Genomic DNA, 132,979 nt, shown 5'->3' on the forward strand with positions numbered 1-132,979 from the left:
TTCGTACTTTTGATACAATGTTCTGGGTGCCGTTGTTCAAAACAACCATAGCGCTACGACTGTCGTAGATATAAGTTAAGGTCACCTCAGCGCTGAGATCGCTTTGTACAACGGCACCCAGGTTCACGTGACAAGTGGCTTACAAACTGTTGATTGAATGTCGTGTTCACTCAGGGTATATTACTGTAAGATTTTACTTGAATCACTCAGACAAGATTGACGTCGACCTTGGAAATCAATTGATGGATAGTGTTTTGCTCTCCCAGGGTAAAGATGCTGAGCCTGCTGATTACTTGTGTTGATGCTGCTTATGATACAGCCAGGAAGTTGCTGAAGAGTGCGACACAAGGGTTCCGAGTGAGGGAAGGGAACACAAGCTCTCTGTGATCTGTGAGATAATAATGACTGCAGTTGGGGCAGTGGCGTTACATACTCTTCAGTAAAGTAGGGGATCATTACATACAAATGTTAATACCAAGTATTAGAAAAAAGATAAGCGTTGAAGACAAACAGTCTATGCAAGAAAGTTTATGTCCGTAAACACGTGCGTAGGGTGTCATTCCTGATTTTGACACTTTCAAGAAATGTCGATAAATCTCTGTGGACCATCATTTCTGTCAATCTTATTAATTAATTGTTTATGTATGAACTAGCGACGCGGCGTCTACAACGCGCGGAACATCTACGGGCTACTGGCATGCTGGGAACGTTGTAATTTGTTTAATCATTACTAAGCATTCAGCAGCTGTTACATGTACATGTGTGTACAGAAAAACATGGTCAGATTTAATATGAAAGTGAAAGTATATATGAAAGTATATATGAAAGTATATGTGAAAGTATATGTGAAAGTATATGTGAAAGTATATATGAAAGTGTATGTGAAAGTATATGTGAAAGCGTATATGAAGTACGTTTGAAAGTATATATGAAAGCGTATATGAAGTACGTGTGAAAGTATATATGAAAGCGTATATGAAGTACGTGTGAAAGTATATATGAAAGTGTATATGAAAGTATTTATTAAAGTATATGTGGAAGAGTTAACGTAAACAGTCACCATCTTGAACTTCACTTTTAACACCACTTTAGTATCATGGTAATAAGTTCTGGCAGTGTCAGCTAATAGTCGCTTTCCAAATAGTGATTGATATAATGAACAACGTCCCACGTTTAAGAGGTACAATGGCACACAAACGACCACGTGACCACTCCTGACCACCCAATCCACAGTCTCCCCGTACGTCCCACCTCAAGTGTTGAAGTCCGCGTAGCATTCACTCAGTCAAGGAGTAAACCACAGGAACAATGATATGATGACGTCACACCTTCTCAACATAACGCCGTATGGTTGTGATCTTGCGTCACTTGATTTTACGAAACTCTCTTTAAATGTTTTTCATAATATTTTCGAGTGATGTAGGTAGAATGGGTTTAGTTCTGTGATCGACTTGTTATTCTTTCGTCTGCCACCTTGAAGTTTTATGTATGGTGTGACTGTGTCCCGGCTTGCATAGCACAAGGTCAATACAATTTATTTTCTATTTTGAAATTATTAAAATTCATACAAAGACAGATATCTCCATCTTCCACAGACACTCCTTACTCATAAAGATTACACACAATCAGATGTTTTCCCATAGACTTCAAATAACGTTAAATTATTTTTTAACCATTACTAAGCATTCAATATCTATTACATGTACATGTATGCACCTAAAAACATTGTCAGTTACATTACTGGATGGATCTTACACAAAATCATCCAATCATATCTGCCAGACAATTCAGTCTGAACTGGAGGCTCTACGACAACTGTTTGTTGATCGATTGATTCTGATTTGGTGTAGTTGACCCTAAACAATACTACAGGCGAACGTTGCGGGGTGTAATGATGACTTAAACGAACTCAATCATCTTGAAATAAAACTACGTGCACTTCCGGGCAGGTGTCGTCTCTGAAGTGGATATAACATCACTTAACATCACTTAAAAACTGGAACACAGTTCTAAAAAAAGGCACAGAAACTTGACACTATGTTTTACAGCTCAGGGTCAATAAGAAATTCAGAATAAGAAATTCCCTGAACGAACAAAAGGCAGCTCTTGATAAATCTCACGACACAGACAGTCACTCCGATGAACTGCATTGATTCGACATATCCAGAATTAATCTTTGCTGGTGTTTCTGAGGACACTCGACGGTATTTAGGGGTGGTGACTTTTCTAAAAACCCTTGCAATGACACTGTTATTTCCATTTGTAGCCAGGGTATCAACATACACAACTGCGCAGTTGCCTGGATCAGCTGTGCTTGGAACAACCTAAAAGATGAATAACCACAGACTTGTCTAGCATCTTGAATCTAACAACTTCATTAGTGCTACCCAGTATGGACACGGTGGTAGTGAGAAGACCCACGTAGTGTTCATGACATTGCTACACAAGACCAGGTGCCTTGTCAGAGAATTACCAGTCTCGATTATCTGCCGAAACAGATAACATTGGGCGAAAGGCAAAATAATGATGAAAATGATGTGAATGGATCACTGACAATCAGTGATAACACCAGGTCTTCACGAAAAGGCTCAGCATGTCCTGCCCTAGCAGTAGTACGCCAGTTACAAATTACAATATGTAGTCATACGACCTTGTGCCCTGAAACAGTGGAGTCTTTGCACTGAATTGTTGAATGTGTGTACTACTGTTTGGCAGTATGCTCATCCATGTTGTAAGACCCTTTGAGCGTATGCCTGAATGAATGAATGAATGAATGCCTGAATGCCCTGAATGTCTGAATGTCTGAATGTCTGAATGCCGTAATGTCTGAATGAATGAATGTCTGAATGTCTACATGCCTGAATGTCTGAATGTCTGAATGCCGGAATGTCTGAATGAATGAATGCCTGAATGTCTAAATGCCTGAATAAATGCCTGAATGCCCTAATGCCTGAATGAATGATTGAATGAATGCTTGAATGAATGCCTGAATGAATGAATGCCTGAATGAATGGATGAATGAATGAATGCCTGAATGGATGAATGAATGAATGAATGGATGGGTGAATGCCTGAATGCCTGAATGAATGCCTGAATGAACGCCTGAATGAATGAATGCCTGAATGAATGGATGAATGAATGGATGAATGCCCGAATGAATGGATGAATGGATGAATGAATGGATGAATGCCCGAATGAATGGATGAATGCCCGAATGAATGGATGAATGCCTGAATGAATGCCTGAATGAATGGATGAATGAATGAATGAATGCATGAATGAATGCATGAATGAATGAATGAATGCCCGAATGAATGCCTGAATGAATGGATGAATGCCTGAATGAATGAATGCCTGAATGAATGGATGAATGCCTGAATGAATGAATGTCTAAATGCTTGAATGCCTGAATGAATGAATGAATACATGCCTGAATGCCAGATTGCCTGAATGAATGCATGAATGAATGCATGAATGAATGAATGAATGCCTGAATGCATGAATGCCTGAATGTATGAATGCCTGAATGAATGAATGTCTAATTGCCTGAATGCCTGAATGAATGAATGAATAAATGCCTGAATGTCTGAATGAATGAATAAATGCCTGAATGAATGCCTGAATGTCTGAATGAATGCCTGAATGAATGAATCAATCAATCAATCAATCAATGAATCAATGCCTGAGTGCCTGAATACATAAATGAATGAATGAATGCCTGAATGAATGCCTGGATAAATGAATGAATGAATAATTGAATGAATGAATGCCTGAATGAATGAATGAATGCCTAAATGAATGAATGCCTGAATGTTTGAATGCCTGAATGTATGAATGCCTGAATGAATTAATGCCCGAGTTCCTGAATGCATGAATGAATGTTTGAATGGATGAATGAATGCCTGAATGAATTAATGCCTTAATGCCTGAATGAATGAATGCCAGAATGCCTTAATTAATGCCTGAATTAATGAATGAATGAATGAATGCCTGAATTAATGAATGAATGAATGCCTGAATGAATGAATGAATGAATGCCTGAACGCCTGAATGAATGAATGAATAATCTTTATTTTCTCCATTAGTATCGGAGAGTACAAACATGGAAATTAATTAATCAGTATGTACATGCATGATAACAGATATGTATATAGTCAGGTTACAAATAGACGATAGACGTCAGCTACCATGAGCTTATTTCTTTGCTGACTATGCTTATGGATTGAGCCCATGTATCGAGTGTCATCTCCTGGACAAGATGTGTAATGCCACCAAGTAGTGTCACAACTCTCACTTCGTTGTCTGTACAATCTTCTATTGTAAGTTATTGGTTAAGGCGCAGTAAATTCCTCACAGAGGCTTTTACTTTCTTGGTCTTGTGTCAATACTAGAAGCTTTGTCAGACAATGCCATGAAGGCATGGGTGAGTCACAGAGGAGTAATAATGATATTGGGGTTCATAATATATGATTATAATTTGTTTTGTACAATCTGTAATTGGTCTCTTGAGTTATTCAAACTTATACTTTATATTTAATGGTATTATCTAGTGATCTACTCGGTATATCAAACATTTATATTGGTACTATTTCTCAGAATAGTTTTCTCTGATAATCTGATAATTACTCTCGTATATTTGAAAGGTGGTTCCTAGATATACAAAGGTGGATTAACTTTTGGCATTTATGGCTTTTTAGGTTGAATATTCTACTTGCATATCTTCCGAGAAACATAAATTGAAGAGCGTTACGTTTGGTGACAAGGATATTATGTTCTGATGGTATCAAAAACTCGGCAACTAATTCATTGAAATTGTTTCATATTCACTTCCTCTATTGCTGATGGATAAAAACAGAAATGTGGAAAGAGATTATTCATAGTTGCCTTATTTCTTCAGGTTTGCTTCAAAGGTGTGAAGAATCTAAAAAGTTCTGCATATTAAGACACTGATAGCGTTGAAAATGACTACAATTAACTCCTTTGATTTTACAGCTTAAGACCGAATAGGATTGCATGTCTATTTTCCAGTTTTATACATTTTATACAGGCTAAGAATTGCGAAATAGAGCGAGATTAGTGAAAGGGATACTGTGCTTCTCTACCTTTCTGACTACCGACAGCAGCCAACATCACGCGATCCTACCCCATAGAGCACGTCCAGGACATGATCGGGAGATATGTACTCAGGTGTCAAACATCACCCGATCCTACCCCATAGAGCACGTCCAGGGCATGATCGGAAGGCATGTACTCAGGTGTCAAACATCACCCGATCCTACCCCATAGAGCACGTCCAGGACATGATCGGGAGATATGTACTCAGGTGTCAAACATCACCCGATCCTACCCCATAGAGCACGTCCAGGGCATGATCGGGAGGCATGTACTCAGGTGTCAAACATCACCCGATCCTACCCAATAGAGCACGTCCAGGACATGATCGGGAGATATGTACTCAGGTGTCAAACATCACCCGATCCTACCCCATAGAGCACGTCCAGGACATGATCGGGAGGCACGTACTCAGGTGTCAAACATCACCCGATCCTACCCCATAGAGCACGTCCAGGACATGATCGGGAGATATGTACTCAGGTGTCAAACATCACCCGATCCTACCCCATAGAGCACGTCCAGGGCATGATCGGGAGGCATGTACTCAGGTGTCAAACATCACCCGATCCTACCCCATAGAGCACGTCCAGGACATGATCGGGAGATATGTACTCAGGTGTCAAACATCACCCGATCCTACCACATAGAGCACGTCCAGGACATGATCGGGAGGCATGTACTCAGGTGTCAAACATCACCCGATCCTACCCCATAGAGCACGTCCAGGGCATGATCGGGAGGCATGTACTCAGGTGTCAAACATCACCCGATCCTACCCCATAGAGCACGTCCAGGACATGATCGGGAGATATGTACTCAGGTGTCAAACATCACCCGATCCTACCACATAGAGCACGTCCAGGACATGATCGGGAGGCATGTACTCAGGTGTCAAACATCACCCGATCCTACCCCATAGAGCACGTCCAGGGCATGATCGGGAGGCATGTACTCAGGTGTCAAACATCACCCGATCCTACCCCATAGAGCACGTCCAGGACATGATCGGGAGGCATGTACTCAGGTGTCAAACATCACCCGATCCTACCCCATAGAGCACGTCCAGGACATGATCGGGAGGCATGTACTCAGGTGTCAAACATCACCCGATCCTACCACATAGAGCACGTCCAGGACATGATCGGGAGGCACGTACTCAGGTGTCAAACATCACCCGATCCTACCCCATAGAGCACGTCCAGGGCATGATCGGGAGGCATGTACTCAGGTGTCAAACATCACCCGATCCTACCCCATAGAGCACGTCCAGGACATGATCGGGAGGCATGTACTCAGGTGTCAAACATCACCCGATCCTACCCCATAAAGCACGTCCAGGGCATGGTCGGGAGGCATGTACTCAGGTGTCAAACATCACCCGACCCTACCCAATAGAGCACGTCCAGGGCATGATCGGGAGATATGTACGAATGTGTCAAAGGTCACCCGACCCTACCCCATAGAGCACGTCCAGGGCATGATCGGGAGACATGTACGCAGGAGTCAAACATCACCCGATCCTACCCCATAGAGCACGTCCACAACCCACAACATGTACTGTTGATTGCCATACCTCTTTGTAGTTTTGCAGTTTTCGAAAACATTTTAGAGGGTACAACATTTTCCCTCAAAGAGTAATGCTTTGAGATATACTCTTAGCATGTGTTTGTATGTGTGTAAGCTTGATGTGGGAGTACTTCAGTTATCTGAAAGTGTGTCAGCTTGGTGTGGGAGTAATTCAGTTATCTGAAAGTGTGTCAGCTTGGTGTGGGAGTACTTCAGTTATATGAGAGTGTGTCAGCTTGATGTGGGAGTACTTCAGTTATCTGAAAGTGTGTCAGCTTGGAGTGGGAGTAATTCAGTTATCTGAAAGTGTGTCAGCTTGGTGTGGGAGTACTTCAGTTATCTGAAAGTGTGTCAGCTTGGTGTGGGAGTACTTCAGTTATATGAAAGTGTGTCAGCTTGATGTGGGAGTACTTCAGTTATCTGAAAGTGTGTCAGCTTGGAGTGGGAGTACTTCAGTTATATGAGAGTGTGTCAGCTTGATGTGGGAGTACTTCAGTTATCTGAAAGTGTGTCAGCTTGGAGTGGGAGTAATTCAGTTATCTGAAAGTGTGTCAGCTTGGTGTGGGAGTACTTCAGTTATATGAGAGTGTGTAAGCTTGATGTGGGAGTACTTCAGTTATCTGAAAGTGTGTCAGCTTGATGTGGGAGTACTTCAGTTATCTGACAGTGTGTCAGCTTGATGTGGGGGTACTTCAGTTATCTGACAGTGTGTAAGATTGATGTGGGAGTACTTCAGTTATATGAAAGTGTGTCAGCTTGATGTGGGAGTACTTCAGTTATATGACAGTGTGTCAGCTTGATGTGGGTGTTCTGAAGCGTCCGGGAACAATTGTCCGGGAACAAGTGTCCGGGAACAAGTGTCCGGGAACAAGTCTCGTGTTCCTGGACACAGTGGTTGACTCATGGGTACACAACAGCTTCGCGGAAAGCGTTAAAGTTGGCATGCAGCACGTGCTTCTTGCTGGATGAGCGCAAAATGCGCATGCTCTAGAGACAGTTTATTTAAGTTGGCTTCTGGCATTTATATGGGCAAGGAGTAAATGGATGTCTCTCTCTAAGTTACCAAAGGTGAATTAAGTTTCAAATCCATTTCATTTCATCTTATCACATTTTCATTGTTTATTACATTACAAGGGGATTTCACGTTTGCCAGATTGCAAGGTAAGTTCAAGTTTAGTTTAGTTTAGTCTTCCAGTGCGAACCATTGGTAGCAGAGCGTGGTTGCTCTGAATATGGGCTAGTTTGTTAGTTATAGTGACTGGTGTTGATAGTTCTTAGGGTCAACGTACGTCATTCAAAGATAGGATAGATTTTCAGATGCTTGTTTGTTCACAATGGCTGGCAAAGCAACAAGCATGTCTGATATAGCAAAGTCTGAAGGTGGGATAATAAATCCTGAAAAGTCTACAAGTATTAGTGATGTAGATAAGCTGGAGTTAAAAAAAGCTCAACTTAAGAAACAGAAGACGGCAGCAAAGTCTGCATTGACAAAGGCTCAGAATCAGATGCTGAGTTTGATAGACCAGGAGGATCTCCCCACAAGGAAAGCAGTGAGGGATGAGATAGATAAGGTGAGTTCACTTCAGGCTAAAGCTGTTGACTTATTGTATGACCTGTCCCAGGCATACGAGCAGCATGGAGATTACGAGAATGCCAAGAAAACATGTAAGGAAATAGATGAAGTCTTAGAATATAGCGATGATGCAATACACAATGCAAGATTGCATTTGCGCAGCAGGTCAGATGACAGCTCGTCTTCTGGTATAAGGTAAGTAATGTCGAGGATATTTCGCACAATTAACACAAAGAAACACATGCCTGTTAAACTTAAAGTCGCAGAGCTTCAAGAAAAACAATGTGTTCCTTCTGTTCATCAGAATGTTGGTCATGGTGAGTCAGTTGCACCAGAAATAGATATGAGTGGAATAAGAAAAGAAATTGAAGCACCTGCTTCTCCTGAAATAGAAAGGGGGAAATTACATTTGCCATATGACCAGATAGATAGCAACTATGACCACCAAATGAAATCTTTCATTGAAAGAAATAAGACATTGCATAGCAATAAAATTGGTGTTGATATGTGGAGCAAGATTAAAGACTATGAAAGTTGGAAAGCTGCTTTCATTGAATGTGTGGACAGAGCTAATGCCACTAATGAGTATAAGCTGTTACAACTAAAGCAATATGTTGCAGGAGAGGCTTCAAATCTTATATCAAGGCTAGGTCACACTGCTGCAGCTTATGATGTAGCTTTAGAACGGCTTGAGAGAAAGTATGGATCCTATAGCAAGGCTAACACCATTGGGGTGGACGTGTGTTGGTAAAGTACACGAATCAGAAATACACACTGCACATGTGACTGGCCCATTCTTTGCTCATGATTCACACACAACAAGCAACGAAATAGAGCTTGAGGCATTAGTAAATAGGTTCTGGGAGGTAGAAACCATTTCAGGGTACACGCCCTTTATGACACGAGATGAGGAACTGGCTGTGGATGCTGTAAAAGAATCACTTACCTATGATTCAGAGAGGTACACTGTTGGTGTTCCATGGAAGGATAAATCAAAGCTTCCTGAAAGTAATTATGATAGTGCTTTCAAACGTCTGAAACTAATTGAGAAAAGGTTATCCAAAGATGTTACAGCTCAGACAGCATATGGGGACATGATATCACAGTATCTGAAAAAAGGATACATCACAAAAGTTCCTGAAAAAGAAGTTAACAAAAAATGTTGGTACTTACCTCATTTTCCAGTGGTCCGACCTGAACGAAATACAACAAAGGTAAGGATTGTTTTCGATGCATCAGTAAGAAGTGATAGTGTCCTTAAATGATGTTGTTCTTCAAGGTCCAAAAATGCAGAATGATCTTGTTGAAATATTGCTAAGATTTAGAAAACATCCAATCGCAATCATATGCGACATTGCAGAAATGTACTTGCAAATCAAGATTACTGAGGCTGATCAACCGTACTTCAGATTTCTATGGAGATCAATGAACCTGGACGAAGAACCTGATGTATATGAATTTTCATGGGTAGTCTTCGGAATGAACTCAGGAACATGCTAAGGCATGCAAAAATCATCTTCCTTTGCCTGCAGACACAGTTGCTAAATCAACATACATGGATGACACAATGGATTTGGTAGAAACCGAAGAAAAAGCAATAGAGCTTTATGATCAGGTGAATGAACTGTGAACTACAGCTGGAATGCACGCCAGGAAGTGGGTTTCCAATTCACTGAAGGTCCTTGAATGTATTCCAGTTGCAGATAGACTATCTGAAATTAATATTCAGATGACTGAACTGCCATCAGTGAACGCTCTTGGGTTGCTCTGGAATGCAGAGAGTAATAGGTTTCAATTCTGCTACAACATCCAAAATGATCACTTTCAAATGTCAAAAAGAGCTTTCTTGAGGGAGATTGCTAAGATATTTGATCCTTTGGGACTGTTAGCTCCATTTACCATTCGGGCAAAGATAATATTGCAACACATTTGGGTGTAGGTTGGGATGACAGTGTGAATCCTGATTTAGAGGAAAAGGTTATGCAATGGTATAGGGAATTGGCAGATTTGAAGTCCTTATATTTCCCAAGATGGATAGAATTTAGAACAGAAATAGCCAATCCAAACCTACACGTGTTTGTAGATGCATCACAAGATGCTTTTGGTGCAGTCATTTATCTGGTGAGTGTTAATGAACACAGGACAGCGAGTCAACTTATAGCTGCAAAAATCATGTTGCTCCACTGAAGGCTATCAGTGTCTCACGACTAGAGTTGATGGCAGCCATGCTTGGGGTGAAACTTCTGCTTGCTATTGCAAAAGGCCTAGAAATGTCACCTTATGATGCAAGGATCTGGTCTGATAGCATGAACGTATTGTGGTGGATAAAAAGCCACAGTAGAAGCTTTAAGCCATTTGTGGCCAATCATGTGGGTTTTATACAAGAAGTGACAAAACCCAGCCAATGGATGCATGTGCCAACTAAGTTGAATACAGCTGACATACTTACAAAAGGTTGTAAACCTGAAACACTTGGTACAAAAGCATGGCTGCAAGTTTTTAAAACTTGATGTAAGCCAATGGCCAAAGCAGATACATGCTTTCCAAAAAGTTGAGCTGGAAAGGAAAACTGGATCAAATATGAAAGTGACTATGATGGTGCAAGATGTTGATCAAACATGGCGTTTGGATCCATGTAGATTTTCCGACTGGAAAAGACTGTGCAGCGTCTTTGCATGGGTCTACAGGTTTCTCAGTAACTCGCGGACACAAAAGGATATGAGAAGGAGAGAAGAATTGGACCTAGAAGAGATTGAAGGAGCTGAAAGAAAACTAATTTCAGAAGATCAAAAGGAAGCATTTCCTAAAGAGTATTTGGCACTGACCCATGACAGCAGAATACCACCTTAGAATACCACCTAAGAGTAAACTCATAGGATTACAGCCTTTTCTAGATGAATCAGGGGTGATGAGATTAAATGGCAGACTGAGGTTTGCAGAAGTCCTGTCCTGGGAAGCAAAGTTTCCTATTATTCTTCCCAGAAAAAGCCTGGTGACAAAGTTGATATTTCATGATGATGTTTAACTGTGTCACCGCATGGGAACAAATACAACACTAGCCTCATTGTCTTCAAAGTTCTGGATAATATCCTCGAGGGAGGAAATTCGTGAATGGGAAAATGCATGTTCTTGGTGCAAAAAACAAAAAGCAAAGCCAGCACTGTCAAGATCACAGATAATCTTGTATATTTTAATTATATGTTAGTACTTCAGATAGATGTATTACGGTATGGTTACATTAGTATATTAAGCTTAGCGAGTTGTTTTTAGATATTGTCAGGTAATACTATGGGAACAGGTTAGGGTCAGGGAAGCGTGACTGGGTACGGCTGATAGCTGGGGAGTTAATTGGTGTAACAATAGGGAGGTCAGGGGTAGCTTGGGCTTTGGGGTCAGTTTAAATAGCGGGGCAGGGTAATAATTTGTACAGTCAGCCAGAATCAGCATGGTCATGTAAGGCATGGACTAATATTGTGGGAGACTTCTACTCTGGTTGGCGTAAGTTTTTACATTTATTGTTTCATGTTGAATTGTATTTTAGAGGATAGAATTTTGAGTTATGTATTTTTTCCAAACGTAATTATATACACATATTGATGGTAATAGCGTAAAGCCACTGTAACAAATAACCACAACATGATCAAAGTGTAAACAGTTCAACTCAGTAATATGTAAATCGGAGTATTGGTGCATGGCTGTATGTATTGTGAGGTAGTGACACATACCTCAGTGACTGTAATTGCGTATATTACATTGTAGTGTCCCGGAACTGGCCGGTTAACCTTAGAGTGCGTAGGAGGGAAGAACCTCCGATATTACGTAGGAGGAAGTAACAACCTCCAACATCACGTAAGGAGAGAAGTTCTCCGACCCAACGTAAGGAGAGAAGTATCTTCGTCTCCGTGGCACATCGTAGGATGAACACAGCCGTGGCATCCATGTAAACAGGCACCCCTAACTCCGTGGGGACAACATCGCCTGGGTGGAAAGATCACCATTCGTTATTACGAGGAAGAATTCTCGTATGAACTGCTCAATAACATCAGAGATTCTAAAGTTCTGTATAGAACTGTTGTGACAGTGACAGTGGAGTGGCTTTGTATCTTTTGGTTGTTTTCTTTTGTGGTTGTGTGTTGTTGTTGTATATATATACACACACAAAGTTTTACTGTGTGTTAGTTGTGTTATTCTTAGAACATCTGTATTAGTGTTAGTATTTTTAGAAGTAGACTATTAGTATTAGGATAGTGTATCGTGATAGTTGTATTGTTAGTAGGAGATAGTTGTATTATTAGTAGTAGACATTTGTACTGTTAGTATTAAGATATTAGTATTAGTAGTAGGTGGTAGTATTGTTATTGGTAGGAGAAGCTAGTTTAGTTAGTTGTGTTAGTTAATTTGGTATTAGTTTGAATTTAGATATTGTTATTGGGATTTAAAATTACTTTAAGGGAGGGAATAAATCTGTATTACAATCTCATTTGTGTTTGTGGTTGATTCAATACGTGACATTTTGGTGGCAGCGGTGGGATATTTAATTATTGTCACTATTGAATTAACTCAGACCATCATTCTATGAGAGATTAGGAGTTACTTCCTTGATGGTTTATCCTTGTAGTATTTGTTTGGCCAGAGGTGTGATAGGACCTCCGGCACCACTTCTACATCCTTGAGTGTTCGAGTTAGAATCAAGGTTGGTAGGGTGTATTTCATTTATTGGTCAGATTAGGCTATTGGTTGGAATTTTATATTTTTGGGTTCCATTCTATGCATGAATGTACTTTTGTATAGTCTAAGTTCCTATTGGTAGCATTCATTATTCACAGTTGTCCAAGACTAAGCCTGCTGGGTTTAACTGTACTTGTACTTCATACTATCACCATACAGCTAGATATGGATCTTGAAAAGATTATCAAATTGGGTCAGAGTTAAGGGTATGAGCAAAATGATTTGAGGACGTTTGTAAAAGAACAAACTGAGTTAGAGAGAGAGAAAGAGAAGGAAAAGTTAGAAAGAGAGGAAAGAGCAAGGGAGCGGGAAATCAAGAAATTAGAATTGGAGGAGAGAAAGGAGAGAGAAAAGTTAGAATGGGAGAAAGAAAAATTAGAATTGGAGGAGAGAAAAGAGAGAGAAAAGTTAGAATGGGAGAAAGAAAAATTAGAATTGGAGGAGAGAAAAGAGAGAAAAGCTAGAATGGGAGAAAGAAAAATTAAGAGTGCAATCAGAGGAAAGAATAGAATTAGCCAAGTTAGAAAAGAGTTATGCTGGAAATTATGAAGGACAGGTAGGAGAGAAACAATCAGGTGCTGCACCTAAGATGCCTAAGATGCCTCCGTTTGAAGACCGCAATGACAACATTGATGCATATCTTCAACGGTTTGAACGGGTAGCTGTAGCACAAGGTTGGAAGCCTTGTCATTGGGCAGCATATCTTTGTACGCTACTAAAAGGTAAGGCTTTGGAAGTATACTCCAGATTAAGTGTAGATGACGCAGAAGATTATACTGCTGTTAAGACTGCATTGCTAAAACGCTATGAAATGACAGAGGATGGATTTCATCAGAAATTTAGAACTGCTAAAACTGATACAGGTGAGATATTCACACAGTTTGTAGTTAGAATTGAGAACTATTTCAACAGATGGATTGAGCTTAGTGGTACTCAAAAGACTTTTGAAGGTGTGAAAGATTTATTGTTGCGTGAACAGATTTTAAATGTAACTGGAAGGGATCTTAGTATATTCTTGAAAGAGAGAAAACCAAAAGATGCTATGGAAATGGCCAGACTAGCAGAACAATTTATAGAAGCCAGAGGTACAGGTCCTGTTAGATATGGTAAGCAAGGTAGTTTTGGTCAACATGACAAAACAGAGGTCCGAGGTAAACCAGGAGAGAACAAGGCGCCAGGTGGTACAAAACCCAAACCATTTATTCCTATTAAAGAAAGGACATGTTACAACTGTAGTCAAATTGGACATTTGGCAGCACAGTGTAAGAAACCCAAATATAACGTGGCAAGTATCCAAGTAAGTGAATACACCAGTAACGTGTCTGCAGTCCTTCCAGATGGTATAGATGTTGAGGCAAGAATACCTGAAGTTGTAGATGCCACAACTTCAGAGAGGGTGAGTGAACCAGATGTAGCCTCAGGAAGCATGTTTACTACAGACCACAACATGCCTATTCACAAGGGAAAGGTAAATGGCAAGCCAGTGGATGTCCTGAGAGACAGTGGCTGTACTGGCGTAATAGTGAGGAGGTCAAAGGTAGAGGATGAATGTTTGTCCTCAGAAACACAATCTTGTAAGTTGGCTGATAGTAGGGTGCTAATACTTCCCGTAGCATGGATTACCGTGGACACACCCTTTTATACTGGAAAGGTAAGAGCTGCATGTATGGACACACCACTCTGTGACCTGATATTAGGCAATATTCCAGGAGTGAGAGAACCAAGCGATCCAGATCAGATGTGGGATAAGGATGATATTCAGATGGTAAGTGCTGTGGAAACAAGAGGCCAAAGAAGAGTAAGACAAGAAGGCATGAAACCACTGAAGGCACTGAAACCTGTGGGGCTGACATTGAGTCGAGGTGAGTTCATTACCCAGCAACAACAGGATTCCAGTTTGGACAAAGTCAGGAAATTAGTGGAGGAAGGGAAAATTAGGGAGACCAGGCATAGTACTTCCTCTTACTATATTGAGAATGATATGCTCTATAGGAAGCATACCTTCACCAAGTTTGACAAGGGTAAGCAAGTTGTACAGGCAGTTGTACCAGTCGGGCTGCGTACCCAAGTGATGAAAGTAAGCCATGAAGCATTGATGGGAGGGCACCTTGGAATCAAAAAGACTTTAGATCGGGTTATGTCTCAGTTTTATTGGCCAGGAATAATGGGTGATGTTAGAAGACATGTGCTGTCCTGTGATATTTGTCAACGCACAACCCCCAAGGGCAAGGTAAGAAGAATACCACTAGGACAAATGCCATTAATCGAAGTACCATTTGAGAGAATAGCCGTTGACCTGATAGGCCCGTTGTATCCTGTCACTGACAAAGGTAATAGGTATCTTTTGACGGTAGTTGACTATGCAACCAGATACCCAGAGGCAGTACCTTTGCCAAGGATTGAAACTGAGTATGTTGCTGAAGCTCTTTTCGAAATATTTAGTAGAGTAGGTATCCCCAAGGAGATCTTGACGGACATGGGAGCCCAGTTCACTTCAGGTGTAATGAAGGAGGTAAGTAGATTATTATCCTTGCATCAGCTAACTACTACCCCATATCATCCAATGTGTAATGGCCTTGTGGAAAAATTCAACGGTACTCTGAAGACAATGTTGAAACGAATGTGTGCAGAACGGCCATATGACTGGGACAGGTATGTAGCTGCTTTGTTATTTGCATACCGAGAAGTACCTCAAGAGAGTTTGGGATTTGCTCCCTTTGAACTACTGTACGGGCGTACAGTTAGAGGGCCAGTGCAGATTCTCAGAGAAATCTGGACTAAAGACATACAAAATCCTGAGGTAAGAACTACTTATGAGTATGTGTTAGATTTGCAAAACCGACTGGAAGATACTATTCATATAGCACAACAAGAACTAAAAAAAAAATCAGGTAAGTACAAAAAGTTCTTTGATGCAAAATCACAAGCACGGAAAATGAAAGTAGGTGACAAAGTGTTACTTCTGTTACCTACCGATTCCAACAAACTCCTACTCCAGTGGAAAGGACCATATGTAATTTTGGAGGCCTTTGGTATTGGCAATTACAGAATACAGGTAGGTAATAAGACTAAAACCTATCATGCAAACCTACTGAAAAAGTACATTGACCGAGAGGAGATCAAGGACACAACTGTATGTGACGTCAGCATAGCTCACCTGATGTATGCTAGTGCCGGGCTGGTAGATGTCAAAGCGGAAGAGGTAAGTATGCTAGACATAGTTTCACCTGCGCTAGTTTCAAAAGAAACATATCAGGATGTAGACATTTCCAAGGACCTGACAGAAGAACAACAAATTGAGGTGAGAGAGCTCGTAAGTGAATTCAGGGATGTGCTGAGTGATTTACCAGGGAAGGTAGACTGTATGCAGTATAAGATCAAGTTGACATGCAATGAGCCTATAAGATCCAAACCATATCCGCTTCCACATCACATGAGGGACGTTGTCGCCAAAGAGATACAATCAATGTTAGATATGGGGGTGATAGAACCCTCTCACTCACCATATGCTTCCCCCATTGTACTTGTGAAGAAGGCTGATGAGACTTACAGATTTTGTACCGATTTTTGCAAGTTGAATCAAGTAACGGTCTTTGATGCAGAACCAATTCCATTAGCCGATTCCGTATTTGCAAGGCTTCGACACTGTAAGTACCTAACCAAAATTGATGTGAGCAAGGCATATTGGCAGATCCCAATGGAAGAGAGTAGCAAAGAACTGACGGCCTTTATAACCCCTGATGGGTTATACCAATGGAAGGTGATGCCATTTGGAGTAGTCAACGCACCAGCAGTATTTTCCCGACTCATGAGGCAAGTATTACATAGCATACCTAACACTGACAACTACATAGACGACATCATAGAAGGAACAGAGGAATGGTCACCTCATGTGGTAAGTCTGAGAGACATATTTACAAGGTTAAGGCAATTTCATCTTACAGCTCGACCATCAAAGGTAAAAATAGGATACAAACAGTTGGAGTTTTTGGGACACAGGGTTGGGAGTGGCCTAATTCAGCCGGAGGGTAAGAATGTGGAGAAAATCCTAAATGTTGAACGACCACAAACTAAGAAACAGGTCAGAGCTTTGCTAGGATTAACTGGGTACTACCGGAAATTCATCCCAAATTATGCAGCCATAGCAGTGCCTCTGACTGATCTTACCAAGAAGGGCAAATCAAACAAGGTAGTATGGACAGAGAGTCAAGAGTTAGCTTTGACGACGTTGAAAACACACATGTCAAGTTTTCCAATCTTGAAACTGCCAGACTTGGAGAAAACATTCCTAGTAAGAAGTGATGCTTCTGACGTCGGAATCGGAGCTGTTCTTTTACAAGAACAGGAAGGTGAGCGGTTTCCAATAATGTACGTGAGTCGAAAGTTGGCAGAACGTGAGAGGGCGTACTCTACCATAGAAAAGGAGTGTTTGGCAATAGTATGGGCAATACAGAAGTTAGAAAGATATCTGTATGGGCGGGAGTTCATTCTTGAAACGGACCATCAGCCCTTAGTATGGATGAACAAAGCCAAGTTGACCAATGGACGAGTGATGAGGTGGGCTCTAACTTTACAACCTTACAGGTTTCTGATCCGTGCAATCAAGGGGATTGAGAATGTGGGAGCTGACCTCTTGAGCCGGTGTTCGCCCTAGTCACACTGTGTGCATAGCAGTATGTAAATAATGCATTTTTCAGCATCATAGTGAAGATATGACAGTCATTACTTTTTGTGTATTATTGTTGTCATTGTGTATATATATGGTTTTGTATTAGATAATGTCTTTAAAAGACGTTAGGACAAAGTTATATGTGATCTTGTTTGTTATATAATTGTGCTCAGGTACAATTAACTTAAGTGGGGAGGTGATGTCAAGATCACAGATAATCTTGTATATTTTAATTATATGTTAGTACTTCAGATAGATGTATTACGGTATGGTTACATTAGTATATTAAGCTTAGCGAGTTGTTTTTAGATATTGTCAGGTAATACTATGGGAACAGGTAAGGGTCAGGGAAGCGTGACTGGGTACGGCTGATAGCTGGGGAGTTAATTGGTGTAACAATAGGGAGGTCAGGGGTAGCTTGGGCTTTGGGTCAGTTTAAATAGCGGGGCAGGGTAATAATTTGTACAGTCAGCCAGAATCAGCATGGTCATGTAAGGCATGGACTAATATTGTGGGAGACTTCTACTCTGGTTGGCGTAAGTTTTTACATTTATTGTTTCATGTTGAATTGTATTTTAGAGGATAGAATTTTGAGTTATGTATTTTTTCCAAACGTAATTATATACACATATTGATGGTAATAGCGTAAAGCCACTGTAACAAATAACCACAACATGATCAAAGTGTAAACAGTTCAACTCAGTAATATGTAAATCGGAGTATTGGTGCATGGCTGTATGTATTGTGAGGTAGTGACACATACCTCAGTGACTGTAATTGCGTATATTACATTGTAGTGTCCCGGAACTGGCCGGTTAACCTTAGAGTGCGTAGGAGGGAAGAACCTCCGATATTACGTAGGAGGAAGTAACAACCTCCAACATCACGTAAGGAGAGAAGTTCTCCGACCCAACGTAAGGAGAGAAGTATCTTCGTCTCCGTGGCACATCGTAGGATGAACACAGCCGTGGCATCCATGTAAACAGGCACCCCTAACTCCGTGGGGACAACATCGCCTGGGTGGAAAGATCACCATTCGTTATTACGAGGAAGAATTCTCGTATGAACTGCTCAATAACATCAGAGATTCTAAAGTTTTGTATAGAACTGTTGTGACAGTGACAGTGGAGTGGCTTTGTATCTTTTGGTTGTTTTCTTTTGTGGTTGTGTGTTGTTGTTGTATATATATACACACACAAAGTTTTACTGTGTGTTAGTTGTGTTATTCTTAGAACATCTGTATTAGTGTTAGTATTTTTAGAAGTAGACTATTAGTATTAGGATAGTGTATCGTGATAGTTGTATTGTTAGTAGGAGATAGTTGTATTATTAGTAGTAGACATTTGTACTGTTAGTATTAAGATATTAGTATTAGTAGTAGGTGGTAGTATTGTTATTGGTAGGAGAAGCTAGTTTAGTTAGTTGTGTTAGTTAATTTGGTATTAGTTTGAATTTAGATATTGTTATTGGGATTTAAAATTACTTTAAGGGAGGGAATAAATCTGTATTACAATCTCATTTGTATTTGTGGTTGATTCAATACGTGACAAGCACAACAACTCATGGGAAATCTTCCAAAGGGAAGAGTAGTTTGTTCAATGAGAGCATTTGTTCAAGCTGGGGTAGATTTCGCTGGTCCATTTCTTGCTGTACAGGGTCGAGGTAAAAGCTGTCAAAAGCGTTATCTGTGCCTGTTCACATGCCTAGCAACACGCGCTGTACATTTAGAGATCGCTTTTGGACTAGACACAAATTCGTTCTTGAATGCACTCTTCCGCATGTCACGCCTAAGGAGATCATATCGGACAACGGGACGAATTTCGTTAGAGCTGTGAAAGAGCTTAAAGAGCTGGTGACTTTATTAGATTCTGACATCACAAAATCGAAATTGGCAAACAGAGGCATTGTATGGAGATTTAATCCTCCAAATGCTCCTCACTTCGGAGGAATATTCGAATCGATGGTCAAGTCAGCTAAACGGGCTATTTATGCTGTCCTCAGCTCAAGTGATGTCACCAATGAAGAACAGATGACTGCTTTAACTTGGGCCGAAGCTCTGTTGAATTCAAGACCACTCACATATCAGAGTGCCCGCTCACACCAAACCACTTTCTACATGGGCAGCTTGGTGGAGATTTTGCTCCAGAAATAGATTCCACTTCCTTTTCTCCCCAGAAGCGTTGGCGGAGGATCCAGGAACTCATCAGGCATATCTGGAGGAGATGGATGAGAGAGTGGCTTCCAACATTGAATGTCAGAAAAAAGTGGGTCACGTCATCAAGAGAATTCCAAGTTGATGATGTGGTGATTGTCGTATCACAACATAATCCAAGAGGAACTTGGCCAATGGGAAGGATGATTTATTGAAAACTTACTCAGGCAAAGATGGCCATGTTAGAGTTGTAGATGTTGAAGTTGGAGGGTCGAGATTGACTCGACCAGTTACAAAGATCTGTCCTCTCGAATATCGAGGCTGAACAAGAACCAGTTGTTCAAGGTTGTAAATAGTGCTGCTGTTTTTATGGACTAGTCATTGTTGTAAATAGTTGGGTTTTTTGTAGTTTATCAACTGCATGATATTGATGAAGTATTGTTCCAAATAGATGATAGACAGGGGTCTATCATGGAAGGGGGCATGTTCTGAAGCGTACGGGAACAAGTGTCCGGGAACAAGTCTCGTGTTCCTGGACACAGTGGTTGACTCATGGGTACACAACAGCTTCGCGGAAAGCGTTAAAGTTGGCATGCAGCACGTGCTTCTTGCTGGATGAGCGCAAAATGCGCATGCTCTAGAGACAGTTTATTTAAGTTGGCTTCTGGCATTTATATGGGCAAGGAGTAAATGGATGTCTCTCTCTCTAAGTTACCAAAGAGTGAATTAGAATAGTACAGAAATAGAATAGAAATAGTTGAGAGAGTTACCCATTTACATTGTTACCATACGGCAACTTCACTTTAAGTTTGAAATCCATTTCATCTTATCACATTTTCATTGTTCATTACATTACAAGGGGATTTCACGTTTGACAGATTGCAAGGTAAGTTCAAGTTTAGCTTAGTTTAGTCTTCCTCTGCCAACCAGTGGGAGTATTTCAGTTGTGTAAGAGTGTCAGCTTGATCAAGATGTAAAACTCGAGGGCGAGGACGTGTGTGATGCTGACAAATTCATGGGATTCGAACCCACGATTAAAGAAACTTGCCACCTCAAAGGCACGCAACTGTGCACAGAATATCGATAATCTTTGTTGATATTTAGGTTTCCTATCTTAAAAAGTGTGATACGGCACAATTCACATTTTCCTATTAACCCAATGTAACCAGCAACTGCATGGTCAGGTAGATGAGATAGGTGATAACCACTGTAACCTGGACTAACTTTAAACTTTTATTGTTGGCTGGTAGTGCCTGTTGTAAGTAGTTGAAGATCAGTCCGTGCAAATTGATGCGTTATGTGTCTGGAATTAACTTTTGCTGCCAAAAGACAACCAGATTTTGTGGATGAAGAACAGATATTATTTTTTCTAAAATAAAGAGTCAGTTAAATCGCGGCGTGTCAGCTTAATGGGGGAGGAAAGCTCGAAGTGATGCAGGTCTTAGACCTTTACCAGTTTGCTGAAACCCACGAGCACGGGTATGGTGCTGACAAACCTAGAAACATAATCGGGGCGAACCGGAATTCGAACCCACAATCATAGGTTTCTGGCATGCCCAAGGGACGCAACTCTGCACAGCGAATCGCGGTGCCTTAGACGACTGGGCCACCCGTGCCCCCTCTAAAATAAAGAGGATCAACAATAAGATGGCATACGAGAGAAGGTACCTTTTTGCTCTCAGGAAATATCACTTGTAACTAATTCCAATTATAATTGACTTTAAGGATCTCTTAAAATATGCATGTAATTAGCTTCTTGAAAAATCCATTAAAACTGACATTATTATTACAACGTAACAATGATCTTGTCCAATCAATGGACTCAAAAGTGCCCAGTATAATGCAAAAGAAACACAAACCATCCCCATAACCATTCTCATTTCCTTTCAAAGTTGAGATTAGTGTGTCTGTTTAATATATAACCTCAATTTGGAATGAAATACTCATGCTACACTCAATACAAGTGGTCGGTTGGCAACATACATTGAGTGGCAACTGGTTATTAGATGTAAGGTTAAACGCCCCAGGTCAACACAACCTGGGTTGACTTTGTGGGAGCTGTATCTAATTGTCTTGCACCAAGAATCACTACAAGCTGTCTCGTCAATAAGACCACCTATTGAGTTCCTGGAGAATGCGTCTCAAGTTGTCCGAGGAGAAGGGCATTTACGCAGATAGTCATTAATGCTGTCAATTCTGTTTTCTGCTTGATTAGACTTCAAGGCAAATGCCATTGATACCAGTCAAATAAATGTCTGGCTGAATTGGTTTTCACTGGAGCGGGGGCGTTTATTCGTTTATTTGGATTGAAGCAGTGTGACATTACTGCTTCGTTCACACACAAGTCTGTGCACACTGACACCTCGTGTCCATTATATCCCGCAGAGTCAGCTGACTGTATGGGTAAACCCAATTAGATGCAGCAAACCACCACGTGACAAACCGGCGTATCTCGACACATCTAAGGGACGCAACTCTACGCAGTGATTTGTGGCGCCTTAGATTTCAAAGGAAGTAGTTGATTACGTAATGTAAACTGATATAAAGGGCAATATCATGATCAAATATCCACACAGCCTCATTCATCAATGATGACAACGAAGGTCATCTTCTATATGGTGTCAGCGGGCAGAGGTGGCACGGTCGCCATATGAGTACTAACACATGGTCATAATGTATAATTAGAATGATACGCTGATCATTATTAAACATTGTTGTGGGTCAAATATAGATGTCCAGACGATTCTTCTATTTAAATGTGTTAAATTATAGCCAGCTTTATTGGATATGGAAAGGATTTTGTCGCTTTGATAAATTTCTATGTTAGTGGTGCGATAAACCAATTTATCATTACTGTTTGATAGTGATTCATAAACACATGATCATGATATAGTCGGAATAGTACAACGACTCTGCTTTATGGAGCGATTTCTACTGGATATGGAAAGGGTTTGGTCGCTTTATTTAGGCTATGAGGCGACAGCTCATTTCATCTGTTTAGACCCTAAACGTGTTTAGATAGAACGCACTAAATATGCAAATGAAACACATTCCTAAGAATGTCTTGTAAGTGTTGATGTGGCAGGGTGTATATATTTGGGATTATTTTAAAAGTAGTTTAGTATAAACTTATCCAAAACATAGGTATTTTAGGATTAGTGTATTTATTAAATAAATTCGTTTACTTAGTCCACTAACTCACACCTCAGTAACATAATCTAACATGTGGTGATTGATTCTTTGTGCTAAGGCTACTGCGGTCTCAGCCTAGCCTATTGTTCTCTGTCGATCAGCTTGGCCTGGCTTTGTATTTCCCGCGTCACATGACCACCTTGGTCAAGTACTTCTTATGTGCACCATTTCTAGCCATAACTCTCACTGGGAAAGGACAGTTCAGTTTGGGGTGAGTTAAATATATTTATTATCATTGTACTTAGGTTTCTAGTATATATATATAAAAATAGTTACTATTTTATGATGAAAGTGTAAAATACCAAAACAGTATATTTGTTGATTTTATCATACATATGAAAGGACTAAAAATGTTGATTTTTATTCTGCTAGATGAGTTTCACATGCCATGTATACAATGTATGTGATGTTTACCATACCAGTAAGATTCATGTAGTGATATATCATTTATCAGGTCACGTAAGATACTGCATGACCAGTTTTGATGACATCTGGTGGTTTGGCCTCCGTCCCTTAGACGAGGTGAGTGTTACTTCCCTTAATTATGCATATAATTATGTCAACATGTCATGGCATAATTGTCTATACTATTGTAATGTTATATTGCTTAACATAGTATTATTTAATTGCTTTGTAGTGTATTCAGTGATATCCTCACTGAGGAGATATCCGCCATAACATGCTTTACCGTACTAAATGAAAAGTAAGCGTTCACATTATACCTTATTGATTGGTATATCAAACACATGTAATAGATATATAATGGCAGTATTCTTTTAATGATCTATTGGTTATGATGTTTGCCTACATTTTGTAAATATTGTGTTTTAGGGTTTCATCTTCATCATCATCATAACCACTGATTGCACGTGGACCATCATTGGAATAAATCCGGTTGTAAAAACAGCCATGCTTTTGTGTCTCTCCATTACCCTGCATAAGCCTCTGCGTCATCGACATTCTTAACACATTTTACAGTGTAGTTTAAGTAGTGAGTTATACTTATTTAAAAAGTGAAATTTGCTAGTCTTTAGCATCTTCATGCAGTCTACTGGGCAGGATAGTAAATTCGTTGTTTACTAACCTCCTGGCCGCTGTGACTAATTAAGTTGTTCACTTGACTTTTCTCTCAGTTTGTGTGTGGTGTGACAAACCAAGAAACATAATCACAGGGCGAATCTGAGATTCGAACCCACATTCATGGGTTCCTGGCACGCGTGAGAGAACTCCGTACAACGACTTGCGACGACGAGGCGACTGAGCCATCCGTGCCCCCAATAAGCTAAGTAGTGTAGCGAGCAATTGAAGCCCGTGTCCAATGGTATCAGTCTGTATGCCTGAATTACGTGATGTATCACTGACGTGTAGTGGTCATGTTCACATAAACATGTCATTGCTAACGGGCTCTAGGAACAGGCGGCGAGGTTTTCATTCTTAAACATGATATAATTGTGGATTGTATAGAGCAACTAGGTTACATTCTGCTTCATTGGCAAGTTTGTTTTCGACATAAATGTTGAAACTTTAATGTTTTATTTGTCATCCTTGAACATGCCACTCCAAATATAAGATAAATCGATCTGTAAATATATTACAGGACATGAAAGCGTAACTCAGCTACTTTACCATGTTGTAAATACAATGCTGCAAATTGAATTTCTTGAAACCAGAGGGGAATTTAATCATGGAGGATGTTTCTATGGGGCGCTGTAGAGAACGCATGTATCAATAAGACTGTCAGGAAGTGCCTCCCCGGAATCTCACTACAAATAAGTTGGACTTTTAGACTTATTTAGAGAATCAAACCTTTGGCTAATTAGTTTTTATCGATTCAGACAGTTTCAATTAGAAAATGACTTGGTCTTAAATCCTCGCTTACTGTCCATCGCCAGATGCCTACCATACAAACGAACATGGTGAACAAGCTTATTGAAGAGAAACAGAAGAAATATTTGACACTGAATATAAATAAGGATCAGCGGGCAGTATTTCAAGTTTGCAATGCATTACTGTTCAAGACAAAGCAAGACATTCTCCCGTCCCCAAGTACAACAGAGAAGCTTGCAAACTAGTATATCAGCATCTTGGTGCCAATGCAACTCGTTATGTTCAGTCGACAATGTCTGCTTCGACCATTTAGACACGCCGTGATTCCTTCAGGGCTGACGAAGTTGAAAATCTTTTAGCAAATAGTCCCACAAAAATTACAGTCTCGGCCTTTGTCCAACGTGGTTACTTTAAAAGTAACAGGGTACTCTCTTGCCAACCTTCACTTCACAGTGGATCAGTCGTTGGCTCAAAACGGAAAAAAGGCACTGATAATGGCTCCACTGAAAAAGCCATCGGTAGATCAAGAAGTGTTTAAGAACTATCCCAGACTGATTTAAGCGGGTCGTGGCGGCAAGACTTAATGACTACTATACCTTGAGATGCTATGCATCCTGTTGCATGAAGACAAACTTCCTTAAATTGAATGATGACAATGCTAAAATTTAGATCATCAGTTCAAAACTAATGCAGTCAAAGCTTCAGCTTCCTAATATATGGCTTGGCAATAAAATGTAAGATATTAATGGTTACAAATCGCAATTCTTTGATTATGCCGATTCATATACATTACGAAACTGATCAGAAAGGATTGGTGCACACGGGGAATGCCTACATCTTGCCACAATCTCATATCTTATGTAAAAAATAAATATGAAGAGGGTGACAAGAACGTCTATGTACTTAATCAAAATGGATCAAGGCTGATAATAACGATTGATTGCATTTTAATTTGAGGAAGCTTTCTAAGAACAAACTGATTTCATTGTGAAGAACGTTCGCTGATCATATCCCTGGGGAATGGCAAGAAGCGGAACATGCCGTCGTGTTGGCCTACATGAGTATCAGCAAAGTCGTCTTTCTTATCATTCAGATTCCTGATAATGAAAAAATGTATCATCCTCGTACCCGACGGCATGACTCGCTGCTCATCATGTTTGTATCTGGTTGGCTGAGTGTACCGTGGATTACCTAAATAACGCGACAAACACTTTCCATATCCAAAAAACATTAGTTAGTATTATTCGGACAATATCATGAGCATGTGTTCATGAATGACTATCAAATAGTCATGATGCCACGTGTTCGCGATAATGCGAGCGTATCTTGGCCCACCGGTGTCAACCATCACAAACACTTGCGAAGGCAAAACAATTGTTCATCTGAAAAAAACAGGAAAATTTGGTACAAGTCAAAATGGGGAATTGCATTGAACATCATTTTTGTAACTGATGCGTCAAGTTTGGAAATGTCCTCCATATGCCTATCATAAAACTTTTCGAAAACATCACTGAGGCCTTGAATGTTGTAACCTTGACCAAACGACGGTTGTGTTATTGTAGTACTGATGATATAAGTCAATAAAAAGGTCAACTTCACCCGTGCCTCATCCCGTGTATTTGAGGTTTCGTACTGAAGGTCTGGGTTCGATTCCCAGCATGAGTACAATGTGTGATAGCCATTTGGTTGTGTTCAGCACTGAGATGTTCCCTGGATATTGCAGAAAATGGTGTTTAACCCATCTCACATAATCACTCTGTTTCTAATGAAGAACATCTTTCATTCTTATTGGAAACAAAAACGTTATGTCAGGAAGAAGATATGGAATTAAACTGACACGCAAACTGGTACATACTGGTTCTTGAGACGTAGGCGACTAACGGGATCGGGTGGTCAGGCTCGCTGACTTGGTTAATGCATGTCATCGTATCACAACTATGTAGATCGATGCTCAACGATGTCAATCCCTCGACTCAGACTCGATTATTTACAGACCACCGTCATATAGCTGGAATATTGCTGAGATTGACAGACAGAAACATCAAGTAGATCTTTTGTATCTTTTATGTTCACCTGTGATGTTTTCCACTTGCCGAGAAAGCCCTTTGACTTGCTTCCAGCCCATGTTGTCAGAACTGTGCTCGACACTATCTTTTTTTGACACGTTTTTTTTCAAGCGGTTGAATGGTTGGAACGGAAGCATCTGATGGTGCACGTGTCTTCCCCACATCAGGATGTACAGAATAGCAGAATAGATAGGTTTTTTCCGCATAATTCCTGTCAGATGTGTCTCACTATATTTGTGGGGTCAACAACTTCATAGTTTGGGATTTTATAAAAATCTGGATCATTCAAATAGTTTTTAAAAAGATAACTCACTGTGAGTTTGCTTTCTTTATTAAACGAAGCCAAATATCTGCCAAAAATAACTGTTTGCGAACAGCGATTCGAAAGATTTAATTAAACCTGAGTTAGATGTTATTCCTTCGCCAGGGCTATCTCATTTCTAAGGATGTCCAAATTTCCACTTGATTTGAGAAACTGACATTTTTTAGGATATTTTCTGAGTATGATGAATTATTAACAGCGCACCCCAATATCACATTCAGAGGCGCAACCTCTTTCGTATTCAGAAGTTGTTGGGTCTATTGCATTGAACGGAGAGCTGTTTTTCTTCCCACGCTGACACAAATGTGTCCACTGATCATACAGCGTTACAGATGACTCAGTCATAAGTACGTCATGATTTTTCTCCCAAATTGTTTTATTCCATTTCGTAGGTGAAACTCATACAGCCTGCTAAAGGCGACGTAATACTACATTAACTTTGAATAATGTTTATCAAGAGAAATAACACAGCAAGGTTAATTGCAACAATTACTATTCTTTGCCTGACATCCACGCGTGGCCCGTCGGACGAAGACGAACCTTATGTAAATCAAGAACACACTTGACGAGACTTATGTGGCCTGAGATCGTTAATTCTGTGACAATATGAGAAATATAGTTTACAGGGTTAGGTTCCCAATGTGCGAATAACGCTCATATGCATTTATATCCTAATATGGCAGGCACAGTCATCTGATTAACAACATTCCCAGTAGATACTGGGTTCTCACAGCTTACTAACGAAGTCGATTAGATCTAAAGTCGAAGAGGAACACCAGAAACTGTCTTCATTAATAAGGGTCGGTGGGGTAGCCAAGTGGTTAATGTGTTCTTTCGTTCCATCAAATCCCGAGTTCGATTCTTACAATGTGTGAAGCCCGCTCTTGTTCCCCCAACAGTGATATATGATTCTTTAATATTACTTCAAGCGGTGTAAAACCTCACTCACTCACTCACTCACTCACTCACTCACTCACTCACTCACTCACTCACTCACTCACTCACTCACTCACTCACTCACTCACTCACTCACTCACTCACTCACTCACTCACTCACTCACTCACACACTCACTCACTCACTCACTCACACACTCACACACTCAGGTCACACATTGTAACGATGTTGGAAGCAAACCCGGTCCTCGGCTCGACTGGCGAACGCGTGTACCACTAGGCTGTTTCACTGCGTCTTGATTAAATGTAACTGAACACTTTGGTAAAAGTAGGATGAAAAGGATCTAGCCCATATGAGGAGAAAACCCGAGACGAAAATATATTTCCTCCTGTTCTGTGAGATTTGAGATTTGACATGTATATTTTAGTTCCAACGGTTACAGGTAATGGTTGCCGTAGTTACGACCTACCAGGTGTGCAAACCGTATACTTATGACTATGACAGAAGAAAATCTCTAGGAGCGTCATAATGACAAGTATCATTGCATTTCTGATTAGTAATGACGCGATAGACCCGAGAGTGGGATGAGCTGAAAACAGAAAACACCAAACGACAGGATGCGCTGCAAAAGAGGAAACGCCTGGCGGGAAGATACGCTGCAAAACAAGAAACACCTAACGGCAGGATGCGCTGCAAATCAAGAAACACCTGGCGACAGAATGCGCTGCAAAACAGAAAACACCTGGCTGCAGGATGCGCTGCAAAACAAGAAACACCTGGCGACAGGATGCGCTGCAAAACAGAAAACACCTGGCTGCAGGATGTGCTGCAAAACAAGAAACACCTGGCGACAGGATGCACTGCAAAACAGAAAACACCTGGCTGCAGGATGCGCTGCAAAACAAGAAACACCTGGCGACAGGATGCGCTGCAAAACAGAAAACACCTGGTTGCAGGATGCGCTGCAAAACAGAAAACACCTAACGGCAGGATGCGCTGCAAAACAAGAAACACCTGGCTGCAGGATGCGCTGCAAAACAAGAAACACCTGGATGCAGGATGCGCTGTAAAACAAGAAACACCTGGTTGCAGGATGCGCTGCAAAACAAGAAACACCTAACGGGAGGATGATCTGTAAAACAAGAAACACCTAGTGGCAGGATGCGCTGATGCAGACATCAGACAGTACAGGACTGAAACAGTCGCGAGCACCTGGGCTGTGTGCCTTGCAACGAGCGGCCGATGCTCTGTGAACACACCCAGATGTACTGGCTTTCTTGTTTCACAGGATTCAGATTATTGAATTGAACAACAACTATGTGTTATTCAGTCACACAAACGCGAAAGGTGAACCTGAAACCTCAACGCATGTGTTTTTAGATCAAAGATGGCCTCATGGGATGGTGTTAGATATTTTCTTTTAATGTAACCAGTTGCTGTGGATGAATTCCAATTACAGGGTGTTCTGTGATGCCGATTGTCCAGTACCAAGTAACGCAAGTTATTGACTGTCATTATTCTGTCCTCCGTGAAGCTTTCATGTCTTGACTTCTTGATTAGCCCCGAGTTGAGTGACGCACACCTTTGATGTACTCAACGCATGTTGAATCTTCTGAGAATTTGTTAGATTTCTCACGTGGATATTTGCTCTACTTACGGGATTCACGTCTGCAACCTGGAGTCGGGCACACGTGGGTTTGCAAAACAAGTCTTCAATACGACATTAACTAGATAGTGTCTATGAGCAATCACTGTCAGCCTCAAGTTATCTAGTACGTATCAAAGGCGTCTTGTAGAGCCAAAGAAACAGTCAAATTCACAATACTTTGAAGATCTTCATAGCTTTTCTCAGGAAATGAAACGGACAATAAACAGGGTAATACAATGTTCGTCGATCATGACCGATTATACACCAGCTATATCAAACATCGCTCATATTCACGTCAAACATCGCTGTTCACTTTATCTACTGAAAGTTAGGGATATATTTCTTGTTTTGTCAACACCAACTCGTGTTCGTCGGCTTCACCAAAGTGATCATAGTCGCAGACCTCCATCACTTCTGGTTTTCCTCCCACCTCACGCGACACCACGTTATTTCACTTAAATACAGTTCAAAAAGACGTTCACTCACTCATCCACTCATAAACCCCACACCCTCCCACTCACTCACTCACTCACCCACCCATACACTCACACCCATCCATACACCCTCTCACTCACTCACCCACCCACCCATTCACCCACTCACCCACCCATACTCACCCACCCACTCACTCACCCACTCATACACCCACTCACCTACTCACTCACCCACCCATGCACCCACTCACCCACCCATGCACCCACTCACCCACCCACCCACTCACTCACTCCCCCACCCATCCATACACAGACTCACTCACCCACCCATACACCCATTCACCTACCTATACACTCACCCACCCATACACCCACCCTCCCACTCACTCACCCACCCATACACCAACTCACTCACTCACACATACACCCATACACCCATACACTCATCCACCCATACCCCCATACACCCACTCACTCACTCACACATACACCCATACACCCATACACTCATCCACCCATACACCCATACGCCCATACACCCACTCACTCACTCACTCACACATACACTCATCCACCCATACATCCATACACTCATACACCCAGCCACCCATACACTCATCCACCCATACACTCATCCACCCATACATCCATACACCCATACATCCATACACCCATACACCCATACACCCATACACTCATCCACCCATACACTCATCCACCCATACACTCATCCACCCATACACCCATACACTCATCCACCCATACACTCATCCACCCATACACCCATACACCCACTCACTCACTCACACATACACCCATACACCCATACACCCATACCCCCATACACTCATCCACCCATACACCCATACGCCCATACACCCACTCACTCACTCACCCATACATTCATCCACCCATACACTCATCCACCCATACACCCATACACACATCCACCCATACACCCATACACCCATACACACATACACCCATACACCCATACACCCATACACCCATACACACATCCACCCATACACCCATACACCCACTCACTCACTCACACATACACTCATCCACCCATACACCCATACACTCATACACCCAGCCACCCATACACTCATCCACCCATACACTCATCCACCCATACATCCATACACCCATACATCCATACACCCATACACCCATACACCCATACACCCATACACTCATCCACCCATACACTCATCCACCCATACACTCATCCACCCATACACCCATACATTCATCCACCCATACACTCATCCACCCATACACCCATACACCCACTCACTCACTCACACATACACACATCCACCCATACACCTATACACTCATCCACCCATACACTCATCCACCCATACACTCATCCACCCATACACCCATACACTCATCCACCCATACACCCATACGCCCATACACCCACTCACTCACTCACCCATACACACATCCACCCATACACCCATACACCCATACACCCATACACCCATACACACATCCACCCATACACCCATACACACATACACCCATACACCCATACACCCATACACACATCCACACATCCACACATACACCCATACACCCACTCACTCACTCACACATACACACATACACCCATACACACATACACACATACACCCATACACCCATACACCCATACACACATACACCCATACACCCATACACCCATACACACATCCACCCATACACCCATACACCCACTCACTCACTCACACATACACCCATACACCCATACACCCATACACCCATACACACATCCACCCATACACCCATACACCCATTCACCCATACACCCACTCACTCACTCACCCATACACTCATTCACCCATACACTCATCCACCCATACACCCATACACCCACTCACTCACTCACACATACGCCCATACACCCATACACCCACTCACTCACTCACACATACACCCATACACCCATACATCCATACGCCCCTACGCCCATACGCCCATACACCCATACACACATACACCCATACACCCATACATCCATACACCCATACGCCCATACACCCATACACACATACACCCATACACCCATACATCCATACACCCACTCACTCACTCACACATACGCCCATACACCCATACACCCATACACCCACTCACTCACTCACACATACACCCATACACCCATACATCCATACGCCCCTACGCCCATACGCCCATACACCCATACACACATACACCCATACACCCATACATCCATACACCCATACGCCCATACACCCATACACACATACACCCATACACCCATACATCCATACACCCACTCACTCACTCACACATACGCCCATACACCCATACACCCATACACCCACTCACTCACTCACACATACACCCATACACCCATACATCCATACGCCCCTACGCCCATACGCCCATACACCCATACACACATACACCCATACACCCATACACCCACTCACTCACTCACCCATACGCCCATACGCCCATACACCCATACACCCATACACCCATACACCCACTCACTCACTCACTCACTCACCCATACATCCATACACCCATACACTCATCCACCCATACACCCATACACCCATACGCCCATACACCCACTCACTCACTCACACATACACTCATACACCAATACACCCATACACCCATACACCCACTCACTCACCCACACATACACTCATACACCAATACACCCATACGCCCATACACCCACTCACTCACTCACACATACACTCATACACCAATACACCCATACACCCAGCCACCCAGCCACCAACTCACTCTCACTCATCCACTCATTTTTGGCATTGTAGTTACCCAAACAATCTTAGACAATAGTTGTGCATCGTGCTCCAATGTCACCACCTAATGACAACATAGCATGGTTGTCATTACTGCAAGTAAAGAATGGGAAGTCTGACTTTTCATCTGTCTCACGTGGAATCTAAGCGGTTGGCGTTTCAAGATTTTCAAAGCTATCCTCAGATCTTTGAATACCATGCAGATAAGGTATTGAGATATCGGAGGTTACTTTTGTTAAAATCGTCTTACTTTAGTGTGGTGGTATTTTTCATCAGACACGGATGGTTTCTAGTCGACGACGTGCTGTCGTCACGATGCACAGAGATGTAACAGGAGATCCGATCTAGCCTGCAGGCAATACTCCCCGCCTTACTGACTGGCTACTCACAAAACAGTTATTAAGGCTTTGGATTTGCATATTGATCGAAAAATGATGTTCAGTTAAATAGTTTTTTAATCATTTCAAAGGAGCTGTGGTTATGTCCTGAGATTTGATTTATTGCTTCTTTGTTAGTTTCACGTCACACTCAACGTCACGACCTTCTACCACGCTACCTCAGCTCCACGTCACAAACAACGTCACGACCTCCTACCACGCGACCTCAGCTCCGCGTCACAAACAACGTCACGGCGTTCTACCACGCGACCTCAGCTTCACGTCACAAACAACGTCACGACGTTCTACTACGCGACCTTAGCTCCACGTCACAAACAACGTCACGACCTCCTACCACGCGACCTCAGCTCCACGTCACAAACAAGGTCACGGCGTTCTACCACTCGACCTCAGCTCCACGTCACAAACAACGTCAAGACGTTCTACCACGCGACCTCAGCACCACGTCACACACAACGTCACCACGTTCTACCACGCGACCTTTGCTCACCGACTGTATGTGGTGTGTAAGTAGGGGAATACTGTACCAATCACCTCAGCGCTAAGACCTGGGTGCCGTTCTCCCAAGCAACCTTAGCTCCACGACTGTACCAATCACCTCAGCGCTAAGACCAGGGTGCCGTTCTCCCAAGCAACCTTAGCTCCACGACTGTACCAATCACCTCAGCGCTAAGATCTGGGTGCCATTGTACAAAGCGATTTTAGCGCTAAGGTGATCGTAACTCCCATTCATTAACATAGACTTACGACAGTCGTAGTTCTAAAGTTGCTTTGTACAATGGCACCCAGGACCAGCCAAACCAGTGATTGATATTATGAGCAACATATCACGCTGGTAGGATCCGGTAACGTAAAGCAAGTCTTATGCTAGCCATCAGTTGTGTAATGGCCGCCTATGCAGTCGAGCAGGTGTCTATCGTGTTGATGACGAAAGAACACAAAATATATGGACTCACAAAAACAGATTCAACTTATCCTTTTCCATATATGGGCAAATATCCCACAAGACCGTGTGAAGGAAGCTATTCACGACAGTCGCGGTACACACTGACAAGATCTGTCGTCTGCCGTCACAGATTGTGGAAGGTAGTATATATTATACGAATGCTTCCTGCAATCTCCACGACGGTCTCAAAGTATGTTTTTACATCATACATCATTACACTTAACGCCCAGATATGGGTGTATTCCGCCCGCTTAAGTAAACATACACATTTATACACTTACTTTTGACAAATCCACCGTGCAAGATAACAGTGATTAATCAGTGAACGTATTTTCGGTTAATCATTTGATGGATGTTTGTTTGTTTTTGAAACCACCTGATCATTCCTCTCTTGCTTCGCTGTCACGTGCATATGACATACATTTCACCCCACTTCAAACCTGAATTTAGTTTCAATAATTACCTCAGATACAAGAAATGCCAAATGGGAACCTTTGCAAGGTATACCTGAGTGATGCTACCGCTAATTATACCTGTAAGAACTTCATTAAGAGCATTAAATTAATTACGACAAATAATCGTACTATCCACGCAATCCGAAACCCGAAAATGCTTTCACTGCAGGGATACCTTTTTTTTAACTGTAACAATTGGGGGTATTGCTAAATAACGACATCCGGTGAACGTCCAGCTTTCTTTTTGTCTGTGTTGTTTTCGGTTGAAGAAATTAATTAACATGCTCTCTTTGTAATATCGAAATCTTCATAGATCACAGGTAACCAGTCAGTGTTCAGAAATGCGTATAAATTTTGCCTCAGGGTTCGCTGACTTGGTTGATGCATGTCATCGTATCCCAATTGCGCGGATCGATGCTCATGATATTAATCACTGGATTGTCTGGTCCAGACTCGATTATTTACAGATCGCCGTCATATAGCTGGAATATTGCTGAGTGCGGCGTTAAACAACAAACCAACCAACCAACTCAGAGTCGATTATTTACAGAACGCCGTCATATAGCTGGAATATTGCGAGTACGGCGTTAAACAACAAATAACTTATTTACCCTGTCCTTGTAGACGGTAGCCCAGTCTCTTGTTACGCTCAGTTGCGTTAGCGGTCAAACCTACTCACGACAGCTAGTGAGCCTTTGCGGGCAGTAAAAGACAGCCGAGAAGAAGCCAGAGATTAGTGCCCCTCTAATGTTACAAATATACGCTCTGTGTAAGGTTGCTCATAGTGTTTCTCCCCGACCAAGAGAATAAATAAAAATAAGGAATCCTACTCCAGTCTAGAATTATTGGGCAAGTCAAGATTGCCTCAGCTCTAGGCATTAAATTAATGCTGAAATCAGAGACATAAATATGGTCTCTGCCGAAATTAAACATTGTACAGAGCCCCATTTGGATCTTATTTGTTTTGTTTTGTAGATATATATTTTTTAATAAAAAGGTATCTTTATTTCAGGGACTAAATGTCTAGGCTGCTCACTGTTGTAGGCCTATGGCTAGGGACTGGTAATCTATTATGTATCATGTTTTATTGACCCACACCCCATCCCTCACCCCTAAATGCAGGTCACTTTTTTCCATGACTATAACACCCCATTCCCCCTTACCATAATGAATTACCATTTCCTAAATATTGTTCAGATTTTCTCAGTATTGAGACGCGATCAACTTGAATTTATATCTTTTGTCAGGAATTATTAAAAAGGGAGTATGCTGTATGTTTGATTCAAGAATATTTAGATATGTATACATAGGCTAGCGTCAAACCCCTATTTCGTGTTAACAAAAACTCTAGTTTTAGAGAGACCATATGCTAACTTCCGGTATATAATGAATGCTCCCTTGGTTGACAACATGGCAGATTGGAGAAGCAACAGAAACGGTTTGTTTATGATTTTTGTTTACTTTGATCACTTCTCCGCTCTAAACTATCAATAGCTATAAAGGGCATGTGGTCGTGAGATTTCTTGTAGACAGTCCTCTTTCTTTTCAACCGGAGTGACGATGAAATGGGCTTGACGTGTTGACAGCCTGTCACAGTAGACACTGACTGGTGTCATTCTCAAAATCTCATCATCGACAGTGTCATGCAGAGTAACCTGTACAACCTCCCCCGTAACCCCTTCCTCGACATGTTTATTAAACATAACCTCTGACTAGAAGAATTAAAAATCTTTATGTTATACTTACAATAAGTTAAATATGACGTGGAACAATATATCCTCGCGTACTGTGTTTTCTCAATTCATGTCTGATAACAAACTAAGTCTTACCTTTGAGAACATTTATTTCTGTTTACAGTTGGATATTCAAATGACTACATTTTGTCAATTTAATCTTGATAATGTCTCGCCAAGCGCGACGAGACAATAGCTGTCGTCTGTTACTGTCAACTGTTACTGTCACCTGAATTCGAGCCCCTCCATGACAGTCAAGTTAAAAATAGTTGCACATGATCAATCCATGGCATTACAGCAGAGCTCCAGATAAGCTTTTGGTGTTGTGGGTATTTTACCCATGCATTTTAAAATCATTGGGTATCAGTAATTCTGTCTGCGTATTCAAATTTCTGTTACCCACTAGTTTTTACACATGTGGGTATTTAAGTTAAATATTTAAAAACACTATTCATCTAGTCCCTGCAAACTGGTGTCGTATGGGTTCGAGAGCTTTATAGGACTCAAAAATACCACGATACTTCCACAAGAAAGTGTGATGGCAAATGATCATGATGTAACTGTCATCGTGGAGTTTGGCAAGGTTGACGGAATGCCTGTTTATAGTTTAAAAATAAGTTGCTGATTTGCTAATCGAATATGCAGGGTTACTTCACAATAATTTGATGATACGCACAAGTTTTATTGTTGTAGCGTATCTGTAATGTTTGTTGTGTATTTGATACGCTTGGATTATATTTTACTGTGTATTTCTGCATTTCTGATGCGTATTTCATGCAGATACGCAGCTTATCTGGAGCTCTGCATTACAGACAGGAAGTTTACAAACAACAGCTGATACTGGAACTTTAGCAGTTGCCACATTTTCCAGCCATAAATGTCAATCCTATGATCACATAATTGATAAAACTTAAGACCTCCATGAAAGCATTTTCAGGGCCTGGTACTGGTCAATGGTGTCCTGGCGTCGTACCCCAATGACAATGCCTCAGTGCATTCAATTGTTCTGATGCAAAATTATTTTCAGATCAAGTTTCATTCAAATCAGTGAAAAAAGTAAGTTTTTAGGAATGTTTTCATTAATTCTTGAATATCCTACCTCGTGTAGCTTAATACGTAACATAACTTAAGCAACAAGTGACAAACACTTTTATGTCTTCCGCGATCTTTGAAGTGTCTACCTTGATTACGTCTTTAAGCGCATAGTTACGCTTCGTTTAGGGGCTCAAAAAGAGGTGATGATGAAAATCATGTTACATGGGGATATATATTTATGGCATAGGGTAGGGCTAGTAAGGGATAAAATTTGAAAAAGAGGTCATGAGCGGAACTGTATCCGAGTCACGCATGGGAACTCCAGGTTAGAATCAAGTTCTAACCTATACTTGTCAGTCGATGGGATTGATGGGATAAATTATCAGACTCAGTGACTTGATTGATTGCATACCATTGTACTCCAGATGGCATGGGACTTGCTCCTGATATTAATCTCTGGTTTATTTGATTCAGACTCAACAGTATACAGGCAGACAATGACTGGTTGCAGTATTGTTGAGCTGCAGAATGTGTTGTGTTAAAAAACATCCAGAAATGGTCTTTTGGTATCAGTAACACAAATATGCAAAACATCAGTGGCGGTTTCGTATGTTTCAAGACAAGCTGTGTCATTTTCGCGAACTTTTCGTCTAGCGGGGAAAGGGCTAAGTAAACTTGTGTATGTGATGTACTGTGCCAGTCCTTATCTGTTACATAGGTTGTTATTTATTTCAGATGACATTATTTGTGTAAAGATAAGGATGTGCAAGAGTAGTACGGGGGGCGGGGGGGGGTATTCCCCTCTTCTTATGATGGCCATGCTCAGGTACAAAGGGCAGTTACAAGAGCAGGGACTGAACAATACATGTCCTTAATAACATGGCATGACCCTTCCAATACATTGTCCACCATCATATTGAGGGAATATTGCTTAAAGCGGCCTAAAACCCAATTCTCTCCAATAAATTGTTACATAGAAATATGGATGACAACGACATAAGACTCTCTAAGACTTCTGTTAATTGGACACCAATTACTTATTAATGTTAGAGGCAGGCAGTGGCTTCGTCATGGTTCTTGTCAAATGGGCAGATCACAGTCAACTCTGCTTGTTGACGACAGGGGTTCTCACAATATAGAAATATGGACATTTCCACATGATGTGATTGTGTCTATATTCATAATCATGAACAAGTCTATGCGCAAACCTTTTGAGTCCTCTTGCCAAACCTTGGCTTTCAGCATCGTTTTTAGAAGATTTTACTGTTATAATATGGCATTTATCAGCTGATTTTACAAGACCAAACCAAAGTTTACTAGACTGAGGCGTCAGACTTGTTGCTATAGTGGTAGACATATGAATGAGTATAAATAGTAGGTCAGTGATGGTGAGATGTTTACTGTGTTTTACCAAGATTAGGATGTTGTGCTTTATCAATCAATCACTACAACCGTAATAAATCGTGTATCATTTTTTAGTATCTGTGACAGTATTTTCTGTGTGGTTTCAGGCAAGACGGAGGAGATTCTTGACCATGAGAACCAGCAGAGAGTGGACGGCTTGGCGGGGAAGATCTCCAGGTTGAAGGGGGTGAGTGGATCTTGCCGTTGTCAGACAGCCCAAGAACCAAACAACTTCATCATGTTCATGCAAATAAAATAAAAATAGTACACTGCTTTACAGGTTTATTTTTTGTTTTCTTTGTTGGTCGGTTAACGCCGCACTCAGCAATATTCCAGCTATATGACAGCAGTTTGTAAATAATTGTGTCAGGACCAGACAATCCAGTGATTGACATCATAAGCATTAATCTAAACAATTGGGATACGATGACTTGTATCAACCAAGTCAGCAAGCCTGACCACCTGATCCCTTAAGTCACCTTTTACGGCAAGCATGGGTTGCTGAAGACTATTCTACCCTGGATCTTCACAGTTCCAACCCAAACTGATAGGTTGGCAACAATTTGTAAACTATACAATAATATAAGTGTGGCCTTGACATGAACCACCTGGTACACAAGTCCTCTGATGGTGCAGGGTTCACACAGTTGTCTGTCAACGGATGCACACAGAGCTTTGTGATAGTTTCAGTCTCAGAGATGTATCTGGGGATGCTAAAGAGCTAAATCTTATATAATCTGGGACTTTGTAGCCTAAAATTTCCTAATAATTCAATACAATTATTTGAAATTAAGTATGAAATCTTTTATTTATTTTTTTTGTGCTGTTATTGTTAGTAAAGGCAGTGAAATACAAGTTCACTGAATTCATCATACACCCGGCTTGCTGACATGACCATCATTTTGATTTTCTAAGGAATAATACTTGGAGTAATGTACTGGTTTTATGAATTGTTGACATCAAATCTAAATTGTGAATGTTTGGTTCAAATTCGGGGCATTTTATGAACATTTTCCAAAGACTGCAGTTGGACTGAGAATGCCAACTAAATACCTGATGGTGTAACCGTGTTACAAGTCCCTGCTTGATTCATGCAGATCACATCCCGTGTTTGAGGCATGCTATTTGTTGTCGAGGGAGGAGAAATTACCCATGATCTTCAAGGAGTCCTCGTCATACAATGGTAAAAGTTATTCAGTTAGGGATCCAAAATCTCATTGACCCAAGTTTCTACACCATCACCAGGCATGTATGGTAAGCTTGAGTGTATACTGATCATCATCATGATCATAATGATGTAAGATCCGGGGTAGAATAGGTCTTCAGCAACCCATGCTTGCCGTAATAAGTGACTATGCTTGTCGTAAGAGGCAACTAACAGGATCAGGTAGTCTGGCTCGTGGACTTACTTGATGCATGTCATTGTATCACAATTGCATAAATCGGTGGTCATGATGTTAATCACAAGATTGTCTGGTCAAGAGTCGATTATTTACAGGCCGCCATCATATAGCTGGAATATTGCTGTGTGTGGAGTTAAACAACAAACAAACAAACAAAACATGGTGATGTTAACTTAAGCTTGATTGTAAAATCTAGAGTGGATAGTCTGATTAGCATTTGAACCTGGAGAACATGTTAACAATATCTCCTTTGATGAATACCAGGCACTTTTCTGTCATGTTCTGATGCAGATTGGTGATGTTGGGGATTGTCTCCCCTGGATGTCTTGTGACCAGATGATGCTGTGTCAGATATTGTTTTGTTTTGTGTTGTTTTCTATTCAACACCGCACTCAGCAATATTCCAGCTATATGACGGCAGTCTGTAAATAATCGAGTGAGGACCAGACAATCCAGTGATTGACACCATGAGCATCGTTCCACGCAATTGTGATACGATGACATGCATCAACCTAGTCAGCGAGCCTGATCACCTGATCCCATTAGTTACCTCTAACGACAAGCATGGACTCATTTTACGGCAAGAGTCTTCACCGGTGTGTCAGATATTACCATGACCGGATCATAATGTCTCATCATGTTTCAGATTGCTCTTGATCTGGAGACAGAATCTCGCGACTCCAACCGATACATTGATGGAATGGTAAGATCAAATGTTGGCTGAAACTTCCAGAATGAGCTGAGTTGACACTTTGTAGCTCACCTGGACAGTCATGGCTTTTTTTTAATCATTAAATTTATGGATAAAAAATCGAAGCATGCACATTAGGTTTAGCCGACATTTCTTTTGCAATTTTGTTCACTTGTTCAAATTCTGTTTCCAACAATAACTGCTCCCTTCCCTCTCACTGACTCTCCTTAACACGGCTTCCTCTGCTGATGTTGCCAGCCTTGGACACCCATGACCAGTCCCCTGTCGGGTTTTCATATGGGTTGAAATTCTAGGCTATGACTTATTATTATGCACAATGTACCATCTTACCATACTTTGTAATGATATGAACATGTATGAATCATGAAAATATCCTACTTCCTAGGTCTCCAGCAAATCTCTGATTAATTCATTCCTCACAAATCGATCCTCCAAGGTGATTCCCTATATTAACATCTGTTTAACTGACATTTTAGCCAATTATTGTTAGGATTCTATAACAATCTCCTTCCTTCCCTTTGGGCAGCACGACGACTTCGGCAGCACGCAGGGCCTGTTGTCCGGCAGCGTGACCCGCATCTCCAACATGGTGAACTCCGGCAAGGGCAACAGGAAAGTCATGTGCTACATCATCATTGGCATCGTGTCACTTTTCTTCCTTGCCTATTACTTGGTATCCAAGGTAACGGCAGGATGAAAGTGTGGCATCGACAGGCGCGGGATGAGGTTGTGGCAGTATTGAGACTGGGGCACCAGCAGTTGCAGACTGACAACACTGTCACATGTTTCTTGTTGTGTGTGTCGTCCTGTACAGCTCTGCTATGTGGGTTCTGGATCAGACACAAGTTCGTTTTTTCTTGCTTCTTTGGGGATTTTGAGAATATTAATGGGAGACTACATCCTGGCCAATTGGCAGTCGTAGCATGTTTGACTCAAGTCGTGCAATCACTTCTTTGTTTGTCTGCTATCTCTCCTAGCGTTAAGTGTAAGATTACCCTGATAGCACAGTGTCTCAGTTTCAAACATGGTACAATTTCATCGTCAGCAATACAACAGGAAATGGACACCAGGCTCATAGTACCTCAAGATTTTCAGATTCACTCTGAAACAATGTCTCACATTAGACACTGGTAACAAAGTCATCTACTGAACTGTGGAAGTCTTTCCTCAGCTCCTTGGTTGATAGTTTGATTAAATGATCTATAAAGGTTTCAGTTTATTTGGAATATAACATCTGGTACTTAGGGACAGGTTGAAAATATTCTTCATTCTCGTCATTTTATTAGAACATTTTTTCATATACATATTTCGCTTTTCCCCGACAACTCTGCCCTCATTTCATAACTGATAGATGTTAGGCACGATATAAATTTGTTATTTGTTGTTGTTTTGGGGGGTTTTTTATTATTATTATTATTATTATTATTATTATTATTATTATTATTATTATTTGTCAGTTGTCCTTGTAATAATACTGGAACAAAGTGGTGCAGAAGCCTGCTGCCTGCTGAGAATAATTTGCTTTGTAATCAGTTAACTTTCCTCCGACTGTGTCACTGTGTCGGGTCTTGAAGCCAGGATGCTCCCTAGTACATTATGGCCCATTGATTGATATCAGCAGTCTTCCATGTCTACTGTGTGAGGGTGACATCTCCTCCAGCCTCCTCTGTAACACTGTCAGACCGTGAAACTACCAGGTCCTAGCGTTAGGTGTCATGGGCAAATGTTACTACATTTCTTCCGAGTCAGGAAAATGAGTTTGGGCCGTTGTTACATCACTCAATATCGAGTCATACTTGAGACACACTATCATGTATATATATTTAATTTTGATCTTTTTGTGTAAAGTTGTCCATGTTTTAGATGGCCCTCACTGACAAGGTTGTTGCTATGGACCTGTTTGTGTGGACTACTTAGTTCAGTTTTATGCAATCAGACAGATTTTGCTTTTGATAGCATGAGATAACAACAGCCTGAGTAGTTATCATTGTGAATAGCCCAGGTAAATTTCTGTTGCTGGTAATAAAATGACTTATACAGTCCTAACACAGTCCTTATACAGTCCTTATCAGTCCTTATGCAGTCCTTACACAGTCCTTGCGCAGTCCTTATGCAGTCCTTACACTGTTCTTACACAGTCCTTACGCAGTCCTTACGCAGTCCTTATACAGTCCTTATACTGTTCTTACACAGTCCTTACACAGTCCTTACACAGTCCTTCTGCGGTCCTTACGCAGTCCTTATACAGTCCTTATACAGTCCCAAGCTGTCTGAACATGGTGAGGAGGGGGTAGTGATAATGAAATGCCCCAGTGGGGGGATGAGGCTATTGATAATGAGATGTCCCATTGAAGGGGATGAGGGTAGTGATAACGAGATGCCCCAGTGGGGGAATGAGGGTAGTGATAATGAGATGCCCGAGTAGGGGGGGTGAGGCTATTGATAATGAGATGCCCCAGTGGCGGGATGAGGGTAGTGATAATGAGATGCCCCAGTAGGGGGGGTGAGGCTATTGATAATGAGATGCCCCAGTAGGGGGATGAGGCTATTGATAATGAGATGCCCCAGTGGCGGGATGAGGGTAGTGATAATGAGAAGCCCCAGTAGGGGGGGTGAGGGTAGTGATAATGAGATATCCCATTGAAGGGGATGAGGCTATTGATAATGAGATGCCCCAGTTGGGGGGATGAGGGTAGTGATAATGAGATGCCCCAGTGGGGGAATGAGGGTAGTGATAATGAGATGCCCGAGTAGGGGGGGTGAGGCTATTGATAATGAGATATCCCATTGAAGGGGATGAGGCTATTGATAATGAGATGTCCCATTGAAGGGGATGAGGGTAGTGATAATGAGATGCCCCAGTTGGGGGATGAGGCTATTGATAATGAGATGCCCCATTGAAGGGGATGAGGGTAGTGATAATGAGATGCCCCAGTTGGGGGATGAGGCTATTGATAATGAGATGCCCCAGTTGGGGGATGAGGCTATTGATAATGAGATGTCCCATTGAAGGGGATGAGGCTATTGATAATGAGATGCCCCAGTTGGGGGATGAGGCTATTGATAATGAGATGCCCCAGTGGCGGGATGAGGCTATTGATAATGAGATGCCCCAGTTGGGGGATGAGGCTATTGATAATGAGATGCCCCAGTGGGGGGATGAGGGTATTGATAATGAGATGCCCCAGTTGGGGGATGAGGCTATTGATAATGAGATGTCCCATTGAAGGGGATGAGGCTATTGATAATGAGATGCCCCAGTTGGGGGATGAGGCTATTGATAATGAGATGCCCCAGTGGCGGGATGAGGGTAGTGATAATGAGATGCCCCAGTTGGGGGATGAGGCTATTGATAATGAGATGTCCCATTGAAGGGGATGAGGCTATTGATAATGAGATGCCCCAGTTGGGGGATGAGGCTATTGATAATGAGATGCCCCAGTGGCGGGATGAGGGTAGTGATAATGAGATGCCCCAGTAGGGGGGGTGAGGCTATTGATAATGAGATATCCCATTGAAGGGGATGAGGGTAGTGATAATGAGATGCCCCAGTGGGGGGATGAGGCTATTGATAATGAGATATCCCATTGAAGGGGATGAGGGTAGTGATAATGAGATGCCCCAGTAGGAGGATGAGGGTAGTGATAATGAGAAGCCCCATTGGGGGGGGGTGAGGCTATTGATAATGAGATGTCCCATTGAAGGGGATGAGGGTAGTGATAATGAGATGCCCCAGTGGGGGAATGAGGGTAGTGATAATGAGATGCCCCAGTAGGGGGGGTGAGGCTATTGATAATGAGATATCCCATTGAAGGGGATGAGGGTAGTGATGATGAGATGCCCCTGTGGGGGGAATGAGGTTAGTGATAATGAGATGCCCCAGTAGGAGGATGAGGGTAGTGATAATGAGAAGCCCCAGTAGGGGGTGGGTGAGGCTATTGATAATGAGATATCCCATTGAAGGGGATGAGGGTAGTGATGATGAGATGCCCCTGTGGGGGGATGAGGGTAGTGATAATGAGATGCCCCAGTAGGAGGATGAGGTTAGTGATGAGATGCCCTGTTTGGGGGATGAGTAGTGGTCATTGTACATGTTGCATACTTGTTTTGTTACTAGCCAGATTATCTACATTGTATATCATGTGGAACATTTGTACCTGTGTGGGTCGTTAGTGTGTTGTACAGTGGTTGTACAGTGGTGTACAGTGGTGTACAGTGGTGTACAGTGCGTATCTCTGTATATAATGTCAGTGTACATATGGAGGCTAGGAGAGAAGTTTTGTAAATACTAAAAGGAAACAGAATGGGAAAAATAAAGTCTTCGAATATGGCATTTGTTGCTTCTATTTCAAGCACTCTGTGTGTGTGTGTGCGTACGTGCGTTCATGTGCCACACTCAGCAGCCTGTAAATAATCAAGTCAGGACCAGTCAATCCAGTGATTGATGTTCTGAGCAACAGTCCACACCATTGGGTATGATGATCTGTGAGGATCCTTGTTAGAATAGCTCAAAAAATTTTAGTTACCTGTGTTGGTAGTAAGAGGCGAACAAACTGATCAGGTGGTCAGGCTACAGGACTTGATTGTGTGGCATTGTACCCCGATATCGTGGATCAAAATAGCGATCACTGGATTGTCGGACAGCCGTCATTTAGCTGGAATATTTCTGAGTGAATATTTCAACAAACAAACAAATCAGAAGGAGTTCTGAATAGTCCTATAAGTTCTTATCTCCCCTTTTGTGTATTATCTCCCTTTATCAAGGCAACCTCCAGCGATGTTTTCGGTTTAAAATGGTGTCGAGAGAAGGGCATATAAATGGGAAGGCACATTACAAAAATTTGAATTTTGACAAGTTAAATGTGCATGAACTCAAGAAAGACCTGCAGAATCATGGAGAATACGATTCAAGGATGAAGTCGGATTTGATTTTGCGCGCCAAAGGTGTAAGTGATATTGGCAAACGATCTATTGAAGGTGTATATACAACCGACATGGTCAATGTGAGACAAAGACGATTTGAGAAGTTTCTGTCACTTCTTGGAAGAGCTTTTACCTGACCCAATACTCCTGAAACATGTGTTTCAACCATGTGCTACCCCACTTACCCATATAAATTATAGTGTTTTCCTTTTGGCTTAAATTAAATTATATATTCTGCATGGACTTTTTATGGAGGGAGGACTCTTTTTTCCAGCTTCCCTCCCATCATCATCATCCAAGAAGTGCCTCATGTTATAACAAGCAACCCAGTGGCTGGCCACATCATACCACGCCTGGCCACTAAATGGCGCTCAACGTGGGGCTGCTAGTTTCATCAGCATCATCACTGCACACTGGGAAGAGGCAGTTCATCATTCTTCAGATGGCAATTCATTTCAAGAGTTCATGCAGTTTCCAAGGACATCTTGTACACCTTCGTGGATGAATAATTCATTCATTCATCATACTGTTTCGTGAAGTGTATGGACCTTTTAACTTGTGATTTTTGGGCTTCACAAAATCAGGACTTATGAGTGAGTGAGTGAGTTGGGTTTAACACCGCTTTTAACTGTATTCCAGTTATATCGCAGAGTTTCAGCTTAATCTGGGAGGAAAGCCCGAGGTGATGCAGGTCTCAGACGTTTACCACTTCGGTGAAACCCACGAGCACGGGTATGGTGCTGACAAACCTAGAAACATAATTTGGGCGAACCGGGATTCGAACCCACAATCATAGGTTTCTGGTGTGCCCAAGGGACGCAACTCTGCACAGCGAATCGCGGCGCCTTAGACGACTGAGCCACCCGTGCCCCCAGTTGACTTTTGAGCCTGAATATCAAGACATTATTTGTGATCCACCTTGTATATTTCTATTTGTGTTATATATATATATATCTTATTGCAATATTACATTGCAATATCATCCTGGAATATTACACTGCATTATCATCCTGTGATATATATTTTATGTTTATCATGTTTACATTTTTTTGAAATTTATAATCATATTGATTTTTACAAACTATTGATTATAGTACAAATTCTATTTCTACCACATTTCTATGTCTACAGTGTTTATTTAAACTATATATGTAGTATAGATTCATATTCATCTTACTGACAACAAATTTATTCTGAAAATTTAATTGGAGTTCATTATATTCAAAATTTTACCACTGATAAAAAATTCAGGTTGATATTAATTGTAGCTGGTAAATATTGGACTTTGATTCCAAATTTATATTTCAAATTATTTAACATTTAACTTAAACAGTTCAATTTCAAAATCCAAAGTTTATTTTTTACTTGATATATTTTCAGTCAGTACTTTTGATATTTGCACTGATAACATTCTTACTTTATCTGCGCTGACTCTATCCTCAGTACGTCTTTGTGCATGCTGTTCCTGCTGTCTTTCCTTCCGTGTGGACATATCTCTCTCCAGCAAACCACTAACATGTTTGTCATAAGTATTTTGTCTTGTTTCTTCATTTCATTTTATACCATATCCCATTATAGGCTTCATCATTATCACCAGTCATAGCAGATCTTCTGTTGGCAAAATATGAATACCATCGGTGACATACTGACGTCTCGATGTTCTCAGTATCTCCCTCAACTGCATATTTATTATCTCAAGTAACAGTATATCTGTGATGTGAGATATTTGTGTAGTTTCCCCTCATGTAAGTTATATATGTGACAGTGGAGTTCAGTCAGTATCTCCTGTTACATTTACTTTCTGTATGTACAACTCAGTTGTTGCTGCATCTTGACTTATTTCCAGTAGTTGTCTGAACTGTAGAACTTGCAGTTACTGCTTGTATCTGGATTGACTTTGTAGTCATTGCCATGCTAGTCTCACACCGTAGCCTTTGCTTCCTGGATGATTTCATTTCCATTGGCATTATCTGGCTAGTGTTTCATTTTACCTGACCTAGACACAGGCCCTACGACCGTCTAGACCCCACTACACACAGGCCCTGCGTCCGTCTAGACCCCACTACACACAGGCCCTGCGTCCGTCTAGACCCCACTCGACACAGGCCCTGCGACCGTCTTGACCCCACTACACACAGGCCCTGTGACCGCCTAGACCCCACTACACACAGGCCCTGCGTCCGTCTTGACCCCACTATACACAGGCCCTGTGACCGTCTAGACCCCACTACACACATGCCCTGTGACCGTCTAGACCCCACTAGACACATGCCCTACGACCGTCTAGACCCCACTACACACATGCCCTACGTCCGTCTAGACCCCACTACACACAGGCCCTGCGACCATCTAGACCCCACTACACACATGCCCTGCGACCGTCTAGGCCCCACTACACACAGGCCCTGCGTCTGTCTAGACCCCACTCGACACAGGCCCTGCGATCGTCTTGACCCCACTACACACAGGCCATGTGACCGTCTAGACCCCACTACACACAGGCCCTGCGTCCGTCTAGACCCCACTACACACAGGCCCTGCGACCGTCTAGACCCCTCTACACACAGGCCCTACGACCGTCTAGACCCCACTACACACATGCCCTACCACCGTCTAGACCCCACTACACACAGGCCCTACGACCGTCTAGACCCCACTACACACAGGCCCTGCGACCGTCTAGACCCCACTACACACATGCCCTACCACCGTCTAGACCCCACTACACACAGGCCCTACGACCGTCTTGACCCCACTACACACAGGCCCTACTACCGTCTAGACCCCACTAGACACAGGCCCTGCGACCGTCTAGACCCCACTACACACAGGCCCTACGACCGTCTAGACCCCACTACACACAGGCCCTACGACCGTCTAGACCCCACTACACACAGGCCCTGCGACCGTCTTGACCCCACTCGACACAGGCCCTGCGACCGTCTTGACCCCACTCGACACAGGCCCTGCGTCCGTCTAGACCCCACTCGACACAGGCCCTACGACCGTCTTGACCCCACTACACACAGGCCCTGCGTCCGTCTAGACCCCACTACACACAGGCCCTACCACCGTCTAGACCCCACTAGACACATGCCCTACGACCGTCTAGACCCCACTACACACAGGCCCTGCGACCGTCTAGACCCCTCTATACACAGGCCCTACTACTGTCTTGACCCCACTACACACAGGCCCTACGTCCGTCTAGACCCCACTACACACAGGCCCTACGTCCATCTAGACCCCTCTATACACAGGCCCTACTACTGTCTAGACCCTACTACACACAGGCCCTGCGACCGTCTAGACCCCTCTATACACAGGCCCTACTACTGTCTTGACCCCACTACACACAGGCCCTACGTCCGTCTAGACCCCACTACACACAGGCCCTACGTCCGTCTAGACCCCTCTATACACAGGCCCTACTACTGTCTAGACCCTACTACACACAGGCCCTACTACCGTCTAGACCCCACTACACACAGGCCCTGCGACCGTCTAGACGCCACTATACACAGGCCAAACGAGAACCATGAGCTGTTGTGCGGAGGTGGTATAGCCATTGGTGTCGCTGTAATTATTAAACTAAAACAGCAGAAAAAGCGGCATCCAAGAAAGAAAACACTGTAGATCTGTTTCATATAAAAAAGATTTATTATGAATGTGGAAGACATGACGTAGACGCGAACTTTGCCCATTTTAAGAGCGCCCTTACATCACAGACAGCAGTTTGTACACACGTGGCAAGATGACGATCCAAACGCAACGTATCCAGTTGCTACACAACACGTTTCTAAGTAACTGTATACGGTGCTGTGGGACCCTTACCAAGGAAACAACGCATAACAGGAAATGTGAGAATTTCTCTTTTGCATTATCAATAAAGAAGTCATGGTTAATAAAATCTATTTTTGTCCATCGCTGTACACTTAGCAATATGTTCAAGTGTGGTCATTGAGTTTATAATGTTTTTATGGACAGTAGCATGTTTTATGCTGTGAAATGTTATAGTATTAACCATCAAAATGGAATGATTAAGTGTTAATCTCTTACCAAAATGTAACCGTTGTGTAAAAGTATAGTTCTATAAAAAACGCCCATACACATTCATGAATATGAAAAATAAATGTATGTATTTACAATTATGTTAACGAAACATTACTACACATAACACGAATATCACTTCTTCGCTCCTCCTCCCTCGACGTATCGGGTGTTGAAAACAGTCATGGATATGCGGTGTATGGACTGTATCTTCAGGCCTCCCGGAAGCGTCTAGCTCGAACATTCATACCTCGATTACCATCATGCTAAACATTAAACGGGAAATATCGTCAGTACTTAGGGGTCTGTACATACACTACGTTCCTCCCTAAACCGTGAATACATGTATACGAACGCTTGCGGTATATTAGGGAGGGGTATCTATTTTCAGTCAGGTAATGAATTAAGACCGTTTGTAACTCGCGGAAGTAAAATGAGCTCTACTCCGTGCAGGAACGTTGTGCGAACCCTACCGTTGCCTGATATTTAAGCAATGTGTAGAGTAGAGGCCACAAGACTGTTTCACAGTAACACGAGAAATATAACCGATGTAGTCTGAACTTTCATTTTTTGAGAATATTGCAGATGTAATCTGAGCGTTCATTAGTTGAGAATAATACCGATGTAAACTGTGCGTTCATTGGTTTGAGACGTCGCTCGATTCGGTCCCCTTGGAACCAGGCCATGGCTTGATTCTCTGGTGAACACAGCGGCTGTAGCCACAAACCATCGCATGTATTCACCGGAGGTGGAGTAACCTAGGTTACTCACATACCCTTAAGAATTGTCGATGGGGAAAGTTCAGCATGGATGTAACTTGAAAACAACTCGTTTTCATAACGGAATGGACATGTCCCAAATGAAATACAGTGACACCCTGTCAATCTGGAATACTGTTCCCAGGCTCCCAGTGAACTGTTCACTGTAATGTGCTTTGTACAGGTTTCCTGATTTACGGGGTGTCACTGTTCATCGCAACTCTCTATGAAGACAGCACTAAGTTTCAGGAACATCAAGAACGCAAGACTCAGAAAAAGTCCCTTGAATACCATATTAGCAAACACACATACACCATGACAGAACACGCACATTTCTCATCTGGAAGGACTACTATATGTTACGCATTTTGTGTATGGTGATTAATTACATTTAATCATGTTCTCTTGCACCAACACTATATAATCAAACCCCACCAATACAACACCTCTACTTTGACGTAGAATCATCTCCCTTTCATAGTTGTCTCCCTTGACAAAAAAGTCGCTGAGAAATCGGGTCCATGTTATGGATGAATTATTTACAAACGGAGCGAACTGAAAACAGCCTTAACCGAGGGGAGGTAACTGCGTCTGTCATCCTCTGGAGACCGCTAGTACATAGTACACGTCTTCTTCGCAACCATTTTTGAATTTGATGGACATTTAAATGCCTCTCTGAACTCTGGGACTTGAGAAACTGCCATGTTAACCCTGGAGAAGAAAACAAAAATGCATAGTTAAACGAAACGCCTTTTTGTGTTGAAATAACAGTTTTGTTACCTAGTTAAACAAATATTCCGTTCCTAGTTTCAAAATTAAACTCTGTGTGTTTGTGAAAAATATTTCGGTGGGGAAAAGTTGTGGAATGGAGCCGGCACCCCAAACCCACCACACACACACACCCCTACTCAACACACACACACACACACCCAAAACCTCCCCACACACACCCCTACTCACCACACACATACACACACAAACACACACCCCTACTCACTACACACACACACACACAACACACACACACAAACCCACACACACACACCCCTACTCACTACAAACACACCCAAACCCACACACACACCCCAACCCACCACACACACCCCTACTCACCACACACACACACACACACCCCTACTCACTACACACACACACCCCTACTCACCACACACACACACCCCTACTCACCACACACACACACACCCCTACTCACTACACCCAAACCCACACACACCCACCCCTACTCACCACACACACACACACAACCTGCACACACACACACACCCCTACTCACTACACACTCACACACCCCTACTCACTACACACACACACACCTACTCACTACACACACACACACCTCTACACACACACACACACACCCTTACTCACTACACACACACCTATTCACTACACACACCCCTACTCACTACACCCACACACAAACCCAACCCAACACACACGCACACACAACACCTAAATCCACACACACACCCCTACTCACCACACACACACACACCCAAACCCACCCCAAAACACACACAACACACACCCAAACCCACACACACAAACCCACACCAACCCATCACACACACACGCACCACACACACACCCAAACCCACACCAACCCACACACAACACACACACACACCTACTCACCACACACACACGCACTACACACACACACACAACCCACCATGCCTATACAGGCTTGTTTTTCACTACAACGAAACCTTACTCACCACACACACACACACACACACACACACCCCTACTCACTACACCCAAACCCACACACACCCACCCCTACTCACCACACACACACACACAACCTGCACACACACACCCCTACTCACTACACACTCACACACCCCTACTCACTACACACACACACACCTACTCACTACACACACACACACACACCTCTACACACACACACACACACCCTTACTCACTACACACACACCTATTCACTACACACACCCCTACTCACTACACACACACACAAACCCACCCCAACCCAACACACACACACACACACAACACCTAAATCCACACACACACCCCTACTCACCACACACACACACACCCAAACCCACCCCAACACACACACCCAAACCCACACACACAAACCCACCCCAACCCATCACACACACACAAACCCCCACACACACACACACACACACAAACCCACACACAACACACACACACACACCTACTCACCACACACACACGCACTACACACACACACACACACACAACCCACCACGCCTATACCGGCTTGTTTTTCACTACGACGAAACCTTCCCCTACTACAGGATCTTTAGTGTCAGCATATATAGCAGAGACATGATATTGTATATACGGTAGAAATATTGTCATGCTTAGGTGGTGATCTTTTAAAACTTTTTGAATATCCTTTTAACGTTAGAACTTATGCGATTTCGTGGTACACTTACTTGAGACTCTCCTGCAGAATACCACGGGCTGCCTGGGAAAACGCCTCATTCGGGTTACGGTTGAAACAATTAGACTGAAACAGAAGTATTGCCAGGTTAAATACAGTTTACAAGATAAAAAAATCTGACATTGAAGTTGAATCAGCAAGAGCTGAGTTGAATCACAGGAGCGGGTTTTTGACGGCCATTACATATCACTGTTGCATCGCCGTCAGCATGTTTCTAAGATTTGGGGGATTGAATGGGCGCTTCGTGCTAATACTGATATTGCACTCTGCATTGTTCCAAAACTTGGATGCAAGGCCCTGGAGCCTTTAATTGGAACTTGAGACACGAACTTTCCACAGATGCAAACGTACTTATTTGTTAGCGACAGTTCAGGGCTACCCCTTTGATGGACAAGAAGTAGTCCTGAAATATCCTTAGAAACAATAAACAGGTACGTCCTCGGGGCATTTTATTTCTAACGATCTATTTCGTGAAGTTATTAATCAAGTACACTTAGCAAGATACGTTACTATTTAATTATCTGACAACTGTCCCAAAGTGAGTGTATGACGTTTAATGTCGTTCAGTATCATCATTAATATACACTGGAGTAGGCATGCACAAGGTCTGTATGGGGGAAGAAGATCCTCCCTGTATGTTGGGGACACCTCTCTGTATGCTGGGACACCTCCCTGTATGTTGGGGACACCTCCCTGTATGTTGGGGACACCTCCCTGTATGTTGGGGACACCTCCCTGTATGTTGGGGACACCTCCCTGTATGTTGGGGACACATCTCTGCATGTTGGGGACAACCCCCTGTATGTTGGGGACACCTCTCTGTATGTTGGGAACACCCCCCTGTATGTTGGGGACACCTCCCTGTATGTTGGGGACACCTCCCTGTATGTTGGGGACACCTCCCTGTATGTTGGGGACACCCCCCTGTATTTTGGGGACACCTCCCTGTATGTTGGGGACACCCCCCTGTATGCTGGGGACACCTCTCTGTATGTTGGGGACACCCCCCTGTATGTTGGGGACACCCCCCTGTATGTTGGGGACACCTCTCTGTATGTTGGGGACACCCCCCTGTATCTTGGGGACACCCCCCTGTATGTTGGGGACACCTCTGTATGTTGGGGACACCCCCCTGTATGTTGGGGACACCTCTCTGTATGTTGGGGACACCCCCCTGTATGTTGGGGACACCTCCCTGTATGTTGGGGACACCCCCCTGTATGTCGGGGACACCTCCCTGTATGTTGGGGACACCCCCCTGTATATTGGGGACACCTCTCTGTATGTTGGGGACACCCCCCTGTATGTTGGGGACACCTCTCTGTATGTTGGGGACACCCCCATGTATGTTGGGGACACCTCTCTGTATGTTGGGGACAACCCCCTGTATGTTGGGGACACCTCCCTGTATGTTGGGGACACCCCCCTGTATGTCGGGGACACCTCCCTGTATGTTGGGGACACCCCCCTGTATGTTGGGGACACCCCCCTGTATCTTGGGGACACCCCCCTGTATGTTTGGGACACTTCCCTGTATGTTGGGGACACCTCTCTGTATGTCGGGGACACCCCCCTGTATGTTGGGGACACCTCCCTGTATGTTGGGGACACTTCTCTATATGCCGGGGACACCTCTCTGTATGTTGGGGACACCCCTCTGTATGTTGGGGACACCCCCCTGTATGTTGGGGACACCTCTCTGTATGTTGGGGACACCTCTCTGTATGTTGGGGACACCCCCCTGTATGTTGGGGACACCTCCCTGTATGTTGGGGACACCCCCCTGTATGTTGGGGACACCCCCCTGTATGTTGGGGACACCTCCCTGTATGTTGGGGACACCCCTCTGTATGTCGGGGACACCTCCCTGTATGCTGGGGACACCTCTCTGTATGTTGGGGACACTTCTCTATATGCCGGGGACACCTCTCTGTATATTGGGGACACCTCCCTGTATGTTGGGGACACCTCTCTGTATGCTGGGGACACCTCTCTGTATGTTGGGGACACCTCTCTGTATGCTGGGGACACCTACCTGTGCGTATGCTACAAAGAACATCTGGTCGTTAGTCCTGGCAGCACCTGGTGCCGTCCTCTCCACCTTGTTAGCCTTCTCCCATGCCTTGAAAGCCTGGAAGGAGAACACGTCACATGTCAGTGTGGCATATGAATGCAACAAATTATAACATTCACAAAATTTCAGTATCCCTGGCACTGTTTAAAACAATTACGGCCGTTTTTTGTAAGAAAAGGTTCGTTTATTAAACACGAAATGGCATTAAACCAGGTCTTACCTTGTACGCCAGTCTGACGCCGCTTGTCTCAGCAAGGGCCTCGGGAGCATACCCTGGGGCGTCAACGGGCACCTGCAGCAGATAAAAGCATATGTAGTTTACACAGAAACATCACTGATTAAACGTCATCGTAAAATAAGTCTATGATGTTCAAAGCAAGCAGCCTGCGACAAAGCGGAGATGACGTTAGCAAGTGGCCCATACCTTCAGCAGGAGGTTATATACTCATGTAACTAAAAAAGACAACGGCTCTAAAGCAAGCATGTGTAAAGCGTTCTATGCCGCATGTTCCCCAAGGAAATATAGACAATAATTGTTGCGTAACGAACGAAATAATAATATAATCCCTAACCTACTTTGGCCAACGCTTGTTACTGCACACGACGATAAACATTTGTGTGTGTGTGTGTGTGTGTGTCTGTGTGTGTGTCTGTGTGTGTGTTCCGTAATTTGTTTCCATCAGTACATATGCAAAATGATATAAACAGGTAAGTATTCTTGTATCTAGTGGTTACTGAGTTTTCATTAACCTGCAGAGCGGGTTCGTTACACGTCTTTGTACGGCCCGTCCACGTGGTCCGTGTAAGAGCATGTCGAGTATGGGTGGAGAGTGACGCTTTATTCTTCAACGTGCAGGTGAATAAATCATGCTCCACTCTGACAGGTGAAGTCCCCATATCATACCTGGATGTCGCGAGAATATATTTGAATACAGAATGAAAGGAATGTATCCTTCGTGGAATCCCCACACTGAGGTGGCGTTGGTCACAGCGAGAGGACGACCTGGCATCAGGGTCTACCTCGCGGCATGTACGGTCAACGGTGATATCATGTTTCTTAACACCTGTCGTTAACAAAACACCAAACCCGACCTTGAAAGGTTTTAAACGATGGTGAAACGAGAAGGCGTGAAGATGCATGTCTTGGTTTTTCGCAGTGTGTGATCTGCCCGCAATACAGCACGCGCCAATAACTCAATAGCGATGACAGATCAATGCCAATTTCTTTTTTACATTTCTGCGTCTGTTCATGGCATCTAGATGTTCTGGTCACGTGAGGGCGGACCGGTATTTGTTATCGGATGAAGAAGCAGCAATAGCCTTGAACATGGCGGAAACAATACAAGCGATGTCTTCACGAACTATGTATGTCAGGCATGGTATTTGAAGTAAGTGTTGAGTGTATTGGAGGAAAACACATAAAAATACCGAATAGTTTAAACACAGCAACTTCGTTAACTGATCGTCGACTATATATAGGTGTTACTGATATTCAACTTTATAAAAAATATATTAACTATGTTTATAAAATAACGGTTACTGATCGTCCATTAAGTTGTTATTGTTGTTATCGTTGCCGGATCCTTTGTGGGTTTGTGATGGAGTAGACAATATAGTTGCCTGGCGTGGGGGGGCAGCTGTCATGGGGCTTATCAAAAGTGTGTTCACACAGGCCTTGTACCTCATCTGCAGGAATTTATTGCCTGCTCCGTCAACACCATTCCGGCGATGTTTATCGCCACTGACGTATCACACCTACAGCTGTTGTTGGACACGTGGCCGAGGGCTGCAGTATTTCTCCTTTACTTTCACAGTATATTAACACTTCTTTCTCTGACCTTAGGTTCGAATCCCAGATTTATGACGTACATGTTACGTACAGGGCGATGCTACATGTTACGTACAGGGGAATGCAATCGGTTACGTACAGGGAAATACTACATGTTACGTACAGGGAAATACTACATGTTACTACAGGGCGATGCTACAGGGCGACGCTACACGAAACTGCTGAGGCTCTGGTGTATGTTAATATATCAATTAGCATTCATGCCCATGAACTTTCATGCCCTGTAGGTAGGACAGTTAGAGTGACACATTATTCTTACACATTAGTTATATAAACTATTATATCTGTATTTACAGCGTCCTCTCTGACGTCACACGCTGTCATTAAGCAACTGAACGGGGAGACAGGGAGATTACAAAGACATCACCTCAATCTGCACTATAAGAACGCAGGTCTATTAATCATTAATTACGTAGGTACAGATTTACGTCTTCAGTTATGTGACGGAGTGTCAGCCCAGCGGGGGAGGAAAGTTCACAGCGTTGTTCGTTTACACGTTTGCTACAGCGGTGAAATCCACGACCAGGGTCTGGGGCTGACAAACCAAGGACATTGAGTAAGGAGTCCGTTAATGCGGGGGTACAGTTCTAAGTGAAATCCTCCCCGGATTAACGAATCATGATAATGGGGTAATGTGGTGTTAGTTTTATATTTACTTAAACTGGGGGGATATCTCTTTTGATGAGAAGTCTCTGAGTCCCCAAACCAGCGCCTCCCCCCTTTCCACACACACATATACATACACACATACACACACACGCACATACACACACACGCACGCACGCACGCACGCACGCACGCACGCACGCACGCACGCACGCACGCACGCAAACACACCGCCCTCTCCCAACGGTGTTGCAAAACGAAAATATTTCTTAAGTGTTTCCTTTCTTTGTACTTTAGGGTTGAGATATCGTTTTAAGTTTAAACGCAAACAGTTAACGCGCAGTCGCTATCACTGGATTGTCTGGTCCAGATTCGATTGTTTACAGGCTGCCGTCGCGTGGGAGCGGTACTGCTGGGTAGACAACAAACACTTCCATGTCTGCAAATTGTGTGCAGCATGTTCTACCGGCAGACCAGGACATGGTTGTCGAGAGATCACCTGGTGGCATCACTAATTATACGTTATCCTTTTATATAAATTTCATCACTATTCTGCCTTTTTGCGCTCAATGGAATGTTCCGACAGATAATCTAGACAGATTCTCCAATGACCTTGACGTTTAATACTTCATATAAATAATCCCAATAGTAATCGTCCAGAGAGCAAGGATTCCGGATTACCGGGGGTATACTATATTCTGACATACCGCGATGGGGTCGGTTGCTGCAACTGTCAACGTGAACGGCCCCATGGTCCTGTTGGCGTAAGCATCAATCACACATTGGCGAACCCGGATGTAGGATTTCTTCGTGCTATTGGTCCACCAGTCTCCAAAATGACTGCCGTCTATCTTGTACTGAGCGCCTGGAGAGAAATCATGTTTTCAAAATTTATGAACCAAACGACTTTAAATTTATTTACACAACGCATACTCACCGAACGTAGAAACTGTGACCATGGGTTTAATTGTACATCGCGCTGTTTTGATGTTTTAGATGCACATAATATCATTGTTTTAGATCGGAACATCCACTAATCACCGCCAATTAACTGTTAACTGTTGGCTTCCATTTGTCTATTGCTAATCACCTATCATCGCCAATTATTTGTTGGTTTCCCTTGTTAAGTTTCCACCTATGTTATCTTAGTACTTTTGTTGTTCTTACGAGAAAATATATATGTTCTCTGCTTCATAGCATTTATTCATCTGATGAAGGAATAAGTATATACTCCGAAACGTTGTGTTCCTCATAATAAAGACGTTGACATCCACAAATTCCCTTCCTTACGTGTATCACTTCTAAATGTCATTTAAAGACTTGCATCAACAGCCTTTCTAATTAGTTTTTTTCTTTAAACAAATTCTCCCTGCAAGTTTGGTGTGTTCTGGACGAGTTATATGGTGTTAAAGTCAGGTAAGTATATTTGCGGTCTGACGTTCTTCTGACCCCAGTAAGCCCTGAAACAACGGCACGTTTCTTTGTTGAACACACAGAACATTGAACAACATGTAACGGGATATCGCCACTATCATCATCATTATTATTCATTTTCGTTTATCAATAAATTTATATGATTAGAACTATTTTGGACCGTATTTCTGCAGTAGATCTGCAGGGGTTGTTAAACAATTTTGTGATGCAAATTTGTGTGATATGATTAAACAAGACACGTTTTGCTGGAAAGCAATGTCGGACACTTTTAACGCGATCGTAATATAACCTTACCTGTCTGGTCCACGGCGTGAATAAGATTATGCCCCAGGATAGTTCCCAAAGCACCAAAATTCATGTAATGCGGAAGCTTATGGTCGTAAAGCGGCCACTGCAGAAGCCCGGCCGGAACTATCATTTCTTTCCACGGGTTGTAGTACTCCGCGATGACGGAGTAGGTGTTGTACGTCCACTCCGTCGTGTCGGTGCCGTGCTTCAGACGCCGGTTCCAGTCTATCTTGTAGAACTTGTTCATGCTCATGCGGTTTGCAAAGTAGTCGTATCTGTCTATCTTCAACTGAAACAGACACATGCCGCTTAGCAAGCTGGGCGTATGTATTAAACATAGTGAGTGAGTGTTGTATCACGCCGCAGTTAACAGTGTTTCAGTCAGATCACGGCGTGGCAGCACGATGTCGGCGAAAAGCCTGAAGTGAGTGAGTCAGTGAGTATGGTTTTACGCCGCTTTTAGCAATATTCCAGCAATATCACGGCGGGGGACACCAGAAATGGGCTTCACACATTGTACCCATGTCGGGAATCGAACCCGGGTCTTCAACCACTAGGCTTCCCGACCGCCCCGAAAAGTTTGAAGGAAAGCTCTAGTATAATGCTAAAACATATGAACATAATCATGGCGAACCGAGATTCGAACCTGCGATCACGGCTGAAAAGACATCTCTGCACTGCGAAGTAGGACGTAAGTAAGAACACTTATCTTTGTAACATACTGTGTACGAACGATATTGCATATCGCCAGTATTCAAGAGTCAATGCGGCCGGTGTGTGTGCCGACAGCGTTCTGTCAGCAGGTTTTGACAGGAGGTAATCAAATGGCAGTTTGTGTACATGTACGTAATCCCACTACTGATTGAATGGCTGCCTCCAACACTTACTGCCATGTACATCTGGTCCAGTTTGTCGTCCGACATCATGTAGTCGGGGTACCCCATCTTGTAGATCGAGTCCGTGATCTGGAAGTAGACGTTGGAATATTACCCACACCATCTGGCTCCTTTACACCATGGTCGTGTGCGCATCCCAGTAGACAGTACCACGTGTGTGTGTGTGTGTGTGTGTGTGTGTGTGTGTGTGTGTGTGTCTGTCTGTCTGTCTGTCTGTCTGTCTGTCTGTCTGTCTGTCTGTCTGTCTGTCTGTCTGTGCGTGCGTGCGTGTGTGTCTGCGTGTGTGTGTCTCTCTGTCTGTCTCTGTGTGTGTGTGTCTGTCTGTCTCTGTGTGTGTGTGTCTGTTTGTGTGCGTGTGTGTGTGTCTCTCTTTGTCTATCTGTCTCTGTGTGTGTGTCTGTGTGTGTGCGTGCGTGTGTGTGTGTGTCTGTCTGTCTCTGTGTGTGTGTCTCTGTATCTCTGTCTCTGTGTGTGTGCGTGCGTGCGTGTGTGTCTGTGCGTGTGTCTCTCTGTCCGTCTGTGTGCATGCGTGCGCGTGTGTGTGTCTGTCTCTGTGTGTGTGTGCGCGTGCGTGCGTGTATGTGTGTGTGGTGCTTGTGTATAATCAGACATCCAGACACAGACAATGAGACACCCAGACACAGATATTCAGACACAGACAATGAGAGACACAGACAATCAGACATCCAGACACAGACAATGAGACATCCAGACACAGACAATGAGACATCCAGACACAGACAATGAGACATCCAGACACAGACAATCAGACATCCAGACACAGACAATCAGACACCCAGACACAGACAATCAGACATCCAGACACAGACAATCAGACACCCAGACACAGACAATCAGACACCCAGACACAGACAATCAGACATCCAGACACAGACAATGAGACACCCAGACACAGACAATCAGACATCCAGACACAGTCAATCAGACACCCAGACACAGACAATCAGACATCCAGACACAGATCCCCTGTCCAGCCGACCAGTACCTTTTTCTTGGCAATGTTGCGTGTGTTTTCGTCCATCCACTGGTTTGACGTCAGAGACTCTACGAGCGCAGTCCTCAAATAGTTAACGATCTCGGCCGACTAAAAACATACGACATTTAATTTGAGCATATGTTATATGTTCGACGAACAATTATATATGATCGTTTTTATTCCGAGAACAAGAAATGTGTTAACACTTATATAAGGTTGTTTTCATGTACGTTATACACGGTACATCAGAGGGTAGCGAGTACCGTGAACATTTGTTACCATGAAAGCAGCATCCAAGGACAGTGAGGTTCAAGAACAACTTATCTCATCAGAAGAGTGAGTGAGTGAGTTGGGTTTGACGCCGCTTTTAACAATATTCCAGTTATATCATGGTGTGTCAGCTTGATGTGGGAGGAAAGCCCGAAGTGATGCATGTCTTAGACGTTTACCACTTTGGTGAAACCCATGGGCACGGGTATAGTGCTGACAAACCTAGAAACATAATCGGGTCGAACCGGGAGTCGAACCCACAGTCATAGGTTTCTGGCGTGCCTAAATGAAGCAACTCTTCACAACGATTCGCGGCGCTTTAGACGACTGGGCCACCCGTGGCCCCATAATTAGAAGAACTGATGTCTCAGCAAATACGCAGCTGTTAGCTCACCTTATCCTTGTTGGCATCAGAGAAGTGATCCTTGACGAACAGCGCGCTCATAGCCTCGCCCATGTCCCTGTCCACGATGCCAATGCAGTAACGCCACGTCCCCAGGAACTCGGCCTCGCCCGTCATGTCGACGTAGAACTCCCTGTTGGCGTGGATGTAGTCCCACGACAGGTCCTGCACGTACTTGTGGGCCAGACGCCAGACGAGGTAGTTGTTTAATATCCTGTAACCCCGCGAGGTATGCGATGAGTGATTGAACAATGTTTCACGTCTTACCCGGTTGATGTGGAGAGAAAGTTAGAAGATGCTTACCACTTTGGTGGAAAAAAACACGAGCACGGATATGGTGCTCACAAAACTAGAAATATAATCAGAACAGATTCTGGCGATAATGGACGGGAGTAGGGCCGGAACTGATTCTGGCACTAAAGGACGGGTGTAGGGTTGGAACAGATTCTGGCAATAATGGAGGGGTGTAAGGCTGGAACAGATTCTGGTAGTAATGGAGGGGTGTAGGGCTGGAACAGTTTCTGGCAATAATGGAGGGGTGTATGGCCGGAACAGATTCTGGCAGTAATGGAGGGTGTATGGCTGGAACAGATTCTGGCAGTAATGGAGGGGTGTAGGGCTGGAACAGTTTCTGGCAGTAATGGAGGGTGTATGGCTGGAACAGATTCTGGCAATAATGGAGGGGTGTAGAGTTGGAACAGATTCTGGCAATAATGGAGGGGTGTAGGGCTGGAACAGATTCTGGCAATAAAGAACGGATGTAGGGCTGGAACAGTTTCTGGCAATAATGGAGGGGTGTAGAGTTGGAACAGATTCTTTGGCAATTATGGAGGGTGTATAGCTGGAACAGATTCTGGCACTAATGGAGGGGTGTAGGGCTGGAACAGATTCTGGCACTAATGGAGGGGTGTAGGGCTGGTACAGTTTCTGGGAATAATGGACGGGTGTGGGGCTGGAACAGATTCTGGCAATAATGGAGGGGTGTGGGGCTGGTACAGATTCTGGCACTAATGGACGGGTGTGGGGCTGGAACAGATTCTGGCAATAATGGAGGGGTGTAGGGCTGGAACAGATTCTGGCAATAATGGAGGGGTGTAGGGCTGGTACAGTTTCTGGCAATAATGGAGGGGTGTAGGGCTGGAACAGATTCTGGCACTAATGGACGGGTGTAGGGTTGGAACAGATTCTGGCAGTAATGGAGGGGTGTAGGGCTGGAACAGATTCTGGCACTAATGGAGGGTGTAGGGTTGGAACAGATTCTGGCAGTAATGGAGGGGTGTAGGGCTGGAACAGATTCTGGCACTAATGGAGGGTGTATGGCTGGAACAGATTCTGGCACTAATGGAGGGGTGTAGGGCTGGAACAGATTCTGGCACTAATGGAGGGGTGTAGGGCTGGTACAGTTTCTGGCAATAATGGACGGGTGTGGGGCTGGAACAGATTCTGGCAATAATGGAGGGGTGTGGGGCTGGTACAGATTCTGGCACTAATGGACGGGTGTGGGGCTGGAACAGATTCTGGCAATAATGGAGGGGTGTAGGGCTGGAACAGATTCTGGCAATAATGGAGGGGTGTAGGGCTGGTACAGTTTCTGGCAATAATGGAGGGGTGTAGGGCTGGAACAGATTCTGGCACTAATGGACGGGTGTGGGGCTGGAACAGATTCTGGCAATAATGGACGGGTGTAGGGTTGGAACAGATTCTGGCAATAATGGAGGGGTGTAGGGCTGGAACAGATTCTGGCACTAATGGAGGGTGTATGGCTGGAACAGATTCTGGCAATAATGGAGGGGTGTAGGGCTGGTACAGTTTCTGGCAATAATGGACGGGTGCAGGGCTGGTACAGTTTCTGGCAATACTGGAGGGGTGTAGGGCTGGTACAGTTTCTGGCAATAATGGACGGGTGTGGGGCTGGAACAGATTCTGGCAATAATGGACGGGTGTGGGGCTGGAACAGATTCTGGCAATAATGGACGGGTGTGGGGCTGGAACAGATTCTGGCAATAATGGACGGGTGTGGGGTTGGAACAGATTCTGGCAATAATGGAGGGGTGTAGGGCTGGTACAGTTTCTGGCAATAATGGAGGGGTGTAGGGCTGGTACAGTTTCTGGCAATAATGGAGGGGTGTAGGGCTGGTACAGTTTCTGGCACTAATGGAGGGGTGTGGGGCTGGAACAGATTCTGGCAATAATGGACGGGTGTGGGGCTGGAACAGATTCTGGCAATAATGGACGGGTGTGGGGTTGGAACAGATTCTGGCAATAATGGACGGGTGTGGGGCTGGAACAGATTCTGGCAATAATGGAGGGGTGTAGGGCTGGTACAGTTTCTGGCAATAATGGAGGGGTGTAGGGCTGGTACAGTTTCTGGCAATAATGGACGGGTGTGGGGCTGGAACAGATTCTGGCAATAATGGAGGGGTGTGGGGCTGGAACAGATTCTGGCAATAATGGAGGGGTGTGGGGCTGGTACAGTTTCTGGCAATAATGGAGGGGTGTAGGGCTGGTACAGTTTCTGGCAATAATGGAGGGGTGTGGGGCTTGAACAGATTCTGGCAATAATGGAGGGGTGTAGGGCTGGAACAGTTTCTGGCAATAATGGACGGGTGTAGGGCTGGGACAGATTCTGGCAATAATGGACGGGTGTAGGTGTGCAAGCTGGGTTTGTGTAGTGCTGGGCAACAAATGGGGGTGTAGATGAGTTACATTTACCTCGATTTATTGTCCCCGAGGTTTGTTATGAACGCTGCCATCTTCTTGATGTAGTCAGACTCGAGGAGCACGACTTTTGTGTCAGCGTTGACGCCGGCATCACTGAACATGTACGTGAAGAACTGCACCCAGTCGATCTGCAACAGAGGAACACAGCATCATAGAGGCTCTCCTCTTTCTTCGTGATTACCGCTGAGTGGGAGGACGTTGGATGTCGACCTCGAGTGATTCATCGAATGGACAGACAATGAAGACGTACCCTCGTACCATAATATTAATCACAGGATTGTTTGCTCAAAACTCCAAAATTAGCCATATTGTTAGAAAATGCTCAGTGCAGTTTTAAACAACCAACAAACATACTCCTTTATGTGTAGCCCATCCCCATTTCTTGTGACAAACTGCATTTAAAACCGACTGGGAAATAACGAGGATGGAATATACATATTTCCCGCCAATGCTCACTCGAACTAGTAAATAATATGACACAGGGGCTTCAAAATAAAGGGGAGCTTGGCTGGGGTCAAACGGCAGACCTGGATAGTTGTATTTAAGTCGTCCAAAACAGACTTTGCTTTTCTGCAAATTTATCATTATTAAACAATCCGTCAACGATTATCCAAATTACAGATACAAGTGGAAATGGTCCCGCAGACCATGGAACAGCCACCCAAAACACACCCCATCACGACCACACACACGCGAACCCACCCCTCCTTTACAAAGGACGTGCAACTCAACTGTGATGATATTTCCTCGTTTGGTCTCGTGCCTATCACATCTCGTGATTGTCCCATTACCCAACACAATCTTGCGGCAAGAAATACCATTGTACTCAATGTTGCGGGATACTAGACTGTATACTTCATTTCTATTATATTAACAATGTTTCTCGAGCGTCATATTGTACGCACTCTATGAGGAGGGGTCGGTCAGTGTGCGGAACACTCTCAGTGCGTCACTGCTGCGTGAAGCATTACGTAGGGAACGGAATAACCCGAGTGGACCCAAATGATAAGTTTGCACAACCTTCTAGCCTATACCTCGCATCATCACATCACAACACACATTCTCGTCTTCATTCCAGAAAACACAACTCAAGGGAGATAATCCCTGAAATATCCCATGACCTCCGGTCAGAGGCTCAGAGGTGGCAGTGCACTTGACCTCTCTATAGGTCACTGAACCCAAAAGGGGCCATGACCTTTACAAGCAGAAAGAACATAAGGCGATATACAAAGGCATGATGACAAGGCACTTGTGATGGATGGAATGTCTTGGTAGGTATTTGTCTGTCTCTTTAAACTTTCGAAGTAATGCTTTTACCTAAAGCGCCTAGTCACCGTCCATAGGGTTGGGTACTACCTCAGATTGACAAAGGTCTTGAATTTAACTTACCGTGAAAATGTTTAAATCAAGACGTTTGATATGGGTACGTAAAAACAAGAAATATATAAACTAAGTTACGACAATAACATACGATACCATCCAATAAAGTTAAACAAAATATATATTTTAAAAAACAATTTTAGAAACGTTTCATGTTTATTTGGATTCGAACTCTGAACAGAGATTATTCATGAGACACACTGGCCAGAGCGCATCTTTCTGAGCACGTGCTGAGAACAACATGCGCGCTTTTAATGTGAATCAAGGAATGATGGGTGTTGAATGTACCAATTAAAGGGAAACGTAGCTACACACGTCCACCAGTTCTTTGAGCGACAAGGAATCACATAACCAAAGTATGACATCAACGATAGTCAGCGAGCAGTGGGCATCTGTGAGTCTGCCATAAGTGAGTGAGTGAGTATGGTTACACCACTTTTAGCAATATTCCAGCAATATCACGGCGGGGAACACATGAAGCGGGCTTCACACATTGTACCCATGTGGGGTATCGAACCTGGGTCGACAGAACGCCTTAACTACTAGGCTACCCCGCCGCCCACATGAAGGCATGAGTGGCGACTGGCCGCCTTCTTGTGCGTAATGCACAGACAGCGTTAACGTCCATTAACCTGTCACCTACGCCAACCCAACTACCCGCGTCAACTACTGTCAGACACGACCCGTGAAGATCCCGGGTTAGAACAGGTTTTCAGCAACCCATGCTTGCCGTAAGTTGCGACTATGCTGGTCGTAAAAGGCGACTAACGGGATCGGGTGGTCAGGCCCGCTGACTTGGTTGATGCATGTCATCGTATCCAAATCGGGTGGATCTATGGTCATCTATGCTCTGGTCCAGACTCGATTATTCACGGACCGCCGTCATATAGCTGGAATATTGCTGAGTGCTGTGTTAAACAACAAAAAAACAAAAATCTGACTGGCACTCATTTGGAGCCACCAAAGACATGTTATCTTGACGTTAACAGTTTTACATATTTACGAATGAATTTCATATCTGGTAGTTTCAACATGCCGAAAAGGTGACGCAAGTGAGACAATGTAAGCCCAATAACGAGACATTTATAAAACGGTTGCCATGGTTACTGTATACATTTCCTTGTTTAACGTCACTATACGTTGAACATAATGTGTTACATTGGAAATAAAGACATAGCCATTAAATTGGATTGAGCAAATACAGATATATCCCCTTGGCACGTCCTCAGGCAAAGCTGCACAATCACCAGAATGCATTAAATATTTATTATCTGAACGTGTGTTGGTTGTAGATGAGACGAGTTTGAACAACATCGCACCAAGGTGGCAAGCAATAACATGCCCACTGAAACACACATTAACTTTGGATATAATCGCGTGTCAACTTAATTAAATCCCCAGTAGTGTAAAACCTCGATCCATTAATCTCAGCCCACAAATATTTATGCCTGAGTTGTGGCCGGGTTTAAAGCTTTCCGACAATACAAGTTTCAGAAGTGTCCGAGCAGCCACCGTGATACTGTGACGTCCCGGATGTGTTTTCACAATACGGAGTTGTTCCTCGAAACATGACATGCGCAGTGAGGGCGTCAGCTGACACCGGACGGACACGAAACAGTAACGGGAAGCTGTCATTATGTGTATGAGTTGACGGGAACACGCGACATTGAGACAAACATGTCACGTGATACAAATATCAGTGTAACAGGTTGTTTTCTCCTTGAAGGATTTCTAAGCAAAATATTCGGTGTGAATAACGGGCTCGCCATTGATTTCGATGAAAATACAGATTTGGTCATGTACAAGAGATTAAATATTTTCCACAGTACTGCCCGTTTCTTATCGGTTTGTGATCAGATGGTGAAACTTACAAGAACGTGTACAGACTTTCACGCTTCTATGCTCTCCGTCACTCTCTCCTTCTAACCTTCTCTCTCTATATATATAGCTCATCTCTCTATTACTCGCCTTCTCTCTATATCTCGCCTTCTCTCTACATATATAACTCATCTCTCTATTACTCGCCTTCTCTCTATATCTCGCCTTCTCTCTACATATATAACTCATCTCTCTATTACTCGCCTTCTCTCTATATCTCGCCTTCTCTCTACATATATAACTCATCTCTCTATTACTCGCCTTCTCTCTATATCTCGCCTTCTCTCTACATATATAACTCATCTCTCTATTACTCGCCTTCTCTCTATGTCTCGCCTTCTCTGTATAACTCGCCTTCTCTATAACTCATCATGAATCATTTCCACTCTCTAACAGTAGTATACGCCCGCTCGCTCATTCAGTCTCCCCCACTATTTGAACTCACCCACCCGCTCGCTCACTCACTCACTCACACACTCACTCACTCACTTACCCACTCACTCACTCACTCTCACTCACTTACCCACTCACACCCTCACTCACTCAATCACACACTCACTCACTTACCCACTCACTCACTCACACACTCACACTCACTCTCACACACTCACTCACACACTCACTCACTCACTCACTCACTTACCCACTCACACCCTCACTCACTCACTCACTCACTCACTTACCCACTCACTCACTCACACACTCACACTAACTCACTCACTCACACACTCACTCACACACTCACTCACTCACTCACTCACTCACTCACTCACTCACACACTCACTCACTCACACACTTACCCACACACTTACCCACTCACTCACTTACCCACGCACTCACATTAGAAACATGTATAATTACCCAGTCTGCCTACATGCACATTTCATTGGTTGCCATGCCGGCATTGAAAATATACAACATACCGTACTAAAATAATTGATAATGGAAATATATGTTCATAATTCATTCGCTGGGTGTATGGCTGTGTGTATATTGAGTGTTTCTCACGTCCACCGTCTTACCGGTGCAAAAAAACATCACTAGAGTCAGGTAATACAAATAATGACGTGTGCATATCCATTATTGTCATCAGAACATATATTAACAAGCAGCGGGAAGCGTTTTTACCATTTCCGGTTTTTTTTGTGTAAAAACATTTTTAATACGCAGAAACATGGCGTGAACATGAATATGTTGTCAACTGAAGTCGCCCTCCGCAAGCTACGAGGTGTTTCGTTCACACACACGGAAGTAGCTGGGATATTTCTCCAGTCCTGTTTCTTTGAGTCACGGACGGGGGGATCCGTCAGCCTGTACATCACACATGGAAATGAGGTCCTATTCCCGTCTTACGTCAGATGATGCATTACCTTGTCTGTCAGAGCAGCCTGCATATAATGTGTTACGGGAAATGACAGTTTCCATCCACCTAACCTAGACACCTTATCTTACTGTGGGCCCTGTATTCCTCTCTCTGGTTGTTCTGTGTAAGATTCTTAAACTCAAACTATGTGGAATGTTTATTTTCCCTAAACACAATTTGAACAGGCTGACAAAAAGCACGGGAATATTCTCAGAATGTAAATAATATTTTAAAAATATAAATAATGGCGCTAAAATGTTCTCTGAATGGATGAGGAACACTAGAGAAATCGCTCCCATACGAGATATCACATTTACGGGACATTATTAAAGGAATAATCTGTGTTCCATGTGTAAAAGAAATGATGGTACCAAAGAAAACGTAAAGTAGAGATACTGATTTAATGTATCCATCTTCCAAAAGGATCATAAGATCCTGGCACGCCTAAAAAACGCAACTCTGCACAGCGCAATGTGGCACTTTGGATACCATGAAGTAGGCTATCATGTTACCACAGTGTTTGTCATTGTGTTCAAATCTCGCAGATACTGATTTAATGTTTTACATCTACCAATAGGATCATAGCATTCCGGCACGCCTAAGGGACGCAACTCTTACCGCAGTGTTTGTCATAGTGTTTAAATCTCGCAGTTTCACACGGTTCTGGTGGTCATGTGGGTCCTCAGACGGGTCCGAGCTGCTCGTGATCTGAAACCATGCACAGAGTAATCTTGAACCATGAACCATATATATATATATTATATTATATTTTTCTTAATGCATGTGCACTGTATATCTCATTGATATGCAGATGTAGAATTTTTCACATTGTCACGCAATACTGGAACCTTTTTCATGTAGAAATAACCTATTTAGCTGAGAATCTTAAACCACTGACAAGTCGTCACAAACACATGTAAATGCAAGTCAATTGTTCACCTGAAAAAAACACGGGAACATATGGTAAAAGACAATATATGGAATTGCATCGGACATCATTTTTGTCATTGATTTTGTCCTCCAAATGTCTACCGTAAAACCCTCCAAGGGTTGGAGCTGCAGGAATATTGCTCGACGTGAAGGGAAAGTTGACTATTGGAAAGAGAGTATTTTGTCAGTCTGAATGTTTATGCATAAACCTAAAACAGATGAGGCGGTCACCCATTTTTGGTGACCCCCCGCCGTTTTCATCAATAGTGCTAGAATATTGCTAAAAACGGTGTAAAACTATACTTCCTCACCCACTCACTCACTCACACACTCACTCACGCCTACACCACAGGTACACGCCCCACTGCAGTCAGGACATCGTGTTCAGGGTCATATAAGTGTTTAAACGTTTACCTAATCCCACTGACATTTTAATATCATTCAAATGGGATTTAAGCAAAGCAGTCAGTTCTGTCGATGCCACCCATGAATCAGCGGAAAACCTGAATAACCCTGGGTTGTGTCACTGACGTCGAACGGGGCACGTGGCACTGACATTATATGAAGGACGTGTCACTGTAATTAGACGAAGCACATGTCACTGACACTAGACGAAGGACGTGACACTGTCATTAGTCATTAACTTTCACCATCACCAACTGCACCAGCCTCGTCAGTCTCTCAGTCTTAGCTATTTCATGTGCACAAACACAATGATCGTCAAGAAAGTAGCACGCGTTAAGAAAACAATGCACGTTAGGAAAGTAGTGCACGTTAAGAAAGTAGTGCACGTTAAGAAAGCAATGCACGTTAGGAAAGTAGCACGCGTTAAGAAAGCAATGCACGTTAGGAAAGTAGCACGCGTTAAGAAAGCAATGCACGTTAGGAAAGTAGCACGCGTTAAGAAAGCAATGCACGTTAGGAAAGTAGCACGCGTTAAGAAAGCAATGCACTTTAGGAAAGTAGCACGCTTTAAGAAAGCAATGCACGTTAAGAAAGTAGTGCACGTTAAGAAAGTAGTGCATGTTACGAAAGTAATACATTTTAAGAAAGCAGTGCACGTTAGGAAAGTAGCATGCGTTAAGAAAGCAATGCACGTTAGGAAAGTAGCACGCGTTTAGAAAGCAATGCACGTTAGGAAAGTAGCTCGCGTTAAGAAAGCAATGCACGTTAGGAAAGTAGTGCACATTAAGAAAGCAATGCACGTTAGGAAAGTAATACACGTTAAGAAAGTAGCACGTGTTAAGAAAGCAGTGCACGTCAGGAAAGTAGCACGCGTTAAGAAAGCAATGCACGTTAGGAAAGTAGTGCACGTTAAGAAAGTAGTGCACGTTAAGAAAGTAGTGCATGTTACGAAAGTAATACACGTTAAGAAAGCAGTGCACGTTAAGAAAGTAGTGCATGGTACGAAAGTAATACACGTTAAGAAAGCAGTGCACGTTAAGAAAGTAATGCACGTTAAGAACGTAATGCACGTTAGGAAAGTAGTGCACGTTAAGTAAGTAATGCACATTAAGAAAGTAATGCACGTTAAGAAAGTAGTGCACGTTAAGAAAGTAATGTACATTAAGAAAGTAATACACGTTAAGTAAGTAATGTACGTTAAGAAAGTGGTGCACGTTAAGAAAGTAGTGCACATTAAGAAAGTAATGCATGTTAAGAAAGTAGTGCACGTTAAGAAAGTAATGTACATTAAGAAAGTAATACACGTTAAGTAAGCAGTGCACGTTAAGTAAGTAATGCACGTTAAGAAGGAAGTGCACGTTAAGAAAGGAAATGCACGTAAATAAAGTAGTGCACGTTAAGAAAGTAGTGCACATTAAGAAAGTAATGCATGTTAAGAAAGTAGTGCACGTTAAGAAAGTAATTCACGTTAAGAAAGTAATGTACGTTAAGAAAATAGTGGACGTTAAGAAAGTAGTTAAGCCAGAACACTTCATTATCATTGACTGCATTCATTGGCCAGTCGTGAACATATTTTAGACAGGCCTCACCACTCACACCACCACCGTGTACATACTTTAGACAGGCCTCACCACTCACACCACCACCGTGTACATACTTTAGACAGGCCTCACCACTCACACCACCACTGTGTACATACTTTAGACAGGCCTCACCACTCACACCACCACCGTGTACATACTTTAGACAGGCTTCACCACTCACACCACCACCGTGTACATACTTTAGACAGGCCTCACCACTCACACCTCCACCGTGTACATACTTTAGACAGGCCTCACCACTCACACCACCACCGTGTACATACTTTAGACAGGCCTCACCACTCACACCACCACCGTGTACATACTTTAGACAGGCCTCACCACTCACACCACCACCGTGTACATACTTTAGACAGGCCTCACCACTCACACCTCCACCGTGTACATACTTTAGACAGGCTTCACCACTCACACCACCACCTTGTACTTACATTTGCCAGTGTTGATTCCACCAGAAACACGTCGTCGACGAAGGTATCAATACGTTGTTGTTTCTCGGTTGCGTTGATGCTGACGCCGGAGTCGCGGACCAGGTACCCGGCGACAGTCCTCATGAAGCGCTTGTAGTCCACGATAAACTGCAACACAATCCTGCTTTATGACGTCATTGCACAATTGTATCCTAGCACCCATGAGGTCCCTTTTCCCCTGGTGGGCTACATATGTAAAAGTGTTGGCAGTACTGCTAATTAGGCCATGAAGAAACTGCTGCCCCAGATTTAGGGAGGACAATAAAGTTTCAATACAAAACACCCCCATCTATCTTTTTGTAAATATCTTCATGTCACATATATCTCATTCTGACACATGCCCGACACCACCGATATCTCAAGGACAGCTGGTACAAGAACAGTGTATGTACAAGAACACTGAATGTTCCACCACATGGTACAAGAACACTGAATGTTCCTCCACATGGCACAAGAACACTGAATGTTCCTCCACATGGTACAAGAACAATGTATGTTCCTCCACGTGGTACAAGAACACTGAATGTTCCTCCACGTGGTACAAGAACACTGAATGTTCCTCCACATGGTACAAGAACACTGAATGTTCCCCCACATGGTACAAGAACACTGTATGTTCCTCCACATGGTACAAGAACACTGAATGTTCCTCCACGTGGTACAAGAACACTGAATGTTCCTCCACATGGTACAAGAACACTGAATGTTCCCCCACATGGTACAAGAACACTGTATGTTCCTCCACGTGGTACAAGAACACTGAATGTTCCTCCACATGGTACAAGAACACTGAATGTTCCCCCACATGGTACAAGAACACTGTATGTTCCTCCACATGGTACAAGAACACTGAATGTTCCCCCACATGGTACAAGAACACTGAATGTTCCCCCACATGGTACAAGACTATATCCTAGGAGAACATGAACATGTCATTAGATTTCGTTTTCTGTAGAACAAGAGTAGTCTGTCGCTTTAATTTTGTCGCTTTTTTAATTAATTTAAAAAAAGGATTCGACTTTAAAAACTATACAGTATATACAGTAAGTGATGCCTCCAGGTGCATGTGTACTTAATCTCAGTTATTTCGAAATATAATAAGGCAATGAATTCACACGACACCAAGAGATGTGCATGCACTTCACCCCACCTTTAGTTCACAGGAAGACGTATGTGACTAGCTATCTGATCAGGGACCTTATGGGTAGACAATCACATGTTGACCTTTCATTACATTTCAAAACTACTGTATCCAAGGCCTTCGCCTGAATGAGCTCTATAGCTAGACAGACAGTCAACGACCGCTGTCATATATTTGGCAGAACTTCAGCCGTGTCCACCTGAATGAGTCCAGAAACTAGACAGGTAAACAGGTAAACAGCTGTGTCACACAGTCGTTACGATCGTGCTAACATTAGCTCGTCACGTCAGGCAATGACTGAGCGGTTTAATTCATTTCCAGACACACATTTAAGCATTGTCATGTGCTTGTGGGACATCCAGTATTCATCACGCTGTTAGTCAGCCCAGCGGGGATTGCAACTGACATATTTACTGTTATACATAATAACTGCAACACCTCTTCTGTGACGACGTATACCGTGGATGTATCGATCATCTGTAGTGTGGTGGAAGTAGTCGTCTCCAGGTAGTGTTTCACATGATCACAGATCACGTGACACATTCCCCGCGTCTTTCATGATTTATTTGGTTGCAGTCGAACCCTACATTTGTGGTGCAACCGTGTTACCAAAGTAACGCCGGTGGCGCAGGACCGTGTATTTTGTACGCTAGAAGTCCAAAGTAACTGTCCTCATGTAGATATATTGAAAGGCGACTGTGCATGTGCTCGTCGTAACAGGTGACTAACGGGATCGGGTGGTCAGACTTGGTTGATGCTTGTCATCGTATCCCAATTGCGTGGATCGATGCTCCTAGTATCAATCACTGGATTGTCTGGTCCAAACGCGATTATTTACATACCACCGTCATATAGCTGGGTTAAACAACAAACAAAACAAAAAATCATGTCACAAATCCCCATAACACTAACATTGCACGGAAGCATTTCGATTTGATCAATGTTTGATCAATTTGTTTTAGCTTCAGAAGCCTTTTGGAGCCTGTTTCGGTTATTTTCCCCTTGCGAATACATACCTATCATCATATCATCATATTTTTTATCATATATCATATCATTATATCACCATGCCATAGTACCCTGACATCACCATAATACCATCATATCATCATACCATCACATACCATAATACCATCCCGTCATCATATCATAGCATGGCTTTCAGTGGCTTTCAATGGCTTAAGTAACAGCACTGCCTTTAGATTCAGTAAGTAAGTAAGTACACTAGCCGTGAGGTGAGATGTCAATCTAGTAAAAGCTAACTCCCTCACTAACTCGCTGAACCTGAGCTGGGGTAGACAGCGTCTTAAGGCGGGGTAGGGCGCAGGTGTACTGTCTCCCCACAATACATTCAAGACCATGACACATAAACAGGTGATCTGCTCGACCACCCTGTTGGGGGATGTAATGGCCCCAAGCAGTGTGTTGGGAATTAACATCAACATTGTCGGACAAGGGGGAGGGACAAGCCGATTTCAGAAATGGCGACAATTGTCTCGGATCGCGTGACTTTACCATCCTACAAATAATACCAGATGTGTTCTTTTATCATAATTTGTAATAAATAGACAATCGCCCTGCTGTCCACCTATAGACCGCCATATCGCTTGGTCATGCACATCGACAGGACCCTTCTGTCATTGTCAGGCACGGCCATTAGCGTAAGGAACAGACGCTACACGCAACAGAATCTGGCTAAAATGATATATCTGCACGATAGTTGTCCGCTGCAATTGTTCTCTCACAAAGTCGAGTGTGCAATACATAGTGAACCAGATAGTCTATAACTGTGAAAGGAATGTTCCAACTGTAAGTAGGGAACTTCTAATAAAAAGGAACTTCATTGTCCGCGGACATTAGAATTTCTTTCTACGATCATGGGGTGAGACACACTCTACACCCTCTCACCCCCCTCACTCACCCCTCACCCCACTAACTAACACACCCACCACCCCACCCCCCACCAAACCCACCCCCACCCCCACCACCCTCTCCCCTATACCTTCTTGTCATCACGTGTGCGCCTAAAATTAACAACGTGACCAACGCTGTGCACTCCAAATCCCTCGACACACAATCCTATCTCAGGTCATCCCACCTACCATTTGAAAATAACAAAAATCCCAATGGCAAAACAAATCAAGTTGTTATTGAAATAACACCGTACATTCCTTTACTGGCGTGTACATGCACCCGAGAAGTCGCCATCTCAGTGTCCCCAGTCACAGACGAACGCCCAGGGTAAGACTTCCATCTTCAGCTTCCACAACAAGGGAAGGTCATGACCTCACCGCTCCGCTGATTCACAAAGATCCGGGTAAACATGCCACATATCTCGGGATGTACTTGTCTGGGGTGTGAAGTTGGTAGTGACAATATGTAAACATACCACATATCTCGGGATGTACTTGTCTGGGGTGTGAAGTTGGTAGTGACAATATGTAAACATACCACATATCTCGGGATGTACTTGTCTGGGGTGTGAAGTTGGTAGTGACAATATGTAAACATACCACATATCTCTGGATGTACTTGTCTGGGGTGTGAAGTTGGTAGTGACAATATGTAAACATACCACATATCTCTGGATGTACTTGTCTGGGGTGTGAAGTTGGTAGGGACAATATGTAAACATGCCACATATCTCTGGATGTACTTGTCTGGGGTGTTAAGTTGGTAGGGACAATATGTAAACATACCACATATCTCTGGATGTACTTGTCTGGGGTGTTAAGTTGGTAGGGACAATATGTAAATATACCACATATCTCTGGATGTACTTGTCTGGGGTGTGAAGTTGGTAGTGACAATATGTAAACATACCACATACTTCTGGATGTACTTGTCTGGGGTGTGAAGTTGGTAGGGACAATATGTAAACATGCCACATATCTCTGGATGTACTTGTCTGGGGTGTGAAGTTGGTAGGGACAATATGTAAACATGCCACATATCTCGGGATGTACTTGTCTGGGGTGTTAAGTTGGTAGTGACAATATGTAAACATACCACATATCTCTGGATGTACTTGTCTGGGGTGTTAAGTTGGTAGGGACAATATGTAAACATGCCACATATCTCGGGATGTACTTGTCTGGGGGGTGAAGTTGGTAGGGACAATATGTAAACATGCCACATATCTCGGGATGTACTTGTCTGGGGGGTGAAGTTGGTAGGGACAAAATGTAAACACTATTTGGACGGGACTGTTTAGGTTATAGTATCCGTATTTACTATAGTTATCATTACTATGATCCACTGGGTGCATGTTGGCTGTATTGAAAAGCTTACCGGGGCACCGTCCGGCCGGACATAGTAGATCCACGATATCCCCGTCCCTGAGAGGTCGATCTGAAATATACAAAATAGTTTCATGTTAACATCAAATGTTAATTGTCATCTATACGCGATATCTAAGTTATCATTTCTTGTATTGTGACATATATCAAACATCGACTGACGTTATGTCACCACCAAGAAAAGACCCCAGGGTAGAACTTATGCCCAATAAGGGTGTTGTCATAAGGCTCTTGTCATAGGACCCGACATCAGACATGGTGTTACATGGTGTCCCGTGTATCGAAGCTCGTGGATCATGGCTCATGGTCAAGAATCGAATATGTACAGGCTGACGGGGAATATCAGATGAAAACTTGACTTGCCTATGCATGTGTTTGTGACGGGTGCCACCGGCGGGAAAGGAGACGCTCACATTTTCACTATTTCATTCTAAACGAATGCTTACGTCGGAATCGCACAATGGACTATGCTTTTAGCATAGATTTCTATTGTCAATGGACAAGGTTTTGTCTGACTGTTAAAACGATTTACTCACTCACTCACTCACTCACTCACTCACTCACTCACTCACTCACTCAAGTTAGAACATGTCGTCAACACTGTTAACACATTTCTTCTATTTCAGGCACGTGTATTCAAAATTATTTAGTTATTACGAATATTAACGTCAAACGGAAAAATCATCAGAAACATGGCAATATGTTGTTTATATTCGTATCACATCGTATTTATTTAACGATAACGAATGTTGTGTTGTTGTGTTGTTTGTTGTTGTGTTGTTAAGTTGTGATTTCATGTTGTTGGGTTGTTATATTGTTGTTGGGTTGGGTTGGGTTGTGTTGTTGTGTTGTTTTGCTATGTTGTTGTGTGTTGTTTTTTCTCTTATGATTTGTGGTTATTAGGATAATCAGTAATATTTTCAGGGAACACCTAATAATAAAATGTAGAAGTATCGTCATCAAATCCATACACCTTTTCATAACGAGCTTTTCTCTTTTGGGCAAGAGGCGGCTCTGAGCTGCCCGCTGGCTGCCTGTTAGATCTGTTTGTTCACCATGTCCCCTTACAGGTGTACTACAGCGTGTTGTTCAGTGGGGGCAGTGAGTCGTGACAGGTAACCTGTTGATCAACAATAATCAGCCATCCTTGTCCGCGCACACTGGAACCCGCGCTACCCGTCTTGTCCCTGGGTGATACGACACACGTGCTGACCCCATCAACTCCGACAAGAAGCATCGCGGGGTGGCTCCAGCCTCTTAGTCAGTGTTGAAATGTACCGCACTGAGACATCAAATCTAGATTTAATAACATACTGCTATTAAAGTCACTAGGTGCTGATACGATAGAACACTGTACCAGCAATGGCTGCCGTAGAGAACCTGAATACAGTACGCGGGTACCAGTGCGTGATAGGCTGGTGGCTCGTCATCCACATGGTGTTACAGGTAGACTTGTGTAGGTCTCTATGTCTTGTAGAATACGCAGGCTGATATAACTATCACTGCATATCTGTATATAAGTGGTAGGCGTATTAATGGTGTGAGAGTCTACATTCCCATGTTGATGTTTACGTGCACATCGGTGTGTATCTGGTGGGCATATTCAGGGTGTTTGCGTGAAATTGTGTTAAGAAATACAACTTGATGGGTGTCCTCAGTTAAAAGTCACCAAACTGAGTTTACCTCCGAAGGTAGCAAGCGAATCATGGAAGCAGTATCATTAATAAATACGCCATTTCTGACACCTGCCATTTTATATATAAAGACACATTTTAGAAAATGAACACCACCACACACGAAGCACTACACTGTTACTGATAACACCGGGTGTTCGCGAAATATTGGAGGGACAGTGATAACACCAGGTGTTCGCTAATCACTACATGTCCCGCACTGACAGCAGGTGTTCGCTAATCACTACATCTCCCGCACTGACACCAGGTGTTGGCTAATCACTACATCTCCCGCACTGAGACAAGGTGTTCGCTAATCACTACATCTCCCGCACTGACACCAGGTGTTCGCTAATCACTACATGTCCCGCACTAACAGCAGGTGTTCGCTAATCACTACATGTCCCGCACTGACACCAGGTGTTGGCTAATCACTACATCTCCCGCACTGACACAAGGTGTTCGCTAATCACTACATCTCCCGCACTGACACCAGGTGTTTGCGAAACACAGGAATACCAGTGATCACACCGGGTGTTCGCGGAAAGCATATCTTTCACCTTCAGCAGAGATAGGCCAGGACTATGGAAGGGTTTTGTCGCTGTTATCGTTAATCCGATGATTATCGACCACTGCCTGCCTAGGTGAAGACATGCCCTAGCATGCTTGTGTACCATGGCGTGAGGAAGGTCTCTGGTAGGTCATTATCAGAAGAAACTCATGACATCAGAGAGACGTTACAGGAGCTGCTTGAAAGCCTCCAGGGCAATAGCTGAGATAGCATCGACTCTCCTGGCGATAGTATTACCAACTCGTGTGAAAGTGATAGGCACCGCCACTCAGACTTGAGGCAATGGCTGTCTTGGATTACGTGTGTGTGTTATCTACACCTTGCCATTGCAGGTTACAGGATACTGTCTAATAAATCACATTTATATCTGGCCAAGGTTGTCATGACTACAAGGCGCTTAGTGCGGTAATATCACCTCAACTCAAGGTTTACACAGGGTAGGTTAGATGGTGTGAACACCTATGTACCGGACATTTGGGGGATTCTGGACATCATGGTTTTAACGACTTTATTAACATGTTTACTGTCCCTGTGTTTTAGATTGGATAAAAACATATTATTGTGTGGCAAAGATCGTGGTCTAAGTCGTCACAATTCGCTATGTACAGTTACATCCCTTCGTCGCGACAGGATGCGCTGATCCTCTTTCCTTCGTTGATTCGATCCAAGTGCTGATCGGACATTCCTCCCACATCACACCCACCCACCGTGTTGTAACTGATATGCTGCTAAATTCTGACAGTGATACGACACTGATTGTCTCTGTGTTGTGAGTGAATGTTGTTTAGCGGCGTAGTCCCCAATACCGGCTGTATCACGGTCTTACAGTGATCGGCATGTTCTATCACTCAAATATTAGACATCATTTGAATATTCTCCACCGAAACAGAAATAGCGTCAAGTAGGCGTTAACAATTATATGAATGGGTCACTGGAAATCAGTGATGGCACCAGGTGTTCGCGACAAGGTACGACTAAGAGTGTGTACGTGGTTTTATATAAGATCCCGACGTGCAGAAGGTGGGCAGAGCGGCAGGCTACAAGGAGGTGTAACTGCCGCAATCAACAATACAATCAACACTGATCTGGATGTCCTTGTTATCAAGTAATCTAGATTGCTTGACGTGAGGCACGGCAAGTATGGAGCGTTGTATCAAGATATCTTCTATAGGTATATATAGAACTGTGGATCAAATTGTATGTCCTGAAGCTAATTCTCACGATTTATAACATGCGCAACTGATACCAGCTAAAACCTGAAGTGAGACCCGGGCTGCTTTGTCAGATGCTGCACTAGGGGTGGGGGGACAATGTCCTATACAGTGAAACCTCGTTACAGGAAACAACCCGCGCATTCCGGACAAGACTGTAGGAAGATCTAAAACGGACTTGTGTGTAACCGGAATGTAAATCCGGTGACTGGTGGAGTATATTCCGTAGTGGGCTGGTATAGACAGGAATCCGGATTGGTCGGTGTCGACAGATTTCACTGTGTATGCTATGGAGATTACTCTTTAATCACGGTTTCGCGAGGTGCATGTTTTATATTATATTTGTTTTGTGATAATTTTGAGACAAACCCAGACTGATGCGGGTCTCAGACGTTTATCAGTTTGGTGAAAGTCCAAGAATCATAATCAGGGACAAATGTAGGTTTCAAATCCACAACTAGTGGATCCTGGCGCAACTAGGGGACACAACCAATTAAACGCCTGAGGTGACCGAGCCATCCACACCTAACTAAGGGCTATCAATGCAAGAGAGTGTTTCGGTAAAACCGACAGGTACAACACGTTGGTCGGCTTCATTACAGAAATAACAATAAGACCTTTTTTGGCCGAAAGCCTGACTGATCATTTTCAACAGTCTGTAATGGTATCCTACTGGAGTGTTTAGAAGGCTTAAAGGCGGACTCCGTAATGCTTAACAATTACCGTAACCCTTGATCTGGCCCGTGACCCCATGACCTCCGACCCCCAGGCAGCATGTGACCCCTAATTGGCGGACAATTTACACCTAACTTACACAACCTGACCCTGTGTGTACACCCCGGTCAATGCCCCCGGCAATATTTGCTTATGTACGTTCATCGATTCGCCTACTTTGTTTAAATAGGAAAATGTTCCCAGAATGCCATACTACGCCTTATTTTGTTACGGACGAATGGGCGCTATGGCAAAACGTGACACAAACGGGAAAATAGCGTCTATCGCTTATATGGGAATCTCTTAAACAAAGTGTTTACTTTCAATTTTATAAAACATGTTTGTTCCTTGGTAAAGCATGTTGGGATTACAGACGGCAAAATCGACTGACAGTGGTTGAAATGTACCATACTAACGGAAAGAAATAACGGAACGGCCCAAAAGGGGGCCATTTGCTTGCCATCAAGTTTCTTGAGATGATAGACACAGATTGTTTTGACTCAGTGAATTTATGATATCATTTATCCTCAGTAACCATTTTCTGCAATATCGTTTTGCGTTATTTTTATCCATCAATATTTTTGTCCCACTGGCATATCCAACATATGTGTCACATTTGCAAGTATACAAGTATATGTGTGACATAGGGTTCACATGTTACACATGGGGTGATGAGGTAGCCTAGTGGTCAAAATACTTCGCTCGTCACGCCGAAAACCCGGGTTCGATTCCCCACATGGGTATAATGTGTGAAGCCCATTTCTGGTGTCCCACGCTGTGATATTGCTGGAGTATTGCTAAAAGTGGCGCAACACCATACTCACTGTTTATTCTGGAAGTTTTATTTTTTTTAATTGTAATATGTTTATAGACTTTGCCTCACTTGATTAATAAAGACATGATTGGCTTCCCCGCTATGGTTTGCTTACAGTACACTGGACTATCAATCTACTGTCAAACGTTAACTTTCAACATGGATATGTGAGGCTGTAATGCAGTAATGTCAGCATTAAGACGGCACCTAAATAGCTAGGTAACTTTCACCATCCACCAACCTTGAGCCTGGAACTCTGGTTATTGTTACTCATTAAAACTTGGTAAGTATAAAGCGTCAATGCAAGAGAATAACCAGTCTTCGTTATCCGCCCAAACAGATTCCATTTGGCGTAAAGAGCAAAAGAGCTGTAACAAATATTTGGATGACTGAAACTCAGTGATGACACGGGGTGTTCGCGTGTGTACATGTGTTCATCCTACTCTGCTACCAGTTCTGTATCTCGACAACAATAATGACTACACCATGTATCTAAGACGGGGCCACAGCGTTAAGGCCAGCCCCTCAGGTAGCGTATGCACGGGTATTTTCGTTTTATTTGACTGAAGGCAGAATGAGTAATAGGCGAATTGGGAGTGAATCACGCAAAAACTCGTGCTCAAAACTTGTTTGTTTGTTGTTTGTTTGTTGTTTGTTCATTGTTCACTTGAGTAACTTAGTGTTGTCATGTGTTCATGTGTGTTGTCGTTGTTGTTCACAGCTGTTCACGTGTATATCAGTGTATCCACAATCATGTTACGGACGATCACATTTACGTGGTGTCTGACGTCTACAAGACTCCATGTTGACGTAGTGGTAGATGTTTCACGCTAGTCACAGACCTGACATCGGTAAGATAAGGCAAGGGCAACATGTTTACTTGCTCGTCACACGGAGCGTTTTTATTGCCTTTGTTGCAAGAACCGTTAGATCTCTGCTTTGATGTGAACAACTGTTACGTTTAGTTTTTTTCGCCAGTGGTTACGTTGTGTTCTCGCGGGATTTCATAATATTGCAGTTATATGATGGCGCTCTGTAAATAATAGAGTCTGGACCAGACAATCCAGTGACTGACATCGTGAGTATCGTTCCACGCAATTGGGATCGATGACATGCATCAACCAAGTCAGCGAGCCTGACCACCCGATTCCGTCAGTCGCCGCTTACGACAAGCATAGTCGCCTTTTACAGCAAGCATGGGTTGCTGAAGACCTATTCTACCCGGATCTTCACAGGGAGACAAGCATGGGTTGCTGAAGACCTATTCTACCCGGATCTTCACAGGGAGACAAGCATGGGTTGCTGAAGACCTATTCTACCCGGATCTTCACAGGGAGACAAGCATGGGTTGCTGAAGACCTATTCTACCCGGATCTTCATAGGTCAACATCGTAGGAGACATACCGCATCTTGGTACAGCATGACAAGTCCTACGTGCCGCAACAATGCACGGTTTTCACGCCGTCGTGGTGCGGGGAAATGAAGGGATTTCACAAGTATCTTTCTCGCCGCTCAGAAGTGACGTCATGTGTTCAACTAACGATCTAGGTTATCGCTATATACCATTCACTTATGTCTCAGGTTATAAACAAGATGATGACTGTATGTCGGTGGTTACTTGCTCACCTTTACCGCGAACACCTAGTGTCATCACTGACTTCCAGTTATCCTACATATACCTTTCACCGTTATAATCGGATAATCGAGACTGATTATTCTCTGGAAGTGACGATATATATTTACTCCAAAACGTCTCAACAACATCATCAATCATTTCCTAAAAAGCATTCTGCTGTTTGGATATTTTGAATACTCATCCAACGTTACGAGAATTATGGTTCGCTAAAACGTTTATCTTTTCACTGGTTTACGTATTTAAAGTGTGATTTAATTTTTAGTTGTGTCATTTGAGATACGTGGCAGACAAAAACAGTGTTTGCATCCCGTGTTTAACCCCATTAGCTGTGGGGCTGGTAATCGCGCCGATCTCCCCACATAGAACATACACACGTACATACTCTGTCCCGCTAGCCAGCCGACCACTGACAGCGCCCTCGCTCACAGAAGGGGGGACTTCAAACATTTGTCAAATATCAAACTTCAAACGAAGACCCTTTTGCACGCGCCTGTTAAGTCTGAGACAAGACCGACGTTCCTGGTAGATCTTGGATTCACCCTTTAACTCTGGGAATTCATCTGGTAGATTTATTGAACTCTTCTATCACCCATATTCATATATCCCCCTTTTACCTGCGATCTCTTGCGAACAGCTGAAGAATTGATGAAGTGTTAAACTTACTTACTCTACCTGCGATAGGGGGGACGTTCGCATTAACCCAAGTATTGAACTGAAACATCGTTAACTCGAAGTCCCGTGAACATCGTCATGTATCGAGTTACCCTCAAGTGGAGACGACGGGACTACTGACTTAGGACCATGGCTCTGTCTTGACTGTAAAGCCAAATCGTCTCCAGCGACACATCGGGGAAAGAGAGTTCATGGTTTCATTGTACTTTCATTTCCTTCATACGTTGCACTATGGAGCTATTGTCGAAATAGCAATACATTGGAACAGTCGCGTTTGAGGGAACCTTACTTGGATATATCACTGATACTATTTATTTTCTCACGTAATGTTTACAGTTTTGTATTTACCTGAACACTGTGTGTCACAATAAGCCTTCTACACACATGCACCTTTATTTATACAGCCTGAGCGTGGTGTGATTGACTGACATGTTTACCCCAGTACATGCGATACTCTCCACGGTGTATGCTTATCTCGTTCTGGTAGTCTTACAAGCAGTGAGGTATCCCTTACGCCAGTGTGAGGAACTTGTATTATTTGTTTGTTAGTTTGTTGTTTAAAGCCCCACTCAGCAATATTCCAGCTATATGACGGCGGTCTGTAAATAATCGAGTCTGGACCTGTCAATCCAGTGATTGATGTCATGAGCATCGATCCACGCAATTGGGATACGATGACATTACGACAAGCATAGTCGCCTTTTACAGCAAGCATGGGTTTTTGAAGACTCCGGATCTTCACGGGTGAGCTTGGTTGAAGACAGGGACAGACTGACACCTAGGACATTAGACTAAACACACTGTCTGGTGTGAAGGGATATGCTAGTGTTTGTGACGATGGGGGTCGGTGTTATGAAAGCAGTTCACGTGACCAAAAGGGGCGTGTCTCACGCTGCTGATTGACAACCAGTTAAACGGCTTTATCGAAAAATGTATGTCAAGTCTCGATCCTGTTTTTTAGGCATTCATGGATCAACAAGCAATGACTTGCTCTAAACAGACAGATTCTCACAGATACACGTGTACCTGATCTAGATCAATGTCACGGCATGAGGAACTAATGGTGGCATATACTGCACATCATTACTGAGCATTCTCAGATCGAATAGCCTGCCATAGTCAAAGTCAAAGTCTCTCAGTAAAAACGTATAATTAAATGCACAATAAATGTTGATTTGTTGTTACTAAGATTGAACTATAATGCTAATTATTATCATTATTGATATAGATATTCACTCCCTACTCGCGCGTGGATCAATCAATGTTAGAGTGTTAACATGATTCTCCGGTTTACGGAGAGCAAAGCCCTCCATAGCGAAATACTATCAACGTCAATTTTCGAAATGCATTTTGCGAAACGTCAACATTCGTGATAATGAGAAAGCGTCACGTACCTGAATCGCGATCTTCCTCCAATCCAGCCAGTCCGTCCTCACAGAGAAGGTGAAGAAAGCGTTAGTCCAGAAATCCACGTGAGTTTTCCTTAGAGAGTCTTCAAAGTCGTACGTGCTCTCGTTCCACGTCCCGATGACGTACCAGCCGCCGGCCTTAGCCACGACCTGGTCAAGAAAGGGGTTTCCTTGCAGGATCATCTTGCCGTAGTGGTCAGTGCAGGACGTGAAGAAGTCCTTCAGCTTCTTCTCAGACGCCCAGCTCGATGTCCTGCTAGTTGGAGTTTCAACCAGTCGCCGCAATTTTTCCTGATTTTTGTAATAGATGTTCCAAGAAGGCGTCAGTTGAGACACATCTGGCTTGAGAGGGTTGTTCCTGGCCCAGGTGCCACACGCATATTGGTAAAAGTTATCGCATGGGTCGATCGTGCTGTTCATACTCTCCAGGGCATACGCCGCACTCTTCATGCACGTGGGAGTCAGACACATCCCTTGTGTCTGCGCCCCTGTCTGACTACACGCAGTCCCGGGCAACACAGAAGGGTCACCCACACCCCCTCCCGACTTCGCCGACGCGAGCAACGCTGCCAGGATGACACAGACAACCAGTGCCACCAGTGCCACTCCACCTAACGCGATCTCCCGCTTCTTGAAGGAATACCCATGGAAAGATACAGCATCGTCCACGATTGGAGATTTGTCGAATTCCTTGTAGCTGTCCGCCATGGTTTAGTGAGAGAGTAAGCACACCGTATTGAGAGCAATGGTCCCACACCTCCTTAACACGCAGAGGGGGCGAGTCTTCTGAGACCAGGTAGCGAGTCACGGGCTTATAAAGCTGTCAATGGTCGCAAGCCAGGCTGAGGTCACTGAGCCGAGACAGCGACGCCGTCATTTATTTATGCGCTGGTGGATGTAGACACGACCCCTAACTCTGTCCTATTGATGAAGCATCACAGTCCACTGATCTGAAACAATCCAGCGGTAAGTAAACAGGGCGATAATAGTCGCCGGCGGGTGTGGACGAGGCACAATAGAGGGCGACGTTGAAGGCCCTCGGCCAGTTGTTCCACACCTGGTCAACCAGAGATACAATATGGAGTAAATAAGGTGTAGCTTACGTCTGCAAGTCCAGTGGGTTGCTTTTCAGGTATTAATCAGTATATTATTCACCGCTTTTTCGTCTTTTAAGCCTAGTGGGATCTATTTCGTCAGATAATCAAAACCGGTTATTCTCAAGCGTTGACGTTTTATATCCACTATTTGTGTTCGTGATCCAAAGATACAACAGAGGCGTTTTAGTGGTAAACACAACTAAAGTTTCAGGTACGTTTGATAAAAAAAAGAGCACATGGGAAGTTACCGGAGAACTATGTTAGTATAGTTTTTCCGCTGACTGCACACACACACACACACACACACACACACACACGCACACACGCACATACATACACACACGCACACATACACACAAACACACATACACGCACACACACATGCACGCACACACACACATACACGCACACACAAACACATGCACGCACAAACACAAGCACACACACACACACACACACACACACACACACACACACACACACACACACACACACACACACACACACACACACACACACACACACACACACACACACACATTACCACTCACGTATTCTGCTCAGAAACCGTGGCCTTGGACTAGTTTACTGTCAAGGCTCCCCGTTATTAAGCTTTATTCAATTGCTTATTAAGCCGCTGATGCGGAGTTGTCTGACGCTCTGCTCACGTTGTCGTCACAAAGTCGGTTGTTACAGCTGAAGGTTACACTTATGTAATAGAAACAACTGAAACAACTTAAACTAACCATCAAAATCCACTCGCTCCTGTTTCTCTTAATTCCCAAATACTGTTTAATCCTTATAACTTAAATACATTTTGAGATTAAATACATCACTGACCTGCTTAATGCAGTGTTTACCTTGTGGCGTCTTAATATCTTGTGACGTCTTAATATCTTGTGACGCCTTAATATCTTGTGACGTCTTAACATGGGAAAATGACGATACGAATTAACATGTAAAACGTCTTCTATTGAGGCCACGTTGGTTTGGGTTTGGTTTGGTATCATGAGCATCGATCCACGCAATTGGATCGGTGACAGGCATCAACCATGTCAGTGAGCCTGACCACCCGATCCCGTTAGTCGCCTTTTTACGACAAGCATAGGTTGTTGCTGAAGACCTATTCTATCCCGGCTCCTCACGGGTCGAGGCCACGTTGGAATAAGGATACTTGACAACTGTCATTTGTGCGCCTGCCTACAGTGCACCATCACAGCGCCTGCCTATAGTGCACCATCACAGCGCCTGCTTATAGTGCACCATCACAGCGCCTGCCTACAGTGCACCATCACAGCGCCTGCCTATAGTGCACCATCACAGCGCCTGCCTATAGTGCACCATCACAGCGCCTGCCTACAGTGCACCATCACAGCGCCTGTCTATAGTGCACCATCACAGCGCCTGCCTATAGTGCACCATCACAGCGCCTGCCTACAGTGCACCATCACAGCGCCTGCCTATAGTGCACCATCACAGCGCCTGCCTATAGTGCACCATCACAGCGCCTGCCTATAGTGCACCATCACAGCGCCTGCCTATAGTGCACCATCACAGCGCCTGCCTATAGTGCACCATCACAGCGCCTGCCTATAGTGCACCATCACAGCGCCTGCCTATAGTGCACCATCACAGCGCCTGCCTACAGTGCACCATCACAGCGCCTGCCTACAGTGCACCATCACAGCGCCTGCCTATAGTGCACCATCACAGCGCCTGCCTATAGTGCACCATCACAGCGCCTGCCTATAGTGCACCATCACAGCGCCTGCTTACAGTGCACCATCACAGCGCCTGCCTATAGTGCACCATCACAGCGCCTGCCTATAGTGCACCATCACAGCGCCTGCCTATAGTGCACCATCACAGCGCCTGCCTATAGTGCACCATCACAGCGCCTGCCTATAGTGCACCATCACAGCGCCTGCCTATAGTGCACCATCACAGCGCCTGCCTACAGTGCACCATCACAGCGCCTGCCTACAGTGCACCATCACAGCGCCTGCCTATAGTGCACCATCACAGCGCCTGCCTATAGTGCACCATCACAGCGCCTGCCTATAGTGCACCATCACAGCGCCTGCCTATAGTGCACCATCACAGCGCCTGCCTATAGTGCACCATCACAGCGCCTGACTATAGTGCACCATCACAGCGCCTGCCTATAGTGCACCATCACAGCGCCTGCCTATAGTGCACCATCACAGCGCCTGCCTACAGTGCACCATCACAGCGCCTGCCTACAGTGCACCATCACAGCGCCTGCCTATAGTGCACCATCACAGCGCCTGCCTATAGTGCACCATCACATCAACAGGTAAAGGTTGTCAAACTCTGTGCACGTGACAAGGAGCTGAGCGTCTTTACTGTTACTTTGTCACGGCTGGGCGAGATCTGGGCGAGATCTGTGTGGATCAGCTGCGCGGTGTGGTACCCAGCCATGACGTATCTTTGAAGTCATTAAATCGTGTCATCACCATGGTTATCTTCCACAAGTGACCTATATGCAATATTAAAATAATACACAGTGTTTGTGTTTACTTCTGTGTTTCCCTACTGATACACTGATGTGTTTACTTCATATGGTCCTTGGATCCTAGATATGTATTGAATATCAGCAGCAGGTATTGTTGGCGTGTTTCAGAAACTGGTTCCCGAGCGTGATGACGGAGTTCCCCGAGTTAACTCGCCATTTGTCGGGAGATAGTTGCTGAACCAATTCTGATTGAACAGTTAACACAAATACTACAGCAATGAATTAAAAAGCTAGCATTTCAGGCTTAGTTGGGAAAACAGGAGTGAGTCATCCAGTCATTGTACACGTTCACGTGTGTACTACTCTCTGTTTGCTAGCTGACAATTAAGTATGCCAAATTGTTTGTTTATGTGTTTGTTTGATTGATTTTGTTTGTTGTTCAACGCTGCACTCAGCAATATCCTAGCGGTGGGGCGTACAAATGGAGTCTGAACCATACAAACCAGTGATTGATATAATGAGCACCGTCATCATACGATGATACCATAAGCCAAGCCAAACACTGTGAGGTGAGATTGAAACGGGGTTTAATTCGCGTCCTCGTCCGGATTTTCTCCAGTTTGTATCGATAGTGCAAGCCCTCCAGATACCACGTGGCAGTTGAACAAGGATGCCCACTCGGACACCGCACACTGACCCCGAGCCGACCAGGACTTGGTTTATCTCCTAATGCCGAGCACCAGGCAGGGAAACAAGAAGTACAAGTAACTCCGGACAGACGCTCTATCTACTAGACCAAGGAGCGGTCAAAATCGACTTTAACGTCGAAAGTGTATGGTAACTTCATCGACTGTTAGTGAGTGGATATTGTTTAATCCCGCAGTAAACTATATTGCGGTTGCATCACGGCGGATCAATAATCGAGTCTGGAACAGTTACGGAAAGTTTTAAAAAAGGTTCCGGGCATCGGAGTGCAATGATTCACACTCAGCCAAGTCACAGAGCCTGACCCCGTGAATACAGCGAGCTGTCCACAAACTGTCCGTTACAAACCGGGAGAGATTCGGGTTAACGAGGTTTCGATGTATGCAGATCGCACTGCTTGACCCAAGCGTGATGCTACACTGTGTCCTTCACAACTGCATTGCAGATGTCCACAAAGAGGATGTGGGAGGAAGATTAATGTTCTAGTGAAGCATCCTGCAAGGACATTCTCCAACCCGAGAATCAAACTGCAGCTTAAACAGACACCGACCTTGCTCTATATCACTGAACCGGGCAGGTATCCACAAGGATCATAGAGTCCAAGTTCGGGGGGATTGTAGTGATGGATGAGAGTGATGTACCACTGACATGTATTCATCCTAATAACATTTATAACAATTCCGTCATGATTGCGATATATAACACGTAAATGAACAATCACGTCCAATCGCATAGTCTCGCGCATGTTGGGGACGAAGACAGGGTGCAAGTTAGGACTCCCATGGAATCCATGACAGTGCGGATAGAGGATCAGGATGACGTAACAATGTGTAATTATCAATAAAAGATAATGGACATAAAAGGGTCATTATGGAATGGTTTAAGTGTCTTCACTATAACCTCACAAAACATTGATCGGGTGGATTTCACGCCGAACTCACCAGCACGACGGTGACATCTTGTTGATAAACGTCCCCACTTCTGTCTGAGTATTGAACTGAATTATTATAAGTGTATTTGTCTTCGTTACTTTGTAATTAGTCACGACATTTAATTGGCATTTATGTTCCCGTGAACTTCATTACATCGTTCTAGGTTTCCTGCCATGTTTCTACAGTTCTGCTGTACTCTGTCTCCATCTGCTTTCTTATCCGCTGCCTGTCATGGAATTATTACATACAATGTAGTTCATAAGTTATCATCCTAATCTTCACATCGTTCTCAGCGCATGCTCGCCGTGGATATTGACGTCGGCAAGCGTAGCGCTGTAGATATGACTGGTGTACTGTCTTAAACTACACAGCTCGGGGCGTGACGCTGCTCTCTTGAGAAGGATTTGGCGGCAGGCTGTTTTCACCTGCCCAATTAGCACCCTAACGCTGGAATGTCTCCCGACCTCACCTGTCTTCCGTCCTGACATTTGACCCGATGACCTTGCAGTATTGTTAGATGTTAGCTGTCGCTGTGCTGTAATAGGTCACTGTGTTTTGGTCAAGTCACATTCTTCTCATAGTCTTGCCTGATATAACACCTTCACACAAGCACCTAAGAGTCCTTACGTTGTCTGAAGAAAGGTGCACATTCCCTTGTTAAATAATAACGCATTATGTAGACAAGGACACAACAAATTGAATATTTGAGAGTCGGATATATTTATTTATTCCAAAACGTGGCTGCACTGAATAACAAGCCACACGAGACTTGTGTTCAAGTAATAAAATAATTTGTTTGTCAAATATGAGGATGTTTGCTTATTAATTTACTGTGAGTGGTAGTGACACTTTTCATGCGGTGTCAGAAAACTCACAAGTCACTGTCTCTTAGTGTCTAGTGTTGCCACTTCCTACATACTTCCTGGTTTCCAGGCACGATCCCGGTCAGAGTTGGACCTCCCCATCCCACACTTATTCCCCGTGAAGATCCCGGTCAGAGTTGGACCTCCCCATCCCACACTTATTCCCCGTGAAGATCCCGGTCAGAGTTGGACCTCCCCATCCCACACTTATTCCCCGTGAAGATCCGGGTTAGAATTGGTCTTCACCATCCCACATATATTCCCCGTGAAGATCCGGGTTAGAATTGGTCTTTGCGATCCCACACTTATTCCCCGTAAAGATCCGGGTTAGAATTGGTCTTCACGATCCCACACTTATTCCCCGTAAAGATCCGGGTTAGAATTGGTCTTTGCGATCCCACACTTATTCCCCGTGAAGATCCGGGTTAGAATTGGTCTTCACCATCCCACACTTATTCCCTGCGAAGATCCGGGTTAGAATTGGTCTTCACCATCCCACACTTATTCCCTGTGAAGACCCGGGTTAGAACTGGTCCTCAGCAACCTATACCTGTCGTAAAAGTCGACTAACGGGATCGGGTGTTCAGGCTCCCTGACTTGGTTGATGCATGACATCGTATACCAATTGCGTAGATCGATGCTCGTGTTAATCACTGGATTGTCTGGTCCAGACTGCTGTAATATAGCTGGAATATTGCTGAGTGCTGCATCAAACAATCAAACAAACAAACATTATCCTGGGGTACACAGCTATGCCGTATCACGTTTGTGGAGCCAAATTGAAGGACTCTGTCAGAGTAATTTACACGAGGGCTGGGCGTGTTGAACGGACAAATAACGTGTCCTATTGCTCACATACTGAATGTAGGATACCTTAGGCACTCCGACATTTTTGTGATAAGATGGTTTTGATTTCATAAAAGAAATGGAACACAGGTAAAAAGCGTCCATCAAAATAGCATTAGTACATTGCAGACTAGCGTTGCACTAACGTCATGGACGGCTAGGCTATTGAATACTTAATACCACATGCATATCCAGGTGTACGAACAGAGAGATAATCAGCGCTAATCTTACATCGGGATTAACCAGATTATATCAGCATTATTATACTCGTCATATCGAATTACATCCAATGTTGACTTAAGAAATACAAGCCGTGTCTTAAAGTAGAGCTTATTAATAATATTGATGAAGAGAGAAGGAGAGAGAGGAACACCATGTATTCGCATGTTGTAACTTCATACAATTTCTCACACTTAATTGAACAAAATGCACCCCCAAATTTTGAACATTTCTTTTTAATGTTTCCGGAAGGTTTCCAGATAACGGAAACCTGCACCTATCTTTATCTGTGTCACGTGAGACATTTGGCTAACACCGCTTTAAACTTGTTCCTTCCGCGTTTTAGGTCTGAATAAGAAGGGCAAATTATCAAAAACGTATTTTCGCCTACAAAGCGAAATAATCGCCTGCGTATCATGAATAGGTCACAGCGAAGTATTTTAAGCAAATTCTGCCGTGGTACTCTCCCCAGGAAGTCGAGCTTGGTAGGTTTAGTTGTCCAAAGATATCGTTACTGTTCGGACGCCAAAAAGACAAACTCGCTGTATTGTAACACATGCATGCAAATTTAGTTTTATTTTATATTTTGTTGACTTGTTGTAGCATCTGTGCCAACATAAAATTTTAACTTTTAAATTAATAATATTTGTAAATGATTGTTGAGGCCTATTGGCCGGATGCCTGTGACTGTACATAGGCTGTCATATGACGTAACTCTCATGTATTTACAGACACGTTGCCATCTAAATAAACTATTTTCCTTCTTCTCGTCTTCTTCTATTAAAACAAACCTTCATATTAACGCGTCCATGCTGACAGTAGCGCCGTTGTCACACAGCCAAAGGCAGAGACCCAAACATGTCCCCACAAAAACAACATTCCGTCCAAATGCTCGGCGTCAACATTTCCATGTGAAATAATTTATTCCCAGTATTACCGTCAAGTTGAAACGAGTATGTCCGAACACAGAGGCGTCAACATTTTCACGTGAAATTATTAATTCCCAATATTGCTGTTATGTTGTAACAAGTAGATCAGAAAACAAAGGCGCCAACACAACCCGGGGACTTGAAAGACTTCCAGTCACATTGTCCTCTGTTGACCGGGTGTTCAGATTACCATTCTCATCACCCCCGTGTGCCCCGCAGCCAGCCGCGCCCTGAGGGGAAAGGGGAGGGGGGCGCTAGGAATCTACCCAGATTGCGGGTCTTAGGACAGTGAGAGGATTACTGTCGGCCTTGAGGCAATCATCGGGTGTCAAAAGTACACGTAATTGTGGCTCTAAAGTTATTCTTTTACTTTTCGTGTAATTTCCATCTGACTGGCTCCATATGTTTCCCAAGCTAAGGACCAAACGTTATTGTATAGCTTTAACCCAAAACAGATACTATCTGTTGCAAATATGTGAAATTGTCAAACGTTCACAGTAACAGTTTTGGCAGCAAAAATGTAAGAATGTACTTTGATGGAATCTTATTAAAACAATAATCTGTTTGATACGGGTGTCATATTTTTTTTATTTTTTTTATTTTTCGGGGGGGGGGGGGGGGGGGGGGTTGATGGGGGGGGAGGAGGAGTGTCAAGTTTGCATTGTTTCGGCGAATATTTTCGGTCTTGCAACGTTTTGATAACCTTTGTAATCTTTTTGGTAATATCCAAATGTTCAAGTGCATACCTTCTTTTGCGCGGTAGTCTGTATAGCGAATACTGGGACGTGCGCTCTGTTAAGTATGTTCATGTGTTGATCATAGCATGGAAATATAGGCGACAAAACCAATTCCATATTCATAAGGAAACTCTGCCAAATTCAGCGTCGATTGTACGATTGCGACTATATCACGAGCATGTGTTTATGAATCACTACCAAATAGTGATGATAGCAGGTGTTCGCAAAAAGATGAGTGTATCCTGCTCCATCGATGGCATCTGTCACAAACACATCCAAAGGCAAGTCAACTATTCACCTGTGACAACACGGATACATATCGTTCAAGCCTAGCTAGAGAATTGCATCGGGATCCTTTTTTTCGCTGATGCGTTAAATCTGGAAATGTCCTGCAATTAATACTGTTCCATGCAGTAAGTGATGACTTGTGCTATTGTGCATCCGGGATAATAGACTGCTCGCGTGTGGCTGAAGGATGACGTCATCATACACAAGTATCTATAAGAGCGTCAGTGTACGTTCACATTACTTGCCGGCGATATGGCTGAAATATTACCGATGTGACGTTACATTTTAACTCACACACACACACACTCACTCGCCAAGCAGCTGGGCGTAAGCATCTTTTAAAACTATTCACCGCAAAACGAGTAATGAATTTCAAGTGTACATGTTTGTATGATGACCAGGTACCTCTTACAATGGCTTCAACCCCCGACATACCCTGGTAAACGGGTATCTCTGACACTGGCTTCAACCCCCGACATACCCTGGTAAACGGGTACCTCAGACACTGGCTTCAACCCCCGACATATCCTGGTAAACGGGTACCTCTGACACTGGCTTCAACCCCCGACATACCCTGGTGAACAGGCACCTCAGACACTGGCTTCAACCCCCGACATACCCTGGTAAACGGGTAACTGTGACACTGGCTTCAACCCCCGACATACCTTGGTGAACAGGCACCTCAGACACTGGCTTCAACCCCCGACATACCTTGGTGAACAGGCACCTCAGACACTGGCTTCAACCCCCCGGCATACCTTGGTAAACGGGTATCTCTGACACTGGCTTCAACCCCCGACATACCCTGGTAAACGGGTAACTGTGACACTGGCTTTAACCCCCGACATACCCTGGTAAACGGGTAACTGTGACACTGGCTTCAACCCCCGACATACCCTGGTGAACAGGTACCTCAGACACTGGCTTCAACCCCCGACATACCCTGGTAAACGGGTAACTGTGACACTGGCTTCAACCCCCGACATACCCTGGTGAACAGGCACCTCAGACACTGGCTTTAACCCCCGACATACCCTGGTGAACGGGTACCTCAGACACTGGCTTCAACCCCCGACATACCTTGGTAAACGGGTACCTGTGACACTGGCTTCAACCCCCGACATACCTTGGTAAACGGGTACCTGTGACACTGGCTTCAACCCCCGACAAACAGGGGTAAACGGGTAACTGTGACACTGGCTTCAACCCCCGACATACCCTGGTGAACAGGCACCTCAGACACTGGCTTCAACCCCCGACATACCCTGGTGAACAGGCACCTCAGACACTGGCTTCAACCCCGGACATACCCTGGTGAACAGGCACCTCAGACACTGGCTTCAACCCCCGATATACCCTGGTGAACAGGCACCTTATACACTGGCTTCAACCCCCAACATACCCTGGTGAACGGGTACCTGTGACACTGGCTTCAACCCCCGACATACCCTGGTGAACGGGTACCCGTGACACTGGCTTCAACCCCCGACATACCCTGGTGAACGGGTACCTGTGACACTGGCTTCAACCCCCGACATACCCTGGTGAACGTACAGTCAAACAGAGATGACGTCTGTTAACGCCAGAGTGCCTCCTTGTGGGTATCAGGGCAGGTCATCCCGGTCACTGATTAAACTGCCATTAAACATCGACCAATTCATCCGTTCACACACCATATTCACCATTTCCTGAACCCTGTGCGCAGATTTACTTTTATACTCTTGACCTGATCTTATCTAAGCTGATGACCTTCAGAGGCCGGACATGACCTTCGGTATTATTCTATTTGGATCTACAACTCGAGTTTACGTCGTCAAAGTCCACAAAATCCACAAAGTCCACTTGTTTAGGAATGAGAGAGATATGAGCTATATAAATCATCAAATGTGTTCATATGAGTGAGAGTCAATGTGTTCTTTTCAACACCTATAATGGACAACACGGGATGGAGGGTTACTGTTAAACTTTACCGCAAAAGCGGATTTTCCGTGTTCCCGAACCATATAAAAATATTGAAACATACATGCGATTTTATGAGTTTTCGAATTATTGTGTTGCGTGCACTGGACATAGGTAATTACTCATTCAAATTCAAGACCGTTGTGTTCTTCAGAGAATCAGTGATTGACCGAATGGAACAGTGTGATCAGACGGTATGCTCACTAATTGTTAGAAGACATTTTACACTCGGAGTGTTGTTTCTTTGGTGAAACTATGAAAGACGGGTATTCTGCTGACATGCCACAGATCTTTGTCGGATGGACAGCGGGATTCGTACCCAGAGGTGAGGTGAGGTGGATGAAATGCAATGGGGTTTAACATCGTGTCGAAGATTATTGTACTTATACAAGGACATGCACACATGTGCGTGCGTGCGTGCGTGCGTGTGTGTGTCCGATTTTAGAGTGCTAGTCCACTGAAACTCAGACACAGTATGCTGACTCCGAGCCGACAGTTCTTGTTTAGCCCCTTCATGCCGAGCGGCAGCGGGGTAACAACAAGAACCATCAATTGCAACGTCTTTTGGTATGTCGCCACAGGGGATCGAACCCTGGAGAGGATCAGTGGATCGTGACATGGCAAAGGGACGTAACTCAATTGCCGACCTTAGATCAATAATCTTGAAATGCGTTTTTCAAAATTTGACTTAGATGATGTTCCTTAGAATGAAACGTCGGACGGTGCCGGCGCCAGCTGCAGATGAAGGAATGCTGAAGGCGTGGCGATGGTTATCCGTTCATTAATAATCAGTTAAGCTATGAGGGAGTGACACATCTCCACGACTCATCTCCCTCATCGCTTCTTGAAGTGACACGTGCCCTTGACACATGCATGCTCTCGCAACAAATGCCGTGATTCTTGTTGTTACTTCACGTGATGCCCATTCACGTCATCTTGATGACGTAACGCCCGCTGACCCTAGTGACCATCCAGACAGTCAGTAGATCAGTACAGGCCGGAGTGCAGGATGATATATTCCCTTGTAAGGTGGACACAGGCAGTGTTTCGGCAGGTGACCAGCAGATGACCAAAAGGCCACCCCTGTCATCCTGACGCTATGCACTTGTTGAATGAGTGAGTGAGTGAGTGAGTGAGTGTGTGAGTGAGTGAGTGGGTGGGTGAGTGGGTGAGTCAGTCAGTCAGTCAGTCAGTCAGTCAGCGAGCCCCGGAATCCCACATCGAGACAAGCATGAGTTTACTATGGTACTTGATTTTAGGTCAGCTCTATCAGACCATGTCTATCAGCTCTATCCGTAACAACCCCAGCCACAGCATCCAGTGGGACAAAATCAAAGCCTTTACACCAACATCAAAGACCTCAAAATCAGGAATATTCCAAGAAGTATTCCCCCTTAAAAAACTCCAACCATCAAACAGCTGGTTCCACCACTTAGGATTTTGTACCTGATATCACGTGCATTGTGTACTAACAGACTTCTCCACTCTACTGTAACTACATCCTAATCTACTAAACACTGCCTCCTACCTGTATATATACTTGCCAACCATACTCTGCACATCACTTGCTTGATAACGGTGTTAAAACCTACACTGAAACACTGCCTCCTACCTGTATATATACTTGCCAACCACACTCTGCACATCACTTGCTTCATAACGGTGTTAGAACCTACACCGAAACGGCGGTCCTAATTGTTAGAAAGAAGTTGTTCATCAATTCATCTTTTCCAACTTTTAAATGCCTCTCAAAGAACAAATTCAAAATCCCTTTCATCCAAGCCCTTTATTTTCTGCAAGAAATAATATATTGGTCACACTTTCAAAGCCTATTAAATTTGAAATCACACAAAGTTCATGACCACTGTGATTGTTCTGAAATAGCGGTTACTTATTTAACTACACACAATGACACGGGCCATGCACTAGTTAACTAACTATATATATAACTAACTAGTTAACTATGGGGCAGATCCCCAGTCCCTACCACTGTCTGTGGCTAGGGCTGACTGAGAAGGATTGGGTGCTGGCTACCCTGTGTGACATGGCAGAGTGCAATTTAAAGGAACTGATCTTGGTATTTATGCCATACAAGAGCTCTAAACTTCAGAAAACCGCTCAAAAATTATATGGAGCAATGCTGCAATTGAACTTGATTTTCAGCTTCCACTAAGACAGATTCGTGAAAAGGCGATTCAACCCAAAGGTATCACGGGGACACAATTGGCTAAGATACTCTCGATCAAAAGATAGTTTAATATTTAATACGTTATGATTGTGCCCTCTTTTCACACGACTCTCATGTTGGAGGTTTTGTATCGTTATTTGTGTATGCCTAGGAAATTTAGGTTCCCTCACAGCACACCATCACATGCTGTAAATGAGCATGTAAAACACATGCTGTAAATGAGCATGTAAAACACATGACAGTAATAATAGCGATTCCTTTCAATGTTGTTTGTCATCGTAGATGTATCGTGAATGCACGTGGAAAATGTGTTGGTGAAACACGTATGTATATATAATTCATAAAAATATATAGTAAATATATTACCAATATTTGTTACAAATAATATCTAACATAAACGGTCCCAAAATGTAGGAAATAGCGTCTAAGAGCATCTAATGTTAAACTTGTCTGGGTGGGGGCATGCCCTAAAATCCCCCAAGCGGACTCGGGGCTTCGTAAAATTAGTTTTGCTTACACTTGAAATAGGCCTATGTGCTATCATCCACTTGTCTGCCGGCCCAAAACCAAACATTTCACAAGCCTGTGACGTACAACTGGAACATGAACTGCGGCGTAAAACAGCATTCACTCACACCTCTATTCCGTGATATATAAGCACGTACCGGGAAGGAGCAGGATAAATACATACAGTGTGAGCAGTGGGTAGCCACTCACTTTCTTATGTACTAGCACGTTGGATTCTTTGTACAAAATACAAAAGCTCTTTCATACAGCTGTTCCGTATATTCCATCTACTATAAAGTGTGAGAGATATTTATTGACATACACTCGTGAATGCGATGCGGAGACGCTCGGATATGACCTACATAGTTTACACAGAACACAGAACCTGACCTTCATGGTCCGGATCTTAGCCATGATAAACAACCCTGCATGTCTGGCTGTTGTGTCTATCAGGCGCATGCGTGCCGATATGCTTCTAGTTGATGGTGTTTGCTCATATCTCCCGCCGTCTGGCTCGGCTACCTAAACTTGTGATTTTGTTGATTTGTTTCTGTTCGTATCGTTTTGGGTTGTGAAATACACGCGCTTGTTGATAGAAATACACCGCAAAGAGTTATAAACTTGAAAACAAGAAAAACGTCGATAATACATGTATAGAGTACGTATTCATTTATTATAAATGCTTGTTAAGATAAGAAGATAAGATAATATTAACTAAACGTGTTATAATGACGTCACGCGCTCTCCAGCCGACGACATTGGCGATGACCTCACAGCTGCGATGCGTTATCAACGTCTCTCACAGGCTCGCGTGTACAGAGTACTAGAATATTACCTCAGTACAGGTTATATGTAGACAATACAGCGTCCTTGTATGTGTGTGTATGTGTGTGTACATGTGTGTATGTGTATGTGTGTGTACATGTGTGTATGTGTATGTGTGCGTATCTATCGATGTCTGTGTGCCTGTCTGTCTGTGTCTGTCTGTGTATATGTGTGTGTCTGTCTGTGTGTGTATCTATCGATGTCTGTCTGTGTGTGTATCTATCGATGTCTGTCTGTGTGTGTATCTATCGATGTCTGTGTGCATATCTATCGGTGTCTGTGTGTGTATCTATCGATGTCTGTGTGCATATCTATCGGTGTCTGTGTGCGTATCTATTGATGTCTGTGTGCGTATCTATCGGTTTCTGTGTGCTTGTTTGTCTGTGTCTGTCGGTGTGTGTATATGTATGTGTGTGTATCTACTGGTGTCTGTGTATATCTTTCAGTGTCTGTGTGAGTGTATGTTTGTCTTTGTGTGTATATGTCGTTGTCTGTGGGCGTGTCTGTCTGCGTGCGTGCGTGTGCGTGCGTGCGTGCGTGCGTGTGCGTGCGTGTGTGTGTGTGTGTGCGTGTGTGTGATACTGAAAGGAATTATACGTAAATATCTCAATACTGCTCAAGAAAAAAGACTTGTATTTTCGTAAGTACGCACACACTACGCATACTTATATGGTGATAGCGTATTATCTTGTAGTAACTTTTAACCCGACCAAATACAGTTACAAAATGGAACAACATACTGGAAGTCCTGTTATATGCGTGTTCTCCCGTGTCAAAAAGAAACATGCCAACCGAGGAGCAGCACTGCAACAACACACGTCAGACCCTCCCAGTACTTCCTGTCTTGAACTGGTCCCCTGCAGCATGTGCTGGTCGCTAGAGGCGACTGAATAGATCTGCTGGTCTGGTGACCCGTGCATTGCGTCTAAATGGCGTGGATCGATGCTCATGATATCAGTCACTGGATTGTCTGGTCCAGACGCGATAACATACAGACGGTCGTCACGTAGCTGGAGTATCGCTCCAAACAAACCAAATAAACAAAACTTTAGACGAAAGTCGTGACGCTCTGTGAACCTCAGTGTAAAACAGTGTCGGTCACCACCCTCCTGCCCGGGGTACCTCGGCTCCCGTCTCGTCAGGGTGCAGGTCGAGTGATGTAGATAGTACACAACCCATCCTTTCCCCACGGGTAGCATATAAATCTCGCGGTATGTCATGAAATATTTTGAGAAGCCTTTAGGTTTTAACTTCTTACATCAATTGCAGAATTTCTGAAAGCCTTCCCGTGGTGTTTAATGGATGTATGAAAGCACTCGACGATATCACTGCTCCCATCAACTGGAATAATGCTGCTCCATTGCTTCGGTCTGGCGGTTTTTCGCACACAACATTCATCGATAGGGGGACGAGTCTTCTTGCAGGTTACGAAAAGGGGCGAGTTGTGACGAATGAGAAAATATATGTGTCCGAAGTCGAGGTCGAGTACTACACGTCCTCAGTCTGTAGGATGCGGTTCCGTCACCGCTGGCGACACAGGTTGTCGGGGAAAATAGAATCATTCACTTATGTGTGAAAATCGGAAATAGTTCCGTTAATTCTAACTGTACTTAGATACACATATCAAACAGAGTGGGTGGGGGTCAACATATGCAAATAACCTCCGATGAAATAGCGAAAGATAAGTTATGACACGACCCCTACACTGAGGTGAGGTGAGGTGAGGTGAAATGGGGTTTAACATCGCGTCCAAGATAATTGCATTTATAAAGCGAAGTGCATGCACGTGTTTGTGTGTGGCTGCTTGTAATACTCCGGACTGATGCCGATTTATAGTGCTAGCACACTGAGATACCAGATGCCGAGCGCCAGACAGGGTAACAACAAGCTTTTTGGTATGACGCGGCCGGGGATTCAACTCCGGACCTCCCGCTCTCCGGGCGGACGCCCTACTACTAGACCACGGAGGCGGTCTCTACACCGAGGTGACAGCCGACCTAGGTCAGTGGGCACACACTGTTAGACCTCCCTGAACACACGGTGTTGAACTTCTCTGTATACACGGTGTTTGACCTCTCTGGGCACACGGTGTTTGAACTCTCTGGGCACACGGTGTTTGACTTCTCTGAACACATGGTGTTTAACTTCTCTGAACACACGTCGTTTAACCTCTCTATACACACGGTGTTAAACCTCTCTATACACACGGTGTTTGACCGAGGTGACAGCCGACCTAGGTCACTGGGCACACACTGTTAGACCTCTCTGAACACACGGTGTTTAACTTCTCTGTATACAAGGTGTTTGACTTCTCTGGACACACGGTGTTTGACCTCTCTGAACACACGGTGTTTGACCTCTCTTAACACACTGTGTTTGACCTCTCTGGACACACGGTGTTTAAGCTCTCTGGACACACGGTGTTTGACCTCTCTAAACACACGGTGTTTGACCTCTCTGGACACACGGTGTTTAACCTCTCTGGACACAAACTGTTAGACCTCTCTCGACACACACTGTTTGACCTCTCTATGAACACGGCGTTTGACCTCTCTGGACGCGCGGTGTTTGACCTCTCTGGGCACACACTGTTAGACCTCTCTGGACACACGGTGTTTGACCTCTCTAGGCACACACTGTTTGACCTCTCTGGACACACGGTGTTTGACCTCTCTGGACACATGGTGTTTGACCTCTCTGGACACACGGTGTTTGACCTCTCTATGAACACGGCGTTTGACCTCTCTGGACACACGGTGTTTGACCTCTCTGGGCATACACTGTTAGTCCTCTCTGGGCACACACTGTTAGTCCTCTCTGGGCACACACTGTTTGACCTCTCTTTGCATGTCATTGTATCCCAATTGCCTGGATCGGTGCTCATGATGTCAATCACTGGATTGTCTGGTCAAGACTCAATTATTTACGGACCGCCGTGATATAGCGGGAATATTGCAAACAAAGAAACAATATGAGGTATTCTAATGTTTTCTTATTCTTTCTGGTATTTCATGCATTTAGATGAGGGTGTGTCGGAAACACGTGACCATTCACATTGTACTTTTCACAGAACGAGTTTTACGTCGCTTTTAACAATATTCCAGCAATATCAGAGCAGGGGACACCTGAAATGGGCTTCACATATTTTTCCCATTTGGGGAATCGAACCTGGGCCTTTGGCGTGAAGAGCAAACGCTTTAACCACTAGGCTACCCCACCGCCCCTACTATTCTCAGAAGAGTCATCGGTGCTCCTCGGATGGTTTAAACATAGTTTTATGTCATAAAAAAATCTGTATTGGTAAACATACCAAAACACTGTTTATACAAATACAGCTCCTGGAAACCAGATAACAGCAATATATAAACATGTTTAATATAATAGTGGTAGAGCGTCCGCCTGGTGAACGGGAGGTTCGATCCCCGGCCGTGTCATACCAAATATGTTAAAAGATATTATTTGTTGTTACCCTGTCTGGCGCTCGGCTGAAACAAGGACTGGTCAGCTCGGAGTCAGTGTACTGTGTCTGACTAGGGTTTCATGTTAAACCGGTGTGCTAGCACTATAAAATCGGCTTAAGTACGGACTATTATATTCTCTCTCTCTCTCTCTCTCTCTCTCTCTCTCTCTCTCTCTCTCTATATATATATATATATATATATATATATATATATATAAATTTCTCTCTCTCTCTCACACACACACACACACTGAACACACACACATGCTGAACATACACACCCTCTGAACGCACGCACACACACACACACATACACACGCACGCACGCACACACACACACATAAACACGCACGCACGCACGCACGCACGCACGCACGCACACACACACACACACATCCTCACCTGTTACATGTAAATGTGCTACACATGAGATAAACCTGCACCCGTCAGATGGGGCTAGTGGTGGTCGACCAGAAGGAATGCTATATATGTCAGTTCTTGCTAACAAGTGTAGTCGTGCCCAGTACTGTTGAAACGGGTGGTGCATAGGATTATATCATAGGAATCTTTAATGATTAAATATATATATGTGCATTTCGTGTTATTGTTGTTGGGCACATATTGTCTATTTCGTATATCTGATGCAGTAGGGCGTGTGTTAGACGACACGTTCAGCTGACATCTGAGTTGGACGGCACGTTCAGTTGACACCTGAGTTAGACGACACGTTCAGTTGACACCTGAGTTGGACGACACGTTCAGTTGACACCTGAGTTGGACAACACGTTCAGTTGACACCTGAGTTAGACGACACGTTCAGTTGACACCTGAGTTAGACGACACGCTCAGTTGACACCTGAGTTGGACAACACGTTCAGTTGACACCTGAGTTGGACGACACGTTTAGCTGACACCTGAGTTGGACAACACGTTCAGTTGACACCTGAGTTAGACAACACGTTCAGTTGACACCAGAGTTAGACGACACGGTCTGTTGACATCTGAGTTAGACGACACGTTCAGTTGACACCTGAGTTGGACAACACGTTCAGTTGACACCTGAGTTAGACGACACGTTCAGTTGACAACTGAGTTCTCCTTAACGTGATAAATGTACCAAGGCGTCCCATAGAGTATATTCCATGATGTTTATGGTATGGGATGTTTCATTCACTTGTAAACTTGACTTGATCACTGTGCAGGGTAATCTGAACAACCCTCGATATCAACATGACATCCTGGGGACGCCAGTTATCCCCCCCCCCCCCCCCCCCCACACACACACACACACACACCAACCCCCCTGTTCAGCCATGCGTTGGCCACAAGACCTGTTGTTGTGTTAGGTTTGTTTACATATTGTGTGCGCCAATGTGCACGCACTATTACGCCATACGTCACGGTCCCCAGCATCGGGAGTGACCTCATGTCTATGTTCCTGTGGTCAGTTACGAATAAATCATCATCCAGTTCAGACATCTTTTTGCTTGATGGTCCTCCCAGGTTAGGTGGGGATCAAGTACCTGAGCGTGATGTACAGCCTTGCAAATACACTACACCTGTCTTCGTAGATGACAATGCTAGGCCAGATGACGTCCTATTATGGGATGCTTAAGTCAAAATGCCATCGAGACACTTCCTTGGCCAGCAAGAAGTCCAGATCCTAGACCATCTTTAGGAAATTTTAGGCAGAGAAGTTCTACAGAGAGACACACCTGTCTAACGTTTATGTGAACTTGCTGCTGATTTGCACGTGGAGTGGGCTAGAATACGTCACGTACAACGTCTGATTCCTGGAATGAGGAGGCGTCTGGCGGCAGTTGTGCGAGTACAGGCTGGTAACACCAGGTATTGACGAGAACTGAATTTCTTGCATCTACTGACATTGGTTCTGTCGATACAGACTGGTTCGACACAGTTCAGTATTTATTGTGCGACAGTAGTTATTTCCGCTTTGGTTTGGGTGAACATAACGTCATAAATGTCAACAATTCCGAGTTAATGTCATTGTTCCAACTCGAAGCCTTGTTTTCTTTATGATTGATGACTGGCAAGCAGTGAACATTATTGGATATAGTTAACTAGAACGCATGTGGCACAAGGCCGCAAATAAATGGATTCATTCATGAAAATATGGGTGGTGCTTAATTAATGTGAAGGTGTTATATGTTAATTGTTATTTTTACAATTTGACATGAGTAAAAAACTAGAGTTTGGTAATTTACTGTATATTATTTGTTTATTTTTTAAAATAGATATGCTGATCCCAAAGAAACAATCCTCACACACACTGTCACACTGTAGACATACACGAACATTGGACATACATTAGACATAAGACATACTTTAGACAATAGACATACTTTAGTGAGTGAGTGATATTCAAGCAATATCACGACTGTGGACACCAGAAATTGGCTTTACACAATGTACCCATGTGGGGAATCAAACTCGAGCCTTCAAACTGACGAGCGAACGCTTTAACCACTAGGCCCCTCACCGCCCTAAGACATACTTTAGACATTAGACATACTTTAGACATTAGACATACTTTAGACATTAGACATACCATACTTAAGACATTAGACATACTATAAACATTAGACATATTATAGACATTAGACACACTTTAGACATTAGACATACTTAAGACATTAGACATACTATAAACATTAGACATACTATAGACATTAGACATACTTTAGACATTAGACATACTTTAGACATTAGACAAACTATAGACATTAGACATACTTTAGATATTAGATATACTATAGACATTAGACATACTTTAGACATTAGACATACTTTAGACATTAGACATACTATAGACATTAGACAAACTATAGACATTAGACATACTTTAGATATTAGATATACTATAGACATTAGACATACTTTAGACATTAGACATACTTTAGACATTAGACATACTTAAGACATTAGACATACTATAAACATTAGACATATAATAGACATTAGACATACTTTAGACATTAGACATACTTAAACATTAGACATACTATAAACATTAGACATACTATAGACATTAGACATACTTTAGACATTAGACATACTTTAGACACCAGACATACTTTAGATATTAGACATATATTTTAGACAATAGACATACTTTAGACATAAGACATACTTTAGACAAAAGACATACTTTAGTGACTGAGTATGGTTTTACGCCGCTTTAAGAAATATTCAAGCAATATCACGACTGTGGACATCAGAAATTGGCTTTACACAATGTACCCATGTGGGGAATCAAACTCGAGCCTTCAAAGTGACGAGCGAACGCTTTAACCACTAGGCCCCTCACCGCCCTTACACATACTTTAGACATTAGACATACTTTAGACATTAGACATACTTTAGACAAACTTTAGACATAAGACATACTTTAGACATTTGACACACTTTAGACATTAGACATACTATAGACATTAGACATGCTATAGACATTAGACATACTATAGACATTAGACATACTTTAGACATTAGACATACTTTAGATATTAGATATACTATGGACATTAGACATACTTTAGACATACTATAGTAATAAGACATACTTTAGACATTAAACATACTTTAAACATTAGACATACTATAGAAATTAGACATACTTTAGACATTAGACATACTTTAGACATTCAACATACTTTACACATTAGACATAATGTCTATAGTTTGTCTTATGTCTATGCTATTCTAATGTCTATAGTATGTCTTATATCTTATGTATGTCTAATGTCTATAGTATGTCTAATATGAGTTTCTAAATAATGAAGACTACTTACTTTGGGATGCGTTTCTAAATAATGAAGACCACTTGCTTGAGGGTGAGTTTCTAAATATAGAAGACCACTTGCTTGAGGATGAGTTTCTAAATATAGAAGACCACTTGCTTGAGGATGAGTTTCTAAATATAGAAGACCACTTGCTTGAGGATGAGTTTCTAAATATAGAAGACCACTTGCTTGAGGATGCGTTTCTAAATAATGAAGACCACTTGCTTGAGGATGAGTTTCTAAATATAGAAGACCACTTGCTTGAGGATGAGTTTCTAAATAATGAAGACCACTTGCTTGAGGGTGAGTTTCTAAATATAGAAGACCACTTGCTTGAGGATGAGTTTCTAAATATAGAAGACCACTTGCTTGAGGATGAGATTCTAAATAAAGAAGACTACTTACTGTGGGATGCGTTTCTAAATAATGAAGACCACTTGCTTGAGGATGCGTTTCTAAATAATGAAGACCACTTGCTTGAGGGTGAGTTTCTAAATATAGAAGACCACTTGCTTGAGGATGAGTTTCTAAATAATGAAGACCACTTGCTTGAGGATGAGTTTCTAAATATAGAAGACCACTTGCTTGAGGATGAGTTTCTAAATATAGAAGACCACTTGCTTGAGGGTGAGTTTCTAAATATAGAAGACCACTTGCTTGAGGATGAGTTTCTAAATAATGAAGACGGTTGACATTTCAACACATGCTGCAGATGTATAAAGGCTCAGTCTGATGTTTGGGTGGACAGACCTTAGGCTTTATAACACTCCAACAAATAACAGATTTAGAGTCTGTGTGTTTCCGCGCATGCGTGGATTTCATGATCGATGCATTCTATGTTTTCAAAGAGAGAAGTTCAGGGTATTGGGTTCATTCCTGGGTGTCGTACCGTGGTCTAGCTGGACAGGTGCTGAATGTTGCTCATTTACTCTCTCACAACCAGTGTACTACGTTGTACTGACATGTTACGAGTGAGAGAGTGAGTGAGTTAATGAGTTCGGTAATTCTCCTCTTTCAACAGTATTCCAGTCATATCATGGCGTGTCAGCTTAATGTGGGAGAAAAGCCCGAAATGATGCAGGTCTTCACTTCCGTGAAACCCACGAGCACAGGTATGGTGCTGACAAACCTAGACACATTGTCGGTGATAACTGGCACGATGTTATAAACAGTATATTCCGGAAATACACATATAACGAATCATCACATAAAGGATAGGTTTCTCAGCAGGATAAAGACAACGGCATCCGTTGGCGTCATTTACGGATAATTAAGAAAATATGAAAGGTAAGGTAGGTACGAACTTCAGTGGTTACAAACAGACATGACACCCTTACTAGCGCCCCCCTCACAGAAATAAAAACAATGTGCGTTTGTGACTGTTTCAAATATCAAGACATGTTCATCCTCAGGTGAACATTTGGCAATCCCGACAAGCGTCGGGTCCATGGTGAAGATACGTATAATGTATGACATATGAAAGCAACTTATGTCTACCGTCGGAGCGAAGCTATCTTTGTACACTTAACGACAGTGACACTGTGCTTGGTGGTTAGCATAATGATATGCTTGCATGCACAATAGATTTCAAAGTTGTATTTGAACAAGTAAGGTGGTGGATATTGAATTGGTGAGGTAAGCATAACATATTGCAGACACAATTCAGAAACAACGCCCCAACCTGCACAGATAACATACAAAGTAGTGTGGCCATGACGCAGCCAGTCCAGACAGACCATGTATGCAAGGTCGTAATAAGGGGAGACAACTCTCGCCGTGGCAAACACACACCCCACGTGGTGTAGGGAATACACACTGTGGGCTCATGCCGAGTTCGACCACAAGACGAAGCAACAATCATTTCCAGGCCATCCAGCCGATCCATTCAACCCAAATTGTCCCCAAATTCACTGTCATTACTTTGACATTTGCCTCTACATTCATGCCAATATGTATCCATGGTGAAATATAAACCGGAAAGCCTATATAGTACGAATTACTGAAAATTACACGAAATCATCCAATACCAGCTGCCAGCTGATTCAGTCTGCACTGAAAACTGCTTGTTGAACGACTGACTCTGACTTGGAAGACTGCTTGTTGAACGACTGACTCTTACTTGGAAGACTGCTTGTTGAATGACTGACTCTGACTTGGAAAACTGCTTGTTGAACGACTGACTCTGACTTGGTGTGGTAGAAACCTGTAGCCTGGTATAGCCTTACATCGAAGACAAGCGTTCTGTTTTCTACATTAATCAAATGTTCACGGGTGGTGTCTCCGGCGATATGTCTGTCAACACTTGGGCTACGGGTCGTCCTGTTCGCCATGTTGGCTGTAGGATGTAAAATATTATAATGATTTATTGACAAATCTCACCCTTACTCACTTACCTACAAAACCCTTTACTATTTTCATCAAAACGTTTAAATAAGGATTCCAGATCGAAAACAAAGCCCGGTTGCGATTTCGTGAGATCGATCGGCCATCTTGTTTACCAAACCTTTAACGTTTTTCACAATCTTGAATCCTTATTTTCAGTTCATTCCAGATAGAAAACAAAAATCGGGGAATGTAGAAATAAACCCGACAGACATTCTAACCGGTAGATCCGTCGCCCTCAGTACTGGCATGGAGAAACAGATGAATCAGACGAAGGAGGGATCTTAGATAAGTTAACATGGATACTTGCTAATACGAACGATTACATTTAGTGAGTGAGAGAGTTTTATCAGTAACGGGATTCGAACCCACAATCACAGGTTTCTGGCGTGCCAAAGGGACGCAACACTGCACATCGACTTGCGGCCACCCGTGCCCCCTCTGTTACATTTAAATGGTACCGTCCGTATCAATGTTATTATGTTGCCTCCAGTAATAAGCCTGATGAGTGAGTGAGGGAGTGAGTATAGTTTTCCACCGCTTTTATCATTATTCCGGCAATATCACGGCAGGGGACACCTGAAACGGGCTTCACACATTGTACCCGCTTTTACACAGTATGCATATTTATTACATACTTTTTGTAAGAGTATATGTAACAATTTGTCCTCGTCAATATAATCAAACGCCTTTCTAAATCAATGCATGCACAATATAATCTATTTTTGGCTTACAGAGATATTTTTAACATAATGCCTGCAACGAACACATCTGATCAACGGCAGAATGCCAAGAAGGGACACCTGCTTCAGATTCGGAACAAGAGGGAAGCCTAGTGCACGTGGTTAGAGCGGGTTCGATTCCCAACATGGCTACATGGGCATCCCCATACACAACACAGTCTTCCCACCACAGATCTGGACACCCATCCCTGGTGCCTTTTTCATATATCTGAAGCTATTGTTGCAAGAAGAGATGGCAGAAACAACTTTCTTAGATGAGAAAACACTAGGTATCACGTTCCACATTACTGTCATAAACATGGATTCACGAGGTCCTGGGCGAAACCTGAGTTCAATGAAAACATATATTACAGATATTCTCGAAAGGCTCACGTTCCGCTTGACGACCTTGTCTACCCGAGAATTGTGTCTCGACTAGAACTATATACTTTGTTTACTGTGTTTGTATTGGTCAGGAGCGGGGTTTGTTTTGACTTAAGGAGAAATAAAAACCACTACAGAGACAGTGTACCCTTCAACCTTTCATTGTGTTTGTTCTATTTGTCGGCGTCTATAAGTATTCTGAGTAGGACTACCCCTAGCACGCACCGGTCCTCCCCTCATATTGTGACGTTGCCCCTTGTAACAACACCTCAGGCCTCCGTGAAGGTTACTGCGTTGTTCGTGGCCGATCACTCATCCAATACAGGGTCAAGGTTCAAACTGTAAAGATGAAGCATAAACTTTGTTAATGATCCACTTTTTTGTGAATAACTTGCAGTACAAAACCTGTTTTTAAAACTTCGGTTTTAGAACTGTCATTACTTCTCACACACACACACACACACACACACACACACACACACACACACACACACACACACACACACACACACACACACACACACACACTCCCCACCCTCACCATAACACACCCACACATACACCCACCCACTAAGATTGACCTTGACCTTATATGTTCACGTGTCTAATACATGACGTACGAAAACCCAATATGTATGTCCGTACACATGTCTTGGCGTACGTACATGGATTGGTATGACGTACCAAACTTATACGTACTGAGCCAAAGTCATGCAAGTGACGTACCCAATAGATAAAAACGATGTCCATTCCTTACTATGACGTACCAAACGCATATTTACATTTGTTTGTTTGTTGTTTAACGCCGCACTCAACAATATTCCAGCTTTATGACGGCGATCTGTAAGTAATCGAGTCTGGAACAGACATGAGCATCGATCCACGAAACTGGAATACCATGACATGCATCAACCAAGTCAGCGAGCCTGACCACCTAATCACGTTAGTTTCCTCTTACGACAAGCATAGTCACCTCTTACGCCTAGAAGGGTAGTTGAAGACCTATTCTACCCCGGATCTTCACGGGGAGACAAGCATGGGTAGCTGAAGACCTATTCTTCCCCGGATCTTCACGGGGAGACAAGGATGGGTTGCTGAAGACCTACTCTTCCCCGGATCTTCACGGGGAGACAAGCATGGTTTGCTGAAGACTTATTCTTCCCCGGATCTTCACGGGGAGACAATCATGGGTTGTTGGAGAACTAATCTTCCCCGGATCTTCACGGGGAGACTAGCAAGGTTTGTTCATGACTAGGCAGTGGTGAATCTATACGTGTGTCCAGGGTTTGTTCATGACGAGGTAGTGGTTAATCTATGTGTGTGTCCAAGTTTTGTTCATGACTAGGCAGTGGTGAATCTATACGTGTGTCCAGGGTTTGTTCATGACGAGGTAGTGGTGAATCTATGTGTGTGTCCAAGGTTTGTTCATGACTAAGTTGTGGTGAATCTATGTGTATGTCCAAGGTTTGTCCCTGACTATGTTGTGGTGAATCTATGTGTGTGTCCAAGGTTTGTTCATGACTAGGCAGTGGTGAATCTATGCGTGTGTCCAAGGTTTGTTCATGACGAGGTAGTGGTGAATCTATGTGTATGTTCAAGGTTTGTTCATGACTATGTTGTGGTGAATCTATGCGTGTGTCCAAGGTTTGTTCATGACTGGGTAGTGGTGAATCTATGCGTGTGTCCAAGGTTTGTCCCTGACTAGGTAGTGGTGAATCTATGTGTGTGTCCAAGGTTTGTCCATGACGAGGTAGTGGTGAATCTATGCGTGTGTCCAAGGTTTGTCCATGACTAGGTAGTGGTGAATCTATGTGTGTGTCCAAGGTTTGTCCATGACTAGGTAGTGATAAATCTATGCGTGTGTCCAAGGTTTGTCCATGACTAGGTACTGGTGAATCTATGTGTGTGTCCAAGGTTTGTCCATGACTAGGTAGTGATAAATCTATATGTGTGTCCAAGGTTTGTTCATGACTAGGTTGTGGTGAATCTATGCGGGTGTCTAAGGTTTGTCCATGACTAGGTAGTGGTGAATCTATGCGTGTGTCCAAGGTTTGTCCATGACTAGGTAGCGGTGAATCTATGCGGGTATCCAAGGTTTGTCCATGACCAGGTGGTATCGAATTTGTATGTGTGTCCAAGATTTGTTCATGACTAGGTAGTGGCAGTAACAGTAACGTTTCTTAAAGTACACGTGTATGTGTTCATGGCTAGACAGTAACGTTTCTTAAAGTACACGTGTATGTGTTCATGGCTAGACAGTAACGTTTCTTAAAGTACACGTGTATGTGTTCATGGCTAAACAGTAACGTTTCTTAAAGTACACGTGCATGTGTTCATGGCTAGACAGTAACGTTTCTTAAAGTACACGTGTATGTGTTCATGGCTAGACAGTAACGTTTCTTAAAGTACACGTGTATGTGTTCATGGCTAGACAGTAACGTTTCTTTACGTACACGTGCATGTGTTCATGGCTAGACAGTAACGTTTCTTAAAGTACACGTGTATGTGTTCATGGCTAGACAGTAACGTTTCTTAAAGTACACGTGTATGTGTTCATGGCTAGACAGTAACGTTTCTTTACGTACACGTGCATGTGTACATGGCTAGACAGTAACGTTTCTTAAAGTACACGTGTATGTGTTCATGGCTAGACAGTAACGTTTCTTTACGTACACGTGCATGTGTACATGGCTGGACAGTGGCGTATGTATATATGTACACGTGCATGTGTTCATGAGTAGACAGTGACGTATCTATACGTATACGTGCACGTGTTCTATAAGTGGTCGGTCAACACTCTGACCTTGGACATTGTACCACGGACAGCTAGTATCGCTAGAGAAAATAGGGCATATTTGGAGGCACAGAAAGTACAGTCCAATTAGCACTCAACAGGAAACACCGTTCACGTGAAGGAAGTTAAAGTGTGGAAAAGCATCCGACCGGAAATGTCGGTTTTCGGACACACTTCGACACACCCACACACCCCATTGATGTGAACCCAGTCTGATTGTCGTTAACTGCCCTTACTAATAGGCCTGTAACGTGAAACAGAGGTAAACAAACCCAAGAAAAACATCATCACATGAACGTTGGGATCGATTGACTAAATATCCAAGACGGTTGATTGTCAATACGGTGTACTGTGATATCACTCTCCATGGAACAAGCCTTTCTCATTGCCGTAGTGTACATCATGTATGTGTGAATATATACAGCGTTGACATATAGATTGGGAGTACAAACAACAACGAAAACAGTGGCAGCATTTGATATCGCCGCCACCAGAGAAAGACTATCCCATCAGCTGGAAAGGTTATGGCCTCTGTGTTCTGGATGCCGAGGGTGTCATCATTGCCTCGGGTTGTAAGCATGTTATTATTCTACTCCAATTTAGTTCCGACCCGGTAAAATTAGAAGTAGCCGTGACAATGTTCCGAAGGTTTGGGTGTGTGTGAGCGATGTTCTTGTACGTTTGAGTGTGTGTGAGTGATGTTCTTGTACGTTTGAGTGTGTGTGAGTGATGTTCTTGTACGTTTGGGTGTGTGAGCGATGTTCTTGTACGTTGTCATGGCGCAACATGAATAAAAAGAAACAAAGAGAAATGTGTAAATATTGGCATTATTTTCAAAAATGGTTACGAAAATGTCAAATAGAAATGTTCACACATAGAGCATGTGTACATTGCAAGTATTTGTTACGTATGTAAATTTCATGTATTGTATCTTTCGCATACACACCCCTCCCCAACCCAGCCCCGTCCCGCCCCACGACCTCACCCCACGCTTTTTCACGCTGAGAAGTCAACCCACTCCTTCTAAATACTACAAAGTTAGTTGGGTTTTTCTTCAAATTAACCGATAGTTTCCATTCATACCGTATGTTTCCCAAATATTCAAGTTCCCGGATGTAGCCTTTGCCTTTGCGGCGTTCTGCGTTACGACAAATGGTATTCTAGCGCTGATTTCATTACGTAGAACGTTAAGCTTAAGTGAATGTCATCACGAACGACGATAAATACCGTGGACCCATTCGCACGACACTAACACTATATCATCCAATCAGATTTCTGTCATGGACCACAGAAATCCTGTGTTAAGTTGGAGACAGTAGAGACTGGGATAGTGACGTCACTTCCGAAACGAAGAGGTGCCTTATGGGTCCAGGGTACTTATCCCAATAGAACGACCAGATAATGCCCTTGATCATCAGGGGTGACCCCGACCTTGTTCTTACTGAATTATTTATGAAGAACGCCGCTGTATCATCCTGAACAACTGCCATTCATCATCCCTCCAGGGCTGTTCATCACTGTTACCCCAAATTGACAGCGTTCCCCGTGGTTCCTCACAAACAGGCCACCATTACCCCTCCAGCTAGCGCCGTGTCACAACAACAGGACGCACGATCTATATGGTCACGTCTCGGTCAGGGATGGTCAGTCATCTAAGGGAGGTGTTTTCACCCCAGATTTCGCAGTTCACCTGTTGGCCACGCCCCCATAAACCCTCGTAAGTTACGAATAATGACCGGTCGCCGTGACAATAGCCGTTTGACAGCATGTCGCTATTACAGTGACCACAGTGCGGCATGTCGCTACCACAATGACCTGGCCATTCTATTGTAGTTTAAGTGTTTGCGACGTGTGTTTACACATAACAATGGTACCTTTACGACTGTTTGAAACCAGATTAATGGAATCACACCAAGCAGGTACTGAAGAAATAAGAGAAAGACTACACTTGAGAGACATCGCTCATCAAACGTCACACTGTGTCTGCAAAATCAAACAGTTTTATTGAACGGGATTTCAAATACGATGGTAGCCAGGTTAAACTCCTGTTTTACTCGAGCTGTTATCGAATGAATAGGTTTTGGGGGATTTTGATAATTATGAAATATCCTATTTGTATTGTCTTGGGTTCTTTCCAGGCCATTCTACCCGTTGGTATATTCACAAGTTGCATAATAATGCTTTTGATACACATTCTAGGCACGTATTGACAGTACCCTGATACAACTTGCCACACCCTCAAGGGGCAAGCTTAACATTAGCTTGTTACAACCTGCACCTACATGACCAATAACCCATGTAAATGAGAACACATTTCATTAAACCCTTTGAGAGGTTCATATAATTAACGCCGATGCTTCTATTTTAAACTGACATTCATATGCAGGCTTGTCACGAAACATGAAATATGTTCCGGAATTACCATAGCTATACCATTTGTCTTATAAACATCCCATGTCGGGTTGTGGAGGGTCATGTCTGGTGCTTGGGTGACAACGTTTATACTAAATACACAGCTTGAGTTCCACACACGTTCTGGTGGGGGTGGGCAGGGTGTGTTCACGGAGAAACACAGGCTTGACCAGCACAAGAACGAGAGTCGTGTACCAAGCAAACAGAAGCATGGACCGTGACCGCCCTCCTTGTACATGGAGATGGGTGCAGGTCGCCTCTCTCGTAGACCTGTTTCCGTCCCTGTACATGGAGATTGGTGTAGGTCGCCTCTCACGTAGACCTGTTTCCGTCCCTGTACATGGAGATGGGTGTCGGTCGCCTCTCACGTAGACCTGTTTCCGTCCCTGTACATGGAGATGGGTGCAGGTCGCCTCTCACGTAGACCTGTTTCCGTCCCTGTACATGGAGATGGGTGCAGGTCGCCTCTCACGTAGACCTGTTTCCGTCCCTGTACATGGAGATGGGTGCAGGTCGCCTCTCACGTAGACCTGTTTCCGTCCCTGTACATGGAGATGGGTGCAGGTCGCCTCTCACGTAGACCTGTCTCCGTCCCCGTACAAGGAGATTGGTGTAGGTCGCCTCTCACGTAGTCCTGTCTCCGTCCCTGTACATGGAGATGGGTGCAGGTCGCCTCTCACGTAGACCTGTTTCCGTCCCTGTACAAGGAGATTGGTGTAGGTCGCCTCTCACGTAGTCCTGTCTCCGTCCCTGTACATGGAGATGGGTGCAGGTCGCCTCTCACGTAGACCTGTCTCCGTCCCTGTACATGGAGATGGGTCCAGGTCGCCTCTCACGTTGACCTGTTTCCGTCCCTGTACAAGGAAATTGGTGTAGGTCGCCTCTCACGTAGACCTGTCTCCGTCCCTGTACATGGAGATGGGTCCAGGTCGCCTCTCACGTTGACCTGTTTCCGTCCCTGTACATGGAGATGGGTGCAGGTCGCCTCTCACGTAGTCCTGTCTCCCTCCCTGTACATGGAGATGGGTGCAGGTCGCCTCTCACGTAGACCTGTTTCCGTCCCTGTACATGGAGATGGGTGCAGGTCGCCTCTCACGTAGTCCTGTTTCCGTCCCTGTACATGGAGATTGGTGTAGGTCGCCTCTCACGTAGTCCTGTCTCCGTCCCTGTACATGGAGATGGGTGCAGGTCGCCTCTCTCGTAGACCTGTTTCCGTCCCTGTACATGGAGATGGGTGCAGGTCGCCTCTCACGTAGTCCTGTCTCCGTCCCTGTACATGGAGATGGGTGCAGGTCGCCTCTCACGTAGTCCTGTCTCCGTCCCTGTACATGGAGATTGGTGTAGGTCGCCTCTCACGTAGACCTGTTTCCGTCCCTGTACATGGAGATGGGTGCAGGTCGCCTCTCACGTAGACCTGTTTCCGTCCCTGTACATGGAGATGGGTGCAGGTCGCCTCTCACGTAGTCCTGTCTCCGTCCCTGTACATGGAGATGGGTGCAGGTCGCCTCTCAAGTTGACCTGTTTCCGTCCCTGTACATGGAGATGGGTGCAGGTCGCCTCTCACGTAGTCCTGTCTCCGTCCCTGTACATGGAGATGGGTCCAGGTCGCCTCTCACGTTGACCTGTTTCCGTCCCTGTACAAGGAGATTGGTGTAGGTCGCCTCTCACGTAGACCTGTCTCCGTCCCTGTACATGGAGATGGGTCCAGGTCGCCTCTCACGTTGACCTGTTTCCGTCCCTGTACATGGAGATGGGTGCAGGTCGCCTCTCACGTAGTCCTGTCTCCCTCCCTGTACATGGAGATGGGTGCAGGTCGCCTCTCACGTAGACCTGTTTCCGTCCCTGTACATGGAGATGGGTGCAGGTCGCCTCTCACGTAGTCCTGTCTCCGTCCCTGTACATGGAGATGGGTGCAGGTCGCCTCTCACGTAGTGCTGTCTCCGTCCCTGTACATGGAGATGGGTGCAGGTCGCCTCTGACGTTGACCTGTTTCCGTCCCTGTACATGGAGATGGGTGCAGGTCGCCTCTCACGTAGTCCTGTCTCCGTCCCTGTACATGGAGATGGGTGCAGGTCGCCTCTGACGTTGACCTGTTTCCGTCCCTGTACATGGAGATGGGTGCAGGTCGCCTCTCACGTTGACCTGTCTCCGTCCCTGTACATGGAGATGGGTGCAGGTCGCCTCTCACGTTGTCCTGTCTCCGTCCCTGTACATGGAGATGGGTGTAGGTCGCCTCTCACGTTGACCTGTTTCCCTCCCTGTACATGGAGATGGGTCCAGGTCGCCTCTCACGTAGTCCTGTCTCCGTCCCTGTACATGGAGATTGGTGTAGGTCGCCTCTCACGTAGTCCTGTCTCCGTCCCTGTACATGGAGATGGGTGCAGGTCGCCTCTCACGTAGTCCTGTTTCCGTCCCTGTACATGGAGATGGGTCCAGGTCACGTTGACCTGTTTCCGTACTTGAATCCTCCCCTCACTTGCCGCCATTGACAATTACAACAAATACATTTTCAATATTTTCTCCAGACACTAATCTTACTTACATAAAACATTTTGAAGCAGATCTGGTATTGATAAGGGATAAAAAGGTTCACACGTCACTGGTGACGTTTTTCAACTTATTGATACTATCTCAGGAAAACATGACGAAGCAATACTGCCTATGATCGACCACCTCGCAAGGTGAGATCTCTATAAGATACAGGTGACGTAGGCACTTTCCTCGCTTAAACTCCGAGCACCGCAGTGACATCTCGTCAAAGGCAATTTAAGGGATTCATTATTGCCAGCGCATGTTTAATAGCTTTTGGGAAGATAGGATCAGATGGATTGAGAAATAAACCAATGTATGAATAGTGTTTTATCTGTTGTGTGAACGCGAAGTGGCTGGAGTTTCTGCTATTCGACACTTACAGGTGTTATGTATATATGCATACTGCGTTCCATGTTTTGTTTCAATAAGTCGGTTGTCCGAAGAAACATGTCAGACCATATACATTGACAGAAAACAAGGGTGTGAGCTAATGGCGACTTGAGCTAGTGGCTGTTTCACGCGGTGAGCTAGTGGCGACTTGAGTGGGTGGCTGTTTCACGTTGTGAGCTAATGGCGACTTGAGCCGATGGCTGTTTCATGGCTGTGAGCTAATGGCGACTTGGGTGGGTGGCTGTTTCACGCGGTGAGCTAATAGCGACTTGAGCTGGTGCCTGTTTCACGTTGTGAGCTAATGGCGACTTGAGCTGGTGACTGTTTCACGTTGTGAGGTCATGGTGACTTGAGTGGGTGACTGTTTCACGGTGTGAGCTCATGGCGACTTGAGTGGGTGGCTGTTTCACGCTGTGAGCTCATGGCGACTTGAGTGGGTGACTTTTCACGCCGTGAGCTAATGGCGATTCGAGCTGGTGACTGTTTCACGTTGTGAGCTAATGGCGACTTGAGTGGGTTGCCGTTTCACGCTGTGAGCTAATGGCGACTTGAGTGGGTGGCTGTTTCACGCTGTGAGCTAATGGCGACTTGAGCCGATGGCTGTTTCATGGCTGTGAGCTCATGGCGACTTGGGTGGGTGGCTGTTTCACGCGGTGAGCTAATAGCGACTTGAGCTGGTGCCTGTTTCACGTTGTGAGCTAATGGCGACTTGAGCTGGTGACTGTTTCACGTTGTGAGCTCATGGCGACTTGAGTGGGTGGCTGTTTCGCGCTGTGAGCTCATGGCGACTTGAGTGGGTGACTTTTCACGCCGTGAGCTAATGGCGATTCGAGCTGGTGACTGTTTCACGTTGTGAGCTAATGGCGACTTGAGTGGGTGGCCGTTTCACACTGTGAGCTAATGGCGACTTGAGTGGGTGGCTGTTTCACGCTGCGAGCTAATGGCGACTTGAGTGCGTGGCTGTATCACGCTGTGAGCTCATGGCGACTTGAGTGGGTGGCTGTTTCACGCTGTGAGCTAATGGCGACTCGAGTGGGTGGCCGTTTCACACTGTGAGCTAATGGCGACTCGAGTGGGTGGCTGTTTCACACTGTGTGTCAAGCCTCGATAGTCCGCACCTCGTTATTTTCGGAAACCCCGACATGTGGACAATATTCTTTCAAAAGACAACACCTAATTAGAGGAGCAAAACCCTTGGGGTTCAAACCCACCGTCAGCAAATCATGCACTGGCTAGGGCATATAACTCGTCACAAGGATTTGCAGAATCTTGAACATTTTTAGAATTATTGGAAGACGTTTAAAAAAAGGTCCTGGTGACACAAGGGCACCAAAGGCACTAGGGGCTTCAGGGGATCTAGGGGCACCAGAGGCACCAGAGGCACTTAGGGTACTAAGGGCACCAGAGGCACTAAGGGCACAAGAGGCTCTAGGAGCAACAGGGACACCAGAGATACGGGGGGCACTAAGGGCACCAGGGGCACCAGAGGCACCAGAGACACTAGGGGCACGAAGGGCACCAGAGGCTCTAAGGGGACCAGGTGCACCAGAGGCACTAGGGGCAGGCACTAGGGGCACAAGAGGCACTAAGGGCACTGGGGCACCCTCTATTCCATCTTCTCAGATTGTCTCATCTTACTTGAACCACGTGACATTTGATATGAAGGAGATAACAAACTATCTGACACATGGGGACTATTCATTACTCACTGCTGTAAAACCAAACCTGTTGTTTGGATTCTGTCATAACACATTTTTCAGGGCTACCAACATGTGTCCGGTAAACTGTTAAAAGCGTAAAACCGAGGAGAAATATTATTTGCAGAAATTAGTCTATCAAACAAATCTCGGACTCCCGTTCCCCTTCCCTCTGCCGATTTGTGGCCAACATCACTTTATCCTGCCGAAGACAGATATTGTTTGAGGAGTTTCGACCAAGCAGCGCTGATGGAGTTATCTCTCTTGGTTATTCTAATATGCATATGCATCGTTTATGACGAAAAACACAATACACTTTCGTTGAATATTCTTCAAGCAATATAAATGTTAAGTTTTACATTTTTCGGTTTGGATTCAATCCTTTGGTGTCTACAATGTTTTTTTCCATATTGATAATGAGTGAGTGAGTGAGTGAATGGGTGAGTGAGTGAGTGAGTGAGTGAGTGAGTTGGGTTTAACGCCGCTTTTAACGGTATTACAGTTATGTCAGCTTAATGTTTGAGGAAAGCCCGAAGTGATGCAGGTCTCAGACGTTTACCATTTCGGTGAAACCCACGAGCACAGGTATGGTGCTGACAAACCTAGAAACATAATCGGGGCGAGCCAGATTTCGAACCCACAATCATAGGTTTCTGGCGTGCCCAAGGGACGCAACTCTGCACAGCGAATCGCGGCGCCTTAGACGTCTGTGGATCAAGATACCATTCATATATGTATAGTCCAACACTGTGTATCAAGATATCATTCAACTATGTATAGTTCAATACCGTAGATCAAGATATCATTCATCTATGTATAGTACAATACTGTGTATCAAGATATCATTCATCTATGTATAGTACAATACTGTGTATCAAGATATCATTCATCTATGTATAGTACAATACTGTGTATCAAGATATCATTCATCTGTGTAAAGTACAATACTGTGTATCAAGATATCATTCATATATGTATAGTACAATACTGTGGATCAAGATATCATTCATCTATGTATAGTACAATACTGTGTATCAAGATATCATTCATCTATGTATAGTACAATACTGTGTATCAAGATATCATTCATCTATGTATAGTACAATACTGTGTATCAAGATATCATTCATCTGTGTAAAGTACAATACTGTGTATCAAGATATCATTCATATATGTATAGTACAATACTGTGGATCAAGATATCATTCATCTATGTATAGTACAATACTATGGATCAAGATATCATTCATCAGTGTAAAGTACAATACTGTGTATCAAGATATCATTCAACTATGTATAGTTCAATACCGTGGATCAAGATATCATTCATCTTTGTATAGTACAATACTGTGGATCAAGATATCATTCATCTATGTATAGTACAATACTGTGTATCAAGATATCATTCATCTATGTATAGTACAATACTGTGTATCAAGATATCATTCATCTTTGTATAGTACAATACTGTGTATCAAGATATCATTCATCTGTGTAAAGTACAATACTGTGGATCAATATATCATTCATCTTTGTATAGTACAATACTGTGGATCAAGATATCATTCATATATGTATAGTACAATACTGTGGATCAAGATATCATTCATCTATGTATAGTACAATACTGTGTATCAAGATATCATTCATCTATGTATAGTACAATACTGTGTATCAAGATATCATTCATCTTTGTATAGTACAATACTGTGTATCAAGATATCATTCATCTGTGTAAAGTACAATACTGTGGATCAATATATCATTCATCTTTGTATAGTACAATACTGTGGATCAAGATATCATTCATATATGTATAGTACAATACTGTGTATCAAGATATCATTCATCTGTGTAAAGTACAATACCGTGGATCAAGATATCATTCATCTATGTATAGTTCAATACCGTGGATCAAGACATCATTCATCTGTGTAAAGTACAATCCTCTTACCTCGGAATACTCATGATATGTTTTCTATTTCAGTTTTCTTTTCTTTTTTTGTTATTATTACCAAGAAACGATTTCTAATTTCCCCAAAAGCCATTAAAGTTGTAAAAATATGTTTACATATGTTGACAAGCACCTTGGACATCTATAAATATGAAAAGATCAAAATCATGTTTCCAAGATAAACCTGACAGAACCATTCATGCATTTAATTGTTCACTGATAAAGATGTTTCGCAGCCTCCATCGTGCAATCCTCTTGTTGATCTTAATATCACTTCCCACTATCCAAAACAGGACAAGACAATGATTTCAATCACGCGAACTATCTGATTGGAGCAACACAATATGTCTGACAATGTTCAAGATTGCACGTGTATCAACAAGGGCCAGGGCTGGTGTATATGTCTGACAAAGTTCAAGATTGCACGTGTATCAACAAGGGTCAGGGCTGGTGTATATGTCTGACAAAGTTCAAGATTGCACGTGTATCAACAAGGGCCAGGGCTGGTGTATATGTCTGACAATGTTCAAGATTGCACGTGTATCAACAAGGGCCAGGGCTGGTGTATATGTCTGACAATGTTCAAGATTGTACGTGTATCAACAAGGGTCAGGGCTGGTGTATATGTCTGACAATGTTCAAGATTGCACGTGTATCAACAAGGGTCAGGGCTGGTGTATATGTCTGACAATGTTCAAGATTGTACGTGTATCAACAAGGGTCAGGGCTGGTGTATATGTCTGACAATGTTCAAGATTGTACGTGTATCAACAAGGGCCAGGGCTGGTGTATATGTCTGACAATGTTCAAGATTGTACGTGTATCAACAAGGGTCAGGGCTGGTGTATATGTCTGACAATGTTCAAGATTGTACGTGTATCAACAAGGGTCAGGGCTGGTGTATATGTCTGACAATGTTCAAGATTGTACGTGTATCAACAAGGGTCAGGGCTGGTGTATATGTCTGACAATGTTCAAGATTGCACGTGTATCAACAAGGGCCAGGGCTGGTGTATATGTCTGACAATGTTCAAGATTGCACGTGTATCAACAAGGGCCAGGGCTGGTGTATATGTCTGACAATGTTCAAGATTGTACGTGTATCAACAAGGGCCAGGGCTGGTGTATATGTCTGACAATGTTCAAGATTGCACGTGTATCAACAAGGGCCAGGGCTGGTGTATATGTCTGACAAAGTTCAAGATTGCACGTGTATCAATAAGGGTCAGGGCTGGTGTATATGTCTGACAATTTTCAAGATTGCACGTGTATCAACAAGGGCCAGGGCTGGTGTATATGTCTGACAATGTTCAAGATTGTACGTGTATCAACAAGGGCCAGGGCTGGTGTATATGTCTGACAATGTTCAAGATTGTACGTGTATCAACAAGGGCCAGGGCTGGTGTATATGTCTGACAATGTTCAAGATTGTATGTGTATCAACAAGGGCCAGGGCTGGTGTATATGTCTGACAATGTTCAAGATTGTACGTGTATCAACAAGGGTCAGGGCTGGTGTATATGTCTGACAATGTTCAAGATTGTATGTGTATCAACAAGGGCCAGGGCTGGTGTATATGTCTGACAATGTTCAAGATTGTACGTGTATCAACAAGGGCCAGGGCTGGTGTATATGTCTGACAATGTTCAAGATTGTACGTGTATCAATAAGGGTCAGGGCTGGTGTATATGTCTGACAATGTTCAAGATTGTACGTGTATCAACAAGGGTCAGGGCTGGTGTATATGTCTGACAATGTTCAAGATTGCACGTGTATCAACAAGGGTCAGGGCTGGTGTATATGTCTGACAATGTTCAAGATTGCACGTGTATCAACAAGGGTCAGGGCTGGTGTATATGTCTGACAATGTTCAAGATTGTACGTGTATCAACTAGGGTCAGGGCTGGTGTATATGTCTGACAATGTTCAAGATTGTACGTGTATCAATAAGGGTCAGGGCTGGTGTATATGTCTGACAATGTTCAAGATTGTACGTGTATCAACAAGGGTCAGGGCTGGTGTATATGTCTGACAATGTTCAAGATTGCACGTGTATCAACTAGGGCCAGGGCTGGTGTATATGTCTGACAATGTTCAAGATTGTACGTGTATCAACAAGGGTCAGGGCTGGTGTATATGTCTGACAATGTTCAAGATTGTACGTGTATCAACAAGGGCCAGGGCTGGTGTATATGTCTGACAATGTTCAAGATTGTACGTGTATCAACAAGGGTCAGGGCTGGTGTATATGTCTGACAATGTTCAAGATTGCACGTGTATCAACAAGGGCCAGGGCTGGTGTATATGTCTGACAATGTTCAAGATTGTACGTGTATCAACAAGGGTCAGGGCTGGTGTATATGTCTGACAATGTTCAAGATTGTACGTGTATCAACAAGGGCCAGGGCTGGTGTATATGTCTGACAATGTTCAAGATTGCACGTGTATCAACAAGGGCCAGGGCTGGTGTATATGTCTGACAATGTTCAAGATTGTACGTGTATCAACAAGGGTCAGGGCTGGTGTATATGTCTGACAATGTTCAAGATTGTACGTGTATCAACAAGGGCCAGGGCTGGTGTATATGTCTGACAATGTTCAAGATTGTACGTGTATCAACAAGGGCCAGGGCTGGTGTATATGTCTGACAATGTTCAAGATTGCACGTGTATCAACAAGGGCCAGGGCTGGTGTATATGTCTGACAATGTTCAAGATTGTACGTGTATCAACAAGGGTCAGGGCTGGTGTATATGTCTGACAATGTTCAAGATTGTACGTGTATCAACAAGGGCCAGGGCTGGTGTATATGTCTGACAATGTTCAAGATTGCACGTGTATCAACAAGGGCCAGGGCTGGTGTATATGTCTGACAATGTTCAAGATTGTACGTGTATCAACAAGGGCCAGGGCTGGTGTATATGTCTGACAATGTTCAAGATTGTACGTGTATCAACAAGGGCCAGGGCTGGTGTATATGTCTGACAATGTTCAAGATTGCACGTGTATCAACAAGGGCCAGGGCTGGTGTATATGTCTGACAATGTTCAAGATTGTACGTGTATCAACAAGGGCCAGGGCTGGTGTATATGTCTGACAATGTTCAAGATTGCACGTGTATCAACAAGGGCCAGGGCTGGTGTATATGTCTGACAATGTTCAAGATTGTACGTGTATCAACAAGGGCCAGGGCTGGTGTATATGTCTGACAATGTTCAAGATTGCACGTGTATCAACAAGGGCCAGGGCTGGTGTATATGTCTGACAATGTTCAAGATTGTACGTGTATCAACAAGGGTCAGGGCTGGTGTATATGTCTGACAATGTTCAAGATTGCACGTGTATCAACAAGGGCCAGGGCTGGTGTATATGTCTGACAATGTTCAAGATTGTACGTGTATCAACAAGGGTCAGGGCTGGTGTATATGTCTGACAATGTTCAAGATTGTACGTGTATCAACAAGGGCCAGGGCTGGTGTATATGTCTGACAATGTTCAAGATTGTATGTGTATCAACAAGGGCCAGGGCTGGTGTATATGTCTGACAATGTTCAAGATTGTACGTGTATCAACAAGGGTCAGGGCTGGTGTACGTGCGAAATGTCGTCTCCATCATCATCACATCGTAACATCACGCACTGACCTGAACCAAAGTGAACGATGTTCAAATGGTTTCTCTTCCCTCTTCAACAGTATCCATAATTATTTTAAAGTTGTGATCCCAATTGGTAGGATTGGCTCACCATATTTTGGGCCATATTTTAATAACTGAGGAAGGTTGTTATTGGCAACAACAGAGAAGTCACCTGTGATTATATGACCGACAGGTTGGTAGCAGTATGGTGAGTCTTGGCAGCCACAAGTAGTGGAATTTACACCACAAGCTGCCAAGTCCACGTTCTGAAACACGTTCCTGTAATTGAACAACCTAGATGAAATGGTGTTTGTATTGGAAAATAAATTGTTGGTGGTTCCTAAAATTTGAAATACTGAATGGACAGTTTGGAAACTGATTATAGTCTGAGAATGTTCCTTAAATTTAAGACATCAATTCCCTTGTTTGCAAATTTCAAACATGCGGTCTTTGTCTGATTTAGTGGAGTCTGTTTCTGGTTTGGCCAAACGTTTCAAAGCATTATCAAGAACTATACTCTCAAGCAAGTCGATACTATGGGTTCTAACTGTTTTTAGATCCACTCATCAGCAAAAGTTGCTGGAGACGTTTAATTTCTTTCAATGACACAATATCATCTGAAAAGTATAGAACTGTTTCACCTTTATTTGAGTGTTTGTTGTTAAGTGTTGTAGTCAGCAATATTCTAGAAAGATAATCCAGTCTGAACAAGACAAACCAGGGGTTGATATTATGAACAAAGTCCCCATGTAAGGGCATGATACACGATGTACCACCTGATATGTTCAGTCGCCTCTCACTGAGACTGTTCTGATACGAGTCTGCAGGAGAGAGGTCCATGAATCATGATCAGCGCAATATTTTCTGTTTTTATATTTTCAATCAGACATATTTGAAAATAAAGTCAAATGCAGATAATTTCTGGACCAATTTAACTGTAATTTTACATTACATTCAACATGAGTGTTAGAGTTTTGTAAGCGATACATATCATTGATATTTGTTTCTGTGAAGTTTGAACGCTTGTTTTGGACACCATTTATCACTGGGAGACCGATTCTGCTTTTTGAAGTCGCACACTGTAGGAGAAAATGAAATTGCGTTAACAAGTCTGTAACTCAATTCTGAACTGTTATTATTTCTGAACCGTATATTACTTGGTGACCGAGGCTATTCTGGGAAGTCGTGCACAGTAGGAGAGAGGGAACTTGTGGGATGAAACGTGTAACTAAATTCATAATCAAAAATATGTGCACAAAAAAATTAGACTGAGTATATACTTATTACTGTATAAACAACAATAACAAAATAATATAGAACCAATCACATAATTTAACTATTTTTAAGATCAATGCAATTTAAGTTCTTATTCATTGTTATTCAAACAAGCCAGTTTTAAGCTGAGCAGAGATGTTAATAGATATGACTGTAAAAACTAGAGGTCAATACAATTAACATTAGACTGCGTAAAATGTGTCAAAGTATATACCTTTATTTTAATCCCCCCACATTGGAAAGTATAAAACTAGATGTCGGCAAGTCACTGTATCACGTCATGGTAAATATATAATATTAAATGGAGACGGCCAGCAAGTGTTCCATGACAGAGGTGACTGTTACCGGCTCAACACACTGAAAGTGTGTGCATTCAGGGTGCAAAGGTCGGTGCATCACTGTTGGCGAAGGGCAGCTACGTCTCCTCTGCTGCCTGAGACAACGTGCCCGACTTGTGGGGACTTCGCAGGATTGGAATCAACTATCACAAATCAGATTATGGAATCTGAAGACAGATTATCAAGAGACATACGATCTTTGAGAGAAGAAGTACATTCAACCAAGACAGCCGTGTGTGAACTTAGAAAAGAAGTTAGTGTAAACAGAGAAGAGCTGGCTGTTCTCAGACTAGATGTGGATGAAGTGTGTTGTTTGTTGTTTAACGCCGATCTCAGCATTATTCCAGCTAGATAAAGGTCTGAAGCAGACAATCTAGTGATTGATATCATGAGCATCGATCCACGCATTTGGGATACGATGGCATGCAGCAACCAAGTCAGCGAGCCTGACCACCCGATCCTGTTAGTCGCCTCTTTTGACAAGCATAGTCGTCTTTTACAACAAATATGGGTTGCTGAAGACCTATTCTACCCCAGATCGTCACAGGCCCCCAGGTGACTGTTGCAGTGATTATTTCTAACATAATCAAAATAGAGGATTGGGTTGTTTTGTGTGATCAGGGTGACTGAGCATGTGGAGTTTTATTGGACTATTGTATGGTGCTGACTGTGGCGTTAAACAACAGTCACTTGTGCCCAGAAGACGTGGCACTATTTGTAAATCCCACCCTCAAACCAGCTTTCCCCAGTTGCTGAAGATGTATTCTGACCCGGATCGTCACGGGTGGGATGAAGTATCTAACAAAGTGGATGAATTGTATTACTGGTCTGACAGTATCAGTGACCTAGAGTCTAGAGTAGAACACCGGGGAAAACAGAGCAGAAGAAATAATTTGCTTGTGGGGTACAAGAGAGAATGGAGAAATTTTATAAAATGTGCAAGGAAAATATACCAGACATATTTAATACAGCCAGAGAGAAGATGAATTTGCTGATAGTGACATTGAATGTACGCACAGGTATCGAGCAAAGCAACAAATACACAAACCCTTTGAGGCAATGCAAACATGACATAGACATATTATATAATTACTTACTTGATGTATTGGACTTGAATGCCAGAATTAGCACTGAACTGAGTTTGTACAATAAGATATTCTTAAATTCTCTCGAGGGGCATGGTAACAGTGTATGGGTTTAATTTAAGACAAATTCAGCTTTAACAAAAATTCTGTGGATTTATTTTTCAATAACTTTTGTACGAGCTTACTAGATTCGTGTAGTGTAGTGAATGTTATAAGAATGGGAGGTGAGGGTCAGACGCCGGGGTGGGATATTTTACGTTTATAGGAAACCAGGGTGCGAGTGTGGTGGATTATGTTATTGCCTCGTCCTAGTTGTTTGATATTTGCCATAGCTTTGACGTACCGTCCCGGGCCGAGTCATCACACCTTCCTGTCACGACTAGTTTACGTGCGCTTCAAGTAAGTGACCCTACGCCACGCAATACACGTAACAAAGATTTTTTTTTTAAATTCGTGTGGGTTGAAGAGATGACTGAACAATTTAGAACAAACCTTACTCTGGGACTGTGCATCATCTAATGGAGGAGGCTGCTCTGGGACTGTGCATCATCTACTGTAGAAGGCTGCTCAGGGACTGTGCATCATCTACTGGAGAAGGCTGCTCTGGGAATGTGCAGTATCTACCGGAGGAGGCTGCTCTGGGACTATGCATCATCTACTGGAGGAGGCTGCTCTGGGAATGTGCAGTATCTACTGGAGGAGGCTGCTCTGGGACTGTGCATCATCTACTGGAGGAGGCTGCTCTGGGACTGTGCATCATCTACTGGAGGAGGCTGCTCTGGGACTGTGCAGTATCTACTGGAGAAGGCTGCTCTGGGACTGTGCATCATCTACTGGAGAAGGCTGCTCTGGGACTGTGCAGTATCTACTGGAGGAGGCTGCTCTGGGAATGTGCATCATCTACTGGAGGAGGCTGCTCTGGGACTGTGCATCATCTACTGGAGAAGGCTGCTCTGGGACTGTGCAATATCTACTGGAGGAGGCTGCTCTGGGAATGCGCATCATCTACTGGAGGAGGCTGCTCTGGGACTGTGCTGTATCGTCTGGAGGAGGCTGCTCTGAGACTGTGCAGTATCGTCTGGAGGAGGCTGCTCTGGGACTGTGCAGTATCTACTGGAGGAGGCTGCTCTGAGACTGTGCAGTATCTACTGGAGGAGGCTGCTCTGGGACTGTGCATCATCTACTGGAGGAGGCTGCTCTGGGACTGTGCAGTATCTACTGGAGGAGGCTGCTCTGAGACTGTGCAGTATCTACTGGAGGAGGCTGCTCTGGGACTATGCATCATCTACTGGAGGAGGCTGCTCTGAGACTGTGCAGTATCTACTGGAGGAGGCTGCTCTGGGACTATGCATCATCTACTGGAGGAGGCTGCTCTGGGAATGTGCAGTATCGTCTGGAGGAGGCTGCTCTGGGACTGTGCAGTATCTACTGGAGGAGGCTGCTCTGGGACTGTGCATCATCTACTGGAGGAGGCTGCTCTGGGACTGTGCAGTATCTACTGGAGAAGGCTGCTCTGGGACTGTGCATCATCTACTGGAGAAGGCTGTTCTGGGACTGTGCAGTATCTACTGGAGGAGGCTGCTCTGGGAATGTGCATCATCTACTGGAGGAGGCTGCTCTGGGACTGTGCATCATCTACTGGAGAAGGCTGCTCTGGGACTGTGCAGTATCTACTGGAGGAGGCTGCTCTGGGACTGCGCATCATCTACTGGAGGAGGCTGCTCTGGGACTGTGCAGTATCGTCTGGAGGAGGCTGCTCTGAGACTGTGCAGTATCGTCTGGAGGAGGCTGCTCTGGGACTTTGCAGTATCTACTGGAGGAGGCTGCTCTGAGACTGTGCAGTATCTACTGGAGGAGGCTGCTCTGGGACTGTGCATCATCTACTGGAGGAGGCTGCTCTGGGACTGTGCAGTATCTACTGGAGGAGGCTGCTCTGGGACTGTGCAGTATCTACTGGAGGAGGCTGCTCTGGGACTGTGCATCATCTACTGGAGGAGGCTGCTCTGGGACTGCGCATCATCTACTGGAGGAGGCTGTTCTGGGACTGTGCAGTATCTACTGGAGGAGGCTGCTCTGGGACTGTGCATCATCTACTGGAGGAGGCTGCTCTGGGACTGTGCAGTATCTACTGGAGGAGGCTGCTCTGAGACTGTGCAGTATCGTCTGGAGGAGGCTGCTCTGGGACTGTGCAGTATCTACTGGAGGAGGCTGTCTAGGACTGTGCATCATCTACTGGAGGAGGCTGCTCCAGGACTGTGCAGATGTAGCATGTGTTAACGTTGAATAAAGTATTGGGTATGTTACTAAAGTTGTTATAAAATATCGCTGAATCTGAAACGAAGAAAATTAATACGGACTATAAATATGATGAACCATGGTTTGATAGAGAATGCCAATCACTTAAAAAGGAAGTTTAAATGTATTCAGAAAGAAGAAGGACAGTAGACCATTAACAGTCTATAATAGAGTAAGAAATCAGTACAATGATATGTGTAAGAAAAGAAGAAAATAATCTAAAACAATCTGGTCTGCCTTAAAAGCCACTAAAACTAAGCAAATATTCAATAATTATACTTAATTCATGATTTGTTTGAGCATTTTCAGAAATTGTTTTCAGTTCCATTTAGCCATGATTTTAATTCATTAAATATCGACTTCAATGAAGATAAAGTTGACAGTGTAACAGCTGATGTCCTTGAATGTCCAAAATCTAGAGCAGAAAGAATTGACTCATCTCTCACTTTGAAGATATGAAGGCATCTGGAACTGGCGATGTGAAAACAGAAGTGTTTAAACATTCCTCTGATATATTTACACCATATTTGGAACATACATGTAGTTTTAACATCCTTTCAGAGAGGTCATATTTTCCAGAGAATTGGACAGTTTGTATAATTGTTCCTCTTCAATGACAGGGCGCAACCAGCGATGTTAATACTTAGAGAGGCATAATTCTTCGCAGTATATTCAGTAAAATATTTACTTCCATTATCAGCAAGAGATTTGTTTTCTGGGCGGATTCTTCTAATAAATCAAGTGAGCCGAGGCAGGTTTTACAAAGGGATGATTCACCACTGACAATGCTTTTATCCTTGATTCTATAATACATAGATATATCTATCAGGAAATGAAGTGCTTTATTTGTAGATTTAGCAAAGGCTTTTGACATGGTGAATAGGTTAACTTGTGGTCCCTCTTATCGGACCTCGGTGACCTTCAAGGGTGTATATTAAGTCCCTTTCTATTTTCCTTTTTCATAAATGAATTAGCATATCAAATTCAAAACAATTGCACTGATGGTATACAACTACATCCCGAAACAATATAATTGTTTTGGCTTCTTTTCAGTGATGATATAGTCATGCTTTTTGGGTGCAATACCTGGCTTACAAAAGCAATATGTGTCAGTAATAGTAAATGTATTAGAGAGTTATTGTGACGATTCGAAACTTAATATTAAAATATGGATAAATCCAAAGTTGTAGGGTTTTTTAATGGTGGTAACTTATCCATAAAAGAAAAAAAGCGTTATAGAGGAATGGCGTGATATCAA

General features: G+C 43.7%; 2 protein-coding genes and 1 pseudogene across 2 annotated transcripts; 2 read left to right on the forward strand and 1 right to left on the reverse strand.

The window, feature by feature from the left end:
* Positions 1–13,147: 13,147 nt before the first annotated feature.
* LOC139462125 (uncharacterized) lies at positions 13,148–17,636 on the forward strand (annotated as a pseudogene).
* An 18,556-nt stretch (positions 17,637–36,192) lies between these two features.
* Positions 36,193–43,232, forward strand: LOC139461681 (BET1-like protein). Its single transcript, XM_071243139.1, has 4 exons — positions 36,193–36,244; positions 39,086–39,165; positions 41,028–41,084; positions 41,620–43,232. The coding sequence occupies exons 1-4, from the start codon at positions 36,193–36,195 to the stop codon at positions 41,788–41,790; spliced, it is 360 nt and encodes a 119-aa protein (XP_071099240.1). The 3' UTR covers positions 41,791–43,232.
* Positions 43,233–49,653: 6,421 nt separating this feature from the next.
* LOC139462151 (endothelin-converting enzyme 1-like) lies at positions 49,654–87,154 on the reverse strand. The gene is made up of 14 exons (XM_071243656.1): positions 85,983–87,154; positions 77,290–77,349; positions 72,819–72,965; positions 70,067–70,156; positions 64,818–64,954; positions 62,097–62,319; positions 61,442–61,540; positions 60,427–60,504; positions 59,546–59,828; positions 58,525–58,682; positions 55,583–55,654; positions 55,324–55,419; positions 53,281–53,354; positions 49,654–51,535 (listed from the first exon to the last, which is right to left on the reverse strand). Exons 1-14 carry the CDS (start codon positions 86,703–86,705, stop codon positions 51,436–51,438), a joined length of 2,340 nt encoding a protein of 779 aa, XP_071099757.1. The 5' UTR covers positions 86,706–87,154; the 3' UTR covers positions 49,654–51,435.
* Between the last annotated feature and the right edge of the window lie 45,825 nt (positions 87,155–132,979).

The sequence above is a fragment of the Haliotis cracherodii genome, unplaced genomic scaffold (assembly GCF_022045235.1).
Source record: "Haliotis cracherodii isolate W230 unplaced genomic scaffold, xgHalCrac1.p SCAF_15, whole genome shotgun sequence".
Lineage (NCBI taxonomy): Eukaryota > Metazoa > Mollusca > Gastropoda > Lepetellida > Haliotidae > Haliotis > Haliotis cracherodii.

Excerpts from the sequence above, each read along its gene's own strand:
- LOC139462151 (XM_071243656.1), bottom strand. The coding sequence starts at position 86,705 with ATGGCGGACAGCTACAAGGAATTCGACAAATCTCCAATCGTGGACGAT. Across the intron at positions 59,829-60,426 it reads TGGACCAGATGTACATGGCA|TTGAAGATAGACAGATACGA; the intron begins GTAAGTGTTGGA and ends TGTCTGTTTCAG. Across the intron at positions 55,655-58,524 it reads CAGCAACCGACCCCATCGCG|GTGCCCGTTGACGCCCCAGG; the intron begins GTATGTCAGAAT and ends TATCTGCTGCAG.
- LOC139461681 (XM_071243139.1), top strand. The coding sequence starts at position 36,193 with ATGAATGCTCCCTTGGTTGACAACATGGCAGATTGGAGAAGCAACAGA. Across the intron at positions 36,245-39,085 it reads TTGGAGAAGCAACAGAAACG|GCAAGACGGAGGAGATTCTT; the intron begins GTTTGTTTATGA and ends GTGTGGTTTCAG. Across the intron at positions 41,085-41,619 it reads ACCGATACATTGATGGAATG|CACGACGACTTCGGCAGCAC; the intron begins GTAAGATCAAAT and ends CCCTTTGGGCAG.